Source organism: Microtus oregoni, unplaced genomic scaffold, assembly GCF_018167655.1.
Source record: "Microtus oregoni isolate MIOR12 unplaced genomic scaffold, Mior012 000017F_ref0000208, whole genome shotgun sequence".
Lineage (NCBI taxonomy): Eukaryota > Metazoa > Chordata > Mammalia > Rodentia > Cricetidae > Microtus > Microtus oregoni.
This window is the reverse complement of record NW_024543076.1, coordinates 6,989,425-7,133,067: the sequence shown is the minus strand read 5'-3', so window position 1 is coordinate 7,133,067 and position 143,643 is coordinate 6,989,425. Positions and strand designations below refer to the sequence as shown.

The following is a 143,643-nucleotide window of genomic DNA, read 5'->3' as shown; positions in this document are numbered from 1 at the left end:
CTATCCACCTTTCCTTTATCCCAATTCTCCCGTTTCCCAGGTCCCCCCTCCTTCCCTTCTACCTTTTCTCTCCCCATCTCCCCTTACCCCCATCCCACCCCCCCCAAGATCCCATTTTCTCCCCGGAAATTTGGTCTACTTCCCTTAGCCAAGAGGACAACTATATGTTTTTCCTTCGGTTCACCTTCTTACTTAGCTTCTTTAGGTTCACCTATTGTAGACTCCGTGGTCCTTATTTATGGCTAGAAACCAATTATGAGTGAGTACATCCCATATTCATCTTTTTGGGTCTGGGACACCTCACTCAGGATAGTGTTTTCTATTTCCATCCATTTGCATGCAAAATTCGAGAAGTCATTGTTTTTTACCGCAGCGTAGTACTCTAGCGTGTATATATTCCATACTTTCTTCATCCATTCTTCCATTGAAAGGCATCTAGGTTGTTTCCAGGTTCTGGCTATTACAAATAATACTGCTATGAACATAGTTGAACAAATGCTTTTGTCATTTGATAGAGCATCTCTTGGGTATATTCCCAAGAGTGGTATTGCTGGGTCCAGGGGTAAGTTGATCCCGAATTTCCTGAGAAACCGAAACACTGACTTCCACAGTGGTTGCACAAGATTGCATTCCCACCAGCAATGGATGAGGGTACCCGTTCCTCCACAGCCTCTCCAGCAAAGGTTATCCTTGGTGTTTTTGAGTTTAGCCATTCTGACAGGTGTAAGATGATATCTCAAAGTTGTTTTGATTTGCATTTCCCTGATTGCTAAGGAAGTTGAGCACGACCTTAAGTGTCTTTTGGCCATTTGAACTTCTTCTGTTGAGAATTCTCTGTTCAGTTCAGTGCCCCATTTTTTAATTGGGTTAATTAGCATTTTAAAGTCTAGTTTCTTGAGTTCTCTATATATTTTGGAGATCAGACCTTTGTCTGTTGCAGGGTTGGTGAAGATCTTCTCCCAGTCAGTAGGTTGCCTTTGTGTCTTAGTGACAGTGTCCTTTGCTTTACAGAAGCTTCTCAGTTTAAGTAGGTCCCATTTATTCAATGTTGCCCTTAATGTCTGTGCTTCTGGGGTTATACATAGGAAGCGATCTCCTGTGCCCATCTGTTGTAGGGTATTTCCCACTTTCTCTTCTATCAGGTGCAGTGTGTTCGGACTGATATTGAGGTCTTTAATCCATTTGGACTTGAGTTTTGTGCACGGTGAGAGATATGGGTCTATTTTCATTCTTCTACAGGTTGACATCCAGTTGTGCCAGCACCATTTGTTGAAGATGCTTTCTTTCTTCCATTGCATACTTTTAGCTCCTTTATCGAAAATGAGGTGTTCATAGGTTTGTGGGATAAAATCCAGGTCTTCTATACGATTCCATTGGTCGACTTCTCTGTTTTTATGCCAGTACCACACTGTTTTCATTACTGTAGCTCTGTAATAGAGTTTGAAGTCAGGGATGGTAATGCCTCCAGAAGATCCTTTATTGTATAGGATTGTTTTGGCTATCCTGGGTTTTTTGTTTTTCCATATAAAGTTGATTATTGTCTTCTCCAGATCTGTGAAGAATTTTGATGGGATCTTGATGGGGATTGCATTGAATCTATAAATTGCCTTTGGTAGAATTGGCATTTTTACTATGTTGATCCTCCCAATCCAAGAGCAAGGGAGGTCCATCCATTTTTTGGTATCCTCTTCAATTTCTTTCTTCAATGCCTTAAAGTTCTTGTCAAATAGATCTTTCACTTCCTTGGTTAGATTTACCCCCAGATATTTTATGCTGTTTGTGGCTATCGTGAATGGTGAAGCTTCTCTAATTTCCCTCTCTGCTTCCCTATCCTTTGTGTATAAGAGGGCAACTGATTTTTTGGAGTTGACCTTGTATCCTGCCACATTACTAAAGCTGCTTATCAGCTGTATAAGTTCTTTGGTGGAGTTTTGGGGGTCGCTTATGTACACTATCATATCATCTGCAAATAACGAAAGTTTAACTTCTTCCTTTCCAATTCGAATCCCTTTGATCCCATTATGTTGTCTTATTGCTATTGCTAGAACTTCAAGCACTATATTGAAGAGGTATGGTGAGAGTGGACAGCCTTGCCGTGTTCCTGAGTTAAGCGGGATGGCTTTGAGTTTCTCTCCGTTTAATTTGATGTTAGCTGTCGGCTTGCTGTATATAGCTTTTATTATATTTAGGTATGACCCATGTATCCCTAATCTCTCCAAGACTTTTAACATAAATGGATGTTGAATTTTGTCAAATGCTTTTTCAGCATCTAATGAAATGATCATATGGTTTTTTTCTTTCAGTTTATTTATATGCTGGATTACATTGATAGATTTTCGTATGTTGATAATTTTTCGGATGTGTTCTTGGATTCGATTTGCCAATATTTTGTTGAGGATTTTTGCGTCGATATTCATGAGTGAGATTGGCCTGTAGTTCTCTTTCCTGGTTGAGTCTTTGAGTGGTTTTGGTATCAGAGTAATTGTGGCTTCATAAAAGGAATTTGGTAATGACCCTTCTGATTCTATATTGTGGAATACATTAAGGAGTATAGGTATTAGGTCTTCTTGGAAGTTCTGGTAGAATTCTGCATTGAAACCATCTGGTCCTGGGCTTTTTTTGGTAGGGAGGTTTTTGATAACAGCTTCTAATTCTTCGCGACTTACAGGTCTGTTTAGATTGTTCACCTGGTCCTGGTTTAGTTTTGGTAAATGGTATTTATCTAAAAAAGCGTCCATTTCTTTTACATTTTCCAGTTTTGTGGCATATAGGCTTTTGTAGTAAGATCTAATGACTCTCTGAATTTCCTCTGTGTCTGTGGTTATGTCCCCCTTTTCATTTCTGATCTTATTAATTTGCGTGTTCTCTCTCTTTCGTTTGATTAGTTTGGATAGGGGTTTATCTATCTTGTTGATTTTCTCCAGGAACCAGCTTTTTGTTTCATTGATTCTTTGGATTGTTTTCTGTGTTTCTATTTTGTTGATTTCAGCCCTCAATTTGATTATTTCCAGTCTTCTACTCCTCCTAGGTGAGTCTGCTTCTTTTTTTTCTAGAGCTTTCAAGTGGGCTGTTAAGTCTCCAATATGTGCTTTCTCTGTTTTCTTTAGGTGGGCACTTAGTGCGATGAACTTTCCTCTCAGGACTGCTTTCATAGTGTCCCATAAGTTCGAGTATGTTGTTTCTTTATTTTCATTGAATTCAAGGAAGACTTTAATTTCTTTCTTTATTTCTTCCTTAATCCAGGTATGGTTCAGTAGATGACTGTTCAGTTTCCATGAGTTTGTAGGCTTTCTGGGGGTAGCATTGTTGTTGAATTCTAACTTTAATCCATGGTGATCTGATAAGACACAGGTGGTTACTAATATTTTTTTTGTAACTGTGTAAGTTCGCTTTGTTACCAAGTATGTGGTCAATTTTCGAGAAGGTTCCATGAGCTGCAGAGAAGAAGGTATATTCTTTCCTCTTTGGGTGGAATAATCTATAGATGTCTGTTAAGTCCATTTGCTTCATTACCTCCATTAATTCTCTAATTTCTCTGTTAGGTTTCTGTCTGATTGACCTGTCCATTGGTGAGAGAGGAGTGTTGAAGTCTCCTACTGTTAGTGTGTGCGGTTTGATGGCTGCCTTGAGTTTTAGTAATGTTTCTTTTACGTACGTGGGTGCTTTTATATTAGGGGCATAGATATTCAGTATTGAGACTTCTTCCTGATGAATTGTTCCTGTTATGAGTATAAAATGTCCCTCTCCATCTCTTCTGATTGATTTAAGTTTGAAGTCAACTTTGTTAGAAATTAGTATGGCCACACCTGCTTGTTTCTTAGGTCCATTTGCTTGATAAGCCTTTTCCCAGCCCTTTACTCTGAGTAGGTGCCTGTCTTTGTGGTTGAGGTGTGTTTCTTGTAGACAGCAGAATGTTGGATCCTGTTTTCTTATCCAATCTCTTAGCCTGTGCCTTTTTATAGGTGAGTTGAGCCCATTGATATTAAGTGATATTAATGACCAGTGGTTGTTAACTCCGGTCACTTTTTTAGTAGTAGGGTTTGTGTGTTTTCCTTCTTTGAGTTGCGCTGGTGAAGAGTCTCTAGATGTCTGAGTTATTGTGGTCATTGTTGGACTCCTTGGTTAGTGATTTTCCTTCTATTATTTTCTGTAAGGCTGGATTTGTGGCTACGTATTGTTTAAATTTGTTTTTATCCTGGAAAATTTTGTTTTCTCCATTTATAGTGAATGAAAGTTTGGCTGGATATAGTAGTCTGGGCTTGCATCCGTGGTCTCTTAGTTTTTGGAGAACATCTATCCAGGACCTTCTGGCTTTCATGGTTTCCATAGAGAAGTCAGGTGTAAGTCTGATAGGTTTACCTTTATAAGTAACTTGGCCTTTTTCCTTTGCGGCTCTTAATATTCTTTCTTTATTCTGTATATTTTGTGTTTTGATTATTATATGGCGAGGGGATGTTTTCTTTTGATCCAGCCTATTTGGTGTTCTGTATGCTTCTTGAACCTTCATAGGTACATCTGTCTTCAGGTTGGGAAAGTTTTCTTCTATAATTTTATTAAGTATATTTTCTGTACCGTTGAGCTGCACTTCTTCTCCTTCTTCTACTCCAATTATTCTTAGGTTTGGTCTTTTTATTGTGTCCCATATTTCCTGAATGTTTTGTGATGAGAGTTTGTTGGACTTGCTGTTTTCTTTGATCAGAGTGTTTATTTTCTCTATGTTATCCTCAGAATCTGAGATTCTTTCTTCTATCTCTTGTATTCTGCTGGTTATACTTGATTCTGTAGTCTCTATTCGTTTACCTAGATTTTCCATGTCCAGTCGGCCCTCTGTTTGTGTTTTCTTCTTTGCCTCCATTTCAGTTTTCAAGTCATGAACTGTTTCCTTTATCTGCTTGATTGTTTTTCCTTGGTTTCCTAGGGTATCATTCACTGATTTACTCAATTCCTCGAACTTTCTATTATACTTCTCATCCATTTCTATAAGGGCGTTTTTTATATGCTGTTTAAGGGTGTCAATCACTTTCATGAAGTCAGTTTTTTCTACTTCTTCTTGATTAAGGTGTTCATGTCCTCCTGTTGTGGGGTCACTGGCTTCTGGTGGTTTCGTGTTGTTTTTCAGATTGTTGGGAGAATTCCTGCATTGGCGTCTGCCCATCTCTTCCTCCCAATACTCCCCTTTGGATCTTCTTTTATAGGATCAGGTCTTCTTTCCCACTGATGTACCTTCCCAGTGATGTCACTCCCCAGAGATGTTTCTCCACAATGATGTTTCACTCGGTGCCCAGAACGAAACTCCACGCTGCTTGGTTAGCTCACGAACAAAGGGCCCACCCTGCTCGCTGCGGGCAGGCTATGGGAACAAAGGAGCTACCAGCCACCCCTATGTCCTCCCGGTTCAGATTCGGTCCCAGCGCCCTAGCAGGCTGGGCAGGGAGGCGCTATGCCCCAAAGGAGGGAGGGAGACAGGGGGTGTGGGGATCTGGATGTAAGCTGAGTGGGATAGGAAGAGAGAGGGGGTTTGGGCAGTATAGCCCCTGTAGGATGGCCAGGAAGTGTGGGCGGGCTGAGGTATGATCCCAGCTGCCACAGCACTCACTCACCACAATGATGTTTCACTCGGTGCCCAGAACGAAACTCTGCGCTGCTTGGTTAGCTCGCGAACAAAGGGCCCACCCCGCTCACTGCGGGCACGCTATGGGAACAAAGGAGCTACCGGCCACCCCTATGTCCTCCCGGTTCATATTCGGTCCCAGCGCCCTAGCAGGCTGGGCAGGGGGGCGCTATGCCCCAAAGGAGGGAGGGAGACAGGGGGTGTGGGGATCTGGATGTAAGCTGAGTGGGATCGAAAATCCCAACTTTTAAAAAGCATAATGACGAGTAGGATGTGGTGGCACAAACCTTTAATCCCAGTACTAAGCAGACAGAGCTCTAAATTTAAAGCCCGCCCTGTCTACAGAGTTTTAGGACAGCCAGTGCTACACAGAGAAAGCCCGTCTCAATAAATAAATAAATAAATAAATAAATAAATAAATAAATAAATAATAAAAGGAGATGACAACTGTAAAGGTTTGGTAGAAAAGACAAATCTTTCCCAGCCACAGCTCACGTAAGAGCAGAAGAGAGTTCTGACGAATGCTGACTTGCAATGTGTTCTTTTCACAGCTACACCGTTTTCGAGAAGCAGATGCTTCCTCTCTCTCATGGACAGAATATCCCTGTAACCTGGAAGATAAGGAATCTTCCCCTTACCTTTAACACACAGAACAAGGTCAGGGAGTTTGAATACCTATTTTCCTAGAAAATTGATAACTCACTCTCAGGAGTGCTTCCTGCTTTAAAAGAGGACCAGAATTGAGTTCCCAGCATCCATATATAGAAATAGGTTAATTCAAGATGTAAGAGTTAGCTAAAAAATATGCCTAAGCTATTGGCCAAACAGTGCTTTAATTAATATAGTTTCTGTGTGATTATATGGGGCCAGAGCATCAGGGAACAAACAAGCAGCCTCCTACTACAGGTAAGAGTATGTCCACTGGCAGGGACCCAGGGACCACGCAGTGCACTTTTTTCTCTTACCAAAAGAGACTATTTCATTAACAATGGAGAGATCAGTCATAATGACAAGAAAGTGGCAGGCAAAAAGGAAGTAAGAGGGAAATGATCACCCGGGGAATAGTTATGTCCCTTCTCCAGATCAGGGACCCTGTGCAGCAAATGTCCTGTAATCACTCTGAAGAGCTTGGTAAATGGGCTATTTAGCTCCCCAGTCTCACAGCCTAATGCTAGTAGATGTGGTTTATCTATTCTTTTTTAAGAATCTTTTTTGCTGTAACTTGTTCTCAAGGAATGGTACGGCAGTGAGCTGCATGCCCCAAAAACAGTTATTATTTTTAAACACGGAAATGACCCAACCTACCTTCACCCTTGTCCTAATTAGGGTTACTATTGCTATGATGAAACACCATGACCAAAAGCAATTTGGGAAGGAAAGATTTATTTGGCTTATACTTCCACACCATCGTCCATCACTGAAAGAAGTCAGGACAGGAACTCAAACAGGGCAGGAACCTGGAGGCAGGAGCTGAAGAAGAGGTGGTGGAGGGGTGCTGCTGCGTACTGACTTGCTGCTCATGGCTTACTCAACTTTCTTTATTATAGAATCTAGGACCATCAGCCCAGGGATGGCTCCACCCACAATGGGTTGGACCCTCCCCCATCAATCACTAATTTAAAACACTGCCCCACCAGTTTACCTACAGCCCAGTTTTATGGAGGCATTTCCTTCATAGAGGTTCTCTCCTCTGAGATGACTTTAGCTTGTGACAAGATGACATAAAACTATCCTGAGCAACCCTCAAAACTACTTGATTCCCTACTTTATAGGAATTAAGAATGTATGTGGCTGCAGGGTGGTGGTGGTACGTGCCTTTAACCCCAGCACTTGGGAGGTAGGTATCTTCAACATCTTGGGGTGGCCGAGGCAACTCAGGCTTCAACTTCACAGTTCCACACAATGGCCTCTCTAGGCCTCCATACAGGGACACCCCTGACACATGCCTGGTCTCAGCAGCTTTCCTTCATCATGGAAGACTATTCCAGAACTCCTTTCTTCCATCCTTAAAGCCAGAATCACATGGCTGAAGTTGTCAAATTCTGCTGCTTACTGGGGCTGGAACATGGCCCCCTCATTCAATTACATCTTCACCAGCTTTCTGTTTTCAGAGGTTACCTTCACTAAGCATAACTATTCTGAAATTCTCTGTAGACCAGACTGGCTTCAAATTCAAAGATCTGCCATTCTCTGCCTTCTAAGTGCCAGGATTAAAGGTGTGCACCGCCACACCCAGCTGTAAACTTTTCTTTAGTTTCTTTTCACAAACTGGAAATTTAGCTGAGTGGAATCTTGCCCTGAGGTCACCACTCCCTTTATTCCATTTTTTAATCCATTTATCTCCTTGAACACAGCACTCAGCTCCATTCCACTGGTGCTCCTTTTCTCCTCCCATTTTACATTTTGTGTTTTTCCTTGCTCAGCTTGCTCCTTTTCATTATAAATCTCCATTAGAGTTACCACTAATAACGGCATGACAGAGAATATACTAGGCTGTTTTGAGATTTCCTCTGCCAGTGGAATTAATCCTAAACTCTTCACTTTAGCCTCAGGCAGACTCTTTAGACAAGGGCAAAAAGCAGCCACAATCTTCACCAGAATATCACAAGAACAATCTCTGGGCCATATATTAATATTCTTCTCCTCTGAAACTTCTTGAGCCAGGTCCTCACAGTTCACCAAAGAACCCTCAGTACCACTGTCTTCCATGCTCCTACTGGTATGGTCCTATTAAGCAGCACTTACAGTGTGCAGCTGCCTTCCTAACCCACAGCCCCAAGGTCCATATTCCCCAAACAAAAGCATGGCCAGGCCTATCACAGCAACACCCCAGTAACTGGTACCAACTCTGTCTTAGTTAGGGTTTCTATTGCTGTGAAGAGACACCATGACCATGGCGACTCCTATAAAGGAAAAGCATTTAATTGGAGTGGCTTACACTTTCAGAGGATTAGTTTATCATCATAGTGGAACATGGTGGTGTACAGAGACCTGATGCTAGACCTGAGAATTCTACATCTGATTCAAAGGCAACAAGAAGTGGTCTGAGACACTGGGCGTGGTTTGAGCATATATGAGACCTTGAAGCCTGCCTTCACAGTGACACACTTCTTCCAAAAAGGCCATACCTACTCCAGTAGTGCCACTCCCTACGAGCTTATGAGGGATAAGTTACATTAAAGCTACCACACCTCTGTAGCATCTGTACCAGGTTGCACTTCCTCCAGCGGTGAATAATGTGCCTCTTCCCCCATGTCCTCACAAGCATTTGTTATCATTTGTTTCGCCAATGTTCACCATTTCACCTGAGGTAAGTTGAAATCTCATCCTACCTTTAACACTTGTGTTTAATTTCACCATTGGTGTTTCTTCTTTTGAGAATTATATACCCCATTTGTTATTAGCCCATTTGTTAATTGCAAGATTTGTTTTTTGGTACTTAATTTTTTATTTGATTTTTGTGCATGAATATTTTTCCTGTATCTATATCTAACTACCACTTGTGTGCCTGGAGCCCCAGGAGGTCAGAGGGACACAAGATCCCCTGGAACTGGAGTTACAGACAGTCATAAGCTGATGTGAGTGCTGGGAATCAAACCTTGGACCTCTGGAAGAGCAGCCAGTGCTCAATCTCTCCAGCCCAATGGTTTAACATTTTGAAGTTCTTTATATGTTTTAGATAGGACCCTCCCTGTGTAATATGTGGTTGACAATGAGTGTCTTTCTCTCTCTGTGCTCTCTCTTCAATCTGGTGATTGTTTCCTTTGCTGTGCAGAAGTTTCTTTAATTTCATGTGAGTTCCATGCAGATCATGTGATCCTATGCAGGTGAGATTTAAGTAGCTGTGGTCAGACACTTTGACCAACTCATCTGAGATTCAAAGATGCTTTATTTTTACCCTTGAATTTTATCAAGCCAAACCCAAGATTGTAGTAGGTGAAAAACAGAAGCTACAGATTAGATGATTCCCCAAAGACAGCAACAGTGCTCCGTGATGGCTTGGCATGGGTGGAGACTGGTTGATACAAGCTCCACAGGCTCTCATGTGAGACACTCTTGAACTCCGAGCGGTGCACAGAATGGCTTGAGCCTTGGAAGGTGATTCAACTAGTAAGGGCAAAATGTTAAACAGAAAGAAAACTATTCCCGTGTTGTCACAAAAATAAAGAACCAGGAATAATGTAAAGCAGCCTAACTATTTCAAAACTGAAGCTGGTCATAGTGGCTCACTCTTACAGTCTCAGCACTCAGAAGGCAGACGCAGGAGGATTTCCACCTTTGAGATCAGCCTGGTCTCCATAGTTAAGTTCCAGGCTAGATATGTAGCAAGATGCTCTGGATGGATGGGATAATCACACCCTGAGGTTCTGGGCATTCAAACTCCAACATGTGAATCTTGAGACAAAATACAGAAGAAGGTAGCTTGTTGAGGACTTGCTAGTGTGGCCCTGTGCATGTCCCCAGTGGAACCCACTAGGCTCCTCTTCGCCCTCCCAGGGCAGGTCTCAGGAGGAGCAGATGAACCCCTTTCCCTGACTTACTGTCTTGTCTTTCAAACTGCAAAGCCTTCGTTTAAAATGCAGATGTTTCTCCCTAATAGATGGCTACTGTGTTTAAAGCAAACGTTTAAAATGCAGATGTTTCTCCCTAATAGATGGCTACTGTGTTTAAAATGCAGACATAAACAAAAGCTGTTCTGCTGACAACCCTTTCATTATCTAGAGCATCTTCAACTGGATGTCTGAACTCGTCTACAACAGAACTCTGGAAGCAAGCTTCTCTCTTCTCCTCCTAGTCAGGTATCACGCCTCCCTCCCACCAATTTATCCCCCCCCCGCTAAAAAAACATTTTTCAGAAATAAATCAACTAGTACATCAGAGTGTGCCTGCAGCTTGTAATTTCACTCAGTAAAGTGACAGGCATTTGCTACGTGCCTCTCCTTTGCCTGGCCTGCTTTAAGTACAAAAGAACCACACAGACTCTCTCCGGGCCCATTTTAAACCTATTTTATTACACAAAAATGCATCAAAAGTCCCAAAGGAAAGAGAGAAACAGAACCTCTTCAGAGGCCTTTTTCCTTTGTGGTTTTTGAAGCTTATATTAAATATTACATAGGTTTTTTTTTTTTTAATTTAGAGTTTTAAAGCTAGGGAGGAAAAGCTTACAGGTCAGCCTGAAGTTTGAAAGACAGTTGTAACCCGTAAAGTCACCATAAGGCATTTTCCAAAGGGGGAAAAAAGCGTGTTCAGTGATGATGAGATCTACATCAGGAATTGGGGTCCAGCTGGAACTGAGAGGCAGTTCTAGACCACAAGACATGAGGAGAGAGAGGATGGAGGTAGTCAGCGATGGAGATGCTGTTCCTATTTTGTCCGTGCAAGGCAACAGCATTTGTCAGAGGAGGCAGCTGCTCTGGGCCTGTCAGCAGATAACAGAGGGAAGAAAGAGGCCTCATGCCGAAAAGACAATAACGGAACCTGGAGCCACTACCATAATTTCTGAACTTAAAATTTAGACGCAGGTAAAATATTCAGCTAGTTTGCAATCTGGGAATATAAGAGGTAATTATAGTGAGAGTTTATTTAGATGTTTGTAAATATGAACCAATCATGTCAGTGTATTTAAAGGCAGGCCTCCCTTTGTACAGATCCAACGTGTGCACACTCAGGCATCACAGTTCAGTTAAACAAAAGAGGAGTCACCCACGAAACAGCTCGCACCACCGTCTCCACCGTGTGTGAGCTCTAAGTGACAACACCAGAGAGACGTCAGGCTGGCCTTCAGGCCACAGATCTCTGTGACAGTCACAGGTGGGCACCATGATCAGCAGCCAATCACATGGCTTCACACCATGCCTTAGCTAGTTCTGGCAGACAATGTCACACTGTCATGAACCTTCCCGTCCCGGGGATAAACTCTGATACCATGGTCCACGTACATATGGGACTTCACTTTCTGCGGTTACAATTGCCCAAGGTCAACCAAAACCGGAAAGTATTTTATGGGAAATTACACGTGTAAAAAATCTCAAAGTTTTTAGGAACTTTGTTGGAGTATGTTGTGAAAACTATTTTGTTTTGCTGTTAGTTGTTATTATTGGCCTCCTCCTGTGCCTTACCCTAGAACTTTAAGTTTGCAGCATCAGGAAGACACAGAACAGTCCTGCACTGCAAGATGGTATTTCAGGCAACAGTAGATCACATAGCCTAGTGTCCCCACACGATTATAACAGAGAGGGCTGGAGAGATGGCTCCGTGGTTAAAGGGCTCTGGCTGCTCTTCCGGAGGACCTGGTTTGCTTCCCAGCCCTCACAGGATGGCTCACAACTGTCTGGAACGTCGGTTCCAGGAGATCAGACACCCTCTTCTGGCCTCTTCTTTTTAATTAAAGATTGTGGCAAAGCTGGAGAAGCCCTGTCACCCAGCAGGCACATCTGAAGAAGAGGAGCGCTGCTTGCTTTTCATGTCACTTTCAGGCAGAAGCAGGTTAAGGGAGGAAGGGTTTGCCTGGCAGGTTGTGTTTTGGTTTTTTTGTTTTGTTTTTTGGCCTGACATTTCAAGGGACACAACATGTCTTGATGGGAAAGCCGAAGGGGTTCTAGCTGTGGTGGCAGTAATGATGTCTGGTCATTTTGAGGCAAGCTTTATTTATTAAAATACAAATAAAATATCACTACATTTTCCCTTTTTGTCTAAAATAAGAAAGGCTATAACTAATATAAGAAAAAACTATATATGGTAAGTGCAATAACTGTATACAATATATACAGGCAATAAGTACATCAATAATGTCTACTCCATTTGCATTTGACAAATTCAGAGAAAATACTCCATATCTATCCTGTCTTGGTGAGTCCAAAGTCTTGTACCTAATTTACTTTCTATCATAACTTGCTTTCTGCATCAGATAATCAAGGAAATCTATGACTACCTAGTCCTCAACTCCCTCAGAGACCCAAGAAGTTGCTCCTGTAGTCAGACAGCAAGGAGAGATGAATGCTGGCATGGCGTGCTATCTCGGTTTTATTTAGACTAGGATTCCAGTCTGTGGGATGATCCACCCACATCAGGGTGGTCTTCCTCCCCAATTAAACCTTTCTAGAAACACCCTCGCAGACCCAGAATTGTGTTTCCATGGTGATCATAAACCCAGAAGTTGACAATGAAGAGTAGTCATCACAACTACAGTGTCACCCATGATTTCAGACAGCCACCAGGGCTCTTATAATTCATAGCCTCTGGGAGCAAGAGTAGACTATGAGCTATCCTCAATAAAGATTAACGTGCAGCAAAGAAACTAAATTATATGAGATTAGAAAATCTGAATATGACAATATCAAATCAAAAATAGGATGAGAACAGGCCCTTCGTGAAACTACCTAGAAAACACACTGGCCAAATTTAAAGACTATTAGAAAAAAATGTTGTTTCAACATGCTATAGACTAAATGGCAGTAGGAACAAAATATACTTCTCTCTTCTACTTTTGTATGGAAGGCTTCAGTAAAACTTGTAGTGGTGTATTATTTGGTTTTTGATAAATAAATTTTGCCTGAACACCAGAGGCAAATCTAAAGTCATTAGAGGTCAGGCAATGGTGACATACACCTTAAATTCTAGGATTTGAGAGACAGAGGCAGAAGGATCTCTGTGAATCCAAGGCTACACAAGATCAATGCAGAAACAAATCCAGGTGGTGGTGCCTCACATTTAATTCCAGCACCAGGGAGTCATGCCTTTAATCCTAGAGGGAATATAAAATGGAAGGAGACAGGCTTAGGCTGTTTAGGCTGTGGTAGGCCAGCCTTGGTAGAAGTAAGACTTCTCTAGTGGCTTGGTTGTTTTGCTTTTCTGGTTTGGGGGTTGAACCCCAGTTTCTGTCTCTGGGTTTTATTATTCATGTTACATTAGGACAATTTGCCAGGACACAAGGAATGAAGTACTCACGTATGCCACCGCAAGGGAAGGCAGTCAGTCACGGACCACTTCTATGAAACATCCAGAACAGACAAATCTATAACTTTGCAAAAAGAAATGTCTAAAGAAAGAAGGGGGCAGTTAAATGGTGTGGGTTTAAAGAGTCCATGAGACTTGAAGTGTTACAAAGGGGCACTAACTAGATCCCTCCAGTGCTGTGAACCTCTTTTCCCCTCCATGTGAGTCTTAAGGGGGAGGGGTTGGGGAAACTTCTGAGAAGCCCGATGAGGAGTAACTGCCTTGCAGCAGAGAATCTGGACAAGATACAGAGCCAGAGACTGCTGCACTAGGGCTGAAGGCCCCTCCAGAGATAGAGGCCTGGGGAGGGGGCCCTGGCGAGCCCCTTGAAAGACTCCACAAGAAAAGGGAGAAGCACTATTTACAAATAACCTCACTACAGAGCCCACAAACACCAGGAGATTACTATAAGGATAGCAGAACAACTTCACGCCAACACATTTGGAAAGTTACAGAAGATGCCCTAGAAGGTCTGTGTTCTGTCTGTCTGTGTCTGTGTTCTCTCTTTTCTGTGTCTGTGTTCTCTGTGTCTGTGTTCTGTCTGTGTCTGTTTGCAGCTTGGATGTGGACAACTTTCAAATAAATAACTTTGCTTCCACCACATGGATACCAGAGATTGAACCGCTGTCCTCAGATTTGGCAGCAGGAGCCTTTTCCTGCTCAGTCATCTCCATGGCCCCAAATTATTTCTTTGTTTGTTCTATTGTTTGGTGTTTTGTTTTTGTTTTTGTTTTTTTGCTCATTTTTGTTCTTTTGTTTTTATGGGGTTTTTTTTGTTTTTTGTTATCAGGGTAAGGATTGAATTCAGGGCCTTAGAATTGCTAGGCAAGAACTCTACCTCTGAGCTATTTCCCCAGTCCTTGTTTTCTTGAGATGGGTTTAGGCTAGCCTTGAACTCACTGCATAGCCCACCCTAGCCTCAAATTTACATCCACCTCCCAAGCGCTGGGCTTACACATATGCATCAAAGCCTAGCTCTCCAACTCCTTTTGTTGGTAGCAGCACTACTCCCAGGGAGGATAATCAATCTGATGCTATGTTTACCAGATCTAACAGTGAACAAGACAAAAATAGGACAAAAAAATGCCAAGATTAAAGTATTAGAAAATGAAATTGAGCAGGATGCATCCTGAGCCCTCACTGGCTTCCTCTCATCTCCTATTGGGCTCAGATCTCTTTTTTTATTTTCTGTTACCAACCTCTATTGAATTTGATGCTTCAGGGTCCCAAACAAAGATCTATACTTTATTGGTTTTTATCCAACAAATGCAACAGACCCCAGGAAAGCTCTTCTGGCATCCAGCTTCAAGGAAGCCCAATTCTGCAGATGCCACAATACTCCTTCAGTCTATCTGTTTGTGTTCTGGGGAGCAGAAAAGGGGTCATGTGACACAGCTGAAGCAATCGACAAGCTCCCCATCTGGTTTGCTTTCAAGGTTCTCTGCTTCTGTAATGAAATCTTCCTTGCACCTGGCCAGAGAATAGTCTAGAAAGGTAGAAAAAAAGGGTAAGATTCAAGGCCAAAACCCTCGCTGAAGAGACTTCGAGGGCCAGAATTAGATGGAGAGCTTTCAATGAGAACTGTGCCTGTCCTTGCATCGCTGAGTCACTGAGACAAGGACTTTAACAAGTGCTCAAGAGGACTAGTAACTCCCAAATACACACAGAGCGAGCACCAATGGAAAAGGCCTCTAACAATCCCCAAGGGACCAAGATCAGAAGTAGCATTTCCAAAGCCAGAAAAACAATTCAAATAGGATATGTAGATGAGGTATAAATGAAAATGGAAATGAATTAGTTATTTTTACTAAACCTGTAAGCAGAGCTGTTCTTAATAAACATTTTCTAAAACAATATAGAAGCAGATGAGAGGTGGGGTGGGGATCCCAGGAGGCCTGGTTCTAACCTAAACGCTATAGGCAGAGGCAGGTGGATCTCTGTGAGTTCGAGACCAGCCTGGTCTACAAGAGCTAGTTCCAGGACAGGCTCCAAAACCACAGAGAAACCCTGTCTCAAAAAACCAAAAAAAAAAAAAAAAGAAACAAACGCCAGGGGTGAAGAGCTGGGGCGGGGTCAGGGAGTGAGGGTGGGGGCTGGGATGAGGGTGGGGCAGGGAGTGAGGGTGGGGGCTGGGGTGAGGGTGGGGTCAGGTAGTGAGGGTGGGGGCTGGGGTGAGGGCGGGGTCAGGGAGTGAGGGTGGGGGCTGGGGTGAGGGTGGGGCAGGGAGTGAGGGTGGGGGCTGGGGTGAGGGTGGGGTCAGGTAGTGAGGGTGGGGGCTGGGGTGAGGGTGGGGCAGGGAGTGAGGGTGGGGGCTGAGGTGAGGGTGGGGCAGGAAGTGAGGGTGGGGGCTGGGGTGAGGGTGGGGTCAGGGAGTGAGGGTGGGGGCTGGGGTGAGGGTGGGGCAGGGAGTGAGGGTGGGGGCTGGGGTGAGGGTGGGGCAGGGAGTGAGGGTGGGGGCTGGGGTGAGGGTGGGGCAGGGAGTGAGGGTGGGGGCTGAGGTGAGGGTGGGGCAGGAAGTGAGGGTGGGGGCTGGGGTGAGGGTGGGGCAGGGAGTGAGGGTGGGGCAGGGAGTGAGGGAAGGGGTTGGGGGTGAAGATGGAGGCTGAGACTGAGGGAAAAGGCTGGGGTGACCATGGAGTCAAAGAGTGAGGGTTGGGGTTGAGGGTGGGAGATGAGGTGAGAGTAGGGACTTGGGGTGAGGGTAGGGGCTGGGGGCTAAGTATAGAGCCTGGGGGCTGAGTGTGGGGGCTGGGAATGAGGGTAAGGGCTATTGGTGAGGGTTGAGGGTGAGGGTAAGGGATGGGGTGAGGGTAGGGGATGGGGTGAGGGTAGGAAATGGGGGTGAGGGTAGGGGATGGGGTGAGGGTAGGGGATGGGGGTGAGGGTAGGGGATGGGGTGAGGGTAGGGGATGGGGGTGAGGGTAGGGGATGGGGGTGAGGGTAGGGGATGGGGTGAGGGTAGGGGATGGGGTGAGGGTAGGGGATGGGGTGAGGGTAGGGGATGGGGTGAGGGTAGGGGATGGGGGTGAGGGTAGGAAATGGGGGTGAGGGTAGGGGATGGGGTGAGGGTAGGGGATGGGGTGAGGGTAGGGGATGGGGTGAGGGTAGGAAATGGGGGTGAGGGTAGGGGATGGGGTGAGGGTAGGGGATGGGGTGAGGGTAGGGGATGGGGTGAGGGTAGGGGATGGGGTGAGGGTAGGAAATGGGGGTGAGGGTAGGGGATGGGGTGAGGGTAGGGGATGGGGTGAGGGTAGGAAATGGGGGTGAGGGTAGGGGATGGGGTGAGGGTAGGGGATGGGGTGAGGGTAGGGGATGGGGTGAGGGTAGTGGATGGGGTGAGGGTAGGAAATGGGGGTGAGGGTAGGGGATGGGGTGAGGGTAGGGGATGGGGTGAGGGTAGGAAATGGGGGTGAGGGTAGGGGATGGGGTGAGGGTAGGGGATGGGGTGAGGGTAGGAAATGGGGGTGAGGGTAGGGGATGGGGTGAGGGTAGGAAATGGGGGTGAGGGTAGGGGATGGGGTGAGGGTAGGGGATGGGGTGAGGGTAGGGGATGGGGTGAGGGTAGGGGACGGGGTGAGGGTAGGGGACGGGGTGAGGGTAGGGGATGGGGTGAGGGTAGGGGATGGGGTGAGGGGGGAAATGGAGTGTGTAGGGGCTGGGTGATGAGGTGGGGGCAGAGTCAGGAAGTCTTCAGAGCCCACATGGAGTCTAAATCAGCTGAAGCAGCTTTTACTTGAAATAAGTGCTGCTCTGGACAGAGCTACCGGAAGGCTAACCCTTCCTTTATGCCGCTGACCTGGTTTCTCTATCATGACTCAGAAACAACCTTAAGAGAGACTTAAATTGACTGGCAAACCGTATGAGAAAGAAGAGTTGAGGCAGAAAATATTTTGGCATTTAGATTGATAAGCTGTTCCCAATATATCCCTCTAAGATCCACAAGCACACACACACACACATACACACAATTACTTTATTAAATTATTTCTTCCTTTCATGTCTTAATATCCTGATCAGTTCTTCGAGAATTTCATACAATGTATTTTGATCATACTCAGCTCCATTCCTCCCCATAACTCCTCCCAGATCTACCCCATCTCCCTACTACACACACACACCTCATCTTCCCAAAAAAAAAAAAATGAAGTCCAACTTTTCTCGCCCATAGCCCTCTGGGTGTGGAACCGTTCATGGGAGCATGCTGGTCCAGCTTCAGGGCCACGCCCTTAAGGAAAACCCTCTTTTCTGCCAGCCCCGCCCCCTACCCTCCATAAAATCACTTGCCAGTTGCTCCTACGCTAGGGATAAAAGTCGTGACAACCTCTTTCTTCCATGCTAGATCCTTACCTCTCACCCAGCACAAACTCAACTCCAAATGGCTCATAGAAACATAGACCTGACTGATGCCCTGAGGCTGACAGGGGAGAAAGTGGGGAGCTCACTTGGACTTTCAGGCACTCTTCTGAGCAGGACACGGCTGGAGCAGGCTTTAAGACTAGCAGGTGCCGTATGGGACGCTGTGAGACTTCTTGCTTCTGCACACCACCATTTGAGGAATCAGTCCTACAGAATGGAGCCATCTTTCCCAGCTCTATATACGATAGGAGCTGATGTGCAGAAGACACAAATAACTCAGAAAACTAAATACCAAAGAAACAATCAGCTCAAATCAATATCAGAGCATGGAACGAAACAGAATTTTCAAGAGAATAACTTCAAATCACCAAGAAACGTTTCTTAAAGAATTCAACATCCTTAACCATCAAGGAAACAAAAATTAAAACTGCTTTGAGATTTCACCTTACCCCAGTCACAATAGCTCAGATCAATAAAAACAAATGGGAGTAGTGCTGGCATGGATACAGAAACGGGGGAAACCGAACTCACTGCTGGCGGGAACGCAAACTGGTGTAGCCACTATGGGAAAGAGTGTGGAGGTTCCTCAGACAGCTAAAGCTAGCTCTAACCCCTGACCCAGCTGTACCTAAAGTGTTTCCTGCCACAGAGACGCTTGCTTATCCGTGTTCTTTGCTGTTCTGTTCTTCCTTTTATTAAAAAATAATAATAATCAAAATACATCTCCTCTCGACCTTCCTACTTCTGTTTAGCCATTTTTCCTTCTGCTCTAACACATGTTCTCTGGCAAAGCTGCTGCTGTAAGTAAGATAGCGCACTTGCCTAGCACGTGCGAGGCCCTGGACTCCATCCCCAATACCACAAACAAAAAGGAAAAGGGGGTCCTTCAACAACTCAATGGACGTGCCTTCTCAGTTTTCTTCTCTTTCAGGCTACTGCTTTCCAGATGAGTGTGAGACTCTCAGATTCCATTTCTGCAAGAACTCTGTCCCTGCTGGCAACTCCCAAACCCGCACCTCCAGCCCTGTGTAAGTGCTCCCCACAAACAGCAAGTAGATATTATAGAAATGGCTTCAAATGCGCGCATCCAAAATTAAATTCCTATTTAATGCTGCCCAAAAAAGTGATGAACAGTGAGAACCACTTGAATCAACAAATAGTTCACAGTCCGTTCCCTCATGTTATCATCTAGTTCTAGATAATAGTATAATTAAAATTAACATTCGTAAGAACAAGCTAAAGAAGCATTCCTTGCTTCTGCCCATCCCGCTTGCTTACAGCTGACGCTTAACAAGCACCAAACATCATCGGCCTCCCGTCCTCCCTAGCCAGACACTTAAGAATAAGCCTTTATTCTCTTCAGTCTGCTACCTGCTGGACTCAGCTCTGCATCCCACCGCCTAGAACCCGGATACAGCCCTTTCCCCCACGCCTCTAGTGCTAGGGCTTCAGTCTTCAGTGCTTCTCGCCAGCACGTCGGAAGAAACCTCTTACACTCTCCCCTGCCTGTAAAACCAGTCCTCCTTCCACAGCTGCCTGACTCTCTTTCTATAAAATGAATTGGGTCATGCCATTCCTTCCCCTTAAAGCACTCATTACCCACCACGGTCCCGGGTTCTGGGAACCGACCCGTAAGAATTGACTGGGGAGCTCATTAAGCTGCCAAGTCCTACCGCATCCCATCTCCTCGGAGAGAAGTCCTAGGAATCCCCATTTTTAATGAGGTCCCCAGGTGACTTTTGCAGCCACTAACAGGAAAGGACCGCTGTCCAGCAGGAGACAACCCAAGACTCTTGGCAGATGTGGAAGGCCTTCAAGCCTCTGGGACACTAGTTTCCTCCCCTCTGTATCCTGTGCCCCCAAACCTGTCACGTTGAATTCCTCACTCTTTCTCAACACTTCAGCCCCTCCCGTGCCTTCAGGACTTTCTCTAGAGACTGTTCCTTGGTTGTCTTCTGTGCCTAGCAGACTCCACACGCTCCCTTCCTCTGCAGACCCTTCCTACGCGCAATCATGGTCCTAGATCCCTTGTTCATCCTGCATAGCCTTTCCTCACGTGTGTCGGCTTCACTGGATTATAATCTGTCTGTTTAGGTGGCGGCTGCCCAGTGTGTGTGTGTGTGTGTGTGTGTGTGTGTGTGTGTGTGTGTGACTGCCCAATGTGTGTGTGTACATACATACATACATACATACATACATACATACATACAAACAGATAGGTTGTACATACATATAAACAGATAGGTATATGTGTGTACATACATACAAACAGATAGGTATGTGTGTGTTCATATGTACATACAAACAGATAAGTGTGTGTACATATATTCATACAAAAGGTGTGTGTGTGAGTGTACATACATACATACAAACAGATAGGTGTGTGTACATATATTCATTGTAGTATTTGGAGCGGTGGGCCACGTTCCTGGCACCCGGCCGCCCGCACGGCTAGCTTTATCCGAAATAATTACACAGAAACTGTATTCTTTTAAACATTGTTTGGCCCATTAGTTCCAGCCTCTTATTGGCTAGCTCTTACATATTGATCTAACCCATTTCTAATAATCTGTGTAGCCCACAAGGTGGCTTACCAGGGAAGATCTTAACCTGTGGCTATGTCGGGTGGGAGAATCATCGCGACTCTAACTCAGCTTTTTTCTCCCAGCATTCTGTTCTGTTTACTCCGCCTATCTAAATTCTACCCTATCAGAGGGCCAAGCAGTTTCTTTATTAGTTAACCAGTGAAAGCAACAGATAAGATACAAGACCCACTTCCATCAATTCATACAAACAGATGGGTGTGTGTGAGTGTGCATACATACATACAGATATGTATGTGTGTATACATACATACAAACATAGGTATATGTGTATGTACATACATACATACATACATACAAACAGATGGGTGCGTGTGTATAAATGCATACATACAAACAGATAGGTATATGTGTGTACATACATACATACAAATAGGTGTGTGTATGTGTACATGCATACAGATAGGTATGTGTGTACATACATGCAAACAGATAGGTATGTGTGTATGTGTCCTAATGAATTACCTACAAAAATTAAATCATAGATATCTAATGAATTGATTAACTTTTTTATACAAGTTAACTAACTTACCTAGGAAGTAACTAATTTTGGCAGACTCACTGGATTCAGTACCATTCAAAAGTTCAGAATCTGGGCTTTTGTTTAAGAGAACTTGCTTTTCTTGCAGAGGACCTACGTTCAGTTCCCAGCACCCACATAGTGACCCATAACCATCTGTACCACCAGTTCCAGGGGATCTGGTGCCCTCTTCTGACCTCTGCAGGCATTGCATGCATTTGCCTATATGCAGGGAAAATAGTCATAGAATAAAATTAAATCTTTAAAATAATGCATTTTTTTAAACCCGTGTACTATGAAAACCAAACTTTCATAAGCAGAAAAAAAAAGGAAAGACTTAACTACCTCCCCAGCCCAAAGTTATGAAGTTCTAACTAGCCTCTCACCTGAAACCTCGCCTCTCCCCGGCCGCTCCAATTGCTACCACGCAGGAGACTATTGAATGGCATACAGAACCCAAATCTAATCAGGAGGATTTAAAGAACAGAGACTCAGTCCTCAGTGCCAAGTAAACAGGTGCCAAAGAAATCAAAACTATGCCAGACTGCAGATCTTCACCTGAGCCCCCAGACTCCAACGGTGCTCACACTGCATGGACACCATGGCCTAAGGCCTGATGGTGAGCTTGGCCTGCCCCACTCTTTCCTAGGCATTTGCCAAAAGGGTGCCTGACTGATCCACAGGCACGGCCATGTGGTGGTTATGGGAAAACTTGTTACCTGCTTGGATGCTAATCAAAATCAGCAGAGAACTCAGGAACGTCGATGGAGACCAGGCCTGGATGTCCAACCAACCAAAGAACTGGAAAACTGAGGAGCGCCAAAGGAAGGTACCACCCACACACCAGAGCCTTCTAGAGACAGCGAGATGAAGAAGATAAGACCCACTCACTACCCTGAGACAGTTGACTTTGGTTGAACGAGAACAGAGGAAGGCATGATCTCTAAAACACCCTTCTTCCTTCAGTCAATGGGGAAGGTGGGCAGTAGGCTGGGAGGTGGGAGGCACATAGAGCTGGGGCTCTAACAGCATGGGAAGGGCATCACGTCTTACCAGGGTAGCCTGACAGGCTTGGGAGCCATGGACAGCATTGCCCAGAAGCTGGGCAAGAATCAGGGGCTCTTCCAGGGTGCAGGAAACAAGCCAGTCACACCAAGCCCCACATCCGACACAGTCCTTTCTCAGGAACAAGTATGCCACGTGCCCTGCATGAGTGCCCAAGGCTCAAAAACATACGTGCATACTCCATTGCTAAGCCAGGAAGACACCCCCTAGCTCAGCTCGGTTAGAAAGGGGGGGAGGATGCTAAAGCCATTCAAGTGCAAAGTGAAAATGCCACAACATACACTTTCCTAGACTGCATCAGCACGGCAGGATAGGATCTCAGATTGAGTTTGTGTAAATATAGTAAAAAAAAAAAAAAAATGAGGTAATGGAGTGTGTGTGTGTGTGAAAATGAATGGCAGAGACAGGGACAGACAGAGAGAAAGGAGGGAAAAGGTCATGCATACGTGTGCACATGCTTATGGAGGTCAGAGGTCAGCATCCGTGTTTTCCTTGATGAATTACTTTCCACCTTTTTTGTTGAGAAAGGGTCCCTTACTGTACAGGTCACCAATGTAGCTAAACCACCTGGCCAGCACACCCTGAGGCACCCCCCTGCCTCCACTCCCCAGCCCTAGAATTACAGGTACTCAGACACCTGTGTGGGTCACAGAGCGTGGGTCCTCGTGTTTGCACAGCAAGCGCTTCCCGGACTGAACCACACGCCTGAAGCCTTCCTTTGGTTTGTATTCGTGTGTGCTGAGGATGGACTCACACATGCTGCGGTGTGTGTGTGGCAGTCAGAGGCTCTCTCCTCCCGCCTTGCTGAGGCAGGGTCTCTCTTGTTTCTACTCCACAGTATATTCCAGGTTAGCTAACCCTGAACCTTCTAGGCAGTTCCTTTGTCTCCCATTTTATAGTGGGAGACTGATTGATTGATTGATTGATTGATTGACTGAAATCTAATACATGGAAAAGTCAACAGAATTCCAAAGAAATACGGTAACACAACAGTATGCAATAGAGATCTTCTCTGTGAGGCCTCGGGCAGAGCAGGCTCTGCACTTCCTGTGGGGTTTGTGACAGATGCAAGGCTGGGGACTGCTACACGGCTGCCTGCCCTGACCAGCTCTAGAGCTGAAGACACTTGGGAGGTTTGCCAAATGTCCTGAGGGAGAAAAGAATCTCTGAGAGGACTGGGAGGAAGTGTCAGTGTATTCCCTCAGACTCAGAAAAGACTCCCAGGAACCTGCCAGGGGCTCCTGAGCCCAGTGAATGGACACAGGGAGCCCGGAGCCCTCTCCCTGGCCGTGCTTAACATCAGCTAAGAAATGCTGATCCTGACTGCATAGTCAAGGGCTCCATGCCCAGCACAGCAACTGTGGAACTCAGATCTGAAGGTCCTACCCAGGCTGACCCACAGGCAATCAGTGCAGAGGGAGACCAGGCCTGCAGCTCCTCAATGATTAAAGGCTTAAAGCTCTGGAAGACCCCTCTTTCACCAGCACGAAACAGAAAAGGTCACTAAAAGAATTGAGTCAATTTCCCACCAATCTAATGAGATGAGGCTCAGAGTCAAAACTAAGGCAACTGTATCTACTGGGAATTTTAAGCGTTCTGGGTCTTGTGTACCTGAGTCCGATCCACTGAGTGTCTGTTCTGTGCTCTCATTAACGGCACTCAGGAGGCAGAGGCGGATGGAGCTCTGTGAGTTCGAGGTCAGCTTGGTCTACAGGGTGAGACTACAAAGTGAGACCCTGTCTCATAGAGAAAAAAAGTTAATTAATTATAAGCTAGGCACAATGGACACTTAGGAGTCGTAACACAAGAGGAAGGATAGTATGGAGAACCCACTGAGCTCCAGTCCAGCCTGGGCACTCTCTCTCTCTCTCTTTACATAGACATACCTTACCCTAACCCTAACCCCAGACATACCTACACCACAGAGAGACAGACAGACAGACAGACCAAGAGACAGAAAATGTGCACATATGCACAGTAGTGTACTGTTTGTCCATAAAAACAAGAAGAAAATCCTATTGTTTGTGGCAATGTGGATAGAACTCGAGGTTGTTAAGAGAAATAACCCAGGCACAGAAAGACAAGCACTGTATGGCCTCACTGGCGCGGCACCTGAAAAGGCTGGCCTCATGGAAGGTGAGCATAGAGAGGCAGTAACTACAAGGTGGAGAAAGTGGAGCGGTGAGGAAAGACGCAGGGAGGGTGGTGGTACTGAGTTACATTTAGACCAGACAGGGGCCAGCGACTACAGGTGATGCTAATCCACTGTAAAAGCTGCAAGAAATGACTTCAAATGATTCCGGTAAGTGAAAATGCTTGAGATAGAAATGTTTCACCTGACTTAAGCGTTACACAATATTACATTATGTGAGTTGCCAAAATGTGTATGATTCTGCTTCCAGTGTATCCATTTTCAGAAGGAAATTGTGTGAAACCATACCTAACCCATCCACCTGGCTTACTTTGTTTCTTTCTTTGCATTCTGGAAAGATGAGGCCTCGTCCTTCCTTTCAAACTTCCATCTCTGATCTGGTCAACCCAGCCAGCAAAGGAAGGGGGTGCTTCTTGTACCCCGCACCTGCCTCACAGGGTCAAGGGGCCAAGGCAGTTGTCTGTACTGGAAACAAGTCTGACTGATCCCCAGAAAGCCTAGAGAAAAAAACGATGAGGCCAGAAAGGAATGCTGTGACAGAGTTACATGAGCAAGGGCTGAAAAGAAGGAGCAAGAGAGATTCTCTGCGGTTAGAAGTACTTGTTCTCTTGCAGAGGACCTGGGAGCAGTTACCGGCATTGACATAGTGGCCCACAATCATTCATAATTCCAGATTCAGGGAATCTGATGCCCTCTTCTGCCTTCTACAGACACCAGGTAGGCATGGGGCACACATACACACACTACATCAGTGCTCAGTGTTTGGACCAGGCTGAGATGTTTCGGGAGGGGGGGGTTATGGAGAGAGAAAGAGAGAATGGAAACAAAACGATGAGAAAGGAATAGGAATCACTAATGAACACCCTGGCACCCGTGTGCAATCCTAGCCGTCGGGAAGCAGAAGCAGAGGAGCACAGCTCAAGGCCAGCCTGGCACTAGGGCTGAACTCTGTCTAAAGAAGGGGGCGGGGACTATAAGCTACTGAGAACACAGGCCAGCACCTCAATATTTAACTTGTGTACCCAAAGAAAGGACAAAGGAGGAAAGAAGCAGCGATCCTTATGAGAAAGGAAAAAGTTGTCTCAATTAGGGAAAAAAGAAAGAATTCTATCCTCTGCAGCGGAGAGGGGAAGGACTCTTCAAGAGCCACGTAGAATCAGTGACCAAAGACTGACTCTCAGGTTTTTGAGGATACAAATAAGGAATTTCAAGATAAGAAATCAATCAATGAATCATCAGGAAAGCAAAATCAAAATTTTCTGCAAAAAAAAAGAGAAGTGAGGTAAAGCTTTACCACAACACAAAAACCAGGACTCCGGAGGGGGAACGCTGTGATCCTAACCCTCCCCACCACCCAGCTGGGCTTCACAGGAGAAGCAGCGTGACTTGCTGAGATGTGCAAGGCCCAGCAAGGACCTCACCACCCACACAGCCTTCCCTGGTAACTCCTCAGCCAGCTGCCTGAGCTGACAGACAGAAACCGGAGCCAGAATGTCTCAGGAGGATCAGACTGTGGTGACCACGGCAATGCTATCAGCATAAAAGTTCAAATAATTAAAGATGTGCTATTTGTTCAAAATGTCACAGTGTCATAAAAGATGCCCAGTATGAAGAGTAGACACGGGGATGTAGCTCAGTGGGCAGAGTGCTTACCTCGCATGAACGAAGCCCTGGGTTCAGCCCCTGGTTCTGCATAAATCTGGCGGTGTGCACATATAGTCCCAGTATTGATGGAGCCCCGGGGATCCTCAGTTCAAGGTCATCCCTGCTACAGGGTAAGTTCAAAGCCAATATGGGTGACAGAAGACCTGTATAGGAAAAAAGAAGATGTCAGACACATAAACAAGATTGTGACTTGTCCAGGACTGAGTGAATATGTTTTAGATTCATTTCTTTAAGATTTAATAATATGGGGAAGAGAGAGAATGCCAAAGTAGGTCATGCTACAAGAGATCAATTTAAAGTCATCTGAGACTACAGGAAAGATTTTTTTATAACCCTGAGGCTCTTTTCAAATCAAGTAATGTGTATTTCTGCCATAGCTTTACTTTGAATGAAGAAATTTGATGCATTAAGCAAATATTAACATATAAACATATACATGTTATTGAATTTGTGAGCAAAATTAAAATTCTGGGCATATGGAGCAGGAATCTATACAGAAAGGCAGATTCCCCCACCATGCTCCATGATATGGAATGACCCAGTCTTTGCTGTAGCAAAATGCCAGAGACTATGCAACTCCGAAAGCTGCTGGGAAATCATAAAGAAGGTGATAGGAGATTCAGCTCTCACTAAATGCGTTGTCCTCACTTAAAGACAGCTAGCTACCTTCTCACTGTGGGCACGAGTGGACTTTCCTTGTCATGTACACTCAGAGAGAGAAGTCTCTGCCTCTGTGTACGTGTGCATGTGTGTCTGTGTGTGTGCGTGTGCGTGCGTGCGTGTGTGTGCATGTGAGTGTGTGTTAATGGAATTGAACTCAGGACCTTGTGCAAGTTAGACAAGCACTCTACCACCCATTCGCCTTGCTCTTCCATCAAAGGCATGACCCGATGAGGAGTCCATATCACTTCACCTCACCTAATTGCTTCCCGAAGTCCCCAGCTCCAACACCATCACAGTGGGAAGCATGTTCAAAACAAGATTTGTGGGAGGGGGCATACACATTCAGCCCACAATAGTCCTCCTCTTGTCAGGTAGGCAGCCAGCATGGTAGCACCCAGTGAAGCCTGCAGGCTGCACCAGGGCCCTCTGCTGCATCCACATCTCCCAGTCAGGAGGCATGGACTAGCCTAGGGGCAAGGATCTCCAGGAGGGCCATTTCCTGGGAGCTCTGGTCCTGCTGTTAAACAGTCTAGCCCCCAGTGTCCCCTCCCTCTGGGCTCCAAACATCTCTGAAGGTGTCCAGTCCCCCATGAGTCATCCACCTCTGAAATATTTCCAGCACAGGGGAGTGAGTGACTCAGAGAGAATGGAGGACAGTTCCCTAGATCCCGAGTAAAGAGGAGAAGGAACCAGACTGCAGTAAGGCAGCGGTACTGGCCGGCCAGCCTAAGCAAAGACAACAAAAGTAATCACTGGGTATTTAGCCCACTCCTTGCCCCTCATCACTAAGAGAAATATTAAAACTGGTGGCTGTTTTTGGAAACATGACACTCTAGAGTTCTCAACTGAGAAAATAGGACTGGCCTGTGGGCAAGCCTATGAGGGTTTTTGTTTGCTTGGTTTATGATAAATGTTGTGAAGGACCCAGGTCATTGTAGGTGGTGCTAGCCCGGAGTAGATAGTCCTAGGATATATATGGAAACAAACTGAGCAAGCCTGGCGAAGCAAGCCGATAAGCAGCCCTCCTCTGTGGTCTCTGCATCAGCTCCCACCTCCGGCTCTTACCTTGAGTTCCTGCTTTGCATTTCCTCAGTGATGGACTGTGACCTGACGGCTGTCACTTTCCTCCCCAAGTTACTATTGGTCACGGTGTTTGAGCACAGCGACAGAAAACAGAAGAAGACACTGACACGGATCAAGTGCGGTAGTCCTGCAAACGCAGCACTTTGGAGGCGTGAGTTCAAGGCCGGCCTGGGCTGCACGTGACCCTGTCTCAAAAAATCCTAATGATGATGATGATGATGATGATGATGATGAAACTGAGTGAAATATATAACAACGGAATATATGATAATAAGGAAATAATAACTGAAAAATAGCTCCCAAGTGCTAGCCACAGTAAATGCATCAAAGAATCTACTGCATGCAACAAGACAGGAACGGCCGGGAGTGTTCAGTACTGGGAATCTCTAATCTTTTTAGGAGTCAGGAGCTGGAGAGCAGTGAACTAAGTCAACGCAAATGCTCTTAGCTCACGGACTTCTTGAACTTTCAAGATGTAGCCAACCAGCACTTTGCTCATAAATTGGTTTCTATTTTTAAAGAAAGAAAATGTTTTTCTCTTCTTATAATTTTCTTTCCGAAAAATAACATAGTTCTCAGGTCCAGACAACCTCCCTACCCCGTAACCCATGCCATGGCATTTTCCTGTAATCAACAGGATTCACATAGCCATGAGGAGACAAACAGAAAATGAGAAGTCAAGCCTTGCCTTGGTGTGTGTGCGTGTGTGTGTGTGTGTGTGTGTGTGTGTGAATGTGTGTGTGCGTGTGTGTGTGCATGTGTGTGTGTACGTGTGTGTGTGCGTGTGTGTGCATGCCTGTGTGTGTGCGTGTGTGTGCATGCGTGTGTGTGTGCGTGCGTGTGTGTGCGTGCGTGTGTGTATGCGTGTGTGTGTATGCGTGTGTGTGAGAATGTGTGTGTGTGTGCGTGTGTGCGTGAGAATGTGTGTGTGTGTGCGTGTGTGTGTGAGAATGTGTGTGTATGTGTGTGCGTGTGTGTGTATGCGTGTGTGTGTGTATGTGCGTGCGTGTGTGTGTATGCGTGTGTGTGTATGCGTGTGTGTATGCGTGTGTGTGTATGTGCGTGTGTGTATGCGTGTGTGTGTATGCGTGTGTGTGTGTATGTGTGTGTATGTGCGTGTGTGTATGCGTGTGTGTGTGCAGGTGTGTGTGTATATGCGTGTGTGTGTATGCGTGTGTGTGTGCGTGTGTGTGTGCGTGTATATGCGTGTGTGTGTATGTGTGTGTGCGTGTGTGTGTATGCGTGTGTGTGTGTGCGCGTGTGTGTGTATGCGTGTGTGCGTGTGTGTATGTGTGCGTGTGTGTGTATGCGTGTGTCTGTGTGCGTGTGTCTGTGTGCGTGTGCGTGCGTGTGTGTGCGTGTGCGTGCGTGTGTGTATGTATGCGTGTGTGTGTGCATGTGCGTGTGTGTGTGTGTGTGTGTGTATGCGTGCACGTGCCGCGCGGTGAAAGTGAAAAAAAAAGTGCACCATAAGAAGGAAAGAGTAAATCTTAAGGAAAGAGGGAGGAGGAAAACAGGAATTAGCAGGATTCATGTGACTTAGGAGGAGGAAGGGGAGCAATGATGGGGGAGGGCGGAGAAGGGAGGGCATTGTAGAAGGGGAGATGAATAAGAGCAAGCGTAATTGTATGTGTGTGAATATATATAGATATATGTGTATATATATATATATGTAGATAGATATGAATTTACCGAAATGGCTTACCAGTTGCAGTCCAACATCAGCTAGCAGTAAATGGGAAGCCCAAGAATCCAGTAGTTGCTCAGTCCCACGAGGCTGGGTGTCTCAGCTGGTCTTCTGTTTATGCCGGAATCACAAGAACGTAGGTTCCAACGCCAGTGAAGGAATGGATGCGCTGACAAGGGGAGGGCAAGCAGATGAAGAACAAACCCTTCCTTCTTCCCTCGTCCTTATACAGGTTCCCAGCAGAAGGGGTGGTCAGATTCAAGATCTGGATTAAAGGCGTTCTGTCTTCCTGCCTCCAGATCTGGATCACAAGTGTGCCCTCCATTCCTGGATTGTAGTTAATTCCAGATGTAGTCAAACAGACAACCAAGAACAGTCATCACAGGTAGGCACACATGAGCCTTTCCTCTGCTCAGGACTCTCAGCAGGGCCGTCAGACCTTTCCTGGTGCTGTCTTTAGGGAGACTTGGAGAGCTGCTGGCCTCCACCTCCAAAATCAAAGACTCTAAGTTACTCTAACCTCATAAACACTTAGGACATTGTTTATTGTGCATCCCTTCTCGAAGTCAGAATGACACTTGCCAGTCCTTATTACTGTCACCATTACAGGTTCTAGATATGCTTCCTCCCCCACCCCGTGTCCTGTTTCTGTTAAAGTTCTGAACTAATTTCCATTATGGCTGACATAAAAGGAAAACTTTGGCTTAGACTAAGGCCCCCTCCAAAGTAAAAAATAAAAAACTTCATCACTTGAACTTTTTTCTTTGCACAATCTGATTTTGACTATCTGATTTTCTTTTTAATTTTTTCCATTTTTAACAGTTGCCAATAAACAATATGCTGTTTTATGATATGATACTAGGAAAAGAACATAAATCATGCCTCAAAAAAGAACCACTTTACAAATAGCTCTATCTGGAAAAAAAATGTTGAAATAAGACCAAACAAAGCTGGATTGCTGAGCAACAAGGAAGCAGGCCTGCTGCGTACTCACACATACAAATGAAAGCAAGCTGCATGGTGGCTAACGCAGTGACAATTCTATTTTTAGAAAAGAAATGTGCATGTTTATATATACATAAAAACCCTGAAGGAACTGAGAGTGGTTATTTATGGGATATCGCTGAGATCTTTTACTTTCAATGTATTTATCTATACGTTTGGCTAGTTTATAGAAGCATGGTATCTTGGTTACGGTTCTATTGCTGTGAAGAGACACCATGACCAAGACAACCTAAAAAAAGAAACATTTAATTAGGGGCTTGCTTACAGCTTCAGAGGAAGAGTTTATAATCATCATGGCAAGAAGCATGGCTGCAGGCAAGGATGTCACTAGAGCAGTAACTAAGAGGTCACAGCCTGATCCACAGTCAGGAGGCAGAGAGAGAGAGTGTGACACTGGGCCTGGAGAGGGCTTCTAAAATCTCAAAGCATATCCCCAGTGACACACATCCTCCAACAAGGCCACACCTCCTAATCCTTCCCAAACAATTCTACCAAGTGGGAACCAAACACTCAAATATGTAAGCCTATGGGAGCATTCTCATTCAGGCCACCACATATGGTTTTATAAACATAATATGGGGATTTCCATGGATTTCCTTCCATAGACTTCCCAGGTGGTGGCAGTGTTTGGTGACGTTTAGCGGATGTGCCTTGGAAGTGTGTCACTGTGGCTGGACTTTGAGAGCTTATGTCCTTCTCAATTTCAATTCAATTTCTCTGGTATGTGCTTCCAGTAATAGATGTGATCTCTCGGCTTCCTTCCTCTGTCACCGTGCCAACCACTTGTTTCTAGGCCATGATGGAATCTTATCCCTCTGGAACCACACACCAAAACAAATTCTTCATTCTGTAAGTTGCCTTGGTCATGCCTTGGTGTTTTATCATGGAAAAAACAATAATACACATCAAAATAATAAGGATGACAAGCATAGCACATGTTATCTTCTCAGAAGCTTCTGGAAGGTTCAATGACAGCTACGTGCTCTTCTATAGACTGCCTGTTGCCAGGATCTTGTAATAAACACTAGCCTGCTTAAGCCAGAAAAAGTATATTAAACTCAAAGTCAATGTCGCAGCCAGGAAAGTTCCAGCAACTGTCACTCTCCTCCCCCCTGGAAGATTTTGGTCTGTAAATCTGCTGAAACTGTGTTAGGCAGGGTTTCAAGAGCAGCTAAAGCCCTGTAAGCTATGTTAACTGAAGCCATCACTAACCTATGCCAGAATGACAGTGAGACGGTATAGAGCTGCCAGTGATCCTATCAACTCTAGAGGCAGGCCACAATCTGCTTCATCTCCTAATGGAAACACTGATCATTCCATACACAAAGTCAATGTGTAGTTAGTGGGGGGTTCATTTCTGGTGCATCCTGAGGAGATCCCACGAGATAGCTCTCAAGAAATTGGTCATCAAAAGAACAAATAATCAATTAAAAAAGTGGAGTCCAGACCTAAACAGAGAACTCTCAACAGAGGAATCTAAAATGGCTGAAAGACACTTAAGGAAATGTTCAACATCCTTAGTCATCAGAGAAATGCAAATCAAAACAACTCTGAGAGTCCATCTCACACCTGAAAGAATGGCCAAGATCAAAAACACCAATGACAGCTTATGCTGGAGAGGTTGTGGGGTAAAGGGAACACTCCTCCATTGCTGGTGGGAATGCAAGCTCGTACAACACCTATGGATGTCAGTGTGGTGATTTCTCAGAAAATTAGGAAACAACCTACCTCAAGACCCAGCAATACCACTTTTGGGTATATATCCAAAGGATGCTCAATCATACCACAAGGATGTGTGTTCAACTATGTGCATAGCAGCATTATTTTTCAAACCAGAACCTGAAAACAACCTGAATTACTTTCTACCAAAAAATGGATAAAGAAGATATGGTACATTTACACAATGAAGTACTACACAGTAGGAAAAAATGACATCTTGAAATTTGTGGGCAAGTGGATGGAACTAGAAAACATCATATTGAGTGAGGTAACAGACCCAGAAAAACAAATATAATATGTAGTCACTCATAAGTGGCTTTTAGACATAAAGCAAAGAAAAACCAGCCTATAAATCACAATCCCAGAGAACCTAGACAACAAAGAGGACCCTAAGAGAGACATACATGGATCTAATCTACATGGGAAGTAGAAAAAGATAAGATCTTCTGAGAAAATTGGGAGCATGGGGATCATGGAAGAGGGTAAAAAGGGAAGGGGGAGGAAGGAAGGGGAGTGAGAAAAAATATATAGCTCAATAAAAACAATTTTTAAAAAACAGGTTATGGGGAAAAAAGAGAATTTGAACCTTGAATAGAGGGAGATCAAATCTAGTTTGTGGTTTTTTTTAATATTTATTTATTTATTATGTATACAATATTCTTTCTGTGTGTATGCCTGAAGGCCAGAAGAGGGCACCAGACCTCATTACAGATGGTTGTGAGCCACCATGTGGTTGCTGGGAATTGAACTCAGAACCTTTGGAAGAGCAGGCAATGCTCTTAACCGCTGAGCCATCTCTCCAGCCCCCTCAAATCTAGTTTGAAAGCTCACTCACAGCCTGTAATGATGACTCTGCTGTTAGAGCACTGTCTGCTCTGCAGAGGGTCTAAGCTTGGTCCATAGCCCCGACACAGCAGCTCACAAACATTCCTAACTCCAGTCCCAAGGCACGCAAAGCCTTCTTCTGGCCTCTGTGAGCACCAGGCATGCATGCAAGCAAAGCATTCATGCACATAACAAACAGAAAACTAACTTTTTTAAAAGTTCACTCCTTCTCCGGCTGCCCAGAAGAGAATGTCACATGACTGTTACCCTGACTCTTTCAGTTGCCCATACTCCTGACCTCTCTGAAGCCCCTCTCACCCACACGTTCTGCAATCCATGAACTGGCTTCTCACCTTACCAGTATATGTTTTTGCATAAATTAATCAAGGTTGATTGGCTTCTTTTATTATTCTTAATACTTTAATCTGTTCTTTGTCAATTTTATACATGTATATAATGTGTTTTGACCATATTCACCTCCCTCATACTCCCTAATCCCCCTTCTACTTCCTATGAACCTCCTCTTCCCAATCAATTCACTTCTTTTAATGAAAGAATTCCATCAGGTACAGGTAAGTCCCTTTCTTATTTTCTTTTTCCAAAGGCAGATGTGGGAATATATGAGAGCAAGCATTAAATGCCTCAAAGAGAATAATAAGGTATGCCATCACTCAAGAACCTAATATATGAAATCATTTTGTGAAAATTACTGTTACTATAGCAACCTTTCAATGGGTATTCAGTTTATATTAACATTTTAATGTAAACCTAGCTATATCAGTTTATTTGACTCTGATTCATTTTTTAATATAGGCTCCACTTATGTGTTCAGCAATCAGGAAGCTCCCCTAAACCCTCTCCTTTGGGGTTTCTATAGGAGCTTCACTACTCAGGAATGATTGGTTATGACATCATGGACCATTAGTAATCAACTCAACACTCAGCTCCTCTTTAGTCCCTAAGATTTTGGAGGCAGCCATGTGCTGGTTTTTCTAGTGACCAGTCTTATCCTGAAGCTCCTTAAGACTATAGCAAGCAATAAGCATTTCTTTGGACTAAAAATCATTTTTCTTTATTAGTGCATGCAGAAGATTGAACTCTGGGCAGTGCACATGTTCGTGTATGCCCTATCTCTGAAGAACACTCTTAGCTACAGTGTCCTAATTAGGGTTTCTACTGCTGCAATGAAACCCACAACCAAGAGAAAGTGGATTTATTTGACTTATACTTCCATCACAGTTCATCATCATCATCAAAGGAAGTCAGGACAGGAACTCAAACAGCAGGAACCTGGAGGCAGGAGCTGATGCAGAGGCCATGGAGGGGTACTGTTACTGTCTTGCTCCCCGCGGCTTGCTCGGCCTGCTTTCTTGTAGAACCCTGGACCACCATTCCAGGCACAGTACCACCCACGATGGACTGGACCCTCCACCCATCCATCACTAATTTAAAAACTGCCCTACGGTCTTGCTTACAGCCAATCTTACAGAGGCATTCTTCTTCACTGAGCTTCCCTCCTCTCAGATGACTCCAGCTATGTGGAACTGACATGAAACTACCCAGCACATGCAGTTTCAACCTTTCAAATGTTCCAGAAACACGTGCACGAGACAAGGTATCTCCTCTACTCTGCTGCTATAAGGGTGTATTTCCTCCCTGTATGAGTACATGAGTGCCTAGACAGGCATATGCGTGTAGGAGTTTAACATTTGTTTAATTGTTGTTTTCCATTTGTTTATTTATTTATTTATTATTGCATGTGCACACACATACATACCACAGCCCATGTGTAAAGGTCAGAGGACAACTACTTACGAAGCTGGTTCTCTGCTCTGCCTGTGTGCTCCGGGCTCTGACTCTGGGGTTGCCAGACTGCTGCAGCAAGTGCCTTTGCCCACTGAGACATGCTATCGGCCCTTGTTTAATTCTTTTATGTCCTCATTTGTTTGTTGTTTCCTGAGGATGTCCCATTTTGATGTGTATTCATGAAGATCTCTTATATCGTTTATCTCACTAGTCGGTAGGAGTTATAATTAAGGAATTGTACAACAATAAATTGTGTCGTGAGAGCTGAAGTGATCCCTTTGTTCAGCACCTCATGAATCCAAAAAAATTAAAAGCAAACAAGACAACCGAAGGTAGCTTAATGCGCTGCAGATTAAATTTCAAGATTTTTTCTTCACACACAGGCACAGAAGTGCCCCTCATTCTGCTGTCAAATCGAGTCCTGCAAGCCCAGACCTGACTGTCACGCCATTTGTTTCATTACAGCCAGGAAAATCATAATTATTTCCTTTGCTTCATTTTTAATTCTCGCTTTTGTGTAGCTGGAAATGATTATAATTAGGTAATTCTGTTTTTTTTTTAAAAAAAAATAGGGCTTTCTCTCAAGAAAACAAAGCCATAATTAATATGGAGATGAGAAACTAAAAGGCAACTTGAAAATACATTTTATTAAAGCGCAAAGTCCTGTTACGCATGGCCAACAAAGGTAACCATGGAGCGTCTGCCCGCATTGTTCCTCTCTAATGAGCTTCCCTCTTCTATTCGATAATTTAGATAATATGCATACCGCACTTACAAGTGCCTGTGGGGTTAGTCACACAAAAACCAGTGAGGCAGAGAGTTGCCCTCACCACCCTGGCTGTTAGTCGCGTAGCTTTAAGCTTCATAGAATGTTTGTGGGGACAGAACAGGTGGAAACCCATAGAAAAACCCCCAGACATGAGTATTATAGTGATAGCAGGTTTTGTACTTTATAAAACGTTCCCTTTTCCAAAGGTCCAACATGCGTTAGTGGTATAGCAGGAGCATAGCTGCCTTCCAGGGGTCAGCAAACCAGACGGGAGGTGAATCCGCACCCGAGCAAAGGACTCGCTGCGGCGCTTACATCTAAGGGTTACCCCACACGCCTCCCAGCTTGTTTCTCCACTTCAAAGTACATTCTACTGCTGCGTGTGTTCATAGCTTTGGAAAGAAAGGTAAAAGATATTTTCCTTGTGAAAATTATTTTTTTGTGGTTGCTTTTATAGTTTTTTGCTTGTTTTTGGGTTTTCAAGACAAAATTTCTCGTATAACAGTCCTGGCTGTCCTGGAATTTGCTTTGTAGACCAAGCTGGCCTTGAACTCACTGAGATCCACCTGCCTCTGGGATTAAAGGTGTATGCTGCCTGGTGGAATTTTTTTAATGTTACCTTTTTTCTTAATTTTCTTTTATTAAAAATAGATTTTTTTCATACAGTATATTCTGATTATGACTTTTCCTACCCCAACTGCTCCAAGATCTTCCCAATAAACCTAAATCCACCCCCTCTCCCTGTCTGTTTCTAGAAAATAAGCAGTCAGCCGGGCGGTGGTGGCGCACAGCTTTAATCCCAGCACTTGGGAGGCAGAGGCAGGCGGATCTCTGTGAGTTCAAGGCCAGCCTGGTCTACAGAGTGAGTTCTAAGACAGATTCCAAAGCTACAGAGAAACCCTGTCTCAAACAACCTAACAAGAAAAAAGAAAATAGTCATCTATCTAAAGAATAGTAGTAAAATGAGATAAAGCAAAAACAAACATCCTCATCTTATTATTTTATGTCCACAGTAATCCTGCCAGGAATTTTCAAGACTTTTGTAGGTGAGAAATCCAAGGATCACAGAGTTATACATCTTTCCCAGAGTTGTGCTGTTCCTAAGTGGTAGATCTGGGATTCAAATCCAGTGATTCTTCAGTTTCTAGTCTAGTCTACTGGTCAGCACGTCTCTCAGTGGACAGCAACGGGAGGAAGACAGAGCGCGAACTCCAGAGGACAGAATTCTGGTCTAGGGCCTTCGTATTCCTTCTGGGCACATCTCTGGCTATGAGCACACCTCTGCTCCTTGCCCTGAAAACTCCCAGGACCAGACCTCTCATGCCAGGCACTTTAGGTACTCTATTACAAAACTTCTGGAGGTTTTAACCCCGAGGTTCAGAAAAGCCCACCGGAGCAGGAAGGCCATCCCAAGAACCATGGCTAGTATCCTCTTCTACGCCTCCTGTTCAGCAGAGATCTTTGTGGAGTGAGTCAGGCTTTATCTACCCTTTGTCCTTTGCTAATACTGCTAAAACAGAACCACTGCCTTCTGTGAAGATGTGGCTGGGTGTCACCAGGGCTGTTTTGTAGGGGACTATGGGAAGAAGCCATGCCTGGCCATCATGAGTCACCCCCTGCAGCACAGCACTCAGTTACCCTCTAACAACGTGCCCAGGGCCACTCAAGGCTGCCACCACACGTAAGGAAGTACTCTGCGGGGCTACAGGAGGCTCCTTGGCAGGAGAGGCTTCACTACTAGACAAGTATTCTACCAGCGAGTAGCTGTCCCAAACCAAGCAGTCTAGGCTCTGATTGCCACACCTCCCACCTCCTGATGTAACTGCTGACTTGTGAATTCAAGCAGAGAGAGACCATTTGGCCTTACTGCCAGGATTGATGACTGGCACAAAGGAGCCCCAGTACTGTGGACTTGGAACCTCCAACGTTCAGACTCCTGGCAGACCCAGTAGGTCTCATCTTCTGAAGAGACCGATTTCTATGTCTCTAATGTGGCGTCTTAGAGATCTGTCTGCAATGGCACCACAATTGAGCACCCAGCACAAGGAGCGGAAATCCAGCTACAGGGTGACCAGCATAGGGTATGTATGTGCTAGTCCCTGGCATACACTGGCCTGGCTGAGGGTGATCTGCCGAAGGTTCTTACTTGTGGTAAGGATGTCCTTGTAATGACAAGAATTTCCCTGTGTCCCTTGTACAAGTTTTAAAAACCCTCACAGGGGCTGGAGAGATGGCTCAGAGGTTAAGAGCATTGCCTGCTCTTCCAAAGGTCCTGAGTTCAATTCCCAGCAACCACATGGTGGCTCACAACCATCTGTAATGGTGTCTGGTGCCCTCTTCTGGCCTGCAGGCATACACACAGACAGAATATTGTATACATAACAAATAAATAAATATTTAAAAATAAATAAATAAATAAATAAATAAAATAAATAAAAACCCTCACAGCTTGCATAATGCAACCATTTGGGGTCTGCCTTAACTTGGACTCAACACCTTCACACAATAAACTGAAAAGAGCCTAAACAAGAAATAAATGACTATCGCACATGGGGATTAATTTTTGGCCCCATTTCCCCATCTTCCCCCCATTCCCCGGGCTCACCAGAAGGCATGGATAGTCTCCTGCTGCGGAGGCCATCTCCCTTTCGGGATCGGGTTCCCATCTCTTCTGTAAATGCAGACACTCTGTGGCGTTCCTCCCACCGACTTCAGCTGGAAATCCAACTGCCTACAGAACACTGTGTTTAGCAGGTCACCCTGGCTCCTGCAAACTGGAGGCTGAAAACAACGAAGCCTTTGCTGGAGAATTTTTTGGATGCTCTGGAGAGTGCCTCTGGGCAGATCACACGTGGTGACAAGATCTTTCCAAACCGTGATAATTCAATCTTCTACAAAGGCCTGATTCTTCATGCTCAGCATACACGGTAGCTGTTCTTGCTCATCCTCACCCACATCTTGAAGTGGACTTGGGGGGCTACTATCGAGGTAAATGCACAGTTCTTTGGCTGGCAGGCAGGAAGGGTGAGGGGCTGTGTTGGGAGTTACTGTGTCGCTCGGCTTGGGGCTACCATAGGCAACACTGAGAGATCAAGTTTGCTTCAGCTCACTATCTCAGAGATGCAGGGCATGCATGTTTGGCCCTGTTGTCTGGGAGGCAGTAGCATTTAGTACTGCAAAAAGAAACAGGAAGGCACCAAAATCCCAGTGTTCCCTTCAAGAGCAGGCCCCCAAGAGCCAGACTTTCATTCACAAGACTTCACTGGTCAATAATGTCATTGTGTAGGGGCCAAGTCTTAGACCTATGGGTTGGGTGGGTATCCAAATTAAAGCAATTATCTTGGAGCTAAAGATTGTTTGACAAAGCCAGCCCAGAGACAACAGGATCCCCCGTAATCACAAACTACTGACAGCTGTTAGAGGGAGGAAAACAGCGTGGAAGGGTGGAATTACTACAGTCTGAAGACCCAGCTTCAAAAAAAACAAGACAACAGAAAATTCCTTAAAGGAGGTAAATATGACCAAAGTACATCGTCTCCATTATCAAGGTGTCATAATGAAACCGTTACTTTGTGTGATTTACATATGCCGACAAAAGAATTAAAATACATATATGTTTTACGTTTCCGTGTTGACGCTGAAGCAGGAGACTTACACAGCACCTTCCCCAAACCCTTAGGCCAACAGATTAAGAATTCTTTGTTCACGTGCTGCCACCTGGTGGCCAAAGTGAGAAAAGTGCTATCGCCGAAAAACAAAACACCTGTGTCTTCTTTACAACCCACCCCCTCACGTGCCTAGCCATGAGCCACTTTGCCTGTAAAGGTGGCAACAAGAGGCTTCTTGGGCAAACAAACGGGCTGACCACACAGGAAACTTGCTGGTTGCTTTCCAGTGTAAAAGACAGTTTCCTTGCTGTTTGCTTGCTAACCCACATGACAGCTTCGTTCACTTAAAATCTTACTGGTGTCCTGTTATTTCCAGGTGGTCTGAATTCCATTGTGAAGGTGATAGAGGACCCTGTGGGAGGTCATGTGACTGTGCCTCATTTGGGTCTCAGACTTAGGGGACCCTGGGTTAAATGCTTCTACATGCAGCGGGCACCTTACTCTCGGTCATGAAAAGATGTGTGGATTGTCAGCTTGTCGAGGGCAAGTTCAGACAGGTTTACATACTGGGGCCTCTTTCTAAACCCTGAGTGTCTCCTCACTCCTGGTCAGCCAGAATCAGCTGCATTTGAAAATATGACCTTCTACACACCTGGGTCCTTGAATGCAAAAGTGAGCTCCCAGCTGCTATAAGCTAGTGTCTGCAGTGTGGAAACGCTCTCGGTAATAGGGAGGAATCCAGCTGATCCGCTGGCTCTTCAGACAGTCCCTCCTCTGTCCCGGATTCCACCTCTTACCTGCAGGGTTCAGTTACAGAAAGGTGCATTGACTGGTGGCCCATATATGACTCATGGCCTACAAGCAGGCCTAGCCAGGCACAGTAGCACACGCCTGTAATCCAGAACCCGGGAGGCTAAGACAGTCTGGTCTTAAATTCAAGACCAGCCTGAGCTCCATGAGTTTGAGGCCAGCCTTAGCTACACAGCAAGACCTATCTCAGAATACGTAAGTGCTGTCTCCGCCTTTCTGTCCCATGTGGCAAGCAGGCTTTGCACAAGCTCCTGCCTGCACACTGCTCTGCCTCACTGTGGAACCCAGAACCCATAGGAGACAACTGTCATTCTGAGTCTGGCCGCTTTTGTTTTCCGGGATGATCCCCAGTGTATCTGTCTTCCTGCAGAGGACAAAGCTTTTCTTATTTATGGCTTAAATGAAGCTCCATTGTACACCTTCAGAATGTGAATGCCCTGGTGTACAATGGAGCCTAAGTGACAGACATGCAACCCTGCAGCACCGTGTGGATGGGAGGTACAAGAGCTGGAAACTGAGGCCTGGGAATCAAACACGCTGTTACTCAGCGACAGAGTCCTAATTGTTGCATACTCAAAGACTTTCCTAAAGAGCATTCAGCACAGTGACACCAGGATATGTGAGCTGGGCAAGAGCAGAACTTCGAGCTGACATGAATGTGAGGATAACTAATCCATTACTAACATTCAAAAGGAAAGCAGGTGACAGATATGAGTATTTCTGCAAAGGAAACAGTGTGTGACAATATCTCACTATCAGAATTAATTAACTGCTGGCATGGCTATCTAATCCTTGTATATTTGGGGATTTTTTGGTTTGGCTTTTTGGTTTTGTTTTGGTGCTGGTGGTATACTTTAATCTCAGTATCCTGAAGGTACAGATTGGCAGCTCTCTGAGTTCAAGGCCAGCCTAGTCTATGTAGTGAGTTTTAGGATAGCTAGGGCTACATCCAGAGTCCAGAAAGTCTTTTCCCCCCAGTGATAACAGACCATTTGGGAGATAAAGGCTAAGAGATAAATACACCTCAATACTTTGTGTCCTTTTTCTGGTTCCTCCAAGTCATTATTTACATTTTTTTCCTCCAAAGATCTAATGTTTAAAGTATTAATTATGTATGAATGTGCATGTGTATAAATGGGTTTCTGCACTGGGGTGCAGTGCCCATGGGGGTCAGAAGAGGGCGTAGGATCCCCTGGACCTCTAGATGGTTGTGCGCGGCCTGATGTGGGTGATGGGAACAAAACTCGGATTCTCTAGAAGAGCAGCACATGCTCTTAACCACTAAGTCACCTCTCCAGCCCTAAAAAAATCTATTTAGGGCAGAATGAAGAATGTGGGCATGGTCACCTCATTCTTCCATTGTTCTTCATTACAACTGAATTCTTACACTGTCTGATACAAGCACGCCTTGCAGTTTCTAATCAAATATTTATTTTAATATTGATATGCTAAATTAGAAATAAATGAACTGTCCTTTGCAACATCTGTTTTTCCAAGGCACATTGGGGAAACTGTATCTGGTTTGCTTTATGTTCTGTAATTCTCAAGAGCCATGACTGAGGTCACGGTAAGACCTTTGCCTGAAGCTGACAGTACACACTGCCCAGATGCCCTCAGCACAGACTGGACTGTTAACACCAAATATGACCACTCCCTCTGCCCTGGCATCTCTGTGCAGAGGACTATCACACACTTTCACCGAGACACTCAGCCTGCTGAAAGCCTCCTCGTGGAGGGAAGAAGACTATCGTAGAGCAGATTAAAGTCCGAGAGCTAGAAGTCCTCAGAACCTCAGCTACCCTGATGAAGATACTGCACAGTCCGGAGCAGGAACAAAGTATATGACCAGACTGTGCTTCTCTAGCCTGCATTTGAGTCTTGGGCTGGCTTTGTCACCACCCCATTAGTCAGGCCTGGCATGGTGGAGGAAAGGATGATCAGGCATGTGCCAGCTTCCATCACCAGAGAGTACACCATACAAACCCAAATTTCCAATTCCTGAACTAACCAGCCCCCCGACGTGGGGCTGCTCAAGAATAAATAAGCTTTGTTTTAGAAAGCTGCGTGCTTTAGTTCAGGGCTGCACGGGGCACAGGTACGGACGGCACTCAGGTGCCAGGGAGAGCGTCACCCGCCCCAGTGTTTCCTGAGGTGTTCCTTCAGCTGAGGGATGGAAGGCAGCAGCTGCTGGCACTTGTGGCAGCGAAGAGGCAGCTTCAAGAGCTCAGAAGTCCCATCTTGAACAGTCACTCTGCCAACTTCTTGAACCATCTTGATCACAGCTACAAGCAAAAAATAAGGTTCAGATCCCAGCTACTCTGGACAGCCAGTAAGAAAAAACGCCAAAAACATATCAGTCAACAGATCTGCTATCCTAAAGCTCACACGCTTCAAGTTAGACTTCACACTGGGAAAATGCACTTGACCAGATTCTAGGTCTGAGCAACCTACCTTTGAGATGACACACTCCCTCAGGACACAGTCCACGCACCACCCATTACCACCATGGCTTTCTCCAGGTGGCTCTTTGCTAAATGGTAGTCGCCCCATTAACAATGCAGCAGTACTGGTTACACAGAAAATATTCTAGGAAATGCTTACATCTCAAATATACATAGTACCCATGAAACACTGCTAACAGGAGAGAGCCCCAACTCTTGCTCAACTCCTGACAGAAGAGAGAAGAGAAAGAGAGTTCTTGAACCAAGAACTCTGTGAGCATTTAGACATGAAGTACAAAGTGTCCCCCCACCAAAGCCTCATGCATTGTTAAGTGTGGACCCCAGCTGTTGATGCTATTTGGTGAGATGGTAGAAACTTTAGGAGGCAGGACCTAGCTGGAGAAAACAGGTCACTGGGGACACCCCTTGAGGCTGTGTTGTGTCCCAAGTCCCTTTCCTAAGCCCCTCTCTCCTCTTTCTCTCAGTCCCTGGCTACCAATAAGTGAGCAGTGTTGCTCATCATTGCCCTCCCTGCCAGTGTTCTGCCTCACCATAGCCCAGCAGCAGAGTCAGGCACGAGTCCTCTGAGACTACGACTCTAAACACAGCTCTAACTTCTTAGGTGTTGTCGGGTATGCTGTCCTGCGGCAAACAGCAAGGCCTGGCTGCACACAGCTTCCCAGCCAAGAGGCTAAGCCAGCTCACTAGCTCCAGATGCTGTCCTGCGGCAAACAGCAAGGCCTGGCTGCACACAGCTTCCCAGCCAAGAGGCTAAGCCAGCTCACTAGTTCCAGATGCTGTCACTGTGGCAAACAGCAAGGCCTGGCTGCACACAGCTTCCCAGCCAAGAGGCTAAGCCAGCTCACTAGCTCCAGATGCTGTCACTGTGGCAAACAGCAAGGCCAGGCTGGCACACATCTTCCCAGCCAAGAGGCTAGCCCAGCTCGCTAGCTCCGGACACCTGGCACACCAGGCAGCCATTAACCCCTCTACTGTCAAAAGGAAACACTTTGGACCCCAACACACAGCTAACTGCATCCCTCCAGGATGCTCACAGCCAAGCAGCAATTCTGTTACAATGAAGCATCCGTGTTCATTTTAGGAGTGCCTATTTTATAGAGATCACTAAATGTATGTGGGTCACCTGAGGTCAGGTTGTGACTTAGAGAAACACTGAGTCAGGTAGTAAAACATCTAAGAAAATGAAATGAATTTTTTTTTTTTAAAAAAAAAAAGAATACTATTTACCTTGTGATTCCAGAAAATATTCTGTATTGAAGGAATTCCAATGTTTTTTGTTTTTAAGGCAAGGAGAATCGAAATCCTGGCTGATCACATGAAGGTGTACATGGCTAGTTAGAAGTTGAAAAACAAAAGAACTGGGTATTAAAAACTGCGGTTTAATCAAAATGACACCACAGTAAGTGCAGGTACATAAAGTTCTGATGCTGTGTCATTACATGCGACACAGCCTTTCATTTACTTGGGAACAGTTAATGTGCTTGGGAGATAACACACGGCCCAAAGTGCTTGTCTGTCTGCTGACGTACTCTTTTCCTGCTTCAGGGTCATGGAACACTCCTTGTCTGTCTTAGCTCCAGTCTGAGCTTGGTCTCGATACCTTTGATGGGTTCTGGCTGTTTGTAGGCCATGTGTCTTTCCTTTTTGTCTTTTTGAGGCTGGGTTTCTCGGAGGTTTGGGCTGGCCCTGAACTCACCACATGGCCAGGCTAGTCTTCAATTCCTGACCCTTTTGCTTCTGCCTCCTGGGTGCTGGCCCATGCCTGGCAAGGAGCTCTCTTTCAGTTTGGCTGTGTCGTGATTCCTGTGGCGTCCTCGTCATGTCAGAGGTGCATGGTGTTGAGGAGACCTGTGACGTGTGGCGTTAATCTTGGTCATTTTGTTGAGGTGTTGCCTGCCAAGTTTCTTCACTCAGACTTAGTTTTTCCTTTTTAACTGATGACTATCTTGGGGGTAATATTTTTAAGAGTATTACTATCCTGCTGCTCAAATTTAGACTCACCATTTTATTATGTATTGGTAGATTTTATTTTTATTTTTCATTGATTTGTTTGAGACAGGCCTCACTGTGTATCCAGGTCGACCTGGAACTTGCTATTTTGCTCAGGCTGACCCTGAACTCAGAGTTGTCATCCTGCCTCAGTTTCCCTAGTGCTGGGATCACTAATTTGATGAACCGCACTGAGCTCTATTGGGGGCACTTGCCTGCAATGCGATTACTCAGCTCCTTTCCCAGGGCTGGTTTGATGCTCCTCCCACCTACTGTATGAAGTGGACTGCTCTGTGTGGGAACTGTGTCTTCTTCCCCCTTGTTTCAGGTGTAGGCTCATAGATATCTGTAAATTCTAATCCACTGCTTCAGTTTTTTTTGTTTTGTTTTTGTTTTTTGAGACAGAGTTTCTCTGTAGCTTTGGTTACTGTCCTGGAACTAGCTCTTGTAGACCAGGCTGGCCTCAAACTCCCAGAGATCCGCCTGCCTCTGCCTCCCGAGTACTGGGATTAAAGGCGTGTGCCACCACCGCCTGGCTCCACTGCTTCAGTTTTTAAACCTATGTTTATTTACTTGTTTTTTTTAAATATTTTTTATGGTTTTATTAACTTTATTTTATGTGCATTGGTGTGAAGGTGTCAGATCCCCTGCAACTGGATCTTCAGACAGTTGTGAGCTGCCATGTGGGTGCTGGGAATTGAACCTGGATCCTCTGGAAGAGCAGTCAGTACTCTCAACCACAGAGCCATCTTTCCAGCCCTACTTATTTTTTTTTTTTTTTGAGGCATAAATTATTCCATCTTGGGTCATTGAAAGCTCCTTTAGGTTGGCTTCTTTGTCATTCCATACCCCTCACAGTTTTTAAGGTTGACTTTGCTTTCTGTTCCTGCAAGGCACCATAGGCTCATCATCTCCAGAGAGGTCTAGATGCCAGGTGTGTTTTGTTTTGTTTTGTTTTGTTTTCCCCGAGACAGATTTCTCTGTGTAACAGTCCTGTCCTGAAACTCACTCTCTAGACCAGGCTGGCCTCAAACTCACAGAGATCCTCCTGCCTCTGCCTTCCCAGTTTATTTTAGTGTAGTTTTTTAAAAGCTGGGACTGAAGGTATACCCCAGAGGTGCAGCCCATGCATTATCTTGTTGCTTGAACCAAATAAGCTAACGGAATAGTCCTACATGCACTCTGTGTGGAAAAACAATAATTCTACCCCATATCCTTCTGCAACAAAGAGCAGACTCCACTTTCCCTCACTTTATTTGAAACTGTGCACACCCTAAGCTTGTATTTACAGATGTCTGTGATGTTCTGTTTCCTTTAGAGCCATGGTCCTTAGTCATTTAGGAGTTAGAGATAACTCCAAGAATTCTAGCAAGCCACTGACAATAAGTGCCCATCTACAAGTAGTGAAGCTACTTCATCCAGTCTGCATGTTAAGAGGCTTACATTTTGAGAGAAATAAAAACTTCAAAGGACTAAATTACAAGCAGAAGCAGGAACTTGGGCTGCTCACAGGCAAGTCAGGCAGGTGCAAGATTCGCCCATCTACTTGAAAACATTCCAATTTGGGTCTTGAAATTACCGGACTCTCAAGTCCATACTAATCACCAGAACCAAACCAGAGAGCACCACATCACCCAAGGCTTACCTCATGCTGGGAATGGCGTGGTAACCCAATCGGAAGCTCAGTTTGCTGGATCCAGCAAAATCTGCAATCACCTTTTCCCCCACGGTGTGCATGTGTTTGAGAAGTTCAAGGTGTTCACTGGTCACAGCCTTCAGACTGGAAATGGAGGCCCACGGTAAGACCAGCCAATGGTGACGGGCCTTGGGATATTTGTCCTTAATCACCACCACCAGATCATCTTTGTAGACCTAGCAGAAGGCACACAGGAAGGGAAGAGATGTCAGCTGAGGACCTCTGTGCATGCACAGTCCACCTACTGACAAAACCTTGTGTAAAGAGTTTTAGGAAGCGAGAGCAGACACTGATAGCGTCACATAACTACACTGTGCAGAATCTAGGGTTCCAACCCAAATCACACAGACTCCAGAGCCTGTTTTCAAACACCACACTAGGTAGGATACAGAGAAGATACACAGTACAATAGAGTTCTCAAGGCCTCCATGTTAAATCACAAGGAGAGTTCAACCGCAGCCTCTCTAACACAGACCTGAATACATGTGTATAGATTTCAAGGAGCCTTAACAGAAGCGAGCCTCGAAGGCTCCTCCAAGGATGACAGCTGGCTTCTGACACGAAGACGGCTGTTACTACAGTCACCACACCTTATCTGATGGTCCCTTAAAAGGGACCATGCTTGGGTCAGTACCATTTTTTTGAACATTTATTACTTAGTTGGAAAAATCATAGAGGACAATTTAAGGAATTGGTTCTCTCCTTCTACCATGTCAGTTCCAAGAACAGAACTCACTTTAGGAATCCGCCTTGGCAGCAAGCGCCCTCCCCAACTAAGCCAGGCTGCTGAATAGCAGACATATCTGAAGAAGTGAGCTTCTCTCCAAGGACCTCCAGGTACCACTTTTAAAACTTTTATAAAACCACTTTATTTTTACAAACTCACATAAAAACCATCTCGCAGCTAGATTAAGACAGCCACTCAAACACTTGCCTATCACCAAATACATCTTGGTGAGCTTTTCTACAGTTAGAACGGCCACTCTAAAGCTGCGGAGCTTCACTTAGGGCTTAACAACTTCATTATCACTTACAATTTTATGCACTCATCTACCACAAAAAAAGGGGGGGGGGAGAAAAAACTATGGCAGAGTTCAAACTAGAAAAACAGTTCATGTGCTCTTTCATGGTTCCTATGTCCATCAAGAGATGAGTGGATAATGAGCATATGCTATATATACAGAATGGAGACTTATTAGGAAATCAGAGGCTGGGTATGGAGGCATACCAGCACTCAAGAGGCAGAGGCAGACAAGTCTCTGAGTTTCAGGACACCCAGGGCTATATAAGAGACCCTATGTCAATAAAAGGAGGGAGAAGGAAGGAGGGAGGGGAGGGGAGGGAGGGGAGGGGGAGGGAGGGAGGAAGGAAGGGAGGGAGAAAGGGAGGAAGGAAGGAAGGAAGGAAGGAAGAAAGGAATGCAGGCAGGCAGGCGGGCAGGCTAGAGAGATGACTCAGTGGTTAAGAGCACTGGCGGCTTTGTTTTTCATAGCCAGAACCTGGAAACAACCTAAATGCCCCTAGACCAAAGAATAGATAAGGAAAATGTGGTACATTTATACAATGGAGTACTACACAGCAGAAAAAAATAATAACAGCTTGAATTTTGCAAATGGATGGAGCTAGAAAACATTATTTTGAGTGAGTTAATCCAGACCCAGAAAGACAATTATCACATGTACTCACTCATAGGTGGTTTTTAAACATAAAGCAAAGAAAGCCAGCCCACAAACCACAATCCCAGAGAACTTAGACAACAATGTGGACACTAAGAGAGACTTACATAGATCTAATCTACATGGGAAGTAGAAAGTAGAAAAAGGCAAGATCTCCTGAGTAAATTGGGAGCATGGGGACCTTGGGAGAGGATTGAAGGGGGAGGGGATAGGCAGGAAGGGGAGCAGAGAAAAACGTAGAGCTCAATAAATATCAATAAAAAAAATTTAAAATAAAAAAAGAGCACTGGCTGCTCTTCCAGAGGATTCAGGTTTGATTCCCAGCATCTATATGATGGTTCACAATCATCTGTAACTCCAATACCAGGGGATCCACCTTCTTCTGGCCTCCTCATGCACCAGGCACATACAAGGTACATAGATATACATGCAGGCAAAACGCCCTACATATTAAAACAATAAAATTTTTTCAAAAAGAAAACGAAAAATGAAATCACAAAATATACAGGAAAATGGATGGACTTAGAAAGTATATTAAGCAAGGTAACCCAAAATCAGGAAGAAAAAAACCCACGTTCTCGTGTGTGGCTCCTAGCCTATAGTGTATGCATGAGTATGCAGAAACAGCTGTAAGTGTGAGTATGGAGAGGAGCTCAAGAAAGGGTAGTATGAAGTTATATGAAGGACATACTGCAAACAAAAGGACACGGGTCTAGTGACTACTCTAGGACCGATGTGGAAGCCTTGTTCTCATAGAAAAGTTCAGTGATCAGAATCCAGAATCCTTTGGCTTCATTTATTTACAAAAAATTCTGTAGAATGGTCATGTACAACATCCACAGACACTTAAATTATACAATTTTATTCTGACCTGCATTTTAGGATCCTTCATAGAAATCTTCAAGCCTTGACTCCAGTGGCCCACTGATTCCTAAATAAGACAGACAATGCAAATATAAATGCCAGTGATTAAATGTAGATACTGCTGCATGAGAGCAGAGTGAGTCCAAAGAAAACACAGAAGGAATGTTAGTTTTTGAGAATTAAACTTCCTTTACCTCAGTCTATTGCCCTTTAGGACCACAAGCCTCCCTGTTGTCTTCCTATTTTAAGAACGGGAAGTAGACGGAGGCCTATGAGGAACTCTGTCCTCTGTGCAAAGATTGCTGTCCTGAATAAGAGCAGCTGCGATTACCTAAACAAGACTTTCACAAGACTGGGCCAAATAACATTCCCTTGTTGGGGGGTAGGGAGGACTCCTGAGAGGGCTCCTAAGGCTCCTCCCCTCCCAGAGGATACACAGGCAGCTCACACTGCTGGAGAGAGAGACTGCTCCTTGATGGGGTGGCCACCATAAGCTGCCCATGCTCTTATAAGTACCACAATTAAAACTCACTAGTTCAGCAAGTTAGACGTGCGTGGTCTGTCATTAGTGCCCTATCGGGGTGAACAGGCGTTTGTTCACACCTCCCCAGGAAAAGCTCCACACAGCCAAAACTGCCCTCACACACTGCAGCTGCAGCCCAGCCAAGCTTCCGTTCTGACATCAACACGCGAACTGCCTGTCTATGAAGTGCTGCAGTGTTAGCCAACAGGTCCACAAGCAAATGACCCATTTTAGTGTTCAGCATTAACCACACTATTATGGGAAGTGAAGGAAACCCTGAATGAATGTGTAACAAGTGCACCAAGTCCTGATGAATGTGTGTTGTTGACATGACCAGCGATGACAAGGACCTCAGCGCCTAGACCCAAGGAAATGGCAAAGCCTTCCCAAGGTGTAAGCACCAGTGTTCACGAACGGCTGACAGGGCATGCAGACACTATCAAGCACAGCTTCCTCCTCCCAGATGGTTACAGCTCGAGACTACGCCCTTCTGAGGCCTCCTAACCCTGCCTCCTTGTTCAGCTATGTACGATAACCCCAGCTCCTCAATGCAGATGTACAGAGTAATCACGCTGAGTTTCTGGGCTGCTGCTGATGGTATGTCTCCACTAGAAAGAACAGCCCACCCAATCCCAGCTTTTCTGTACGTGTGTCTGTCCTTTCTTCATTCTTGTTGCACCAAGTTAGGTCAATCCCAAGGCCACGCAGAATGCGACACAATGCCATTGCTGACTGCACCGTCTTCCTTCAAGTGGTTTGCCCCAGGAATTTAATAGGAAAGCATATAAAGGGACATTCACCAAGTGATTTTCAGGCCACAAACAAGTGACTCTTTCATCACGGTTAACAACCCTCATTATGACTAATACCACCTCACCCGTGTCCGAGCTTTATAGTGTACAAAACAATTAAGCAGTCATTATATTCATTCATCTCCACATCACCTATCAATCACACCATTCTCACCTCTCTGGTGGCTCCATCCTTGCTCTTCTTAGAAGGCACAGCGCACTGGCTGGGGCTGCTCTCGGGTGCTTGCCCTGTCCAGGACTCACTTTCCTGAGCAGCATCCATCTCTTCACCATCACAGTCTGACCTTTTTCTCTTCTTTTGTGTTTCTAGGTCAGGACTCTTTGCTACTTCCTCAAACTCTACAATATATGGATAAAGCTCATTCACCATGTGGAGAACCTGGCCAGGCTGCAGCTTCATCTCTTGGTCCTTCCCAATGATGACGGAGTCAATGCTGCTGGGATTGACCCCCACCTGTGGACACAACCATCATGTAAGAATAAGAGCGACAATGCCATCCGTGCTAAAGAGGCTGCTGGATTAACACTTCCTGTCCTGTCAGCTGCCTGCAGTTCCCTCCATCACTAGCTGACACAGTCTAAAGCAACAGCATAAGAAGACCATCAAGTAATAAATGGGCATCCAAGCCACAGACACACATACCTGCTTTACTCTGACATATCCCTTGTTACATTCTGCTTTCAACTGGACTGAAAGACATAAGAAAACATTAAGCACAGATGCAACCAAAACCAGGTACTCTGTTTTCCCTGAAAGAACTAAAAGCCCAAAGATGCAGGCAGTCCAAAGATGAGCCTGATCTGCATGTGCCTGGGCCTACAATTTCTAACAGCTTCAAACGCTTCCATAAAATGTCCTTCAGTGAGCTGGGCATGGTGGCACATGCCTGTAACCCCAGACTTGAGAAGTAGAGTCAAGATCAGGAGTTCAAGACCAGCCTTGGCTGCATAGCCAGTGTGTGTGGTTAGTCTGGAATATGTAAAAAATATCTTAAACCCCACTTCTCACCCACAAAAATAATTTCTATCAGTGCATGTACTCCCTTAGCTACTGCTAAAAACCTTGGGGGGGGGGGGTGGAGAAATGGCTCACTGGCTAAGAGTATTTTTGCTGTTGTATTTCCAGAGACCTGAGTTTGGTTCCCACCACCCACACTAGACACTTCATTACTACCTTTGACCCCAGTTCTAGGGGAATCTGATGCCTCTGGCCTCCACAAGGAACTGTACTTAAAAACACCCACACAGCGACACACATATAATTTTAAAAAATAATAATAATAAATCTTAAAAGCAAACAAATGCTTAATATCTTTCCCTTTTTAGGTTGGTTGGGGTGGGACACACCTTTAAATCCCAGCACTTATGGATCTCTGAGTTCAAGGCCAATCTGGTCCACACAGTGAGTTCCAGGACAACCAGGACTACATAGTGAGACCCTGTCTCACAAAAATATAAAAAACTTGGAATCAGCTTTCATGAATCCCTGCAGCTCTGACAGAACCCTATGCAGCTCAGGACCACAGACTCTGCCAACAGAGGAAAACTCCTAGTTCATGGTTAGGTGAGACTTCTACTGCTAGGAGGAAAAATCTATCAAGAGTCGGGGCGGGCCTCAGGGGTAGGGAACATTACTGCCAAGTGACTTCAACAGAGAAAGAGGTAAAAGATATGTCTGTTCTTGGAAAACAGAAGCTCAAGCTGGCCTGAAGGAATGGAAAGAATGTTCTAGAAAGAGCACTGCAGGGCTGGACAGTATGTGAGAGAAGAGAACTTCAAGCACTCATGTTCAGATAAGTCGAAAGAGCATGTGGGGTGGAGACAGGGAACAGAAGAGGCCCCACAGCTGCTCAGTAGTGGGGACGGGCAGAGAGCTGGTGAGCCCCACCCCCCTACACTTGCTGCTGGGAGGGGGAACAGACAGAAGTAGCAGCAGTTGGTATCCTGGACCTACTCAGCTCCACACTCCAGCACACTTGGACGAACTCATACAGCAAAGTCCACTCACTGCTGCAGACTCCAAGTCCAGAACCTTAGGGTTATGGGGACACACTTCAGGCAAGGGTGAGCATGCCCACGGTTTGCAGGCAAGTGTGTGCGTGCGTGCGTGCGTGCGTGCGTGCGTACACAGCTTTCCCCTTAAAACATATGACAGACAAGCTGTATGGCACAGTTATACAGATCCAGCCCCTGGGGAAGGGACTATGTAAAGGCTGGCACCAGCCCCATCCAGCTTGGAGAGCCCAGAATCTGTCTTGCTGCTCAATGCATAACCCCTGGGCAAAGCAGCGTCCAAGACTCAACCTGCCACTTCAAGGTAGAGGGATGGCAGCCACCTGTTCCCATCCCTTACCTGAACCTGCCTTAAGTGTTACTGCATCGTGAAGGCAAAATCCGGGTTGAACCAGCCCTAGTGTTAGCTAAAAGAACACAATTTATGAGCCTTGTGTTGGGAATATAATAGGTTTTCCAGCAAGGGCCAGGCGGTGGTAGTACCCGCCTTTAATCCTAGCACTTGGGAGGCAGAGGCAAGCAGATCTCTGTGAGTTCAAGACCAGCCTGGTCTACACAGCAAATTCCAGGACAAGCTCCAAAGCTACAGAGAAACCCTGTCTCAAAAAAAAAAAAAAAAGGAAAAAAGAAATAGGTTTTCCAGCAAGAACAGCAGGAAATGTGTATCGCTGGTTATCATTATCCCCCATAACTAAACAGTCATCTCCACATTCCAAGACCAGTTAGTTACCTTGCTGTCGGGAACATTTCTTATCTGTGATCTTGGTCTCTGGGCTTCGACCAATCACAACTGCTTCCAAATGGGGAAGTCTGATTCGCTGATGCCGGCTGTCCTGTCTCACCAACCAGCACACCCGCATCATGGCTCTGAAAACAAAAGAGGATCATGGGAGAACAAGTCACCCAGGCCATGCCCTCCTCACCACATACATGACTGTGAGGATGCTCCCAGAAGCAGGTGACTTCCCCTTCCTGGTCCCCACTTCCTCACCTATAAAGCTATGATAATGACAGGACTCGGAGGCTGCTGAACATTAATGAGATAATACAGGTAAATATTTACCTGTACTAATCACGCTACGCATTCAAATGTGTGCTACACATTTGTTGATGCCCTGTGCTAGGCATTAGGTTACATGCAGAGGGTCCCTGAGAACTGAGTAACCCGCGGAGCTTTGAGCAGGGCTTATAAGCAGACAATTCATACGCTGGTTACTGTGAAACAATACAAGCACTGTGAGAATGGAACCAAACATGACATAGCCTGGTGACAGGACTGACCCATGAGAGCACTAAGAAGAAGGGGTGTGTATGCAGGGTGTGGGGTTGGGGAGGAGTATGCCTATTAGAGAACCAACTAAACATGGAAGATGTGGACCAGGAGGGATGGCTGAGCAGTAAGAGCACTTGCAGCTCTTCCAGGGGACTCATGTCTGGTCTGATTCCCAGCACCCACATTGTGGTCATGACCATCTATAACTCCAAATCTAGGGAATCTAATGCCCTCTTCCGACCTCCATGGGAACTACACATATGGCTCACTTAGAGTTATACAAGTAAAACACTCACACACATAAATCTTAAAGAAAAGTTCTTCAGATCTCTGGTGTCTTTATATGGTGTCTTATATATTAAGTTTCTCTCTCTCTCTCTCTCTCTCTCTCTCTCTCTCGTTTGGAGGGGAGGGATGCTGAAGCCAGGGTTTTGCACATGTAGGAAGTATTGTCCCACTGAACTACATTCCTAGCCCTCACTAGAGAGAATGTGGTCATGTATGTGTGTGCCTGTCAGTATGTGAACCACATGTATGCAATGCCTGCAGAAGCCAGACACGACATGGAAAAGCCCTGGAACTAGAGCTACAAGCCACTGCGAGCCACTATACAGGAGCAAATGCACTAACTGCTAAGCCATCTCCCTAGTGCCGCTCCTTTTCTTTCTTCTTTTTCTTTCTCCTTCAGCACTGGCTAGCAAGGAACTCAGTGCAGATAGTGCTGGCCTCTGTCCCCCCTATACCACATCTCAAGCCAGCCAAAACTGTATAGTGAGATAGAAGACAAATCCAGGAGATGCACTTATCTTCGGGTGCCATTTGGACACTGGCAAAGGAGTGAGGAGACATATCAAACCAAAGCCTTCTGAACCAGCCAGACATGTCACATGACTTCAGCCCAGCACTAAGGAGGCAAAGGCAGGCAGACCTCCATGAGGTCTAGGGCAACCTTGTGTACTTAACAAGGTCCAGAATACCTAAGGCTACATGAGACTATTTCAAATAAAAGGGGGGGGGGGGGGGTGTCCTAATTTGGAAGACGCATTAGACAAACAAAGAATTTAGAAGAAGATACTATTTAGAAATGGAGGTGATGAAACCTGAGAGATGGTTCAAAAGTCTACAGCACAGACTGCCCTTGGACAGTCACCAATCTGTTTCTTGGTGCCTAAATTGAGCAGCTTCAACTGCCTGTAATCCCAGCTCCAGGGGATCTGACCCCTGCGGCCTCTGTGGGCACCTGGGTCACATGTACCACCCCCCAGCCCCACAAATACTCACATAATTAAAAACAATAAATCTTGTTTCTCTTGAAAAAGAGATAGAGAAGGAGCAACTTCATATTGGTTCCCTTGGCTATTGTTTGGTTGGGGGGTAGTGAGTTTTGGGTTTTGGTTTTTGTTTGTTTGTTTGTTTGTTTGTTTCGGATTTTTTTTGTATGTTTGCTTGTTTGGAGTGGGGCTGTCTTTTGTGAGAGGTGAAGGGTATGTATTGGAGACCAAACCCAGGACCCTGCCCTTGCTAAACAGGCAGTCTACCACTCAGCTAAGTCCCCAGTCCTGAATTTTACATTGGAAGGCAATCTCTGAGACAGCTTGTGGAAGATCCAAGAGTTAAGCTGAGATACACAAGTAGGAAGCTCAGGAGAATGGACGAACCAAATGGATTTGACAGGCATCAGCATGTCACAGAAGTCAAAGCAAAAAAAAAAAAAAAAAAAAAAAAAAAAAAAGGATGAGGTGACCCAGGAAGGCAGAAGAGAGAATCAGGGCAAAGCTAGGAGTGGGTTTCAAGATGTCTCCCCAGCCTGAAGAGCAGTGGTTCCCAACCTGATGCTGTGACCCTTTAATATAGTTCCTCATGCTATGGTGACCCCAACCATACAATTATTTTTGCTGCTACTTCATAACTATAACTTTGCTACTGTTTTGAATTGTAATGTAAATATCTGACATGTGACCCCTGTGGAAGGGCCCTTCGACCCCCAAAGGGTCATGACCCACAGGTTGAGAACCACTGCTCCAGGACCTTCTCAATGCTCAAGTTTCTAACACTTCAGGGAAATCTTGCCTCCTCCCCAAGCGGCTCACAGTCCTTTTACTCAAGTGCTGTATTCAGAAACAACAAATAAATCATATTCTCAAAAATAAGAATATTGTTACCATCTGCAAAGACAAGACAGTACAAGGCAGAATGAGCTAGAGGTACAAGCTCCCAGGAATTGATTAGGTGAGCATAGGCAGGCCAGGAGGCTTAAAGTCCTCTGTCAGTGAGGAACGGTTCTGAAACCACCCAGTCAGAGAAGGCCAGGAGCCAAGGGGACTGAGTCGTCAGGAAGAACCAGGAGAGGTGTCTCACGTTAAAGAGTACAAGTGACAGCACAGATTCCCACAAGGGGGGCCATTCTGGGCTGTACCAGAGATGCCGCCTCAACAGTGGGCAAAATTAATGCAAGAACAGCAGGATGAGAATCTGAGCTCCAACAGACTCAGCTGGAGACAACTGCCAATGTTCACACTCCAGAGGCAGAGGAAACAGCAGAAGTCCAAGAACACCTGGCAGCAGCTATGTGTAGGCAGGAGGGTACAGAAAGCTAGGCTAAGAGACTGGTCCAGAAACCACTATTACAACAGAGGCCAGAAAGTCCAAAAGACAGTTCAACAGGTCTCTGAGAGGAGTCAATATGCATATAAAGGGGGGCTGGAGAGATGGCTCAGAGGTTAAGAGCACTGACTGCTCTTCCAGAGGTCCTGAGTTCAATTCCCAGCAACCACATGGTGGCTTACAGCCATCTATAATGAGACCTGGCACCCCCTTCTGGCTTGCAGGCACACGTGGAAGGAATGCTATACACATAATATAATAAATAAATAAATATTTAAAAAAATAAAAAAAAATATGTATATAAAGTCAGCTGTTCATCTAAGATCCTAAACCTGGGCCGAGCTCTGACGGTACTACAGGCAGGTCCCGTTTACAATGCTATGTTCCATGGGGCATCTGTTTGTACCTGCTACGAACTGATAGGTGGACAGGTAATGGACATAGAAGTGAAGCATGTCCTCACTAGGCATTGAGAAACAGGTCACGTGATTGGCTACTCCCTCTGCCAAAGAAGCCAACAGACAGCACAGCTTCTGAGAGGCTCCAACAGACAGCTAGGAACATGACGAGACAATGGAAACAGCCCTCCTTTCCGCCACAAATATGTACACATTTTATCCCTGAAGTTCTTACATGGTCATGTCCCGACACACTACGTCTTGGGGAGCTGAGGCAGTGACTGCTGGATGCAGCACAGCAAACCTTAAACAGCAGGCTGGCCCAGCTTACAGGAGTGAATGACTTTAGAATACAGGGAACATGGCCAGGTGGTGAGGGCACACACCTTTAATTCCAGCATTCAGGGAGGCAGAGGCAGGTGGATCTCTGTGAGTTTGAGGCCAGTCTAATCTACAGAGAAAATTCCAGGACAGCCAGAGAAACACAAAGAAACACTGTGTCAAAAAAAAAAAAAAAACCCACAATAATGACAACAAAAAAAAGGCCTTCAGAAATAACCTACTGCAGCACAGCTTCTGAGTAAGTTATTCTAAAACAGGTTTTCTGGGGTTGACTTCTCCTCTCCTTCCTAAAATCCCCAATATTTGTCAGATGTCAGGTCCCATCTCCTCCCTGAGGCCGATGGAGCCATCGTCCTTCTTGTACATCTTACTCCACACAGTACAACTACTGTCACAGTTCTGATAGCCTTGGGGACAGACTCCCCACTGCCTCCCCTTTAAGAAACATGGAAGAAAGGTCGCTGGAGACCACTACTGGGAGCGGCTGGTCTTATGTCCTAGGATCCCAGGTGCTCAGCATAACTTAGGAGCTACGATGTGGCAGGCCCTGTGCTAACTGTCCCATCTACACTGTCTCGCTTTCACTCTACGGAAGATGAAGGTTTAGACAAACAAGTGCCATGTCCAGTAACAAAGACACTGTGTGCCAGAGATAGAATTTGAACTCCTTCCAAAGAATAGCTTCTTAACCACCAATGATATTGTTTGGGGCTCACTCAATCAATCAAGATTATTTTATGCCAGCCAGGAGGTGGTGGCCTATGCTTTTAATCCCAGCACTCGGGAGGCAGAGGCAGGCAGATCTCTGTGAGTTCGAGGCCAGTCTCGGCTACAAGAGCTAGTTCTAGGACAAGCTCCAAAGCTACAGAGAAACCCTGTCTCGAAAAACCAAAAAAAAAAAAAAAGATTATTTGATGCCTATGTGTTTCATGATATTCTAGCAGGGGCAATCAAAAGCTAATACATATGCCCTTCCTTCAAAAGCCTCCGAGCTCAGAGAAGACCCAGAAATAATTATAACCCGGGTGGTATGATCTGTTTGTAGAAAAGTATTATGAAAACACAAACCTTTAGAGTACCATGTGAAGTGCGGTTTCCTGGAGATGGAAGCAGTCTTGTGCACTTGGTTAATTTGGTAGAAGCAGGCAGCTTAATTGAGCAATAAGAAGAAGAAAATGGAATTAGGAAGACATTTATAGGCAAAGGAAACAGCAAGGGCAAACCCACAAAGGCAAAGCACCCTGTGCATGGAGAAGCTCAAACTGAAGGCAGAGAAGGGACTGGGGACCCCAACAAGATCCAGATAATGCAAAGCCACGGGTGACTGGCTGACAAGCTGAAAATCTGCAAGTTTCAATAGATCTTTTTAATTCAGTAGACAATGAATGTTGGTTCAAAGAGTGGGGGAAAGAACAAATATATGAGCAGACAAATCAATAATGACCAAGGAGGAACTGAACAAAATTTCCTTACAAAGATCATTGTAAAGATTTCTATGATGGAGCTGGAGAGATGGCTCAGCAGTTAAGAGCACTGACTGCTTTTCCAGAGGTCCCTGAGTTCAATTCCCAGCAACCACGGGACAGCTCACAACCATCTGTATGGGGTCTCTGGACCTCTTCTGGCATACAAACATGCATGCTGACAGAACACTCATGCATAAAATATACACACACAAAAAGATTTCTGTGACAAAGGGCTGTAATCTCAGTACTCAGGAGGCCCAAGCAGGATAGACGAAGTTTGAGGCCAGACTAATCTACATACTGTGGCCCATTTTGAAAAAGAAAATTTGCCCAGACTCAGTGGCAAATACCTGTATCCCATCACTAGGAAGAGGAGACACGAGGACTACATGATACCTGGTCTCAAATTAAGAGGGGGTTGAGAGAGGGGCTCTAAGAGGTCCCCAATATATGTCAAATTCTCCAGAGCAATTCCCCATCAATTCCAAACGAATGGAATTTGAAATACCCCTGCTTTGTTGACCCACAGACTCCTCACTGTTTGAAAGGCCTCGCTGCTTCCGGCATTCCTAAGGCCTGCTGAGGACACGGCTAGAGCAAACACCTCAAGTTACTCTAAGAGGGCGTTTTTGGCAAAAAAAAAAAAAAACACTTTCCCGACAAGCTCAACGGCCCCGTTGGCATGACAGCGTCCGCTGTTATCTATAAATCTTTTCACGCTGATTTTGCAGCCAACTAGGTTCAGGAGTCAGGCAGGGAGGGGGGAAGGGCCAGTGGACCAATGGGGCGGAGACTAACACGCTTTCTCCTGAAACACGCCCACCGGACCGGGACGAAAGGGAGGAGCCCGGTCTGCCCAGAAGGACGCCTCCACCTCGATGCTCGAGGTCACCGCTCCGGGTTAGCAGCTCAAGCCGAACGCCCGCAGCCACTTCTAACCCAACCAGCAGGGGAGGCAGGCCGACCACCAGCTTACCTCGACTGCAGACACCCACAAACCCGCTCCCGACTCCTCTGCGCCTCGCCTCTTCCGGTGCTGAAAGATGACGTCATAAAAGGCTGCCTAGCAACCGCTGATGGTCCATTATCTCTTCAAGAACTGGATGAAACGACCACTCCTAGTGGTTCCTACCAACTAGTTGTCCCCCGGAAGGACATCTGACTGTCTCTCTCTGAGGCATCCGACTGTCACTGCCTTCTGGAGAGATTTCGGGCAGCAATCTTCTGTGGCTTATGTACGCAGCCATGTCGTCTCTTGGCACTTCCTCCTCAGGAAGCTTGCTGCATTTTAAGGCCATCTTTGAAAGGGAAGGGAAAAAAAGAGGTTGGAGGTAGTGAGGCAAAACTCATTTGGTGGCCCAGATTGGCCTTGAACTCGCGAAAATCCTCATGCCTTGGCCTCCACAGTGCTGGGATTGCAGGTGTGAGCACCAAACCCGGTTTTGAGGCATCTTTTAAGCTGCAGGCTGGACTACCTTACCCACATTCAAATTACACTTTTCTTTCTCCCTTTAAGGAAAAAACTGAAGACAGAGACACAGAGGGAACCCTGCTAAGATTTTTTTTTTTAATGATGTCTTCGTAAATGAACTGAGGGCAATCAGAAAAGCAGGAGGTTGGGATGACATATTTGTACAGATTTTTTTATAGTAATTCCAGGACGTTCCCTGAAAGTCTTGTATTGTAAATCACCAAAGACTTCTTGGCAAATGAAAAAATTCCTATCTCGTGAGAAAAGCCAAAGTGTAGACTCTTAAACGCAATAGAAACTGAACCTTAAGGAGTTTCTCTCTCTCTCTCTCTCTCTCTCTCTCTCTCTCTCTCTTCCCCCCCCCCCCCTCGGTTGTTTAAACAGTGTCTCACTGTACCCTAGGCTGGCCTCAAACTCAAGATCCTTTTGCCTCTGCCTCTGAAATGCTGGGGCCATGGGCCTTCACCATCACGCTCAGCTCAGAGCGCTCTTGTTTCTTCATCAAAATGGGTTACTATTGTTTTCTTCTGTGGAAAGTCAGACTCCACTATCTGATGGAGCTGACAAGACAGGATGGGAGGATGTTCCAGGGAACAAGAGAGAGATGCTTTTGTCAGTGGAGAAGATACAGGTGTGTATTAGGGTCAGAGCAGGAAGGAAGGAAGCACCTAAAGCTGTACATGTCTCAAGGCTCAGAATGTGGCCCCCAACTGCTTAAGATACCGAGGCACCTCTGGTGGCCTGACAGTTTCCCTCAGGATTAAGCTTCTTAGCCAAAGCTGCTACCCACCCTGTCTTTGTGCCTCTTACAGCTAAAGGATGAACTGGGTCATTTGTACAAAACTGGGCAGGGTTTTCATAGCCAGCATATTAGATCTAAGCCATTGTCTACTGTGCACTGACCAGGAAAACAAGGTTGTTTGGAACAATACATGGTGAAGGGCACTGCAAGGACTTAAGACACTTGCTAGTTTCACATTGTTAGAGGACTGAGCACCATAAATTCAACCTCTCTATGAATCAAAAAGCAACTAGTTTTCGTCTCCCTGAAGCTCTTAGCTTCCATGGGTTTGACAGTTCTAGAAATACCATGCGACTGAAATCATATAGCGTTGTCTTTTGTAACTGACTTCATTTACCTTGGTGTCAAGTTTCACCTACAATGTGGCACATGTCAAAACTTTCTGTTTAAAACTAAAGTTTTTCTTTGAATATTTATTTATTTTGAGTATTTTATAATTTATTTTTATGTGTGCGGGCATTTTGCATGCATGTTTGTCTGTGTACCGTGTGTGCCTGGTGCCTGAGGATGCCAGCAGACGGCAGATCCCTGGCACTGGAGTTACAGGAGGTTGTGAGCTACCGTGTGATGTTGGGACTAGAACCAGGATCTCTGGAGGAATAACCAATGTTCCTAACTGCTGAGCCATCTCTCTAGTCCCATATATTCTTTCTTTTTTTTTTAAATATTTGTTGGTTTGTTTATTTATTTATTATGTATACAATATTCTGTCTGCATGTATGCCTACAGGCCAGAAGATGGCACCAGATCTCATTACAGATGGTTGTGAGCCACCATGTGGTTGCTGGGAATTGAACTCAGGACCTTTGGAAGACGAGGCAATGCTCTTAACCACTGAGCCATCTCTCCAGCCCCCCATATATTCTTTCTTGCTTGTACTTTTGGCTCCCATCTTTTTAAAGACAGGGTCAGGCAGGCCTTAAAAGATGATCTTGAATCCCTGATCCTCCTGCTTCAGTTTCTTTTTGTTTTTGACTTGTTTTGTTTTTGAGACAGGGTCTCACTATATAGCTCTCGCTGTCCTGAAACACTTTATCTAGACCAGGCTGGCCTCAAACTCACAAAGTAAATTCTTTCTCTTGAGTGCTGGGATTAAAGGTATGCAGACCACATCCAGTTTTGCTCTCAATTTTCCAAGTGCTGGGATTACAGACATATCAGACTATTGGTGACATTTGGGTTGCTCCTGCCTTTTGGCTATTGTGAATAATGATGTGTTTATGAACATGGATGTTCATAAACTGCCTTCAGTTGCTTTGGAAAGTGGGATTGTTGGGTCACTTAGCATGTGTGTGTGTTAGTGTGAGCATGGGGGGAGTGTAGGCCAGCAGTCAGCATCAGATGTCTTCTTCAGTCACTCTCCACCTTCCTTTTTGGTTTGGTTTGGGTTTTCAAGACAGGGTTTCTCTGTGTAGAAACTCTCTTGTAGACCAAGCTGGCTTCGAACTCATAGAGATTTGCCTGCCTCTGCCTTTCGAGTGCTGGGATTAAAGTGCATGACAACACCCAGAATCTACCTTAATTTTTAAGATCGTGTCTCTCGCTGAACCTGGAGCTCACCGGTTAGGATAAACTACCCCATAAGCTATAGGATCCTCTTGTGGACCTCCCCAGCCCTGTGATAACAGGCACAAGCTACCGCACTGGCCTCTTTTACTTGGGTACTAGAGATCTGAACTTAGGTCCTGGTGCCTCTGGGACATTGTACGACTGAGTCATTCCCCCCAGCCCTGGTCATTTTATTTTTAATAATTTCAAAATTTCCATAATGCTTTCCATAGCAGCTGCATGGTTTTACATTCCCAAAGGAGTGCCCAGACACAATTTCTCTGCATGCTTGCCAAGGCTTACTATTTGTAGCTGGTTGTGTTGTTGTTGTTGTTGTTGAAAGTAGCCACCGTCACCCACAGTTGTAATCTGTAGTAATAAGAGCAGCGGGGCTGCGTCCCCAGAACCCCGGCTGCCTGCTAGTTTATGCCCCGAAATAATTACACGGACACTGTATTCTTTTAAACACTGCTTGGCCCATTAGCTCTAGCCCTTACTGGCTAATTCTGATATCCCGATCAACCCATCTCTAATAAACTGTGTAGCACCGGTCTTACCAGGAAAGATTCAGCATGTCTGACCTGGCAGCTAGCTTCATTGCGGGGAGCATGACCTCTGAGCTCACTTCCTCTTCCTCCCAGCATTCTGTTCTGCCTACTCCACCCACCTAAGGGATGGCCTATCAAAATGGGCCAAGGCAGTTTGTTAATTACCAATGACCTTCCTCCATCAGTAATGTCTCAGTGCCGTTTTGATTTACAGTTCCCTGATGGTTAGCGATGTGGATCTTTTTATATAATTATTTTCCACTTGTGAATCTTCTTTGAAGAAATGTCTAGATCTTTTGGCCATTTTAAAATCAAGTTATTAGCAATTGTGTCATACTGTAGGAGTTTGGGAGCTCGAGGATAGAGCTCAGGGGTAGCGCATCTGCCAAGAATAGAAGAGGCCCTAGGTTCAAGCCGCAGCACTACACGAAGTAAATTGTAGGACTTTTTACATACTCTAGATATTACCCTCTGATTTCTTTCCATTTTTTAGGTCACCTTTTCAGTATGTGAACTGCAGCCATGGATGCATCGGAGCTTTCGATTTTGTGTCCAGCTTCCTGGCCTGTAATCTTGCTGCCTCTTCTCTTGGTGTCAAGTCTGAGAAACCATTGCCAGATGTGCCATGAAGCTCTGTGTGACCTTAAGGACTTCAGAGTTTTAGGTCTTTGGTTCATTTGTGTTTGTCTTTTAGACTGTCTAAAGCAGAAGCCCAGCTTCATCTTTTCCCCTCATTATCTGTTTTCCCGACATTGTTTGCTCAAAAGTCTGTTTTTTCCTCGTTGGTGTGTCATCCCTGTTGAAAATGCACTTGATCACGTATGTAAGAATGTATTTCTGGGGTTACTGGCCTGTCTCCTTTATGTGGTGTGCCCATGCGCGTGCTCCAGAACCACCCGTTTTCATTACTAGAGCTTTGTGATGACGGTGGAAACCAGGAAGTGTGAGGACCGCCAGCTTGGTTCTTGTTCCAATGGTTTAGTCTGTTCCACTCTGGATTTGTTTGAGTGTTTTAGTCAAACACTCTGAAATAAAAATCAGTTTTTTGGTCTCTTGAAAACAAATCAATAAATCCAGCAAATTTTGGTGATAACAGCTAGAACAATTAACATGATCTCTGGGCTAGCATTGTCTGCATTCAGCCAGTTGACACACTGGCTGTTTCTGTGAGAGGTTAAAGTCATCTTTGAGACTCTGGAAGACTTCCAAGACTCCTGGTCTAAGAGAAAGGTCATTGCAGCCAGAGGCTGTGGTTCACTGATATACAGACATGTTTCAAAGGAACTCAGAGAGAGTTCTGAGAGTGTGTGGCTGGAAAACTGCACCTCGTTTTTGTATTTGAGTATACTAAGAGACTTTGTCTATTTGGGAGGAAATCTCAGTTCAAAGAAAGGGACTATTTCAGACAAAGGCAGATAGGGTTAGTGAGGGCTGTATTCCAGGCACTAGGAAAGGTTTGGTCAGCAAGAGACACAACAACAACAACAAAATTACAAGTATATAATGCACTTGTCTTGAGCTAATTTCTTTACAACTCTGAAACTCAGACAGTGAAACGCTCCTCAGAACAGTGGCTGAATGTGTTCGAGATGGCGTGTCTCAGGAGGATTCTAGGCGTCACATGAAGGCATAGGCTGTGCAATGACACTAAGAAACATCTCCATCTACAGAAGGAGGTAAACTACAGGATATGGCAATGGCGCTTAAGATACTTCAGCCATGTTATGATAATGAATGATGGCAGATACCTGAGGATAGCACTGCTTGTAGGAGTGCATGAGAGAAGGCGAAGAGGAAGACCCAAAAGAAACACTAGAAGACTGTGGAACCTTGGGTATGACAATAGCACGAGCATCTAGGACTGCCCAGAGTTGCAGGGAAGCTGCTCGTTTGTTCCTGGCCACCCAGAACCAAAATAATCATACAAAATATTTAAATCACTGCTTGGCCCATTAGCTCTAGCTTCTTATTGATGAACTCATATATTAATTTAACCCATCTCCATTAATCTGTGCATCACCACAAGGTCATGGCCTACCAGCAAAGTTTCAACACATCTGTCTCCGGCGGCGGCTCCATGGCTTCTCCCTACTCTGCCCTTCTTTCTCCAGCATTCAGTTTAGTTTTCTCCACCTAGCTCCATTCCCCTATAGCTCTGCTATAGGCTCAAAGCATTTCCTTTATTAACCAATGATATTCACAGCATACAGAGGGGAATCCCACATCAGCCCAGGATAGGAATAACTGGAAAACTGCCATAAATGGCTGCCCATGCATGTTTAAGCATTGCCAAGGCATAAAATGATGATAATGGTGATGGTGGTGGTAGTGGTGATGATGATGATGTTACGAAGAGTCCCCAGAGAAACAGCAAAGAGGAAAAGGATTAGGAGGATGGTCAAGAAAGACCTGTCTCTTGGTAAATGTAACAATATATGCCTGTTACACCAGGACTCAGAGACAGAAACTGGAGCATCATGAGTTCAAGGCCAGATATGAGCTACATAGGTAAAGCCCAGCGTGAGCTACAGAGGGAAACAATGGCTCAAACAAGAAAGGGTCAGGGCTTGGTGTGTAGCTCAGTGATAGAGTGCTGTCAAGTCTATGCTCTAAGCCTGGGGCAGGGGATAAGGAGCAGAGAAGGAGAGCACAAGGCCTATAAAGATCCCATAGCAGGGCTCTCAGCTACGAGAGTCCAAGAGAGCTGCAAGTGCAGGGGAGTTGTTAGTGGAGAGCAGATGGTCAGATCTGAGCAAGGATCAGACGTCAGAGAGTAGATGGCTTTGGAACAACTTAGACATGGGCTCATCATTCAGCAAGCACAGCACAACTAGAAAGGGGCTGAGGAGATGGCTAAGCAAGTAAAATACCTGCCCTGCAAGCTCGCAGACCAGAGCCTGGGACCCAAGAGCACATACAAAGAAAGCCTGGTGATTATGGCAGCCAACCTGCAATTCCAGCAGGCAGGAGCAGAAATGGATCCCCAAAGCAAACTGACCAGCTGGACAAGCTTTATCAGCAAGCTCTGGGCTCAGTGGAAGACCTTCCTCACTGTGAGGTCAGTGTACACATGTGAACATGACTACATACATGCACACCACATACACACACACACACAAAATACACCTCCGGAGAGTCAGCTGGGAGTACCCCAGCTTGCTTTCCATTGCTGTAATAAACAACATAGCCAAAAGCAACTTTGGGAAGAAATGCTTTATTTCAACTTAGAGCTTTTGGTCCATCATGAAGGGAAGGCAGGGCAGAAACACAAGGTAGGAATCCGGAGGCAGGAATTGAAGCAAGGCCTTGGAGGAATGCCACTTACTGGCTCACTCAACTACCTTTCTCATACCACCAGTGAGATTACCTGGCATCAGTGAGATTACCTGGCATCAGTGAGATTACCTGGCATCAGTGAGATTACCTGGGCGGGAGAGAGAAGGAAGCACGAAGCACACAACAAAGCTGCTTAGGAGTTTATTAGAGGAGACGTGTACAGGCCTGGGGAAATCAGTGTGCAGAGAGAGAGAGGGCTGAAGATGGCGCATCCAGCTTTTAAAGGCTGCCTAGCGCATACACAGATGATGGAGCTCATGCATGTACGCAAGGGCTTACATGGCTGCATCATACGTAGGTGATGAAACCATACTGCACATGGGTCACCCAGAGCCTTTTAAGGTCCCCAGGGTGGCTAGGTGTTTTTTGCCTTGTGCACACATGCATAGCTTTGGAACCCAGAAGTGCCAGCCATGCTGGTTGGCTAAAATCATAACAACCAGGATATCAAATCATCAAAATTACCGAGTAGTGATGGTCCAAACCCTACTGAAACAAATTTAGGTGCATGGTACATGCACCCTAAAACAGCTATGTAAGAGACGTGATGTCACCTGCAAGCTTCCTGGGGCTCCAGTGATGAAAATGACACGAAGAAACAGAAGAACTTTTCCTTGCCTCGGATGGAACAGTGCTGAAGCCTATAGCATACTGTCTTCCAGAGGCTACCCAGCTATCCAGAGATGTCACCTGCACGTTTATCCACCCTGTACACCCTCCTTCCCATTTTGGTCTCACGTTTCTCCCTTTTTAGCATGTCTTGGCATCATCTCTGAACTACAGATGCTCAGATTCTCCCATGAGTATCTGCTTGTGGAAAATCCCACCCGAGGCACTCCCCTTGGCCAGCCTCTAATGGTGTTGCTCTGGCTTTCTAGATGATGACTCCTACTATTTCCCAGCTATTTTATGCCACAACACAAAGATAAATGTATAACATTTGCAGAACACATTGTGTGGGGTGTGGTGGTACACACTTGTAACCCCAATACTTGGAAACTGGAGGCAGGAGGATTGGGAGCTCAAGGACAGCCTAGACTACATGAGACCCTGCCTTGAAAATTTTTTTAAAAAAAAGTCATGGTGGCACAAACCTTTAGCACTTGAGAGGCGGCAGGGACAAGAGCATCTCTGTCAGGTCAAGGCCAGCCTGGTCTACAGAGTGAGTTCTAGGACCACCAGGGTTGTTATACAGAGAAACCTATCTTGAAAAACAAAACAAACAACAACAACAAAAAAAACCTAGGGTATGTTTAAGGGGATTTGGGAAATCCTTTTAGGATCTTTACTGAAGTGTTTTCATTCTAATGACAGTAAAGATTTTTAAAGCAGAGCTGTTTAGGGGCTGGACATGTTTCAGGGTCACAGAACTTCCCTAGCATACACGAGGCCCCATGTTTTATCCCTGGTCCCAATAAATAGATGCTTAGCAAACTATTATTAATTTAGCCAAATAGTAATAGCAAAATACTTAAGTTTTACGAGAAACTTGTTTTGGAGACTGTGCTCTTTATGGCTTTGGTTTCCCTGCTGAGGTACTGACAGGATTTATGACTGTGTTTTAGCAATAATATTTTCAGATCCTGGCTTTCACATCTGGGCTTGGCACACCCGTTGAGAGTTTCTGTCCTATAAACATGATGGTGTACAAATAAACTGTACCCTACAATTTCCCTTAAAATACTCCGCCTACCATCTACACTTCATTGATTCCAACTCCTGCTTTAGACCTGGTGAACTTCTGATGTGTGCTCATACCACAGCTTAGCTCTCTGAGGGCCTAATTTCTAAGAGGGGAGCCTGGCCACTGCACCCCAAGTCCTCACGTTCATTCCGCTGACAGACATTGTTCGAACACTTCTTTCACTTTGTATATTTGTCTTTGTGTATGTTTGTGGGTGTGCTCATGCCCCATTGAGAGTGTGGAGGTCAGAGGGTGACTTTTGGGTGTCAGTTCTCACTCTTCATCACATGGGTCCTGGGAATCTAGTTCAGGTAGTCAGGCACACCGATAAAAGTATAAATATATACAACAGACTGTAGGGCCCTCACCTGTGGAGCCATCTTGCTGGTCCTTTTAGGACCTCCTTCAATTCGGCAATGTTTATTCATGTAAATTATAGATACTGTGGTCTATATTAGAATTTTTTATACACATGAAGAAAGACCCAGACAAAAAGGAAAGCAGAAGGCATTGGAATTGTCTCGGACTCAACCCGTTTGCCTTCCACTGAGTTCTATTGCCCTCAAACCCCTGAATTAATGCAGAAGAAAACAGAAGAAAAAACTGGCAGGTTTTCTGTGAGGTTTTTTGTTTTGTTTTCTTTGGGGTTTGTTTTGTTTGTTTTTGCTAAGAATCAAATCCAGGGCCATGCGCATAAAAATCAACCACTTTATCGCTGAATTAAAATATCCTCTTGGATAAGGGAACTAGAATATGTGTTTGAGGAAAGAGACATAAATTTCTTTTTTTTTTTTCGGGGGCGGGGGGGTGAGACAGGGTTTCTCTGTAGCTTTGAAGCAGTCCTGGAACTAGCTCTTGTAGACCAGGCTGGTCTTGAACTCACAGATATCTGCCTGCCTCTGCCTCCTGAGTGCTGGGATTAAAGGCATGCACCACCACCGCCCAGCCGAGACATAAATTTCTTATAAAATGTTTAGCCTTTCTCCCCTGGCAGTGTCTTCTTTATTAGATCTATTGATCCTCACCCTTGTGTATTTCCCCTCCCATGTTGACTCAGGACTTCAGAACGTGACTGGCTTTGGCCAGTGGCATATTAACCAGCATGATAGAGCAATGATAAGAGCTTACATGCTGTGGCCAATATGGCTAATCTCTGGGGACACTTCTGTTCATGACACTTTCGCCATGCTTTGGGGAGCCCAAATAAGCCACGTGGAGAGCCAAGGCTTAGCTGAACTCACAGCTAACAGCCTACATCCAAGCCTGTCCCCAGCAGAGCCCTCCCAGCAGACACAAGAAACTACAGTAGGCTGTTCCTGCTGAGTCCTGCTCCTACTGCAGAATTTCAAGCAGCTAAACGTGTTTTTATATCTCCACTTCTGGAGGCACTAATGTGTTAAACAGCATTAAATAATCAGAGTGTAACTCTAAATTTTGTTGTTGTTGTTTTGTTTTGTTTTTTGTTTTTCGAGACAGGGTTTCTCTGAAGTTTTTTGAAGCCTGTTCTGGAACTAGCTCTTGTAGATCAGGCTGGCCTCAAACTCAGAGATCTGCCTACCCCTGCCTCCCAAGTGCTGGGATTAAAGGCTTGCGCCACCAACGCCCGGCTTATAGTCAGAGTGTAAAACAGCACTAAACAAAACGGGGGGCAGTGTATTACCACTGTTTTCTGGGTTTAAGGCTGAAGTTTGAATCAAGACTCCCCTTCCTTACAATGAAAACTACCTTGTGCCTTAGATACATGCATAAATATCAGTTTAGCCAGCCACAGTGGCTCACACCTGTACTCCCAACACTCAGGGGGCAGAGGTAAGAGGATTTGGGCAAACTCAAGGCCAACGTGCCTTACATAACTATACCAGGCCAAACAAGGCTTCAGAGTGAGAGCCTTTCTGTAATTAAATAAATAAACGTCAATTTGTGTCTGTGCCTGCACTCATCTGTAAACCTCTGAGGGGAAGGATTATGTCTGTCGTGGTCATCATTGCTTGCTGACCTAGAAAAGACCCTGGCATGTAGCAGACAACATTTTAATAGATTGGCCGAGTTGGTGGGTGGGGGTTAAATAGAAAGAGCACGTGCGTGTGGAGGGCCCTGGGATTAATCCTTCATGGGAAAAACTGTTATTAAATCAATACTGATTGACTTCTTCTATCATTTCCTCTGCCTAAATGAGACTCATTTTATTTTAGGTATATGGATGTTTCGCCTGCATGTGTATCTCTGCACCCCGTGAATAGAGTGCCTGTAAGGGCCAATAGAGGGAGTGTGAGCCACTGTGGCCCTGTGAGAACCCAACCCAGGTCCTCAGGAAGTGCTCTTAACTGCTGAGCTATCTCTCCATCCTCCAAGATTATAATTTTGCAAGTGTTATCGTTATAAGCAAATGTAGTGTTTACAAGATGGAGACACTCTTCATTGTATACATTACAGTCATGTGTCTCTTAACAACAGGTATATGCCCTAACAGGTACATCACTAGGTGATTCTATCATTGTGAAAAATTATAATGTGTACTTAGATAAACTAAAATGACCACAACAATGTAATCTTACGGAAGCACTGCCCTTAACCAAAACATCATTATATAATAAGTGACTGTCTTAATTCACTTAGTCCCCATAATAATCCAATTATCTTGGAGCTGTTATTATTCCCTGCTGCAGATAGGGAAACTCGGGCACAGAAAGTATAAATAACTTGCTTATAGCAGACCCAAGATTCAAACACAGGGAATCAGTTTCCAGAATCTATATAAACCAGGCCGGCTTCAATCTTGCAATTCTTCTTCTTCAGCCTCCCAGATGCTGGGATTAGAGGTGTGACCACTGTACCAGGTCTCTAGAAAACATATATACTTTTCTTAAGAATCTGTATATCCGCCAGGTGGTGGTGGCACATGCCTTTGATCCCAGCACCACTCGGGAGGCAGAGGCAGGCAGATCTCTGTGAGTTCGAGACCAGCCTGGTCTACAGAGCTAGTTCCAGGACAGGCTCCAAAGCCACAGAAAACCCCTGTCTCAAAAAACCAAAAAAAAAAAAAACAAAAAAAAACTCTGTATATCCTTAACCACTAATTAATAATTAATAATCCTGCCTTTCCCATTCTCCTGTGCTGGATCTGGAAGAGCCCTTGGTGCGGAAGAAGGAAAGGTAATAGGAAACAAGAAGAGACAACAGTGTCTTTTTCATCATGACAATGGCATCACCATGTCAAGAGAGGTTGAAACTGCTCAAAGGGATCAAGGTCATGTTCCAGATTGTCTTTCTGGTGTCAGTGACTAGAGGAGGAGGAGACACAGGACAAGAATCGGTGGCAGGCGCCAAGAAGAAAGAGTTACACAGCCCTATCCCTCAGCCTCTAACTCTGACACCTGAATTAATGGTGAGGCTCCACCCAGTGGGCTTAGAGAAAGTACCATAAAGTATTCCAAACCTGTAGCAGCTGGCCCGTATCTGAGTTCTTTTTATGCTATGGCCGATGGCAAGAACCTGAAGACAGAACTGAACCGGAGACCACAGAGGGATGTTGTGTACTTGTCCCCCCCCCCCGCCCCCCCGCTTACTCAGCTATCTTTCCTGTATAGCCCAGGCCTACCTGCCTAAGGATGGCACCACACACAATGGGATGGACCTTCCTACATCAATCATCAATGAGAAAAATGCCTCAAAGACCTAGACACAGGCCAATTTGATCTAAGGAACTCATCAATGGAGTTTCCCTCTTCCCAGGTGACTGTAGATTTGCATCAGGCTGACAGCTGAAGCTAGTATACACGGCAAAATCCATTCCAACACTGCCTCAAAAAGAGGAGGGCTTGGGGCAAAACCATTCACATCCACACAGAGTCTGTGTGCACAAAAAGAATCTAGATGGAAAAAATAATCTAAAAGACATCTGGTAGCAAAGCGAGGTAGAGAATTAAAAGAACAACACAGATGTGCATGTAAATAATGAATAATGCACACACATGAATAACTTAAAGAGACAGTGCTGGCAGGTATAGTGGCCTATGCCTGGAATCGCAGATCTCTGGGGAAAAATATGATTCTGAGCTTGAGGCCAATGTGCACTACAGAAAGACTTTCCTCAAAAAACTATAGTGAGCACACACATACACACACCCTGCAAAATAAAGAACAAAACCGAACAAATAACAACAACAAACCCCATAGTGTGGCTGGAGCAGACGGCTCTTCTGACCTCCTCCAGAAGCAGGCGAGCATGCAGACACGTATGCAGGCAAAACATCTGTACACATTAAATAATATAAATCTGCCGGGTGGTGGTGGTACATCTTTAATCTCAGTGCTCAGGAGGCAGAGGCAGGTGAATCTCTGTGAGTTTGAGGCCAGCCTGGTCTACAAGAGCTAGTTCCAGGATAGGCTCCAAAGCTACAGAGAAACCCTGTCTCAAAATAAAATAAAATAAATCTTAAAAATCAAAACATAAAAGTGAAAACAAGACTATGATGTGATAGGAATGTAGCCCAGTGGTCAAGTGATTGTCTGGTGCGTGCAGAGCCCTGGGTTCAACCTTTACTCAGCACTGGCAAAAAAAAAAAATGGCAAATGGAATTTATGAGCTTAAATTATCCAGCTCAGAGGATATTAAAAGACATTTTGTTCCTTTTCTTCTTTGGGGAGGTGGGGCACAGGAGACTGGGCTCAGAACTTTGTGCTTGCTAGACAAATGCTCTACCAGCTGAACTAAATCCCCCATTCCACGGGGCTGCTGAGATGGCCCAGTGGTTAGGAATGCTGGCCGCCTTTCCAGTTACCAGCAGGCTCCGTTCCTGTCACCCTCGTGGTGGTTCACAGCTATCTGCAACTCTAGTTCCAGGGGCTCCACCACCCTCTTCTGGTGAATAAGTGTCCTCGTTCGCTTCTCTGTTGCTCCAATACAACACTGAACAAAGAGACTTGGGGGAAGGAAAGGGTTTCTTTAGCCAGCAGGTTAATCAATCATGAGAGGAAGCCGGGGCAGGAACTGAAACAGAAACTGTGCTCCTTACTGATTTGTCTTCATAGCTTACTCAGTCTGATACACACACACACACACACACACACACACACACACACACACACACGCACACACATCGTCGTCATCATCATCATCATCCAGGACCACTAGGATATACCCAGGAGTGGGACTAGCCACTGTGAGGGGACCCTCTGACATCAACCATTAATCAAGACACTCTCCCAGACTTACATACAGGCCAATATATGGAATCCTAAGATTCCCTCTTCGTTCCTAGATACATCTGGGTTTGTGTCAAGTTGACAAAAGCCAACCAGTACACCTAGCTTTTTATACAGCCCAGACCCACATCACCAGGCACACACTGCCAACAGTTAGCTGTGCCCTCCTGAATCAATTAGCAATTTAAAAAAATGTCCCTCAGACCAATCTGATTGAGGCAACTGTTCACGTGAGGGTCCCTTTGCTCGGGTGTGTCAAAGTTGACAATAAACTAACCAGGACACAAGTGGCAGGGTGTGCTCATGTGTGGGTGCTCTGAGGAAACTGAGGCAGAGGTGGTGGGTGTCATCCTCTGTGGCTTTGCACGTCAGTCTTTACATAGGACCTCTCACGGAGCAGCCTGATCTGCCTGGACCGGCTGGCCAGTGAGCTCCGGGATCCCCGTCTCTGCCCCCACCTATGCAATGCTGCCATTTCAGACACAAACCACCACACCCAATTTCTCCTTTTTTGTTTTAGGGATAGGGTCTCACTTTGTAGCCCCAGATAACCTGGAACTCAGAGAGGTTTGCCTGCCTCTGGTCAACAACCCCGTGTCTCATCTCCACCCAGTTCTGGAACTAAAGGCATGTGCTACAAAGACTGCCTCACACATAGATTTATGTGGGTTCTGGAGATTTGAACTCAGGTCTCCATGTATACAGAACAAGTTCTCTCCTCCAGGGAACCACCTCCCTACCCTGTTGTGTTCTCTTTGAGATAGACTATTGTAAGGTAACCCATTATGTAACCCAAGTTAGCCATGAACTCATGACTTTTCCGCCTTGGCCTAATGCTACCACTACATTCAGAACTTGAGTTTTTCTCTCTCTTTTTACATTTATGTGCATGCGTCTGTGGTATATGTGGATCACGGCTTTCATATAGAGGTTAGAGGACAACTTGTGGGTGTTTGTTCTCTCCTTCCTCCATACGAGTTCTGGAAATCAAACTCAAGTGGCCAGGGCTTGGCAGCACGTACCTTTACCCATTGAGCCATCTTGCCAGCCATTGAGTTTCCTTGATGGTGTGATTTATCACATCATAAATGTTTCCTGACTCTTCTGTCAGTTGTCCATTTGTATCATTTGACCTTTTCCTAATAAATGGTAGCCATTTTATATTATGAATAGTAGATGCTTATGCTGTATTGCAATTCTTGTATTCTCAGATGTTTACATAGTGTTTATATCGACTTATACTTTTTGGTTGTATAAAGATTTTGGTTAAAAATAAGGGCCATATTCAATGGAGTACACTGGAACTCTTGTAACCAGATCACAAGAAGCTGCAGGTGGCTGTGGGAAGCCAAGGAGTAATGTTCATGCTCTATGCTAGGAATAAGAGTTTTATTTTAGAAGAGCTGGATGATTTTAAGATTCTAACAGTTGACTCTTTTTATTTGACGGTGCTACTGTTGGGGTTCAAACTTGGGATTTCAGGTATGCTAGGCGAGCACTCTGCTCCTGAACTACACCCTGAACTGCGGCGTAGCCCACATATAAACTGTTAAATAAAAAATAAAGGGGTGGTGTGGAAGGTGCAGCTCAGTGGTAGCAGAACAGCATTGCTAAGCAAGCCTAGCGCATGAGTTAAATAGTTTGCAGAATAAGGACAAGAAAGGGGACGGAGCAGGGAGAGCAGGAGGATGAGAAGGGAGAAGGATAAAGATCGTCGAAGCAAAGACTGAGGATTCTCTACGGCTCAGGACTAAAGGAGGTCATGGGTACACAGGAGTAATCTGGCTTACTTTTTCTTTCCTTTAAAGAAATACTGTATTTTTGATGCCATGTTGCCCAGGCTGTGTTCAAACTCCTGGGCTCCAGTGATAATCCTGCCATGGCTTCAGAGTAGTTAGAACTACAGGCACACTCTATGCTCTGCACCACACCTGTTTACAAAAACAATAGAGACACCACCTGAAGATGTACGAGCGAAAGGATGGAGAGTGAGGATGCTTATGGGGCCTCAACCTTGCTCTTGAAGTCCTCTGTATACGACTGACCAGAAATGATTACATTTCTTAAAGAGGAAGACCAAGACAAACCGCCTTTCTAAAGGATGCCTGTGCCAAGAGCCGGGACTGGGCATGCCCAGGGTCTTACTACAGTTCTACCCAAATCATGCCCTACAACTACCCAGTGCTCATCTGAGAGGATGGGGACATGGCCAACATGTTTATCTGCCCTCAGGAATCCCGAACCCAAGCTTGGAGAGGCTGAGAATCTGTGAACACTGCCTGGAGAAGGCTCTTTCTTGTTCTCCACCTGTGCCCTCCCCAGGAGGAAAAAAAAAAAGCCAGACACAGTTCCAAACTAGGGGGAGGAAGGAAAACTGGGAGTTCTAGGTCATCCTGAGTTACAAACAAAATTCAAGATTGAAGCTAACCTGGGCTACACAAGGCCCTGTCCCCTCCCACCCCCCAAAAAAAGAGTAAAAGAGAAAAGAAGACAAGAAGACAGGGTAGGGGTAACTTAAACTCAAAGTCCATACTGCTTGAGAACACTACAGACAAATGTATCAGCAAATATCCTCACCCCATCCTCACACAGGCAGTTACACTACCAAGCCAGACTTGAAAGCTGAGGATATTTCCATAAGGCAGATGAATTAAGAACACAGCTGCCTTTGCATGTATACCTTGCTCAACCTAGACATAGTAGGGAGGGCCTTGGACTTGCCACAGGGCAGGGTGCCTTGTCCTCTCTTAGGATTGGAGGGGGGAAGGGGGAGAGGGTATGGGGAGGGAATGGGAGGAGGGGCGGGAGTGGGAATTCGGATTGGTATTTTTTTAAGCAATAAAATAATAATAATAATAAAAAGAATACAGCTGCCACGGGAGGAAACTGAACACAAAGGCAAGGTGTAGTGGTTCACACCTGTAATCCTAGCATTTGGGAGGCTGAGGCGGGAGGACTGCTCTAAGTTCAAGGTTAGCCTGTGCCACAGAGTAAGGCAGAAGTGTGGAATATTTATTATTATTATTATTATGTTTTATCAAGACAGGGTTTCTCTGAAGCTTTGGAGCCTGTCCTGGAACTAGCTCTTGTAGACCAGACTGGCCTCCAACTCATAGAGATGCGTCTGCCTCTGCCTCCCGAGTGCTGAGATTAAAGGTGTGCACCACCACTGCCCAGATCTTATTTTATTATTCTATATGTATGTATGCTTTTATGTATGTGCAAAAAAATTTCAAATTAAAGCAATAAGATACTAATTTCTTACACACACTCCCATACACAGACACAGTCTCAAATATCCCAAGTAGCCTCAAACCTTCTATATAGGCTTCTGTTGGCCTTGAACTCCTGATCTTCCTCCCTCAGCCTCCAAAATGCTGGGATTACAGATAGAAGCCAAGGCATTTGATTGTAAATTTTTATTTGCAAAGCTGGCAAAGATTTAACAGAACAACAAGAGAGCAAAACAGAACCACCTATATTTGCAAGGCCCATGCACACATTGGTGGAAGCAGTACAAAGCACCATGAAAAGTTATTACAATTAATCAGAAATTGCAAGAAAAAAAAGTTATCACAAGTCTCAATTTGTGCTCACATTGACTCAGCAATGTCAGTTATCCAGGTATCTGTCCTAAACAGATATTTGTAGGCAAGCAAGGTGGCACAGGCCTATAATCCCAGCTCTTTCCAGGTTGACAGGAGGATTACTGGATTATAGACAGAACCTATCACTTGATGTGATATTTGAGAGGGTAACACATGAGAAAATCAGGTGTTTTTCAGCCAAAACAAAAGCACATTAGGAAGCCTGTAAGGCAAGTGGTGTGGCTTCAGGGACTGAAGCGGTTTAATGAAAGCACTGAGGCTGAAGAGGCAAACAGCACAAGGTCGACCAAACCTTAGCTTAGTAAGACACACCAAGAGCTAAAGGTGTCTCCAGAGGTTTGAAAACAGTCTTTACAGCGCCGTTAGATCTGGCTTCATCCAGTTACCCAAGATTTCCTTAAGACACCGAGATGACAGCTCAGCTGGTAAAGCCCTGAAGACCTGAGTTACCTGCGCAAAGGCAGAAGAGACCTGCAATGGTCCACATGCCCAAACACACACCGTAAAACAAACATTTAAAGCAGACATTCCACGCCAGGCTTCCAGGGCTTTGTCCATTAGGAACTGTGCTCAGGTGCTTCTTGTACAAGTGTTGATCTGATTTTGTGACTTCTCTTGTAATTTGTTTTGTTCAACTTCCAAAAAAAGTCTAAGCAGGAGGCTCAGTGGTTAGGAGCATGCGTGACTCTTCACATCGGCCTGAAGGCTGGGGAGTTCAGTCTGTGGCCAGCCTGGGCTATAACATGGCAAGACCCTGTCTCAAAACAAAGCCAAGGGGGGGAGGGTGTAGAGAGATGGCTGATCAGCTAAAAGCACCTGTTGCTCTTGCAGAGGCCCCAGGTTCAATTTCTAGCACCCTCGCGGTGGCTCACAACTGCATGTAACCCCAGCTACAGAGGATCCAACTCCCTATTCTGATCTCCAAGGGCACTAGGCATGCATGTGGTGCACATTAACACATATAAACCAAACATTCATACACATACAGTAAGTGCAAAAATGTATTTTTTATTTCTTTGGTTTTTTTTGAGAAAGGGTTTCTCTGTAGCTTTCGGAGCCTTTCTGGAACTAGCTCTTGTAGACCAAGCTGGTCTCGAACTCACAGAGATCCGCCTGCCTCTGCTTTCCGAGTGCTGGGATTAAAGACATGCACCACCACTGCCTGGCCCAAGAAAAAAATAATAATAATTTTAAAAAGCCAAACAAAAAAATAAAATATATGGTGTTGTGTATAAAAGTTATCTGGTCAGAGACTCCATGCCTCCGACTTCCTTGGGCACCTACACAGACACATACACACTATTAAAAAATAAATCTTTGTAAAATCTGTGAAATCTACTTTCTCAAGCTTGCACCTTCAGCTTCTTTTATGTGTCTCCTGGGTTACTGAATAAGAAAAACATACTCCATTTCTCATTCTGTCCTTTTAAATGCCGAGACTCACTTTGCCAACTACAGATTTTGATTTGCTGACTAGATCTAAAGATGGTCAGGAAACTAAAACGACTAGCTAAAGAAATTAATTTCTTTTGGGCTGCTATTCTGAAGCCAAACTGGGTGGAAGATTGACTAGAAGAGTCCATGGCCCTTAGTTTGCAGGAGGCATTCCAAAGGCTTCTCTGTCTGGTGCAGTCCCAGGTTCCCAGCACGCGAGGCTTCGGAGCTAGAAGGATCTGAAGCCTGGGCTTTTCCAAAACGCTCTGACACGTGTGTACTCGGGCGAAACCACCAGATCCCAAGCCCGCAAGGTTGGTCTGGCGACTAGGCCGGCCTTGCTCAGCATTTCTTGCCTGCAGGGCTCAGAGCTAATGGGACTGCAGAAAATCAGGCTCCAGGTGGGGTTCGGGTTGGGTTCCCACAGATTCCCTGTGGCACTGGTCCCACTGTCGGGAACAGGCGCAGCCTCGGAAGCCCAGGGCTCCGGGATCGGAACTCTCCACCTCAAGACTTCCGCACTCTGCGCTCCGGCAGTAAAGAAAAACCTCTAGAAGATTCCGCCAGCGGGGCTGGAGTCCACCCCCACAAGGCCCTTGGGCGTAGCCACTCCCTGCCCCAGTGCCCCCGCGCCGTTGCCCAGGTAACCGAGGGGCGGTGGCAGCGGCGTGGGGCGGGACTTCCGGCGAGTGACGCGGCCGGGCTCGGCTACAAAAGAGGTCGGCTGCGGCGGGCCGGGCGGAACTTTCCAGAACGCTCAGTGGGAGGTGGAGGGCCGGCGTCCGCCCGAACCGCGCTGTGCTACGCTCCTCTTTCCGCTCTCCGGCACCGGCCCGCTCACCGGTGAGTCTCGGGCCTCCCTCGGCCGCGACGCGCGGCCTGGACGCCAGACAAGCGGGGAAGCCGCGCAGCTGGAGGCGGTTGGCCCCGCGTGGGCGGGGGCTGCGGGTTCTCCGAGCCGGACTCGGTCTTCGGAAGGCGGCCGCTATGCCCTGCGCACTGCCCGCCCGCACGCACGCACGCCACGAGGAGGCCTGAGGCCGAGCCAGCCCCGCGCCCGCCTCATACGCCTCTCGCTGCGCACCCCTTTCGCCCGGCCGCCCGCACCGGGTGGGCAGCGCTGCGCACGCGCGGACCGAGGCAGGGGTGAGGGGCTGCGGGAGGAGCCGGGCGGAGGCTGCGGCTGGCGCTTCTCCTGGCTCTCCTCCCTCTCTTTGTTGAGGTCCGCCCTTCTCCCTCCGCCTTTTCGATCTGGGTGGGAGGGAGGAAGGAAGGAAACCTTAACGGTCGGCGCCAGGTGCCAGGGAAACCCAGAGGGCGAAGTCGACTTCGCGGGCCCGAGGGGCGAGAGCGGGTAAGCGGCGAGCAGGGGCCGGATGGCGCCGAGGCACCTGCTCCTTGGAGCTGGGCTCGTAAGCCACTCCTCCACCCCCGGGAGCCCGCTGTCTCTTCCGGCGAGTGCAGAGCCTTTATCAGATGTACAAAGGCAATGGTAATGTGCTAACCAATGGACAGAACCTATCGGTGCTGCTCTGGGTTCCTAGCACAACCTCTGGGGAAAGGAAACCGGAAGAAACCCGATCTCACACACATCTGGTGGTGCGGGAGAGAAGGGACCAGCTGCTAGAAAGGCTTTCGGGTTCCCTCAAGTTTGTATTTAATCTGTTAGAATTTGCAGCAGAATCGTATCGGAATTGTTAGCGTTTAGGGAAGCTGTGTATTTTATATGGCAAGGATCAGGTTGCTTTAGTGATGGTAGTTTGTTGAAAAACTACCAGTTAAAAGCCAGTTATGGTGGCGCGCACCTTTAACCCAGCGCTCAGGAGGCAGAGGCAGGTGGATTTTCTGCACAAAATTAAAAGCTGGTTTAAAACGCCCCCATTTTTCTGATTTCAGGCTGTAAAAAATGGTGAAAGAAACCACTTACTATGATGTTTTGGGGGTCAAACCCAATGCCACCCAGGAAGAATTGAAAAAGGCTTATAGAAAATTGGCCTTGAAGTACCACCCTGATAAGAATCCAAATGAAGGCGAAAAGGCAAGTACATTCTCAAAGCAGCTCAGCAGTGTTGCCTTGTGTGTAGCTGCTGGGGCCTGAAAGTCAAGGTCGTCCTAATACAGTGGCTGTGCTTTGTGACTGTCTCTAATGGGATTTCTTTTTCTGAAACAGTTTAAACAGATTTCTCAAGCTTATGAAGTTCTTGCTGATTCCAAAAAAAGGGAGTTATATGATAAAGGAGGAGAGCAGGCGATTAAAGAGGGTGGAGCAGGTGGTGGTTTTGGCTCACCCATGGATATCTTTGATATGTTCTTTGGAGGAGGAGGAAGGATGCAGAGAGAAAGGAGAGGTAAGGAAAATCAAGCTTACCTGAGCAGAGTGTGGAGTAGCTGCCGATGAAAGACTGAAAATTCCCCTACATTGCATGTTGGTTCATGAGCTGCCTCTGATTTCTGGTGTTCTTTATAATTGAGATTTTTATGTGATCAAAATAGCTAAGCCAATCTAGTGGGTGTATCCAACTCCACAGATTCCCAACAGTCAGGTAACAAAGCACAGCAACGTGGGCTTCTGAGCCACACATTTTGGGCAATAACCTTTGCCCCTAAACATAGTGGTAAGTGCAGTGGCCTCTGTCGGCTAAAGATGAAGTTGAGTTGAAAAAACTAAAGCTTAGCAAGCTTGTGCAGCAAACCAAGACTGAAAACACAGCTCGTTGCCTCCAGATGACCTGCCTGCTGCCTGTTTAATCTTGCTTCAGCTTTGCTAACTCAACTTAGGCATGGAGTGTTATAACCAAAAAGTTGTCTGTGGGCCAGACAGACATCTTGGGAAGATAGTATTGGAGATCAAAATAGTACTTCATTCTCCATATAATTTATACAAGCTGATGGAGAGACAGTTATAGAACAGGTGGGCAGGCCATTTAATTTAACTTTGCCCTTCTAAAGGTTTAGGAAGACTTGAGAAATTGTTTACTATGTTTTTATAAGAATTTACTGAAAATGAAAGCTGTGGTCCTGAGAAATGGTTCAGTGGTTAAGAACACTTGTATTTTTTGCAAAAGGTCCAGGTTTCATTTCCCAACAACCACATCCAGTGGCTCACTACTGCCTGTGACTCCAGCTCCAGGGGATCTGATAACCTCTTCCGACCTCTGGGCTTATAAACATGCATGCACACAAATTAAAATTTAAAAAAAATTGTTGCCATAAAACATTTGTAAGGATGGTAGGGGCTTCTGAGAAATTACCACTAGCCTTTTTGGCTTAGTTAATATAATTTGAGTGGGTTTTGTTCCTGCTGCTTTGAAAGTGTACTTGGTCAGTTTCCAGAAGCTTTGTGTTTTTTCCTTTCCTGTACCCCGTATAAAGTTAGGAAAGGGGTAACTTTCAACTTGGTAGAGCCTACTTACTTAACATGTTCTCTTTATGATAATAGAAACCCAAAGTGAAGCTAAAAGAAGGATTTGATGACACCACCTCACTTAAAAGGAGTGAAACTTCATTCAGTTAGCCATCAGGCAGTGCTGTTTTGTGGTGGATAAAGTCCTGGTGGAAAGATCACTAGCTGGGAACTTATTAACCATAGATAAATGTTTTTATTTCCATAGCCTAGTTGTCCTTAAGTGATCTCAACAACCTATTTTCCATTGCAGGAGGTAAATTATACATGGCATTCCTTTGTAGTCCCCAGCCAAATGTGGGTCTTTAAATTCAGATTAACTTAAGATGGGGAAAAGAGTCTCTCCAGCTATGGTAGCCACCACACTTAATAAAGTTGTGTTCAGTAATTATGACTAGTAGTTGCTGTATTGAATGCATAAAATGTGCCCATTGTTACAGAAAGTTCTGTTCTATTACAAAAGGCATAAGAAATTTATCATTTGAAACAACCAGTTCTAGCCTAGTAGTAGGACCTATTGAAAACAGAAGTAAGAATTGCTATTTCAGTAGTGTCTCAATATTGGCTTCTCCAGCCAATCTTGATTAGAAAGAATTTACTGTTTGGATGAAGTAACTGGCCATGTTGCTTAATGCCTAATAAGTGAAACCTTCAAAGGGATGCATGCTTTGAATTATTGTGAAATGTGCCTGAGCACTGAGTGTCGTTTAAGGGGAGTATTAATTGTTGCATATCTAAGGCGGCCTCTTCTGTGTCATTAGGTAGATGAGTCTCTGACATTTTCCTTATCTATGATTCGGTCAGTTTGAGAATCAAGTGATTGGGTGAATGTTGTATATGACTATAGCTCAACAAATTTATAGTTTGAGGCTGGTATTAGATTTCCTTTTCCCTTTTTATAGTGCCTTCAACAAACATTACACATAAGCATTTAATGAGTAGTGTTTTGTTCCAGGTAAAAATGTTGTGCATCAGCTCTCAGTGACCTTAGAAGACTTATATAATGGTGCAACAAGAAAACTGGCTCTGCAGAAGAATGTGATCTGTGACAAATGTGAAGGTGAGGGCTCTTCCTGTTGGGTTCCTGAGATAGGTCACTATAGATTGGGCTGGACTTGTGTTCCAAGTCCTGGGGTTACACCTGGTCCCATGCCTTACTTTTTGGATAGACAAAACTGATGCTACACTAAAAGAGCTGAACCTCCCACCATCTTTATCATGACATTTTCATGCATGTATATAATGTATTTTTCATCATTGCTCTTTTGTTCAGCTTCCTCTATTCCTTATTCCTTAGTACTCTGTATGCCCATGTTTTGATGGCTCAGTGAGTCCCATTAGAGTTGGCTTCAGTGATTATATTATAGAAGAAAATGTTTCTCCAGGGATGAGGCTTTGACATCAGCTTCTTTATTACAAGAAGTTGGTGGGTCCAATCCTGTAGAGATCCTAAGTAGCACTTTTTTTTTTTAAACACAACTTTGTACATATGCATGCTGTGTTGTCTGTGTGGGAGGTCAAAAGACAACTCGTAGTAATCAGTTTTCTACTTCAACCATGCAGGCTAAAATCATCAAACTGGGGTTGGTCAGGCTTGGTGTCTGGGGTGGGGGTGCTATTGGAACATGTTAATACTGTGGTGAGGGCAGTCTTCTAATTAACTTCCAGACTCACTGCTTCCTTAAAGTGTTCTCTCAAGAGAGTGCAAATTCTGAGGTTTTCTTGCAGAGATCTTCACTTTTAGTCCTGCCTACTTGAGCTCTAACTGGAAAGTCATGACACTCCACCCCCACTTGTCCCCTACCCCACTGTTTTGCCTGTCTTTGTGTATCTCTCTGTACTGCTTCATGTAGTACCTATGGAGGCCAGAAGAAGGCTTCATAACCCCTGGAACTAGAATTAAAGGGGGTTGTGGGTTGTGAGCCACTGTTTGGGTGCTGGGCATCAAACCCAGGTTCTCTGGACGCGCAGCCAGTGTTCATAAGTGAGTCATCTCACTAGGCCCTGCTTTTCCTTCCCATACCTCCCGTTCCCACCCCTTTATTTCAACCAAAATCCTATGAATACATGCTCTGGCACTCTTGGGTATTATCATATCTAAAACGTGTCATCCCTTGCCAACACAAATACTTGCTGACCTCCATTTCTAAACACAAGCTCAAAAGGCAAGACTTCTTACCCTCCTTGGCACCTGATGAGATTTACAGTTTTACAGCTTGCTTACCTTGTTCTTCCAAAGAAGAGTATTTTTAAACCTTGTGATTTTGAAATGGCCCTTTTAGAGTCTGAATTGTACATTTTAGGATAACAGTCCATAAGCCCTTGAAAATATTAAGGAGTTAGACTCAGTCTCTGCTAAGTTCATAACACAAGTTTATTTTGAAATTCTCCAGGCCGAGGTGGTAAGAAAGGAGCAGTAGAGTGCTGTCCCAACTGTCGTGGGACTGGCATGCAAATAAGGATTCATCAGATCGGACCAGGAATGGTCCAGCAAATTCAGTCAGTGTGTATGGAATGCCAGGGTCATGGAGAACGCATCAGTCCTAAAGACAGATGTAAAAGCTGCAATGGAAGAAAGATAGTTCGAGAGAAGAAGATTTTAGAAGTTCATATTGATAAAGGTAAGTTCTGATCTACTCTCTAGTCTGAATCATATTTTTTTGTTCTTACAGTTTATTCATATTATGATGTTTTGTTACTGTTCACCCCATTCCTCATTATCTTCTGTAGCACTTGCCTGTCATGTTCTCATCTTTGTAGACTGTGATACACTGGGTGTAATTAGGTTAGGAGTGCTTTGTGAGCATGAGTGGGGATTATTTACTGGTAATTTTTCAGTGGCTACACCATCAAAGAAATGAACCCCCCCCCTCCAGTAAACAACTGTAGAGAGTGTGTGGCCTTATGAGCCCCTCCCTCATTTACAATTATTTTTAAAACTATTTTTAGGTTATGTGAGTAATCCTAATTAAGTGGCAACAATTAAAGGTCACTTTATCCAAAATCGGTTCTCTGAAGTCTAATTATCCTGTCTCAGAGAAGTTATACTGGCACATTCTTAGGGGATGTGTGTGAGGGAAAGAATAAGCTCATTAAAACTTAGATTGCTGACTTGTTACACGTGCAGTTACTACAGTCCTAGTGTAACACATCTTTAAAGAGTATGTGTGAGTATCAGTCCTGTTTATTTTTTCAAGACAAGTTTTCTCTGTGTAGCCCTGGCTCTCCTGGAACTTTTGTAGACCAGTCTGGCCTTGAACTCACAGAGATTGCCCACCTCTGCCTCCCGACTATTAGGAGTAAAGGTGTGCGCCACTGCACCCAGTGCAGTCAATTGGTTCCTCAGGACTACACAGAAATCCTGTCTCTTTTTTTTTTTTTTTTTTTTTTAAGCTTTTTGTGTTTTGAGACAGGGTTCCTCTGTGTAACGGCTTTGGCTGCCCAGGAACTCTATACCAGGCCGACCTCAGACTTAAAGAGATCTGCCTTGGCCTCCCAAGTGCCAGGATTAAAGGCATACACTACCATGGCCTGACTGTTGTTTTTAGGTTTTTATTTTTATATATTTTTTTCTCAGTATATTTCTTATTGATTCTTTGGGAACTTCACATCATATACACTCTATCACATTTGTTTCCTAGTCCTTCCCTGTTCTATGACGAGCGGGCCCACCGCCCGGTTAGCTAACCCTCGAAATAACCACACAGAAACTGTATTCATTTAAACACTGCCTGGGCCATTATATCTAACCCCTTCTTGGCCAACTCTCACATCCTGATCTAACCCATTTCCACTAGTCTGTATCACCACGAGGTCGTGGCTTACCGGGAAAGATTCTAACCAACGTCAGTCTCAGGCAGGAGAAGCATGGCGTCTGCCACACTGCCCTTCTTCCCAGCATTCTGTTCTGTCTACTCCGCCCACCTCTAAGTACTTCCCTATCAAAAGGCCAAGGCAGTTTCTTTATTCAACCAATGAAAGCAACACAAATACAGAAGGACCTCCTACACCACTTCCCTGTTGGAAGCCATCTGTTGTGGAGAGCATCCTATCAGAATTTTTAAGATTTCTTTTTAATGGCTTCTTGTTTGAGGCTGTTACTATTTGGGGGGGTGGGGTAAGAGGTTGTTAAAGAAGTCTTCCATATCCTTCTTTCTTACCTGTGTGTGTGTGTACAATCATGGATATCACTGCCAACATAGCTTATTTGGTCTTTGTGACCTTTGGGAATGTGAGCACAGACTGAACAGGGGCTACTGGTTGCAGTGGGGCTATCCAGACAGGGCGCTGCCATGTAGCTGGGATCATGTACATCAACATAGCTTCAGGCCACAGCATAGACCATGACATCTGCCAAGCCTTCTGCCCATGTTGCCACTGTTTTTAAGTTTTTGACATTTTTCAACAGAATTTCAGTATGTAGCACAAGCTGCTTCTGCCTCCCTGGTGTTGGGATCATAAACCTGCCCTCCAGACTTAGGCCCTGGGCTGGTAGATAACACTAATTGTATAAGCAAGAGAACCTGAATTCAAATTCCCAGCACCAAAGGGGAAAAAATACTAGGTGTGGCCATATACTACTAGTCTGTATTATACTCCTGGCCTGGAGGTCTAGGAGTTGAAGAGAGCACTCCTAGGGCTTGTGACCTGATTAACTCTAGATTCAGTGAGACAGAAGGATGCGTGATCTCCTCTCCTGGCCTCCATGAACAAGTATACATTATTCATTGAACTAAATGTGTGAGTCAGAATTAGAAACAGGTAGGAATCTCAGTAAATACACACATTAAAAAAAAACGCACTGGAATATACTCAGTATTTTATATATAGACCATATGGGCTAAGATAGTATCTAATAAAATAGTAAATAACTTTTTTTTGTATTTTTGAGACTGTCTTTGAACTCATTTTGTAGACTGGCTTTGAACTCAGAGATCCTGGCTCTGCCTCCCTTGTATTGGGATTAAAGGTGTGCACCACCACTGCCTGGCTAACAGCTTTTTTGTTTTTAATGAGTTGAGGCTAGTAGAAACCAAACCCAGGGCCTTTGCATGTACTAGGTAATTATCTATCACATAGCTACCTATCGTAAAAGATAAGTTTTTGAGCAAAATGAACAGACACGGGAAAAATGAGAATTGAAAGTGTGAGAGACTTCAAGGGACAAATACTCATTTATGGGTTTTTAAATAAACTGGTAGTTTTCTTACTAGAAATACAGCTGCTACAACAAAAGCAGTTGTCACAGCTGCTTAGTTTAATGGTAGTAATTACAGAGTGTTATACAATAGAAATAAGTTAGTGGTAATAGTGTTTATCAGTTGCCAGTTGTGTTCCGGCGTGGGCATTTTTTATCCTCAGTTACTGGAATGAAATGTCTCTTTGGGAAAGTTGAGACTTAGGATGGATATGTAGGTAAGTAGGTAGTATTTCTGAAATTAGAAGCCTGATTCTTTGTTGAGTTGTATCATCTACTGTTTGTGGTGATAGCCTGCTTAAGTGCAGCCAAACTGGACTGGATGTCATCCACAAGGATTTGATACTAAAAAAATCTGCATGTAGAAGTCAGAAGGACACGTTGCAGGAATTGTACTGAAGGTTGAACCCAAGTCCTCAGCATATGCTGTACCACAACATCTGTGTTTCAGTAGATTTTATGGTTTAGACCTTTGTGTCTGATACCAATAAAACTTCACAATCGATCTGTGTTTAGGTATGAAAGATGGTCAGAAGATAACATTCCATGGTGAAGGAGACCAAGAACCAGGACTGGAGCCAGGAGACATTATCATTGTGTTAGACCAGAAGGACCATGCTGTTTTTACACGGTAAAGACTTAATCACTCTTTCAAACGAACTTGCTATTTGGTTGAGTTCTAGTTTGAGAACACAGAATAAATAACTTAGGTATGTATATAGAACAAGCTATAATGTGTTCTATAAAAGTTCATTTTCAGGGGCTGGAGAGATGGCTCAAAGGTCCTGCCTGAGTTTTATTTTAATTCTCAGCAACCACATTGGTGGCTCAGAACCATCTGTGAGATTTGGCGCCCTCTTCTGGCCTGCAGGCATATATTCAGACGGAACACTATACGTAATCTTTTTTTAAAAAAAACTCATTACCTCTGATGTGGTTGTAAATGGTTAGAAGTAGAATCAAGATTTTAACTTTTGACTTCAAAACAAAATTGTTGACTAGATGTTTTCTTTGACTGTAAATGGATAGCAAGCAAACTTTGCCACCACCCTACCCCTTCAGTCTCTGGACAGTAGTTTCCCATCCTTGGTTTATGGTTTGAGACTTTGTTATGCATATATGTATATTCAAGGCTGTAGTACTGAATTTGTATGGGGGGGGGGGCGTTGGGTTTTTTTTCGAAAGGGTTTCTCTGTAGCTTTAGAGCGTATCCTGGAACTAGCTCCTGTAGACCAGGCTGGTTTTGAACTCACTGAGATCTGCCCACCTCTGCCTCCCAAATGCTGGGAATAAAGGCGTGCGCCACCACTGCCCAGCTCTAAATTTGTACCTTGAAGCATAAGATTTTCAAACTCAATTTGGAATTGAGTTGGGGGAAATGTGTGGAAGGAGCCTATTTAAGAAAGGGTATTTATCAGGTGTTTATTCTATGTTGGAAAAATATAAATTTGAGGGACTATTAACTATTAGAAGATGCTATCATGATGTTACTAGGCACAATACTTAATACACGTACTAGCAAAGCAGTTCTTATTGTCCCTTAAAAATTCATAATTGACCTAAATAATCTAAGATCAGCCCCACGGTTGTTTGCATTTACCCTGATTCCTATATTACAAACGTGTATTGGCTCCTTTAGCTTCAATGTTTTTTGTTTTTCTCTCCCCTCCTAAGAAACCAGATTTACCTAGAGGTGGTAATACACACCTTTAATCCCAGATCTCTGTGAGGCCATCCTGGTCTACAAAGGGAGTTCCAGGGTAGCAAGAGCTTTTACACGAGAGAGAGAAACAACAAAAAAGATTTAAAATTGTTTTAAGATCAAAGCATGCCTGCCTTGACCCTCCTGTCATTCTACCTCTAAAGTGCTGGCCTGTACCACAGTGCCCAGCTCTGAGGCAGGATTTTGTAGCTTATTCAGCAAACAGCTGGCCACAAATCTCAACTTTCAGGTGTTTGTCAAAGTTTGCCCAGTGTGGTGTGTATAGTCATCTGGTGATTTGAAAGACATAAGACATAACTGTTCCTTCTATTTACTGCTGTAGACGAGGAGAAGACCTTTTCATGTGTATGGACATACAGCTGGTTGAAGCATTGTGCGGCTTCCAAAAGCCAATATCCACTCTTGACAACCGAACCATAGTCATCACCTCTCATCCAGGTATAACTAGATGAACCTGTTTTCCTATTTGAACTTCTGAGGGGAAAGTATCATCTTTTCCTTCCTAGGGCTGAAATGAAGTTATGGGGCCTTGGATAAAATGTTAATTTCTTCTTGGGAAAGCTGTAAATGAAGGCAACAGGGTTGCTGGACCACAGTTAGCTCAGAGGTGTTTCCTCCCTGTGCTTTTTCCTTATGCAAATGTGACCATACTTAAGAATTTGGCTTCAATGTCTTTAGGTCAGATTGTCAAGCATGGAGATATAAAATGTGTGCTGAACGAAGGTATGCCAATATATCGTCGGCCATATGAAAAAGGACGTCTAATCATTGAGTTTAAGGTAAGACCTCAAGGATATTTGATAATGGCTAATAAAGAGTGAACAAATGCATTTATTCCCTTTGTCCAGAAAGAATTGACAAACCAGGTGACCAAGGTGGGGGGGGGCGTGGCTCAGAAAGGCTTACTTAGTATTATGACAGTCTGTTAGCACCTATCCTGGGTGGTATGCCCATGTAATCTAGCACTGGAGAGGATTGGGTAAAGAATAAATCATCTAAGCCGGGCAGTGGTGGCGCATGCCTTGAATCCTGGCACCTGGGAGGCAGAGGCAGGCGGATCTCTGCGAGTTCGAGGCCAGCTTAGTCTACAAGAGCTAGTTCCAGGAGAGCTAGGACTTTTACATAGAGAAACCCTATCTCGAAAAACCAAAAAAAAATCATCTAGCTGGGCTGGATGGTGAAGGTGAACACCTTTAATTCCAGCACTCAAGGCCAGTGTGGTCTACAGAACGAATTCCGGGACAGTTAGGGCTACACAGAACATGTCTGAAAAAGCAAAATAGTAATGATTGGTTCTAAGCCAAAGTTGCGAGGTATACCTAAAGAAATAGGTAGTTACGTGTTTTTTTTTGTTTTTTGTTTTTTTTTTTCTGGAGGAATAGTTCCAGTGTACTTAAAGGATCTAATGATAGACTCAGACTTAGCTGCAATTTCTTTTTTGCAGGTAAACTTTCCTGAGAATGGCTTTCTTTCTCCTGATAAACTTTCTTTGCTGGAAAAACTCCTTCCTGAAAGGAAGGAAGTAGAAGAGACTGATGAAATGGATCAGGTAGAACTGGTGGACTTTGATCCAAATCAGGAAAGACGGCGTCATTATAATGGAGAAGCATATGAGGATGATGAACATCACCCTAGAGGTGGTGTTCAGTGTCAGACCTCTTAATGGGCCAGTTACTGTTTGTCACTCTATATGCAGTAGTGATAATGTGGGAAGGACTGTAATCATAATATGCTCACTACTTGGCTGTTGTTCTTGTTTTAATATTCAACTATAGTAGTGTTTTAAAAGTTAAATGAAGAATAAACACAAATATAAAAGCTGACTTTGCCCTGTATGTATGATGACTTCAATGTTCAAGATGAAGTTTAGTACTTGTAAAAAAACTACTTTAAAAGTTCCCTAGCATCTGTTAGGTCATATCTTGTGTAACTGATATTAGCTGTGTACATTAGACTGATACGCTAGGTATGTGTTATATGACCCTTAATTGTTAAGCTATGGAATTAAAATTCTGTACTTAAGGTAATCAGAAAAAGAAAACAATTAGTAGTGACATGTTGGTCTGTCTAGTTGTATGAAGTGGACTAATTGTGATGCCTCTGCATTGTATTGCCTTGGCCATTACTAGAAGGTGGCATAATACATAATTTCACCTGTTATTAGTGATAGAAATGATACATTCCTAAAGAAATTTATCATAAACTACTGCTTAAGGGCTTGCTCTTCTAGATTGCATTCCCTTCTGCTGTGCCATTTGTTAAAAATATATATATATACACATACACAGTTAGAAAACATGGTCACCTCTCTTCCCTTCCTGAACCATGATAAGCCCTTGGGTAGTGACTTCCAAAACCCAAGTAATTTTACAAATTAAAGTGAAGAGACCTTGTATGTGGGGAAGTGATTTGCATGTATAATCCAGGAAAGGCTTGCTATTTGACTTAGGCTCCAACGTAATTGCAATTTAATGTTGGTAGTATAGCAAATTATTAATAGCTTTGTTGTATATTTTAAAGTCACATGTTCACATGCTTAAATCTGGGTATCGGAATTTAAGCAGTTATTGAAATGTATGACTGTCTCCTAATACACTGATTATAAAGTGTTTCTAATGTGTCACTGCAGGCCTTTTTTTCTCAGTTCAAAGTTTTGGCTTTTAGAATGTAACTTTATTACTTTGTTCCTGAAATATGCAAATGATTAATATATATATGGGTAAGTAGCAAAAGTATAGGTCTGAGCCCAGGTCAGAAAAGGCAACTGCACCCACCTGGGTGAGAGTATGTGAACTTCATGCCAGTGCAGTACTCAGTACGTGGGTCTATCACATCTTCTGTAATCAGGAATTTAAAAACATTTCCAATCTGGAAGTACAATGAAGTTCTCTTCATGGAGAGAACGTCTGAATCAAAAAGCAGGGTGAGAGAAATGGCTCAGTGGTTAGATTGACTAAGGACCCAGGTTCAGTTATCAGACACCCATTTCAGGCATGAAACATAGACATTGATATACATACATACATGCAAACAAAACAGTTAAAACTCAATTTGGGCAAATGGTGGCTCAAGCATTTAATAAAGCACCGGGAGGAAGAGGCAGGTGATCTCATGGTTTCAAGGCCTGTCTGGTTTACAGAGCAAGTTTAGGGCATCCTGGGCTACACAGAAAACCCCGCCCTTCAAAAACAAACTTTGCAAGTTAAATGTCAAGCTAAATTTAGCATTTTTTTTTTTCATTTTGGGGGGAGAGGTTCAAGACAGGGTTTCTTTGGTTCACTTTGGAGTCTGTCCTGGAACTCACTCTGTAGACTAGGCTGGCCTTACTCATGGAGATCCACCTGTCTCTGTCTCCTGATTGACTGCAATTAAAGGCATGCACCACTACATCCAGTTTTAAACTCAAAGCAGGAAAACGTCACCTTGAACATACATACTGTACTTGAAGCTTTCCAGATGTGAGATGCTAACAAAAGCTGTGAAGTACAGAAGAGCTGTTGCATTTAATTAAGACCTTTGGAAACAGTCAAAATGAACACCTAGTGAAAAGATGATGTAAAGTGCTGTATACAGTTATGCTTGCTGGATGAATCTCAGTACTAGTTTGGGTGGGACCTGAGAGTGTCTTTCAAACAAGCTACTGGGTGAGTAAAACATAAAAGCAGACTGGAGTCCAGCTGCTTGTCCTTTCTATTCTTGTCCATGATAACATGGACAGTCACAGGAGGTAAATACTTAAGACAATTCAGATTGTGAGTCAGCTCGAACCTAAAACAAAACTGACTTGCAAGAATCAGAAACCAATGAGAAAACTACACCCTAGAATTACACTGTTGGCATTTCTAAAAAACATTACCCATCATGATTGTCAACTAAGTAGGGAACAGAACACCAGGATTGTCTGGTGGGCCACACCAAAACTACTACCTTCTTCAAACATGACTTTATAATCAAGTCCCAGGTATTGAGCTTTCATTAGGCCCCTGTAACCTCTGGCTTGGGGGAATTGCCGAGTTAGCCACCAGATGTCAGCCTTTGAGCAGGTCGCATTCTGTATACCACATGGGAGTTTCTCCCAACTTGGCTACTTCGTTGGGAAGTGGGTACCAGAAGTGAGCATCGACTTTAATGCTGCCTTAGCACAGGACTGCTCCAGGAGGGTGGTTCCTACCTCTAGCCCTAGAGAAAGCTGGGCAGGAAGGGCTTAAGGCAGGCCAGTCTTGCAAGTTCCTTCCAAAAGTAGCTGAAGGATAAACAAAAGGTGGTCTGCTAGAAATTTTCCAAATGTAATCTCAGAAACTAGAAACTACCAGTTTATCCCTTAGCTTACTGGTATACCATGCAACAGTCCCTGTAGCAGCGCACACCTTTAATCCCAGCACTCTAGAGGCAGAAGCAGGAAGATCTCCATGAGTTTGAGGCCAACCTGGTCCACAAGAGCTAGTTCCAGGACAGCTACAACTCACACAGAGAAACCCTGTCTTGAAAGACCAAGAATAAATAAAGATAAAAAAGACATGGTTCCCCTATAGCCTCCCATGTTGACCTTAAACTTGTGCTTTTGGGGGGCCAAGGGGTTCAAGACAAGAGTTTCTTTGTGTAAACAGCCCTGACTTTCCTGGAACTCAATTTGTAGACCAGGCTAGCCTTGAACATACTATAGAGCTAACTTGAATTTCTAGTCCTCTTGCTTCTACCTCCCAACTGCTGGAATACAGGCATGCAAGTTTATGTGGCACTGGGAAATCAGACATGTGTGCTAGGCTAGCATTCTACCAACTGAGCCCAAAATGTGGAAACTTGGTAATGACTTAAAAGCCTAGGAGAGGCCGGGCGGTGGTGGCGCACGCCTTTAATCCCAGCACTCGGGAGGCAGAGGCAGGCGGATCTCTTTGAGTTCGAGACCAGCCTGGTCTACAGAGCTAGTTCCAGGACAGGCTCCAAAACCACAGAGAAACCCTGTCTCGAAAAACCAAAAAAAAAAAAAAAAAAGCCTAGGAGAAGGCCTCACTCTCTTGAACAGCTTAGCATACATTACGAATGCTCTCTACATTGTTGGTTGAAATCAGGACATTAATGTGGAACTCATTTTCAAGAATTGTTGAAATGTTTTTCTTCAGCTAACTGATACACATTACAAGAGAATTTAAATCTCCAGTCCTTTTCTACTTTTTCTTCACAACAGTACATTTTCAGTGCCAAATCATCCTCCAAAAAAGGATGTCTAAACTTCAAAAATCCCATACATCACCCTGTAACTAGTTCCAACCCGAACATAAGCGCTACATTGAAGCAAGCCTGAACATAAAGGGCAGACAGAGCTCAGACGCTGACAGCGGAATGTGATTGTGTGTCACCAGGCCTTTTTCATGTTAGTCCTAAACTACCCCAGGAACTGAATATCAGACCTAAGGTTCAAGAATGATTCTCTTTCTCCCTATTAACACTTATGGTAAAGTCTTCAGAAAGGTATTAAGTTTATTAAAATCTTTTTAAAAAATCCCACAACTGTTGAATATGGCACAGTGACTTATTTACACATTTTATGCTAGGACACGTTTTAATTAACAGTATTTAAAGTCTTTTGGTAGAGATTAATGAAAACATTAAATGAATTCCCCAGTTAATGATTCCCCTTTAAAATGCTCTCTAAAAGCAAGCCGGCAAAGGGGGTGGGAGTTCATACCTTTAATTCAAACACTTGAGAGGTAGGCAGATCTCTTGGGTTCAAGGCCACCCTGGTCTACAGAGTGTGTTTCAGAACAGCCAGGATTACAGAGAAACCCACATCTCAGAAAAAGAAAAAACTTTAAATGATAATTTCTATTTAAACATGAATTTTTGCACAATTATTCTTGTGACTTATTCAGACAGTATCTTTGCTTAGGCAGATATGAAAAGTAAAAGTAACACATGAACACGTCTCCATTGTAAAAGAAACTTAGGGTTTCCAGAGCTTCAGGAGTCCATCCTCACTGTAGGTAGCAATCAGGTTCTGATGCGGGTGGTGTGCAATCCCAATCACATCCTTCTCATGAACCTAGAACACGGAAAGCAGTCAGGGTACACAGGTCTTACTTAAAGCACTCTCAAGAGGCCTTTAGAGATGGCTGGGGAGAAAAAGAGACCCTGAGAGGTCATATATTCTAAACAGCACTACTTAAAGAGGGTTCTCCAATCCACACCACGTTGTGATGTAATAATTGTGACATAATCAGAAATAAAGCTTTTATTTTGTTAAATCACTAAAATTGGGGGACCATGTATTATAGCAACTGGTATTAACTGTTCCCCATAAACTGAGCTGTGGCACATGCCTTTAATCCCTCCCTATACACTCAGGAGGCAGAAGCAGGAGGATCTCTGTGAGTTCAGGACCGCCAGGACTACACAGAAAAACTGTCTTGGAAAGATACAGGAAAAAAAAATTATTCCTCATAATATCTTCAATTTAGTTGAAATTTTTAGTAGCATAAAGCTGAAAGTGTCAAAAGCAATCAAACTGGAAGGATAATATCCAAGTAGTTACCTCCAAAAGGAATGAAGAAAGCTTGTCTCTCCAATCCTTCAGCCCCGGAAAGTCAGGCCTAGCTAGCAAGCTGTTCCTTCTCTGCTTTCTGTACTGTTTACTCTTTCTCTGAAGCCAAACTGTGCTACAATACACCTGATTTCTAATATATGATACAATCATATTCATTGGTAAACTCCCCGACTGCATGTTTTCTAAGGAGGTTCACACTGATGGCAGCCTGCCTGGAGAGTCAGAGGACATGGACGCCCATGGATATCCCATATGTGGTCTTTGACTCACCGTCAGAGTTCTCTCCAGCTTGCCGGTGACTGTGCTGAAGCAGTAGAGCACGAAGTCCTCCCCAACACAGTAGATCCACTCACCGCGGGGAGAGAGGGCACAGCAAACGAAGTCACCACCTTCTCTCTTACCAGAACTGAAGCTTCTGACAATCTAGACACCGCACCCAAAACAAAAGCAAACACCAGACTTGTAGCAGGGCAACTGCGGGCAGGGGCAGCAGTCTAAACTACCACCGACCTAACGTTTAATGAGGACTTTATGTCTGCAGATAGGGTCATGTAGCCAGGCTGGTCTCAAGCTTGCTCTGCAGCCAAGGTTGACTGAATTCCTGATCCTTCTGCCTCCAACTTCCCAAGTGCTGGGATTAAAGACATGTGTCACACACCCAGAAAACAAAATTTTAAAACCTGACATTTTTTTACACTGTTATTTTGCACTTTGGTTACTATTGCCAGTTTCATTCATCGTATGTTACATCTTCCTGCCTGAAAATATTCAAAAGGTAAATTTAACTTAGTTAAGTAGCAGTCAGAAATTTTGAATTTTGCACCCAAGTCACCAGCCCTGTCCTTCAGTTACTTTATTGCCCATGTTCTCATGAGGCAAATTCATCTCACAAACAACCATCTTCTAAATCAATACACCTCAGTTTTCAAGGCTACCTGGACTTAACATTCACCAGTCCACTCTTACCAGACACAACACCCATCCTCCACCCAGGAAGGAACACTACGATTTTCCTTTATGATATACAACTTTAAATTCACCCTGAGTGATCACCTGCAGTTTCAGCACTTAGAAGACTGAGGAAGGAGGATTCAGAATTCAAGACCAGCCTAGGCTACACAGTGAGACACTGCTGTTTTCTTTCTATTAGTATCCCATTAATATCTATTAGTTCGCCTGTGGTAGTTAGATATCCCAAGAAAGCGACCCACACCATACTGGACCTCCCTAAAACTAAAAGGGATAATCTTCAGGTCAGTCCTAAAAGCTAAAGGACAGACCAGAGCTGGCTGGGCATAGTAGTGTATTATAATCCCAACACTCAGAAGTCTGAGACAGGAGGATCATTGAGTTTGAGGGCAGCCCAGGCTACACAGTAGGATACTGTCTCAGAAATCAAAAGACAGATTAGATGAAGGATGAAAAAGCATCATACACACACTGCAGAAAGGATGTGCTTCTGCATGAGTATCTATAAATAAATACAGCTTATATAGCTTAGAAACAGTGACCCTTGATTGACCACAATACGGACCAGAACCAAGTCCAGTGCAGAAGCACCTTCTGAGTACTCACCTGCCCCTGCATGTTCATGATGACCACTGTGTTTGATCGGTTGCACACAACAAAGTGCTCTGGGTTTTTAGGAAGCAGAATCACGCTATTGACGGTAATGTCTGTCCCTGCAGTACTGCCCAATGATTTAAAGGTATTTGAACATTCCGTGGTCTTCATGTTCCAGATCTATTACAAAAATATAAAACATAACACTTAGATTAACAATTAGGTTTAAGAAAATCAAATAACCAATACTGCCACATGTATAGTAAGCATTCCTCAGCATTTAAGCGGCATAATAAAATGAAAACCACAAACTAAATAATAAAAATCATTTATTTTTCAGGATCATGCTATCTTCATAAACAGCTAGAAGCTAGCACACTGGCACACACCTTTAATCCCAGCACTCATTAAGGGGAGGGTTCAAGGTTAGCCTGGGCTACTGTATAGCAAGATCCTGTCTCAAACTAAACAAAATATCAGGTATGAGACCTGTAATTTCAAGCATCAGGAGGACGAGGCAAAAGGATCCCTAGTTTGAGAAAGATGAGAAAGAATATAAAAGGGAAATAAGGAAGGGGAGAATAACCCAGGGACTGAGGACATGGCTCAGAAAAGTGCCTGCTAGTCACTTTCTATTTTGAGGACTTAAGTTTGAGTTCCAGCTACCACATAAAAGGTGGGTGCCAGCAATCCCAGCACTGGAAAGACTCACTACAAGCCTTAGGGCTCTGGGGCCTAGATCTTTGAATCCTAGCGCAAGGTGGTGCATTCCAGAACCCCTCCACCCACAAAAAAAGGGCAGGTCTCCATGGAGGGAAGCCTCAGGTTAAGAGCACTGATGCTCTTTTAGAGGTCCTGAGTTCAATTCCCAGCAACTACATGGTAGTTCACAACCACCTACAATGGGATCTGATGCCCTCTACTGGTGTGCAAGCATACATGCAGATAGAGCACTTTTGTACATATAAATACAAAAATATGTAAATAAATCATTAAAAAAGAGAAAAAAGGAAGAAAAACACATAAACGGAGAAGCAACTAAGGAACACCACCCAGTGCTGACCTGCTCTGGCCTCAAAGTACACAAGGAAACATGTACATATCTACATGTACAAACGCAAACAAAAACGCTCAAAAGGCATTAACACCAAAAGAGACGTCAATTTAGCGCCCTGTTTTAAAAACTCTGATTTGGTGAGGCTGAGGTGAATATGGTCAAAAAGATCACAGCATTGGCACATATATGAGAACCTAAAAGGCAGAGCCACTCAGCCACCTGGAATACTCAGTTCTTACCTTGTCCTTCTAGGCTTATGAACTCAAAGAGTGTAGTCAGAGAACTTAGAGAAGATACAAAAAAGGGCTGCATGGCACTGTTCAGATACCCCTCACTAGGGGGTGAAGAGCCTCTACAGCACGCTCCCAGTGCTTTTCCTCTGTGACTAACAGCTCCAGACAACACAAATGTCTTCTAAACATCTGTAGGGAGAAATGGTTGCCCCACTAGATGTTCAAGGTAAATATGGTTACCTGCCACAATCTTCTGGTGTTCAGCAATCAATTTTCTACTGGAGTTTCTCAACTTTTCCAAGAAATAAGGTCCTTTAAATTTTTTATTTAGGATGGGTGTGGTGGTTCACACCTCTAATCCCAGCACTTGGAAGGCAGGGGCAGGTGGATCTCTGTGAGTTTGAGGCCAGCCTGGTCTACAGTGCGAGTTCCAGAACAGCTAAGGCTACATACACAGAGAAACCGTGTCTCAAAAATCAATCAATCAATCAATCACTAATACCCTTGGAACTGGAGATACAGGAAACTGTGAGCTGTCTAACACAAAGGATCAAACCTGGTTTTCTGGAAGAGCAACTACTAACTACTGAGCCATTTCCCCAGCCCCTGAAATAACTAAATCTTTAAAGATACTGAATAAAGAGTCATTACTTTCAGTTGAGATATGTTGGGAAAGGACTATTTGAAAGTTGAGTTTATTTACTTTTATTTATGGATACACATGTTTGCCTGCATGGACGGACGTGCACCATAAGCATACAGTGCACACAGAGACCGAAAGTGGAGTTACAGATGGCTATGAGCTACCATTTAAGTGCTGGGAACTGAATGGAGTTCTCTGCAGGAGCAGCAAGCACTTCTACCTACTGAGCTGTCTCTCCAGCCCCTCTGTTTTTAGGACAAGGTCCTTTTTATACAGCCTAGGCTGGATTGAACTTGTAGAAGTCTTCCTGCCTTTGTCTCCCAACTGCTGGGAGGCTTGTATTTCTATGCTTTCTCTCCCTCACTCCCCTTCAGATATAAGGAAAGACTTAATTTGGGAAGAAACACAAAAAGGGCATTTGGTCATTGAAACATTTCTGAATCTGATTACAAGTAGTGGCTAATATTCACAGGAAGAGAGGCTGAACTACTGTGTGTACCTATGGATGAAGGATCACTTATGTTTCTACACATGAGATAAAGATTGGGTTGTCTGAGTGTGAGGTTATGAGTGTGTATGATATAGACCAACAAACAGGGAACACCCACAGCATGCCTGCCTCCGACTCACAGCTGTATCATCACCATCCTGATCAATGGTACCGTCTTAAAGAGCAACAGTGAGGAGGACATCCCAGGAGTCAGTGATGATACTCTACCTTCACAGTGCCATCAGAAGATGCGCTGATAATGTAATGTCCATCCTGGGTAAATGTTGCCTCGTTAACAAAGGAGGAATGGCCTCGAAATTCCTTCAGTGTTTTTCCAGATTTTAAACCATGAATTCTATCAAATAAAATTAAAAGAATATTTATTATGTTATGTGGAAACAAATCACTGAATGCATTTTAGATGAATTACAAAAGTATTACAATATTAAATGATGAAATGTACACAGTAAAAACCACATTTTTTTTTTTTTTTTGGTTTTTCGAAGCAGGGTTTCTCTGTAGCTTTGGAACCTGTCCTGGAACTAGCTCTGTAGACCAGGCTGGTCTCAAACTCACAGAGATCCGCCTGCCTCTGCCTCCCGAGTGCTGGGATTAAAGGCATGCGCCACCACCACCTGGCCACATTTTTGCTTTTTAAAACAAATGCTTCACTAGGGAGTTCAAGCTGCCCTAGAATTCGCAGTCCATCTGTCTCTGCCTTCCAAGGGTTGGGAGTCCAAGCTTCTACCTCCCAACCCAGCATCACAGACCACACACTGAGAAAAATGAAACACTGTTATTTCACCCTCTCAAATCCTTCTGGATATCTGGATACCAAAGCGCTGGGCCACCTGAACCTGAGGAGATGAGACCTACCAGGGCCTTGTTCTCCATACCACCCCATCTTGGGAACGCATGAAGACTCACGAGTAACTTCCCTCTGGGGCCTTATTTTATCAAACTGTCATAAGGACTGCTCTGGGACTCCTCTTACCTTATTGTTTGGTCAAAAGATGCACTGAGGATCTGACTGCTGTCCTTTGAAAAGCTTAGACAGGTGACACCTTTACTGTGTGCCCTTTCAAATCTCCTTAAACACTGTCCACTCTGAATCTTCCACACCTTTAAGAAGATAAAAATGTGAATGAAGTGTTGGCAGGGACAGCTGACAATACAGCACTAACACACCAAGGTAGCAGCAAAGATGCATGCCTACAGTCCAATCTGGCATGTCTATTGCAGTAGTACAATAATATGGATTCAAGACACAGTGGTGAACTGCAGAGACGGCTCAGTAGTTAAGAGCACTTTTTACTTTTGTAGAGGACCCAGATTCAATTCCCAATACCTACAGGGTGACTCAGAACTACCTGTACGTCCAGTCCCAGGGGAATCTGATGCTGCCTTCTGACTTTAAAGCACCAGGCACACAAGTGGTGCACACATATACACATGAAGACAAAACACTCATACATATAAAATAAAACACAACCCAGTGGTAAGAGTGTTTGCCTAACATTCACAAGGCCCCAAGTTCAACACCACAAAAGAAGAGAAGACAAAAAAAATAGTAGCCAAGTCTATTAAGCAGGAACTATTTCCTTATTTTACCTCCCAGTTGCATTATCAGCAACTAAAAACAAGCCACAGCTAATACCATCCCCTACAGATAGATAGACAGACAGACAGACAGATAGATAGATACAGAGAAAAAGAAGGAAGAAAGGAAATATTAACCTGCAGTACATTACATATATTGCCCTACAACCAAGACAGACATGAACATATTTGGACTGAAGTGCCAGATCTGTAATTTACCAGCTGTGTGACTGCAAATATGTTAATGGACCATCCCAGACAGGATTATTAGTAAAACTGAAAATGAAAAGGGGATTAGCATCAAATGGATGCTTAATATATAGGAGTTATTTTGGTAGTAAATGTCATGTGTATCACACCATTAAAAATTTTTTAAATGTCTAAATCTAAGCATTCCATACCTTAATCTTTCCATCTTGGGCCCCAGTTGCTAACATTTCAGTATCTCGGCTGAAACACATGCAGAGGACAGCATCATCCATCATCATGAAGTTATCTTGGGCCTGGTACTTAAGATCCTAAAGTGATGATTAACAGTTATTAAAATAACACAAAATCAAACCACTGCCCCAGTGGCCCCACCCAGACCCCAGAAATTCACGGAAAGCAGGAGTTCTGGGGCCCTGAACTCTGTCCTTATGTTTGCACGGCAAGTGCTTTCACCACTGAGCCATTGCCCCAGCACCTGCAATGCATATTTTGATTTCCTTAAGATAGAAAGTCCTCATTTCAAAAAAGAAATAAATAAGAAAATGGACAAAGGGGCTGGGAAGTTACTATCTTAGGAGCACTCCTGAACACATATGGGGGGAAAAATTATGGTACCCATTTGTTACCCCAGAGCTAGGAGAGCAGAGCTAAGTCTGGACCTCGCAGAGCATCCAAGCTAGCCTATTTGAGGAGTTCCCCGCCACTAAGAGATCCTATGTCAAAACAAGGAGGACAACACTTGACTAAACACCCAAGGTTTCCTCTGGTCTCACAAACACATACATATGTCCATCTGTACCTGAACACACTCACATGGTGAACGTGGTCATAGACTTCACAGAACAGAAAAATTTGGTGGCTATTTACATATAAACTTCACTCATATGAAAAATACAATTAGTACTAAAATTAGGTGAGACTGGCAACAATCTCTAAGAGACTATACATAGACCATGCTTCCCTTCCTTGCACTGCAAAGTAGTTCAAACACTACAAAGAGGAAATCGAGGGCATAATACAGTACGTGGCATGTATGTTGCCCTCTGTGTAACATTACTAAAAGGACACGTAAGTAACTGCTAACACACACAGAACATCCCTTTAAAGCTAAGGAATGGGTAGCCCTGAATCAACCAAAGAAGAGCTCTGATGCCTCAAGGATGAGAGTAAGAGCTGTACACTTCTCTTGAAGATCTCATGACCCTTTCTGAATATTACAGACACGTAACTCATTCCAACCAAAATGTTTTCAATAAAAACTCATGAACAGATAACAAAGGTTTCTCCCATTTAATAGAAACTCAACTTAAAATGAGCTTAAATGAGTTTAAACTATAAAAATACATCTTTCATAAAGACCCTTCCTCAATCATATAACTCACAAATAAGACAAAATTAACTGAAAATTAGCAATTCTTCCTTTAAAAGTTAATGCATTTTTAATACTTTACCTTCCTGATTTTTCCTGTAGTGAAGTTCCACACTTCAATAAATCCATCAACAGATCCAGTGACCAGATACTGACCATCTGGAGAGAACCGAGCACACTCCACGTGCGATTTCTGACCAAACTGTTTCAAGTGAAACAAAGAACACATAAATTGTTACCTAAGGGCCTTTAAACGATTTCCATTTTAGCCTTTTAAGAAACCCAGCCCTTGGGCTGGAGAGATGGCTCAGTGGTTAAGAGCATTGCCTGCTCTTCCAAAGGTCCTGAGTTCAATTCCCAGCAACCACATGGTGGCTCACAACCATCTATAATGAGGTCTGGTGTCCTCTTCTGGCCATACACACAGACAGAATATTGAATACATAATAAATAAATAAATATTAAAAAAAAAAAAAGAAACCCAGCCCTTGCATATAATCCCAGATGGCCCATATTGTGGAGTATTGGAAGGCATTTCTACACATGGACCCTGGTAGATGCTTTCTCTGACCAGTTTTATATCTAAATGTTGTTCCTGTTTTAATAATAAAATTAGTTAATGAAAAAAAATGGGAAAAAACACAAGGTTTTGTCCTTTCGAAGATGATTTCACTATGTGGCCTAAGATGGCCAAGAACTCAATGTAGCCCACTGGAACCCTGTCCTCTAATGAGATCTTCCTTCTGCAGGAACCCTAAATACTGGGATACATCATCACACAGAGTGTGTGGTGGTATATGGGGGAAAATTTTTTTAACATGAGATATAAAACAAATAATTCAGTTAGCACAAGCCGTAACTTTCTGCCAGAATCAGCAATCAGAAGGCCTTTCCATTCCAAGTTAACATGGTTTAAGGTTTCTGTTGTGTATCTGGATGGAAGAGGGGACTCATTTTCAAAATAAGAGTGTTGTAAATAAAATTTTCATCATTATTTCATAACCTTTTATTGAATCAGTGATAATATGTGGCTCACAAAACTAGGACTAAGAGCTGGAGAGATGGCTCAGCGGTTAAGAGCACTGGATGATCTTGCACAGGACCTGAATTCCACTCCCAGAGCCCACATGGCACCTCAGGACCATCTGTAACTATAGTTCTAAGAGACCTGATGCCCCCTTCTGGCCTCTACAGGCACTAGGCACATATGTAGTACACAGACATGCACACAAAACACTCATACATTAAATAAATTAATCTATCTACCCACCTTTAGGGAAGAAAACTAGGACTAATCATTGGACGAATTATTCGCTTGCTAAGTGCCTTCCTAGCGTTTGCACTGACTATGTTCCAGTGTCAGGGAAACCACAGGACAGCAGACAGATAATAACGCTGATTTTCCTTTTTTGGTGCTGGGATACAGACCCAGGGTCCACACATACTAGGCTCTACCAAACTATCCCCAGGCCACTGTGTCTAGGGATAAGACAGGCTTTCAACTTGAGTCTTCCTGCTTTGGCCTGCAGGCATTACTGGGGCACATCACCACTTTATTTACTTACTTATTTTTCAAGACAGGGTTTCTCTGTGTAGCCCCGGCTGTCCTGGAACTCCCTCGATAGATCAAGCTGGCCTGAAACTCTGAGAACCTGCCTCCGTATCCTGAGTGTTGGGATTAAAAGCCTGTGCCACAACCACCCCACTGTCTAGCTCTAATGCAAAATATTCATTCCAGAAAACTTCTAGCCCAGTAGCACCAACAGAATGATCTCTAACTGAATAAAGTCTTCGACCAAGGCAAATAAAGGTACTACTCAAAAATACTATCGCATGCAAATTAGAACACACAGTGCAGAAAAGACAAATACAAACTACTGAACCAAAGTCAGAGTTAAGGAATATGCACATCTGTGTGTGCACATTTGCAGTACAGTATATGCACATGTGCACATGTTCATGCAGATGCACTCACCCATGCATGCTCATCTGGAGGTTAGAGGTCAAGGAATCATATTCTACCTCTCTCCACCTTATTTTTCAGGACAGAATCTCTCACTAGACCTGAAGCAACCCCATATTCTGCTAGAATACCTGCCTCCCTCTGCCCCAGCACTAGGCTTATATATGCATGCTAACATGCTCAATTTTACGTGGGCACTGGGAATTTTTGCACAGCAAGCATTTTATCCACTGAGCCATTTCCTTAACACCATGAACACTCAGCATTTTAAAATTCATTAATGCAATCAGAGCACAAAACTACAGAGAAGCTAAGGCACTAAGCACACACCATTAGTTCTGGAAGCCGAACTATTTGATCTCCTTTTCCTAAAACAGTTTCCCAATACAATCAAGGTCTCGAGGCTTAGCTCAGAGGTATGTTAAGGTTCTAGATCTAATCCTTGGCATGCACTCACACAGTATCTAAGTCATAAGGCAAAATTATTCTCCTTAACAACACGAGTCAGCTTTAAGATCCATGGCTAACCCTTAGCCTGACATGCAGCAGACTAAGCACAATTTTTTTTGTTTTTTTTGATTTTCGAGACAGGGTTTCTCCGTAGCTTTTGGTTCCTGTCCTTGAACTAGCTCTTGTAGACCAGGCTGGCCTCGAACTCACAGAGATCTGCCTGCCTCTGCCTCCCAAGTGCTGGGGTTAAAGGCGTGTGCCACCACCGCCCGGCAAGTACAAATATTTAATAGGACATAAATATGGAAAATTCTATAGTCCCAATTAAACCATTTTCCCAAATATAGGATTATGGGCTGAATGTCAAATATGTATCTACAACTGACATGTGCCACTGCCAGGTTCCAGCAGTACCCCAAAGGACACCGAGAGAACCGTGAGTACTGTCAAGCCCTTCTCCCTGGTATCCCAGCTCCTGACAACAGGACCTGGCTCTGCACATGATGAGTACTCAACTAATTACCAGCTGTCTTTATCAGAGATTACCTTAATATGCCTGCTCAGCTGTGTGGGAAACTTTTCTTCTTCCACGTCTTTGACAGCTGCTTTGCCTCGAAACAAATCTATGGTCATACCAGGAGGAAGCAAGCCCTGGTGCTGCTGCCACTTCAACGCCTGTGGAAACAGAAAGCACAGCGATCTGCTGCTCAGGCAAACTGTGCCTGAAAGAACGAGGTCCAGAAAACGCTCTCCAGTTTCCAGTTTCCTACTATCCAAACATAATCTCCCATTCAGTGTGTCACAGAACATGGACTTTTCATGAAAGACTCTGACAGGCAAAAACTGTATCTCACACCTGTTTTCCTTTATTATAAACGAAAATTGTAAAGCAGAAATTTCCCAGAGTTCCAAACTCAAAACCAGCCACTAATGACACTGCACAATAATTCCTTCTGTCATTTTCCTCTCACGATGTGTTTAATTACTGTATTAGTAATTATACTATATACTAAGTTTATATTCTGTTTCATCTAGTATCACATCATACTATTTATTACATGCCATACATATGCATGCTCATATGTATTAGGATTACAAAGCTATCAGGTTTAATGGTTGTCAATACACTATCTATTGGTGTTTCAGTTTACCTATTCAATATATTAGTGAACGTTTGCACTGCTTTCAACACCTTATCTAATGAATGCTATCTGAACATCTCTGCACTCCCGATGGAGTTTTTGCCAACTTGACACACAAACCAATCTGGGAAGACAGAATTTCAAGTTGGAAATTGCCTCCATCAGACTGGCCTGTGGGCAAGGCATTTTCTTGGTTAATGATGTAGAGGCCCAGTCCACTGTGCAGGAGCACCCTTGGTTGTCTAAGAAAGTAAAACGAGCAAGACAGTAAGCAGCATAATTAACTGATTTCTGCTTCAGTCCCCACCTCTAGGTCTCCGCTTTGAGCTTACCTGGCTTCCCCAGATGCTGATGGAGTGTATAATGAAATAAACCCTTTCCTCCCTAAGTTGCCTGCATCGCCCAGGTGCTGGGATTTGTGCACACACACACAAATCCTCACAGCAATATCATAAATACATATGTATTTTTATGTGTCAGAAAATAAAGTCTCACTGTTGGTTTTGGTTGGGAGCAAATCTAAAATCTCCAGCACAGAAGCAAACAGTCTGTCCTACCAACTCAACTACAGCCCCAGCTTGACAAGACCAGGGAGCTCAAAGAGTATGGATTCTACGGAGCATTAACAGTATTCCAAGTTCCCTAGCACATCTCAACATAATTCTAAATGATGCAGAGATTACGTTCTGAATGGTTTGTCTACACTGCCGATCCAGGAAAAGAGGAAAAAGGTGGCTCAGTACAGCTTCTGAGCAATCAGCCCAACTTGTAGGTAGGCTCTACTCCCAGGGTGTATAATTTCCTTAGTTCAGAAATATGCCTTATACACAGAAAACAGTACCAGTAGTTCAGGATAATTTCAGTTCTACAGGTATTCACTTACCTGTCCCAGCAATGCCATGAGACGAGATGGAGGCACCACACTGACTTCTCCAGCTAATGCCTGGGCAATCGCTGCTCTCCTTTTCTCTTTGCTGCTTCCATCTGGATAGGCCTAAAAGAAAAAAAAAAAAAAGAGTTGGTATCATTTCCAAGGAGAAGAAAGGCATGAATATATATAATTAAAGCTTAGTAGTTAAGAGCATGTACTACTCTTGCAAAAAAACAATTCCCAGAACCCACATTGGGCAGCTCACTACTCCCTATAACTCCAGTTTCAGGGGGGAATTCAATACATCCGGCCTTCTGAGGATTGTGCACACAAGCACACATGTACACCTATGTACACACATATGTACACAAACACACACACATTTTAAATATAATAAAAATTAAATTGTTTTCAAAAGCAAAGGAAATAAGACATTCTCAGAATAAAATAAAATACCCAGTTAAACAGGTGCTAAACTAAATAGATTTAGTATTTTAAAGTAACTTTGCAATTCTGCACTCTTGCATTTCTGAAATATGGAAGAGAGTTGGAATCAGTCAGTCCATACTGTTATTCCTGAAGAGGCCATGTAAGTCATAATAGAGGTAGGATTATAGTTTCTGAAATATTTGCAGGGTCGAAGACTCATATTCTTCAGAAATCTAACTTTCTATTACCTAGTTCCTATTGCATTCTTCTTCATTTTGGAAGCCCTCTAGTGAAAGTCCATTGGGAAAGAAACTGCATTTGTGTGTACATATGTGTATAAAATGATGCATTTATACATCTCATCTGTGTGTACATATGTGTATAAAATGATGCATTTATACATCTCATCTGTGTGTATGTATGTGTATAAAATGATGCATTTATACATCTCATCTGTGTGTACATATGTGTATAAAATGATGCATTTATACATCTCATTGGTGGATGAGAGCGCACTGTGGGAAAAAGGTGTTTGCCACCACCCATGATGAAATGAGTTTGGATCCCATGGTAGAAGATCCTACTCCTGTAGGTGGTTCTCTGACCTCTACACATATCTATCCACCCAAACATATACACAAACAAAAATTAAAAAGTAATTTTGCAATTTAAAAAATTTTATTTAATTTTCACAGTTAACAAGGATGTCTTTTCACTACCATGTCCTTACCTCACGAGGATCAAAGTAAGACCTGGCTAAGAGGTTTTCCAGATGAATATAGCGCTCTGGCTGTGTTTGCTTCAACATAATCATGGGGTCTGTCTGTCTCAGAAGGGACCTGGCTGCACCCAACTCACGAAGTTCTATCAGTTCCAGAACAACCTGGACAATGGAAAGAAAATTCATTTTTCAGAACTTCCTCTTCATCAGTCTTTTTCTTCTTCCTCCCAACCCTCTCCTTAAGACAGGGTTTCTCTGTGTAGCCCTGACTATCCTGGAACTCACTCTGTAGACCAGGCTGGCCTGGAACTCACAGACACCCACCTGCCTCTGCCTCCTAAGTGCTGGGACTAAATGTTGAATCTTCCAAGAAAGAAAAAAAAAATACACTACTGAGTCTTGACGATGTGAATTTCCAGCCAGTTATATCCCTTAGGCTCTGGAAGGAAGGCTCACTGATACTCTCCATTAAGGACCAACCCACAAAGCTCAGAAACATCACTTCACTCTTACCTGTTCATAGAGATCAATAAGGGTTTTGTCTGGCAATTTCAGAGACTGTATAGCCTGTAAAACAGTATCCCAATGGCCACTGTTAATGTCAGCCACGAAACTTTCAATGCTGTCCACAGTATTGAGAGAGACAGTGGTCTCCTCCTGTAAGGTGGCCAATGCCCGGTACAAACTGTTCTCCTTCAAGTACTGCATGATGAGACGAATCACACTGAGAGAAAACAAGACAGCCATCAGCCCGGAGAGCTCCAGCCACCGATTAGTCCTTTTACTACCCACTTTCCATTTAGTTATTGAGAGTAAAACTCGGCAAACAATCACAGAATCAAGGTTCCAAACTTCCAGCTAAAGATAGAAGAACTGGGGTTCAGAAAGGGGAACTTGTCTGCCCAATGTTTCCCACTCAGAAAGAAAGCTGGTTGCCTTTCTCATTTTGATCACTGGATTTACTGGACACCTGTTGAGACACTTTACACCTACAATAGTCAATGATGTCTTTTTTAAAACATCTGGAGCGGTGGGGGCGCACATCTTCGACCCAAATTAAAATTTTTAAAGCCAGATAAATTAAATAAATAAATAGATTGGTGAATCAATCAATCAATAGACTGAATCATCTACATTGCTATTAAAAACCTTGGTCATGGGGCTGGAGAGATGGCTCAGTAGTTAAGAGCACTGACTGCTCTTCCAAAGGACCTGGGTTCAATTCCCAGCACCCACATGGCAGCTCACAACTGTCTGAAGATCCAGTTCCAGGGGATCTGACACCTTTACACCAATGCACATTAAATAAACCATAAAAAATGTTTTTTTAAAAAAAAAAACACCTTGGTCATTAAAAAAATGGCAAGCCAAACAAATTAATTAATTGAATAATGGATTAAATCATCTATATTGCTGTAGAAAATCTTAGTCTATTTTTTTTTAAAAAAAGACAAGACAAATAAGTAGATATGATAGTCATCTACATTGCTATAGAAAATCTTGGTCCATTTTTTAAAAAATAACAAGCCAAGTAAATAAATAAATTGAATTATTAAATAAATAAATAAGATCATCTACATCGCTGTAGGAAATCTTGGTTCATTTAAAAAATTATAAGCCAAATAAGTGAATGAATTTAGATTCAATCATTAGATAGATATAGATTGAATCTATACTGCTGTAGGAAATCTTGGTACATTTATTAAAAATGAGGCACCAAATAAATAAGTAAATAGATTAAATTATTGAATAAATAGATAAATGGATTAAATCATCTACACTGATGTACGAAATCTTGGTCCATTTAAAATATGATAAGCCAAATAAATGGATAGATAAGAAAAATACATAGAATAAATCATTAGACAAACAGCGATAGATAGATAGATAGATAGATAGACAGACAGACAGATAGAATCATCTATATTGCTTTAGGAAATCTGGTCCATTTGTTAAAAATGAGACGCCATTATTCCTACACTGCTGTAGGAAATCTCAGTCCATTTAAAAAATGACAAGCCAAATAAATAAGTAAATGAATAAAGAAATGAATAGATAAATAGGTAGGTAGATAGTCATCTAAATTACTGTAGGAAATATTGGCTGGTTCGTTTAAAAAAAATGACAAGGCCTTCCCTACCCTCCTCTTCAGTGTTAAGATTACAGATGTGCGCACTCCACGCCCGGTTTCCAGTTTAAAAAAAATACACAGCAGGTCTCCACCTCAGTCGATTTAATAAGCCTCCCCCTTCAGCAGACCTTCAGGACACATCTACCTCCCTTGCCCTCCGAACACAAACGTCTGCTAATTTACATTTTACCTGTTGGCCAGCAAAGGCAGAGGGAGGAGTCATGGAGAAGTCCACCAAAGACTCTTCCGTCACTAACTCCACGCCTGCCTGGCCCCTCGCCGCCCCCGGCTTCGCTAAGCATCATCCTTCTGACCCAAATTCTGTCTCTCGGTCCACACAGCGGCTCTCACTCTGCAAACTGCAAATCAAAACTCGGCGCCACCTGGGGTTTGCGCAAACAGAAGCAACCGAGCCTTTCTGGTAACTAGCGCTGGGACCAGGAGGAAAAGCTGCCTCGCGGGCAGCCTGGGGGAGCGGTGGCACAGGGACAGCCCTGAGTGAGGGCTGGGCGAGCAGAGCAAGCACAGCGATCACGTCTGCTCGGCGAGCCTCTCCAGCCCCACAGCGGGCCGCCGGGCTCCGGGCTGCCCGCCATAGAGCTGCTCTCCCCGCGGGCACACCGAGGCCGCAAGGCCCCGGCGCGCAGCCCCCTTAGACGTCCTCTCGAGTCCCTCCACCCCACGCCCTCAACGCCGGGACGAGCCACAGCCGTACTCACTCGGAAGACTCTATTTCGATCGACATAGCGGTATCGCTCCGGGTCCAGGCCCGTCTCAGTACAGACTCGGTCGCACAACACTTCGTGACACTTCCGGCGGCCGCCTAGCGTCACTTCCGCCCGGCTACGGGCTCAGAATGACGGGGAAATGCGGGGTGGCGCAGTGCGTGAGGGGCGGGGCCTAGCGTGCTTGTCCAAACCAAAGTCTCTCTGGAGCTGGGGAGACGGCTCAGAAAAGAAGGTGGTCCTGACCTCCTGACTTCGAGCCCGGGGAGCCACAAACTCCTCTGCTCGTCCTCTTCTGGCTCAGTGGCGACTGCACATTAACATAAACGCGGGAGTAGCCGGGCGATGATGGCGCACACCTTTAATTCCAGCACTCGGGAGGCAGAGGCAGGCGGATCTCTGTGAGTTCGAGGTCAACCTGGTCTACAAGAGCTAGTTCCAGGACAGGCTCCAAAGCTACAGAGAAACCCTGTCTCGAAGAAACCAAAAACAAAGTCTCTTTAGATAGCTTAGCTGTTCCAAAACTCAGAACCACGCCTTCCTGTCCCAGCCTATTACTGCTCAGGATTAGTGTGCCTTCACAGGGACCCTCCTGCCTCTGCCTCCCTAATCCTGGAATTAAAGGCGTGTGCCATCACCAAGCCATTAATTAGGTGGGTTTACAGAACAGTCAAAATTACATAGAGAGACCCTGCCTCAAACAAAAAACTTAAAAGTATTTTCTTTACATTTTATTTATTGTGTGGGTATGTGCACTGTGCGTGTGTATACATGTGACGCACAGAGGATAACTTTAGAGGAGCTAATTCTCTCGTTGCCTATGTGGGTCTAGGTGATAAACTTGGTTAGACTGTGGCAACCCCCTTTACCTGCTGAGCCATTTCACTGGACCTGTCCTGTAGGAGGAGGACCCGTTTGTTTGTCCGGGATGCCCAGAACCAAAATAATCCCACAGAAACTGTATTAATTAAATCACTGCTTGGCCCATTAGCTCTAGCTTCTTACTGTCTAACTCTTACATATTAATTTAACCCATTTCTATTATTCTGTATATCACCACGAGGTCGTGGCCTACCAGCTAAGCTTCAGCACATCTATCTCTGGCGATGGATCTATGGCGTCCCCTGACTCTGCCTCCTTTCTCCCAGCATGCCATTTTGTCCTCCCCACACACACACACCTAAGTTCTGCCCTATCAACAGGCCAAGGCAGTTTCTTTATTCATTAACCACTGAAAGCAACACAGAGGGCCCTCCCACACCACCGTGCTATCATTTTACTTCAGTTAGACTCACTTCTTTATTTTGCCTATAAAAGTAAGTCTTTGTAATTCCTTAACACAAGGTTTTATTTAGTATCTTCCATAATTTATATTTCATTTTTTAATAGAGTTGCTTTTTATAATTCTTATAAGTTCAGGCTTTTTATTATTTATATAGATATAAGCCACTCGAGTTCATTATGTCTTTAATAATAGTGAATGAGTGCTTTATAATTACCCTGCAAAGTGGCAAGCTTCCTTGAGGCATATTCATACTTTCCTTATGACTTTCTCTTTTCTCCCCTATCTCCCTGGCCCTCATCACCTCCTAAATCCTTTCTGCCCCTGGCATTCCCTTTTTGCCGCCATACCATGTGTTTTATAACCCTTCCTACCCCTCCTTAAAGCCTCTATTTTTGCTCCTTAAGGCCCCTTTCTAGTTTTCTGATATCTATCAAGTATTATTTGATTGATTGATTGATTGATTGGTTTTATTTTAGGGTTTCTCTGTGTAGCCCTAGCTGTCCTGGAACTCTGATGTGGGATTCCCCTCTGTGTGCTGTGAATATGTTTTATTACCATCGTTAATAAAGAATTTGCTTTGAGCCGGGCGGTGGTGGCGCACGCCTTTAATCCCAGCACTTGGGAGGCAGAGGCAGGCGGATCTCTGTGAGTTCGAGGCCAGCCTGGTCTACTACAAGAGCTAGTTCCAGGACAGGCTCCAAAACCACAGAGAAACCCTGTCTCAAAAAAACCAAAAAAAAAAAAAAGAATTTGCTTTGGGCCTATGGCAGTGCAGGATAGGGCAAGACAGGAATTCTAAACAGAGATAGAGGAGAAAAGAAGGCAGAGTCAGGAAGATGCTGAAGGAGACAGATGCCCCGGAATCTTGCTGGTAAATCATGAGCCTTGTGGTAATATACAGAATAATAGAAATGAGTTAATTTAAGATGTAAGAGCTAGCTAGTAATAATCTTAAACTATTGGCCAAACAGTATTGCAGTTAATACAGTTTCTATGTGATTATTTGGGTCTGGGCAGTCTGGAAACAAAAAAGCAGCTTCTGCCTACAAATTGGCACCACAATGTGGGCAACTACATTCACATAAATCCTGAGAGAGCTTGGAAAGAAATTCTAGACACAAAAGAACAGATTAGCACAGCTTCTTGGTAGCCACATTTTTTTTTTTCAGATTGACTCTGCCTGTGGCAAGTAGGGGTGCTGTGACTCCATTAAGAAAGGTCTTTCTGACTCGGCACTGTCAGTGAAGGCTCCATGGCTCCTTTAGGGGAGGGCCCTTAAATGGGGTCTGTGAGCAGCATGCTACAAATTGCTTAATGGTGATGTAGACCGGCTGCAACCCTGGAGCTGGGGCAATGTGCATTGCTCTCAAAGGTAGTGAACATCCCTCTGGCATGTTGGACTAGGCAGAGCCAGGCAGGGCCACAGAGTTGGTCCTTGCCACGCCACGCCCTCTTAGCATTAAAAAAAAAAGCCCTCCTGGTCAGAAAATAATTACAGATACATAGGCAATAAAGACAAATTCGGATAAAAATAAGACCTCTAAATGGGTCACAATGTTGAATAAATGTATGTAGACTTGAGAGAGAGCAAAAAAAGTATAGACAGTTATAATATAAAAGAGTACAGATAGTCATAGATTAAAGAAATAAAAAAAATTAAGCCACATAAAGATGAAAATACAGAGAGAGTCTGGATTGTGCTTTCTTTGAATTTTTTGATCAAGGGAATTTTTTGATCAAGGTATTAAAGGCATATATCACCACTGTCTGGATTATCAAGGATTTTAATATGGAAATAAGTATCATTATATCTTGACTGGGGTTGGCACAGGCCTTTGATCCCAGCCTGTAGAGGCAGGTGGATCTCTATGAGCTCAAGGTCAGCCCTTCAGGTTAGACTTGGTTACACATAGTGAGTGAGACACTCTCTTTAAAAAAAATCACAGTATTTCATAAAAATATTTCTAAATGATTCCTATACTTTAGGCATTATACTAATTTTCCACTATCTATGTAGATTATATTATCTATGAATTTTAGAATATTGAAGGGAATGCTATAAAATATTTGGAGGTTATTAAACGAAATAGTACAGAACCTACTACAGAAATCCCTGGGAGAAATAGTTCCAATAGTCAGGTCTGATGGGGCAGGCCTGCGATCCCAGCTATTCAGGAAATGCGACAATCACAAACCTAAATCCTTCTCAGACTGCAGGAATTCTAGGGTAATTTAGTGAGAAGCCATCTAAAGAATGAAAGGTGGAAAGAGGACTGGGGATGTAGCTATCTGAGAGACAGGGCCTGCCTAGCATGTGAAACTGCTTCACGTGGGAAGATCAAAGAGAGACACTCCATGACGTAATCAAGTTTTGTAGCAGCAGCAATAGCAACCGCCTCCGAGGACTGAACCCCAAGCGGCCCTGCAGAAGAGGTTTTTCATTTGTTTTGTTGTTGTTGTTCTTGTTTTTGTTTGTTTGTTTGATTTGTTTTGTTCTTTAACTTTCTTTTGGGGGGCACTGCAGGGGTGAGGAGGATATGGGAGGACTGGGAGGTGAGCAGAATCAGGGTGCATGATATGAAATTATGTTAAAAAGAAACAAATCTCTGTGATAATGTTGCAGGAGTTTCTCTGGAATAAGTTCTCTGACACCAGCGAGAGCGGGAATAGGAAATTAATTCATTCACCAGTGTACCAAAGCCAGGATAGCTCCTGAAAAAGACTGGCGTCCAGCTTGGATTTTTATAGTATGCTCTAAAACCACAAGGTGGGGCGCGTGAGCAGGCAAGCAAACAAGCATACACAGCAGTTAGCTTGGGGGCTTTTGGTTTTTAAGGACCTGTGACTGTGGACTGGTGTAAGCCTTTGTGATCAGGTTGTGATGATACGCGCTGAATGATACACAGGCGCGAGGTGGGGCCGCGGATTCCATGGCGGGGAACAAACACGCCATCAGGCAGAACTAACATAAGAAGGAAGTTTATTGGGAAGGGAGAAGGGAGAAGGGGGGGGGGGGTTATCACATGTACTCACTCATAAGTGGTTTTTAAACTTAAAGCAAAGAAAGCCAGCCTACAAATCACAATCCCAGAGAACTTAGACAACGATGAGGACTCTAAGAGACATTTACATAGAGCTAGTCTACATGGGAAGTAGAAAATAGAAAAAGACAGAGGCAGAGGCAGGTGGATCTCTGTGAATTTGAGGCCAATCTGGTCTATGAAGTGAATTCCAGGACAGCCAGAACTGTTACACAAAGAAACCTGCCTCGAAAACTCAATAAATAGATAATAATAATAATAATAATAATAATAATACATTTTTTATTCAAAAGGCTTTTCAGTGTTTGGTTTTCTGTTTGCTTGTTTTTTTTTTTTTTTTTTTTGATTTTCCATTTCACTAGCCTGAGGGGCCTAGGGCAACCTGGCCACGTGTAAAAGGGCCCAGGTCTCACAGCTGCCACGGCAGTCAGCACCAGCACTGCGTTCCCTAAGCTGACACCACCCATTAGGTAAGATTAGATAAGAGCACCAGATGTTCCTGAGCCCAGAACATACCTATTCCCCTTCATCAAGACCACTAGAAAAATGTTAGCCAATCAGGGTCCTGCACCCCGAAAATCCCCTCGTCCCAATATATATAATATGCCCATTTCTTCACTTGGAAGTGTCTTTTTCTTAACAGGCTGCTTCTTTTCTATCACTAAAACTGAAAAAATAATCAGGAGAACATTGAGGTTGTACTTCCATACGAGATGAGAGCTCGGCGTGTTTAGACCTGAGTTCAGTCCTTGGCACTCTGCAAAACGAAAAAGGGTTTCGAGAAGAAAAATCATAGCGCCGAAAATTGCAACTGCCAGTTATCAGAAAATTTATGATGGATGTCCATCCCCTATTGATTCTAATTTTGGAGGGAAAAAATCCCTATAAACAAAAGAAAAGGAAGGCAGGAAGGAAGGGGGGAAGAGAGAGCAGGAACTATATTCTGCCTGCGGTTTGCTTGGGAAAATCCCTGGAGAAACCAAACTCTTCCAAGTCAGAGCTTGGTATCTGCAGCTGTGCCTAACGGTTATACGGTTATACGTTCCCATCCATCAGGTCAGATACCACCCTGGAGAAATGAGATTACATCAGTTGGGCGTGGTGGTGGCGCACACCTTTGATCCCAGCACTGGGGAGGCAGAGAATCAGGCAGCTCTCTAAATTCAAGGTCAACCTAGTCTACCAACTTGAAAAAACTAGAGAGGGAGCAAGAGATAGAGAAAAATGAGATCATATCATTGTCAGTAATTTTTTTTCAAGACAGTGTTTCTCTATGTAGCCCTGTCTGTCCTGGAACTCACTCTGTAGACCAGACTGGCCTTGAACTCACAAAGATCCACCTGCCTCTGCCAAGATCATATCATTATCAACAATCACAGATTAAACCTCATTTACTTTTTAAATTTTTTTAAAATTTTATTTAACTTTTTATTTTATGTACATTCATGTGAAAGTATCAGATCTCGTGGAACTGCATTTTCAGACAGTTGTGAGCTGCCATGTGGGTGCTGGGAACTGAACCCGGGTCCTCTGGAAGAGCAGTCAGTGCTCTTAACCGCTGAGCCATCTCTCCAGCCCCGAGACTCCATTTACTTCATAGAAAAATTGGATTTTAAATCTCTGATTGACAGCCAATACCCCTACCTTCCTCATCATGTTTCCCCTCTAATAACAGTGAACTGTGATGTTAGCTAGCATATGTACAGAGATAGACTGTACTCTTCACCCACCCACTCCACCCTGCGGTGCTGGAATCTGAACGCATGGCCTCATGCATACTAAACACATACACCACAGACTGAATTCTTCAGTCCTGAAACTGCAATCTTTGCCTAGGTAAGAGGGGATTTTTTTTTCTTCTTCTAAATTAATTATTTATATAAGTATCCCAGCTACCTAGAATTCATCAGCTTTATGTCCTCTCCATGCCCCAAGGAGTAAGTTCTTTTCTGCTTGCCAAGTCTGTGCTGGTGACATGATAAACTTTATCAATTGTTAAGCGTCAGGTTGTCTGGAAATTTTGGTTAAAAGCTACGCAATTTTGCTTAAAAGCGATGTATCTCTGTCAGATGTCTCCATCTGTCCTGGTTAGGGTTTCTATTGCTGAGAAGAGACACCAAGACCTCGGCGACTTTTTTGTTTGTTTTTTCAAGACAGGGTTTCTTGTAGACCATCCTGGTCTACAAGAGCTAGTTCCAGGACAGGCTCTAAAACTACAGAGAAACCCTGTAGACCAGGCTATCCTGGAACTCAGAGATCCATCTGCCTCTGCCTCCTGAGTGCTGGGATTAAAGTCCTGCACCACCACTGCCCATCAACGGCAACTATTAGAAAGGAAAACATTTCACTGAGTGGCTCACAGTTCAGAGGTCCAGTCCATTATCAGCATGGTAGGACTGGGAGCATGCAGACAGATGTGCCGCTGGAGAAGGAGCTGAGAATTCTACATCTGACACAGGCAACAGGAAGTGATCTGAGACACTGGGCTTGGCTTGAGCATTTATGAGACCTCAAAGCCCACCTCCACAGTGGCATACTTTTTCCATTGAGGACACACCTACTCCAACAAAGCTACAACTCCTAATAGTGCCACTCCCTATGAGTTTACCAGAGACCAGTTACATTAAACTACCACACAATCTATACGTGGGGTGGCAGCAAACACCTTTAATCCTAGCATTCAGGAAACAGAGACAAGAGGATCTCTGTGAGTTCAAGACCAGGCTGGTCTACAGAGTGAGTTCCATGACAGGCTCCTAAACTTCAGAGAAACCCTGTCTTGGAAAAAAACAAAACAAAACAAAAACCCTCAAATAATCCAGGCAGTGGTGGTTTACACCCTTAATCCCAGCACTTGGGAGGCAGAGACAGGCGGATATCTGTGAGTTTGAGGCAAGACTAGTCTACAGAGTGAGTTCTAAGACAGCCTGGGCTGTTATACAGAGAAACCCTGCCTCAAAAAAATGAAAAGGAAGGGGAGGGGGAGAGAGAGAGAGAAGCAGGATGGAAATGGCACAGATTGTAAACACAGCACTTGAAAAGTTGAGGCAGGATGACTCCAAATTTGGGGCTAACCTGGGCTATTGTATTAATTCAGAGCCTCCTCAACAGGCTTGGTATAGCACAAATGAGAGGGCATCCCCTCCAGAACTCCACTTAACTAATATTCTTCTTAAGCCAGCAGAGGGCAGCGCAGCCTCACTAAAGTCACTGTTGCGAGCCTCCAGCTGGCTCCGCAGTTAGAAAGGAAAAAGGAAGTGAAGTTGGCTTCTCTACTGTGATCTAGAACAGCTTCTCCTAACAGGAGGCCAAGTCTACAAGAAAGCCCTCACACAATTCTGCTGGCTCGTGGCAGAACATGACTTCCTCCTCCTTCTAACGTTCCTTTCCCAGGCCAAGGCTGAACTGCCTGAAAACGGGCCCTCATCTTTTTTGAAATGTCCGTGGGATAAAAGTCATCTGTTCTAACATGGAACAAAATACACCTTCCTGTGACTCTCAAAAGACAGACCTCTTTCCTTCAGAGGTGTCACTGTGTCCCTCACAGATCCATCTCTGTCAAGGCCAAGACTTTTCCCAGAAGTCACACACACACACACACACACACACACACACACACACACACCCTGATTTCTGCTGATCCACAGCACAGGCCAATGCAACCTCACATGCTCTTTGTTGAGCTAAGGCCTTCACTGGCAACAGGAACAGAATGACTGTGGTTGACTAGGCCCACATGGCTATGCCCCCGGGGCAGTGGAGGACTGTGTTAAGCATCCATGCACAGCTGCATCTCATCTGGCAAAGAGGCGCAAGAGCCTGTGGAATGTCTTCCTGGTCGGCCCACTCCCCGCTCCTGTACATCGGTGGGGAGTACTGTGAGCTCCACCTTCTGGACTAGGAAGAAGAAGAAGAGAGGAATTGAAAAGCCCTGTTCAAATCTCCCCGTGAGGGACACCGAGCTTATAGAAAATCAGTTCAGCTGGAAGACCCAGTTGGGACTTTTTGTTGTTTCTTCCAGAAGTATCCAAAGCAGTAGCTGGAGATTCTGTTTCACTGTCTTAGTAGTTAGACCTTCCTTAGGGAGGAAAACAGGATGGCAAGAAGCCTCTCAGAAGACAAGGAAATGGGATTGGCAGGGAAGCTGAGGATACAATGCTCGGATAGGACATGCATAGTTCATCTGCATGTCTACCAGGTGGTGCTGTAGCTGAGCGAGTGTCTGAGAAGGTGTAGTCTTCTCATCACTGACGACCGTGCTTTATACCTTGTGATTTCAAACATCAAGTAGGGCCCAACCTGTTGGACAAGTGGTTACAGACACCACATCCCAGAGCAGATGAACCACAAGCTGGCCAGCATCTCACTGCCTGTGTGGGTTCACAATCACAAATCGAGCTCATCTCTTTGTCAGGCTTTGACAGTTGAGCAGTTGGAGGTGGCGGGAACACCAGGACACTTGGGAACAGGTCCTGAGGCCCGAGGCAGCTTTAGCTGAGAGAAAGAGTGCAGTTGAGGGGAATAAAGCCTGTGTGTGCACTGGAAGGGGAGGAGAAGACACGTGATATTGTATGTTGACAGAGACATATGGGAGGGAAGCCTTGGTTCCTTCTCGCTGCCAAGAAAACTGGAACACACTGAGCTCTTAGAGAATCTCACTCCCCAGGCCTGTAGAACCCCTCTGTTAGTACTGCGCCCCTTTAATCCCAGCAGTCGAGTGAGTTCCAGGTCAGCCTGGTCTACACAGAGAACTCCAGGGCAGCCAGATCCTGTCTCAAAAAACCGAGCCAAACAAACGAAAGGCCGTTTGATTCACGATGTCTATTCTTAGACTTCAGTAGCTTCTACCTCTTCTAGCCCTATTTCCACCCTTGAGAATACTTTCTACCATGATCTAGCTTAAAGAAGACTATGTCTTCCAAAAGTGCCTAACTAGTCAACACACCACTTACCCAAAGCAACATCACTGAGAGTGGCGTGGCTGGAGATCCCAGGCTGTGACTTTAGGAGTTTCTCTGTCCTTATCTGTAATATAAGGATCTCAAAATTCCTGAGAGTCAGGCGGGTAGTGGTGGTGCACACCTTTAATCCCAGCACTTAAGAGGCAGAGGTAGGCAGATCTCTGTGAGTTCAAGACCATCTTGAACTACAGAGCTGGTTCAAGCACAGTCAAGGTTATAAAGAGAAGCCCTCTTTTGAAAAACCAAACCAAAACAACAAAAAAATCTGAGGATCAAATGAATCATTACGTATAAAATATGTCAAAACTATCCGGCATATAGGAAACACCAAAGAGGAATATATTATCATCATTTAGTAATTTTAATTAGTTACACCTCCGGAGTTGTAAAGATCACTCAGCACTTAAGAGCACCTGCATGCTCCTCCAGAGGACCCAGGTTCAATACCCAGCACCCATAAAGCTGCTCACAACCATCTGTAACCATTAGGTTCCAGGGATCTGATGCCTCTGACCTCCTGAGGGCACCTACATTCATATGGATACGCACACACACACACACACACACACACACACACACACGCAAACACACACACACTCGCACAGAGGCACGCACACACAAAGGCACACGGACAGTCTTAGTTAGGGTGTTGTTGCTGTGAGGAGACACCATGACCACGGCAACACTTGATTTAATTGGGGCTGGCTCACAGTTTCAGGTGTTCAGTCCATGGTGGCACGCACTCACGCAGACGTGGTGTAGGAGAAGCAGCTGAGAGTTCTACGTCTAGATCAGCAGGCAGCTGGAAGAGACAGGGAGCCACCAAGTTCATCCGAAGGACGCATTTCCTCCAACAAGGCCACACATCCTGATCATTCAAACAGTGTCACTCCCTCTCCGCCTATGCTGTCCATTTTCATTCAAACTACCACACACACCTATTCATAATTTAAAAACATAATCTTTAAAAAAAATTTAAAAAAACAATCTTTTTCTCTAATTTTTGAAAAGAAGTCAAAGCCTTTCTGTTGTCTTTCTCCTTCTTTCCTTCCTTCCTTCCTTCCTTCCTTCCTTCCTTCCTGTGTTTCCTTTCATTTTTTTGTTTTTTGAGACAGAGTTTCTCTGTGTAGCCTGGCTCTCCTGGAACTTGCTTTGTTGCAGGCTGGCCTCAAATTCAGAGATCCACCTGCCTCTGCCTCCTGAGTGCTAGGATTAAAGGCAGGCGCCACCACTGCCCGGCTTTTTTTTTTTTTTTTTTTCATAAAGAGAAAATAAGTGGCCTAAGTAAGAAAAGGTCTAGGACTGGCTGGTTCCGGAGTGAGGGAGCGCTATCCCTGTTACTAAGCCGCTGCTCTTGAATACAGCTTGCATCCTGTTCATGTCAGCAGGCGGTGGCTGGGTGGTCCTCCTGTGGTCCTCTACTTTGTCTTGGCTTTCAGAATCACTGTGTGTGTCCCATTGGCCGCTTCTGCCCCGTGACACAAAAGCCACATGAAGGATGTGACTGACGCCTCCTCTAAGGGCAGGCTGGGGATGGAGTGTGAGGCTGGTTACTCCACCAGGACTTGCTGGCTCTTGTGCTTTCCTGAGCTTTCCCTCCGCATGCCTTTGATCCCCAGGGCCAGGTCACAAGGAGCCCCACAGCTTCCTGGACTTTCACTATGGGATTTCCCAGGATTGTCTTTTAGATGGCACCTTTGGCCTTCTTCCCCAAATTATTTTCCTACAGCTTCGAGGGACTCTGGGGCACCAAATTAGTTCTAAACCTACACATCCAAAATTCCTCCCTGTCCTTTGGCTCGGTGAGGGAGAGAGGTTCCACCCTTGCTCATTCCTCACACTGCCCTGCCCACAGAACAGTCCCACTTCTCTGTCTCTCTGGCAAGCTCATCAGCAGCAGCAGAGGGGGACACACAGCCCAAGGCTGTCACCTGTAACCTATTGAATTCTCTTGCAGCCTCCAATCAGATGAAACTGGGTTGCTTTTGTTGGTTTGTTTTATTTTGTTGGATTGTTTTTGTTTGTATGTTTGGTTGGTTTGGTTTGGCTTGGTTTTCTACTAGAGATGATCAGAATGAGTTGGTTTGAAGAAGAGTTGGATTTATTAAAAAGATTAAAAAACTCAAGTGTATGTTTAAGTCTGAAGTGCAGGCAGAAAAAGAGATGGGGGGCTTAAGCATCTCAATAATAGTATATATGCGTTTTGTGGCTTTTTCCTTTATTTGAGACAGTGTCCTATGTATCTCAGACTGGCCGCAAAATTACTATGTAGCCACAGATGATCTTAAACTTTTCATCTCCCAACTTCACCTCCTAAGTGCTAAGATCACAGATATGCACCACCATACCTGGTTTATGCCATGCGTGGGGCTGAACCCAGAGTTCATGCTAGCACGCCCTCTACCAGCTGAGCTATATCCCAAGTTCCATTTGGTGGCTTTTGAAATTACGTTTTTCAAAGGGTGTAATTTACAACCAGGTTCAAAGATTAGAAAAAGCTTGAAAATTACATTTAAACACCAAAGAGTTGGTTCAGCGAGTAAAGGTGCTTGCTAACAAGCCCAACAGCCTGAGTTCCATCCTTGGGACTCACGTGACAGAATAGGGGCTCCAGGGGGTTGTCCTCTGACCTCTGCAAGGGTATGCACATATACACATAAAAAATACAACTTTAAGAAAATGTTTAATAAGTTTGGGGGATTTCGTTGTTTTTATTTTTGGTCTTGTTTAGTTTTTTTTTGTGTTTTTTGTTGTTATTTTTGGTTTTTCAGACAGGGTTTCTCTGTGTAACCCTAGCTGTTTTGTAGAACTCGCTCTGCAGACCAGGTTGGCCTCGAACTCACAGATCCGCCTATCTCTGTCTTGAGAGTGCTTGGCTAATTAAGTTTTAAAATGTGCTGAAAGGAGGGAGGAGGTGAAGAGGTGACACTGACGATAACAACCCAGTCACGAGTTCAGACGTGACGTCGGCAACCACGCACACCTGTCATCTAGCAGACAAACGAGAAACTTCCCAGAGGTTGTTGCCCACTGTGCACGGAGAGCCACCACCCCAGTGCAGAGTTTGGCTGGGCGAGCTCCTGCTGGGTCTCATGGCCACTGGTAGGCAAAGACAAAGAGAAACCCGCATATTCTTTGGATGACTGCTGGAGTGTGGCTCCTGGAGGGCACCCAGGCTTACCACGGTCACAAAAGCTTAATGGATACATAGAAATGAAAATGGGTGGGCTAGATGGAGCGTGGTCGTTCATAATTATCATGCCAGAACTTGGGAAGTTGAGACAGAAGGATTACAGCAAGTTCAGGGCTAGCCTGTGCTACACACCAAGACCCTCTCTCTAAAAACAACAGAACAGAGCAAAACAAACCCAACGGAGCAGGAGAGATAACTCAGTTGTTAAAAGCATTAGCTACTATTTCAGGAGTTAGATTCCCAGCATCTATACCGTGACTCACAATCAACTGTAACTATAGTTCCAGGGAACCCAAAATCCTCTTCCAGCCTATGTGGACATCAGGCACACACATGGTACACAGACATACATGCAGTCAAAACACTCATACATAGAAAATAAAAAACAAAACAAAATAAAACAAATAAATTGCGGGGTGGTGGTGACTCACACCTTTGATCCCAGAGACAGGCGGATATGCAGGCCCCAAAGCTACAGAGAAACACTGTCTTGCAAAACCAATAAATAAATAAATCTATCTTTTTATTTGAGTTTTGTTTTGGTTTTGAGACAGGGTCTCAATATGTAGCTGTGGCTGTCCTGAAATCACTCTGTAGATCAGGCTGGCCTGGAACTCACAGAGCTCCACCTACCTCTGCCTCCCAGTTGCTGGGATTAAAGGTGTGTGCCCGCTATTACACCCACCATAGATAAATAATTTTTTTAAAAAATAAAATAAAATAAGAAAAGGAAGAGCTCATTCGATTGTTTTTCTTATCTTGGAAAATTTCCTTTTATGGATGAAATCGTCAGGTGACTTTTGCATAGTTCAGGTTTCAGGGCTAAGAGTGGAATGCCCTACGCCTGACTGAAGGCAAACAGTTCATTTGTTGTTCTTAAACGTTTGGACACGTCCAGGAAAGGAGCATTGTATCCTTGAAGGCATCCTTGAAGCTTTCCTGACCGTATCTTGTACTGAAGAAGGAGTCCTTTTCCTTGCTAGTGTCCTCCTTAAATGTCCTGAAAGTTTCTGTACCCCGATAAACCTCTCCACTGATGCAATAATCCAAATCAGACCAAATCAAACCAAATTAGAAAAGCCCAGGTTTAATGGATACCACGCTCAAGGATGGCCTCCCAGCCCCCCAGAAAAGAGATGGAAAAGGAAGACTGGAAAACACATGTCTGCTTTTGGGGGATGCAGCAGTTTAAATACCCTGTGGGAGTGGTTTTGAGCATTTGGGGGGGTGGTTATCATTTGGTGGGCTTTCTGAGATGCAGCAGGCTATGGAGAGAGATGGGAGAGGGGCTTTTCTCTTTGGATACATGGATACCAGGGACTGGAGTGAAGCTTCCACCCAAACATCCCAGACTCTGGGTATGTGGATGCTGGTTCATGTCTGGCTGCTTCCTGCAGGCATGGAATGGGCATGGGGCGTGGGACGAGGTGGGGAGGAGGAGAGTTGGGAGTTGGAGGGCTCATGCTCAGCGGGAGGTGTGGGTGAAGAAGATCCATCAGGTTAACTGCCTTCCTGGAGACCTCAGGCTTCTGTTCCTTGAGAGAGCTGGAAAGGCAGGTTGCTAGGAGAAAAAAAGTCCCTACTTTTTTTTATCCTGTCTCATCATAATTACCCTTTATCCCTGTGCCCACCCAACCACATCTAGGAGTGGGTCTTGGAAGCCACACTTTATCAGGTATTCCTTTTCCCGTGGTATTTAAATGGCCCAGGGCAGACACTGACTCAAGGGAAGCTGACTGGATTTTCTTTAGTGGTTATTATGGAGTGACCGCAAAGGCTGGAGAGATGGCTCAGCGGTTTAGAGCACTGTCTACTCTTGATCAAGACTGGGCTTCAGTTCCCAGCACCCACACAGTGGCTAACTCTCATTCCAGAGGATTTGACACCTCTTTTGACCTCTGAAGACAGCAGGCATACAGGTAGATAGTACAAAGTCATAAATATAAAATAGAATAACAATAATAATAAAAAACGTAACAGCACAATATCATGGTTCTAACTGGCCTGCCAAGCCGAGCTGTGGGCTTTCCCTTTCTGTGCCGTGATTAGGAAGCTGCAGTGAGAAGAATAAGACGTGCTCTAGCGCTCTAAAGAGCAAAAGGGACGCCAGAGCCACCAAGGATGCTTCCTAGGTTTCCGACTGCCTTTTCTCCTCGTGAAGACGTTGTGGTAGGGAATATTAATATCCCATTTTACAGATGTGGAAAGTGAGACAGAAGTGACAGGTTATCTAAGTGGCATCCCACGATCTAGCTAGTCTTAGGAATGGCCTAGCTTTGGGCACCCTAGTTGTACGACTTGTTTGGGGAAGGATGGCTCACAGTAAGAAGATGGAGCACTACGTTACCATTGCACAAATCCCGGGTTCATTTTCCGTCATTCCTCTCCACCTATGGTTATAATAACTGGTTTGGGTTGAGATTCTCTTTTATTAAGAAAGGGCTGACTGAGGTGGATTGTGCGTGTGTTTTGAAGTATATGCTGGGTACTGAACTCTAGGCCTCTTGAGTGTAGGGAAGTGATCTACCATTGATCCATGCCCCCCACCCCAATCCCCTGGTCCACCTCCTCTGGAATAGGGCTGTTTCTGTAGAATCTAGCTTTGGATGGGAAGAAAGACAACATTAAGAAGGGTACAGCAGCAGGTTTACAGATAGAGTTGGAGGTGGGAGGGACAGGAAATGGGGGAAGTTCACACCCTTTAACCTCAAGGCTTTATCTGTGAGGTAGTTCAAGGCAAGATTTGGGGGGTGAGGAAAGACGCTGTGGCTGGAAAAAGGAATTGCTGTAAATAAGGGAAGAAGAAAAGCAGTTTGGATCAGCCCGAGGAATCCCCCAGCGGGGCCAAAGCTGCTCCATTTTAGGCTTATCTGCCTTTTGGGTACAGTCAGAGGAGCAGGTGGGGACATTAAAAGGGAGCCAGGAGGAACCTATTGGGCTGTAAGAGGGTGAGGGTCCCCGAGGTGGAAGATAGGCTTACTCAGAGTATGAAAGAACCCAAGTGTATTGCAGCCTAAAACACTAGCTTCCGAGACCAAGGTGGAACTGTTCTTATTCATGACAGAAGCTGAGGCATGAAGAGAGGGTCTAAAGTGAGGGGAAGGCCTTAGACTGGAGGAAATCCTGGAAATGAGGGACAGAGACCCACACATCGGGTATTCCCAGACAGAATCCAGAGACCAACAGGTGCGTTCAGGCACGCAGCACGGGACGGAACTCACAAATTCACAGATCCAGGACTGTCCCCTCTTTTCTCTGCCAGCATACAACAGAGAGAGGCACACAACAGGGACAGACACGAAGCACATTATGTAGAGACATGCAGTCGTATGACACACAAACTGAGTCACTCACCACAGTCCTGTGGTGACTTAAGTGAGTTAGATCTCCCCTCCCCCTGCCCGGGTATTGTTTTCCGTGTCTTTGGCTACTGTGGTGCCCACATGGCACATTCACAGTTCTTAGGGGAAAAGGCAGAAACCTGAAGCCTCGCCCAACTCAGAAATAAAAGCCTTGGCACAGCACAGCTCTGGCTTACCAGGGCAAGACGCCTGCTAACACTTTTATCTTCTTAGAACTGGTGTTCCAGTTCAAAAGATGCCCCAGGGCCTCTCAGTCACAAGAAACAGCCTTCCCTTAGCCCAGGGAACATCAAGAGAGCTGGACTGGACTGAACGATCTTGGACAACCAAAGCCTCTATCTTCTCCAACTAAATCCTTTTTTGTTTGTTTTTTGAGACAAAGTTTCTCTGTGTAGTTTTGGAGCCTGTCCTGGAACTCATTCTGTAGACCAGGCTGGGCTTGAACTCACAGAGATCCACCTGCCTCTGCCTCCCACATGCTTGCTCCACCACTGCCCAGCCCAAATCATTTTTAACCCAACAAGCCAGCCTTATGTCACAAAGCAATATGCCAGGAAGGAGGATCAAGGCTGTGAAGAGTGATGTGGGAGTGAAGGTTAACTTGTCCTTTAGGTCTGAAGGGATGACTCTGGGGTAAAGAGCATTATTGGTCTTGCAGAAGACCAGGGATTCCATTCCCAGCACCCACATAGCGGCTCGTAACTGTCTGTAACTCCAGTTCCAGAGGCTCGTAAGTCCTCCTTTGGACTCTGTGAATATCAGGCATGCATGTGGTGCACAAATATATATGCAGACAAAACACTCATACATGGATGATAAAAATAATAAAATTTTAAAGAAGAAATTAAGCTTTTGACCAAAGGAAAAGGGTGATGGGGCAGTGAGCACTGCTAAGAGGGAGGTGATGGGCAGTGGGTACTGCTAAGAGGGGGGTGATGGGCAGTGGGTACTGCTAAGGAGGTGATGGGCAGTGGGTACTGCTAAGGAGGTGATGGGCAGTGGGTACTGCTAAGGAGGTGATGGGCAGTGGGTACTGCTAAGGAGGTGATGGGCAGTGGGTACTGCTAAGAGGGAGGTGATGGGCAGTGGGTACTGCTAAGAGGGAGGTGATGGGCAGTGGGTGCTGCTAAGGAGGTGATGGGCAGTGGGTACTGCTAAGAGGGAGGTGATGGGCAGTGGGTGCTGCTAAGGAGGTGATGGGCAGTGGGTGCTGCTAAGAGGGAGGTGATGGGCAGTGGGTACTGCTAAGGAGGTGATGGGGTGTGGCTACTGCTAAGAGGGAGGGTGCCATGTTTAAATTGCAGTTTTAGAGCTCCCAGCTCGTAGAATAGTATCTAGCACACAATAAATATGGCAGCTTACTGTGGAAGGGCTGGACACCAGTAGCCCTGGGGATAGGAAATAGGAATAGGAACATCTGATCAGGTTAGAGGAAGGGGCTGGTTCTAGGGCAGACATCCTATCGGAGTGAGAAGAAGAAAGCGAAGTGACTAGGGATTTGATAAGAAAAGCTGACCAGTGTATGAATTCATGGGTTCCTTCTTATGCTAAGTACAGAACCTACTGTGAGACAGGCATAGAAAGCTGAGAAAAAATGCTGCTATTATGGAGATTTAGTGTTCAACAAAGCCTGGCAGTGGTGGCACATACCTCTAATCCCAGCACTCGGGAGGCAGAGGCAGGCGGATCTCTGTGAGTACGAGGCCAGCTTGGTCTACAAGAGCTAGTTCTAGGACAGACTCCAAAGCTACAGAGAAACCCCATCTCAAAAAACAAAACAAACAAACAAAACAAAACAAAAGAAAAATGTGTAACAACTTACCAAGGCCAGCTAGCCTGGGTCTGAAAAAGCATGGGATTGAAAGACCCTACAGACCCCCCTCCTCAAAACCCGCAGCTAGCATGCTCCCGGGGGAACGTCCTGTTTGCTTTAAAAAAAATTCTCCGGATCAGCAGCCAGCCTGCTCTCGTAGAACATCCCACGTGCTTGAGAGAGCAGGATGTCTATGAGATAGGAAGACTGCAGGGCAGGATGTCAATAAGATAGGACATCAACAAAGCAGGTTGACTGCAAAACAGGATATCTATGAGATAGGAACAGTCATGCCCCCCCCCCCCCCCCCCCCGCCTCATTCCGATCGACCGATAACCACGCTTTTGCTTCTGTAAACTTGCTTTTTGCTCTTCCCTATAAAAAGCCCGCTCTCCAGTTGGCAGGTGCGCAAGTCCTCCGAAAGACTTTGCTGCCCGCAGGTACCTGTGTTTACTCAATAAACCTCTTGCTAATTGCATCCTGTGGTCTGGACTTGGAGTGTCCTGGTTCTGGGGACTTCATTGGAGGAAAAGGTCCTCTCTGAGGGTCTTTCAGGATAAAACTGGACTTGCTGAACATAGCAGACAATGAGGACTACTAAGAACTCAAGAACAATGTCAATGGGTTTTTGATCCTACTGCACGTACTGGCTTTGTGGGAGCCTAGGAAGTTGGGATGCTCACCTTACTAGACCTGGATGGAGGTGGGTGGTCCTTGGACTTCCCACAGGTCAGGGAACCCTGATTGCTCTTCGGGCTGATGAGGGAGGGGGACTTGATTGGAGTAGGGGGAGGGAAATGGGAGGCGGTGGCGGGGAGGAGGCAGAAATCTTTAATAAATAAATAAATTTAAAAAAAAAAAGAAAGAAAAATGTGTAACAAGCTGGTCGTGGTGGATTTCACCAGTAGGATTTTGCTGAAGGAGGCAGAGGCAGGTGGATCATGAGTTCGAGGCCAGCCAGGTCTATAGAGTGAGTTCCAGGACAGCCAGAGCAACACGGAGAAAACCTGTCTCGTAAAGGAAAGAAAAAAAGTTCAACAATGTGTGGACATGCGCTGGACTCTTTCCCTCCTGGGATTCTTTGGTCCCCACCATCCTACTTCATATTTCCAACCCCATTTTTTTGATTTCTTTCGCAGCCAAACTTTTAGCATTTCTGTCACTGCTGTTTCTTCTACTTCGCCCCTCAAATCACTCTACTCTGTCCCAGCAGCATTCCAGAGCCTCGTCATGTCAAGGTCACTGATGACTTCCACGCCACCAAAGCCAATCAACAGACGTGAGTCCTCCACTACAGAAAAGCGAGGCTCAGAGGATCAAGGAGAATTTAACCTCCTACAGTTTGGCTCCAGAACGACAACTGGAGAATAAGAAAATGTCAACCTGAAGGTGCAGAAATCAGTGACTGGATGTTAGGACTCCTTTCCCCCTGACGGATCTGGACAACTAACGCCAGCTACAACAGCCAGCCAAGAAAATGACGTGTTTCCCTCCATTTTGTTTTGTTTTAACAGAACAGGGATTGAAGTTTTGAATTGCCAGAATGGGTGCTAATGAACCTCCCTTTGGCTGAGATACTGAAAGGCTGACCTTCAGAAGGTAAATGAAGACAGGTGCGGGGGTTGTGAGGTCCGAAAGAGCTCCCCAAACAGGCAGTGCTGCCGGGGACTTGGTCCGAAACAGAAGGCCGAGGGTTGAGTAAACAGACACCTAAAGGTAAGTTTCTGTTTAACAGAAAAGCAGATCTCTTTGTAAGGAGGGTTTCAGTTTACCAGGAACCTCCCTTAATCCTCCCCTGAGGTCGACTCCTGCTGGCCAGAGCGGCTGGCTCCCAGTTGAACCAAACAGCCTGTTTGAGCACAAAGCCCCCACACCGCGACTGGCGTATAAACTCCACTTGCTCTTCTGCCATTTTGCTTCGCTCTGCTCCCCGTGAGAAAAAGCCTTGGCAGTTTGATCCCCAGTAAACCTTTCCTTTTACCTCTGCAGTGGTCCAGTTCAGTAATTTCACTCTGTTCCTGCTCATACTTGATGTCAAAACCCAGAATAGACATGACCTCCCTCCACCCCGGAAAAAAAAGCCTTATCACTCATGGCATGGTTCATTTGCTTCTGCTGGCTCCTGTCACCCATAATATTTGTCCGTTTCTCTCCTCCACGTACTCTACCCGCAAAGCTCTCCTCACCTACCTTGCTAGGGGTCCTCTCCGAACTGTCCGCGGTCTCTGCCCCTGGTTGACTTGATGGAGCCTCTCTTTATCTGTCTCTCCCTGGAACCTGCCCCAGAAGTCACTCAGCAGCCTTCCCAGTGCCCCATCGTGTAGAGGACGGATCTGTGATTGGGGCTGCAATTCCTGATTCTTGGTGCTGACAGGCTTCAATCAGACTCTCAGAGTGGGGTACTCTTCATTTTTCCATGTTTCTTTAATTTTCCCTGGCTTTTAATCTACCTCAAACTCCTGTCTTAAAAAGAAGAAAGAAAATTTAGAAGTGTGTGTGTCTATGAATGAAAGGTAAACAGCCCTGTCAAGGATCAGCTCCAAATCATCTCGGTCTCTGAGCTGGATTTGTTTTGGCTTTGATTTGGTTTGTGGCAGCCCCTCAGTAGGTAGCCTAGATTCATCTGCTTGCCTCACCCTCCTGAAGTCTTGGGATCCCGGCTGTGTGCCACGTCACCCAACTCAATCCCTGAAGTCAAGTAAAGTTTCTGGTTACGCCAGTTATTCCGAAGGGTCTAGAAGAAACCAACCTAGACGCTTTTTGGAAGAAAACATCAGAGGTCTCAAATTATTGCTACAATTTTTTTGCTTTTTTTTCCCCTCACGGAAATCATGGTGTTTTGTAAATGCAATGTTTCCCCCCTGAACAGATGAACAACGTGAGCAAAATCCCAGCAAAAAACTGTCTACAATAGAACTAACCCCACTACAGCTCTAAATGGTGGAATTATAACAAGCAGACTTTAACGGTTTACTGTGTTCAAAAGCGAGACCAAGCTTTTTGGTAAAGGTTTGGGAACAATAAGAAGTAGTTGGTAGGGGCTGGAGAGATGGCTCAATGGTTAAGAGCACTGGCTGCTCTTCCAGAGGACCCGAGTTCAACTTCCAGAAACCACACATGGTTGCTCACAGCTGTGTGTAACTCCAGTTCCAGGGCATCTGACACCCTCACACCAATGCACATAAAATTAAATAGATTATTTTTAGAAAGCAGTTGAAGTGGAAAATTCTAGAATTAAAAAAGTCACTGTTAGATTTACAGTTCACTCGGCCTAAGAGTTTCTGAATTAGAAAATAACTTTAAAAATAACCAGTTGAGTGCAGAAAGGCAATACAAAAGGAAGACAGTTCCTCGAAGGTGTGGAATTACAGACGTGTGGTTCATGTGCCACTCGGGGAGAGAAGCAAGAACAGCACAATCCAAAGGGCGAATAGCTGAGAATTCCCCCAAACAGAAGACATCTAGCTACAAATTCAGGGAGGAAACCCAAACAGGATTTTGAGGGGCTCAGCTGGGTGCCTCATACCCTGACTGGGGTGTCCAGGGAATGAAGAAATGACAGAGATAGAAACACAGATGGAAAGCTGGGATTGGGTGGTCTCGGCTCTCAGGTGGAGAAACCACAGTATCCCAAAAGCTCAGCATGTTTATTATATAGCGTTGAACAGAGTCAGGGTTGTGTGCAGCCGAACAGGGAGGCAGGGTAGCTAACCTTGGCAGGTGCAGTCTCTGGAGGGGAGCAGGCTTCGGCTGTGCACATCCAGAAAGGCTAGTGTTATGGCAGGCCTGTACTACACACACTGGTGACATTGGCACATGGACCAGAAAGAAAGGGTTTGCCATTTCCCTCTGAGCCTCGTCTCTGGAAAGGCTGTGCTGTTCCTCCGTGGGTCTGAAGAGACTCTGGGGTCCTTGACATGGCAGGCTCATGTCAACACGTATGTGTATTCACTCATGCTTTTTCTGCTCCCAGCCACTGGGGTCACAGGCTTTGTCAGACAAGGTGCTGGCAGCACAGTGCTAGCTCCTCCAGTACTTAGGTCTGCAAGTGTAAATAGCTCCGCCCTTTACACTAAAAGCAAGCAAACAAAACCCACCTGGCACTGTGGAGTGAAAACATGGCGCAGTTGGAGAAGAGGTGGAATTGGCGGTGGATAGTCATCCTTGAGTCATAAATGGAAGGGTGGAGGTTCCTTCTAAAATAAGGACAACACATGGGAGCCAGAGAAGAACTGAGATTGCCTGGCGTCACAGCTGAACTTCCAAGTCAAAGTCAGCAAGCAGTACATGAAGCAGAGACAGCTGGATCAAAGGGCGGCAAGAGTCAAGCCCATCCTGGCTCAGAAAACAAGGAAGGGAAGAGCAAAGCAAAGAAGAAAGTACCCAGAAACCAGGAGCCTTTGCCGTGGGCTTGCAGATAGAGCCAGTTATGGGAGGAATAGGTTCCAGAGAACCAGTTCTCCCGTCAAAGTAGGCAAGTTCCCGGAAGACCCACCTGGTTGCTGCTAAGGCATCAGGTGCCCACAGGGGACCATCCTTCTACGTGGAAAAGTTGACGTGGCAGTCCCACCCCTGTGGAGTACCAGCCCTGTCCTCTGACTGTGCCTCCCAAGTGGGAAAGGGGCTCTGTTTGTCTTGGCGCCATAAAGGGAGCTTGAGCATATGTTCACTGCAAGACCACATAGCCAGATATGGAGGGGGCACCAGCCACTTGGGAGGCTGAGGCAAGGGGATCAAGGACCACCTGAGTTACAGAGTGAGTTCAAGGCCAACCTGGGAACTGAGAAAGACCCTGTCTCAAAATAAAGTGGAAAAGGGGGAGTATGGCCTAGTGGTAGAAGGTAGGCTTGGGGTGAGCAAGGCGCTAGGTTCAATCTCCAGTACTGAAGAGAAAGTAGTGCACAGAGGCGAGGGGGGGAGGAGAGGAGAGACCCCAGATAGCTTCTGTCCAGCTGCCCAAATGCCTTCAAGATGTCCAAAGCTGTGTAGCTTACACCTACAAGGGAAACAAGGTTTCAAAACAGCCCATGGTGCACTTACAGCTAAGAAAAAGGCCTGCTGTGAAGGACTAAACTTGCAGATGGGGCGTGTGGGAAACCATACTCTTCAAAGAACATGTCCAGTGACCCCCAGTTCTCTTCCCAATGCCATTACCTATTTATTTGTTTGTTTGTTTGTTTGTTTGTTTGTTTGTTTTTTGACAAGGTTTTACTGTGTAAGCCCTGGCTGGCTCAAAACTCGCTAGGTAGAACAGGCTGGCACTAGCTCACACAGATCTGACTGCCTCTGCTCCGGAGTGCTGGCATTAAAGGTGTGAGCCACCCTGCCTGCCTTTATTGCCCCCGTTAACATATGTGTAGCGTATGTGTGATCTGGGGCTACTGGTATATTATTTAGGGGTGGGAAGGATAGAGGGGAAAGGAAGGGAGATGGAATAGGAACATTTTGGTTAAAATTTGGCGTCTGACTTGGAGGAATGGTGAGATAATAGAAACAATGAATGATTTGGTTCTAAGTCCAGAATATTTTATCTTTTCAAAATAATTTAATGGCACCATAAACGAGGACAGGGACCTATTGCTTGAAAACTGTCACTGCCTGAAACCTATCAGCAAAGGTGTCCCCTGCCTGACTATAATGTTGTTCCCCACAAGAGACTAGGTCAGGCGTGGTGGCACACCACTTTAACCCCAGCAGTGGGGTGGCAGAGGCAGGCAGAGTTACAGTCCAACCTGGTTTACATAGAGAGCCTGGCTCAGAAAGAAAAAAGGCTACGTTAGTTTCTTTTTATTTATTTATTTATTATTATGTATACAATATTCTTTCTGTGTGTATGCCTGAAGGCCAGAAGAGGACACCAGACCTCATTACAGACGGTTGTGAGCCACCATGTGGTTGCTGGGAATTGAACTCAGGACCTTTGGAAGAGCAGGCAATGCTCTTAACCTCTGAGCCATCTCTCCAGCCCCTAAGTTAGTTTCTGAGTCACCATGCTGTTGCTTGGTGTTTAGTTTTATTTTGTTTCTCAAGGCAGGGTCTCACTATTGATGTAGCCCTGGCTGGCCTGGGACTGGCTCTACGGCTGAGAATGGCCTTGAACTCCTGATCCCCCTGCCTCCACATCCCAAGAGCTGGGATGACGGGTGTACTGGCACTATTTAGAGATGGAAACTGAATGAGAAGCCTTTTTTAGAGCGTGGACACAGGGAGGTCATTCTGTCCTAAAGGTGTTAACTCTTGAAATTAGAGGGGGACAAGACCCTGCTTTTTCTACATACGAAGTCATAAATGTCAGTTTGTCCATCCAAGCCATGGGTTGAAGTATTTGTGGGAATGGCTGATGGGGAGGGGATGGAAAGGGAAAGCCAGTGCTCTTAGGGTGGAATCTCTTGGAGTCTCTGTTTTATGAACTTTGAAACCCCAAACCATCAGGGACAAGGTTTGGTCAGGAGGAAATCATTGCTAGCTGGACATCTGAGAGAGGATTCATACCTAGAACATGTAAAGAACTCCAAAACTAAACAAAAAAATCAAACACTCTAATCAAATGGGTCAATGAATGGATGGCCATCAAAAGATGCCGTTCAAATGGTCTATAAGCCTGAACAAATTAGGGGCAAAGTTTAGCCACTAAGTTTCACTGAGTCAGTCCAGGAACTGATTGAGTTCAAAAGCTCATATCTCAGATTAACTAAAATTGCAGCAATAGTTCACTTGAAAATACAAAACAACCTTAAAGTAGAACCCGAAACTCTGAGGGGGGAGGGGATAACAGAGAGGGGGAGCAGGGAAAAGAAGTTACAGACACAGTCACAAACTTTCTGAATAAGAATCAAGTCCTTCAACCTGACAGAGAAATGCAAATTAAAACCGTTGAGATTTTCTCTCATCCTAGTCAGAACAGCAGTCACTGAAAAAACAGCAAGCAGTGTTGCTGAGGATGTGGGAACCCCTTACACACAGCTGGGGGGGGGGGGACTTGTGGGCATTCACAGAGAAGACTGCTCAGACATGGGTTTAAGTCAATAGAAAGTCTCTATTAGCCAGCTAGCAACTTCATGGGGTGTTTGGGATCCCAGTGTAGCCCAAGCCTTTCTCAGGGTGAACTTTTAAGCACAAAAACCATGACCCGGATTGACATACTTCAGTTAACAGGAACAGTTAGCCAGAAGCAGAACTACAGAAGCCAAAAAAGCAGGTTAGTACATTTAGAGACTTTCCCAGAACTATGGACTTTGATGGATTGGGCCTTTTGGAAGGCGGTGCTGTCTATGTACTGAGTTATACAACCTGAATGGCATTTCCATCATGGAGTCAATTGTGCTAAGGTTTGGAGCCCTGTTACACACACCAGTTCAGCCCCTGGAAATCTGTATGGAAGTTTCTCAAAAAAACTAAAAGGAGAAAACTAGGCATGGTGTCATATACCTATAATTCCAGCACTCTGAGAGTTAGAAATAGGAAGATGAGTCGTTTAAGGTTATCCTTGGCTACATAGGAAGTTCAAGACCAACCTTGGCTACAAGAGACCCTGTCTCAATCAAACAACAACAGAAAGCGCAAATAAGAAAGACTGAAAACAGAGCTAGAGAGGTGGCTAAGCAGAGGACCCAGGTTCAGTTCCCGAAACCTATATGGCAGCTCCCAGCCATCTGTAATTCCAGTTTCAGGGGCTCTGATGCCTTCTTTGGGCCTCTACAGTCATTGCACATACACTTGAAGTCAAAGCACTCATATCCATTCAAGAAAGGAAAGAAAAAAAAAAGAATAAATCTTGAGGAAATAAAAAGTTAAAAACCAAAGCCTAAAAATAGCCCCACTATTGCATGCCTAGCTATACCACTCCTGGATACCTAAAGAACACACCCAATGAACACATCACAGAGAACTTGCACCCAGTGTTTATGTGGTACTGCTCATGGAAACTAAGGTATGGACCAACTAAGTATCCCATCAGAAAAAAAATGGATAATCTCTCTCTCTCTCTCTCTCTCTCTCTCTCTCTCTCTCTCTCTCCCCCTCCCTCTCTCTCTCTCTCTCTCTCTCTCTCTCTCTCTCTCACACACACACACACACACACACGAATAGTTTTCAGCCATGATGAAGAATGCAGTCATGTCCTTTAAAGGAGAGAGGCTACAACAGGAGAGTTAGCAAATTAAACCAGTTTCGCCAGGCGGTAGTGGTGCACGCCTTCAATCCCAGTACTCGAGAATCAGAGGCAGGCAGATCTCTGTGAGTTCTAGGCCAGCCTGGTCTACAAGAGCTAGTTCCAGGACAGGCTCCAAAGCTACAGAGGAACCCTGTCTCAAAAAATTGAAGAAAAAAAAAAAAACCAAGAAAAAAAATTAAACCAGTTTCAGAAAGACAAATGCCATATAATTTTTCTCATTTGTGGTCCCTAAATATTATATAGACAAATACAATCATTTATATATGACATGGAAGTAGAAGCAAAACTGTCTAGGAGAACAAAGAAACAATTTAGAAAATAAAAAACAGAAAATAACAACAGAAAAATAAAACAAACCAAAAAAAAAACCTTCACGCCTTTCATCCCAGCACTCTGGAGGCAGAGGCAGGCGGATCTCTGTGAGTTTGCGGCCAACCTGGTCTACAGAACTAGTTCCAGGGCAGCCAGGGCTATCACACAGAGAACCTCTATCTCGAAAAACAAGAAACAAAACAAAACAAAAACCTCAAAGAATTAACATAGGCTGGCATGGTAGCCTACATCTGTACATACACAGACACACAAGTCGATGCAGAAGGTTCTGGAAAGAGGAGAAGAAACACTTCATTAGTTTATGTGACACTGGCATACGGACCACAGAGGACAAACTGGAAGCAGCTCCGTGACATATGGGCGATCGTTTCACGATGAAGGTGGCACAACAGAATGGCGGAGAAAAGATGACAGCTTTTTTAATACATCAACTGGGACAGTTGAATAGAGCGGCAAAAAGTCATTTCCCAAAGTCCCATGGTAGCTTTGTGGTAAGCCAGGTCTTTGCATGTATATGTGGTGGTCTCTGAAGCCCATGGTCTTTATACTCTGACAATGCACAATTGTAACATAAAATAAAATGAATTGTAATATAAAATAAAACTGCAAATGGTTGTGAATGACCATGTGGGGCTGAGAATCAAATCTAGGCCATCCACAAGAGAAACACATGTTCTCAGCTGCTGGGCCACCTCTCCAGCCCCTTGCTTGTTTGAGTTAGGGTTTCCTGCACTACAAGCTCCATTTGGGAGAAAGCAGGAGCTAGATCACCAGACGCCCTCAGGACATGTTTGGTGTCTCATTTGTAAGCCAAACTTTTTGAGTCAGCAGCTTCAGTCCTTGGGGTGAGGCAGAGTAAAAACAGGAGAGCCAGCTTTCCAGCGAGAGTTACATAAAGGTCTTCTTCCAGGAGGTCTCTGCGCCATGCCCTTAGGGGTCCCTTGGAACTGTCACAAGCTGTCCCATCTTCCTCACTCTCTTCTCTGGCTTACAGAATTGACACAGTAGGTCTTTGTTTCTGACCCTGAGGTCTTACAGGAGGATGGAGTCCTGTTTTAGGCCTCACAACCTTAGGCCTGTTAGAGAGCTCAGTGGAGTGAAGCCAGAGTCCTCCCATGAGTTTTCTCAGAATCACAAGCCCTTGCCCCTAGGAGATCCCTCACCACCTCGCTGCCCAGTCCAGACTTCCTCTGCTCCCTTTATGGCCTACACCTTACAAAACGAGGCATCCCATCAGTGGGCTAGCATATGCCATGACCTCAGCGATAGAACGGGGCCAAAAAGTCTTGGCAATCCTTGTTCCCATGAGGAAGAGCCCTGGAACTCAGGGAGGTTGTGAATGTGTGCTATAGAGTAGGCACAAAATAGGGAGAGCGCCCAGACACATGAAGCAAGCGGGGTTGAACTCCGCCAGCCACAATCCCAACTGCCAAGCCAGGGACTAAGAAGGACACAATCTCAGCACCAGATACAGAGCGAAGAATGGCCCAGGCTGGTGTCTGGGACGGCTGACCCAGCAGACATATTGGTTATGGGGGAGGTTTCTCTTCTCCGCGGCCCCTCCGGCATCCATTCCATTGTCTCATTGTGGCTGGGTAAATATCTACCCAGAGCAAGGCACGTGGAATCTGAATCAACGCGGTCTGGAGTTGATGCACTTAACCCCCATCAGCCCGCTCGTGACTCATGAAAATAAACCACGGTTCCTTGACTTGCTGAAAACAAAACAGAAACCCTCAAAATTGCCTTCAGCTGGGAACAGGCAGGAGTTTAGGGAGGAGAGTGGTGGCTATCCTCCTTTTGGGGAGAAGGTGTGTGGTGGAGGCAGGGAGAGGCTTAAAGAGAAGGGAGAGATGGAGAGATACCACCTGACTCTTTGGGTCCCTGCAGCCTTGTGGGGGATGCTACACTGAGTCCTCCTGGGCCACCAGTGCTGCCCCAAGGCAAGGGCAGTCCAGGAAGATGGCAGAGCCAGAGACTGGTGTTGCTGCTCACAGTGAACCAGGGACTGCTGTTGCTGCTCACAGTGAGCTTCAAGAGGCAGAGGGCCCAGGCATGCCCCTGCCAACCTCCCTCTAGGATTGGCTTATGTGGAGTTGGGAACTAAGAAGGTGTTGCCGCTGGCTTATCTCCTGTGCTGCTCTCATCAAAGGAGACCAAAGTTAAGCCTAACTCTGATTGACTGGAAATTTCTAACACTTCCCTGTCTGAGGCTCTTGATGCAGGAAGCTCCAGCTGACTGGAACTGAGCAGAGTTCAGCAGGGCCGGGTCTACAACCCTTGCACCGTGCGGCACAGAATTCAAAGATAAAGGCATGCCCTTTAGTTAGTCATGTCTTGGCATATGCCTCTGAAGCAGGGACTGAATCCAGGAGCACAGGCCAAATGGTCTGTATTTACATCTGGCCCAGAAATGAACCTCCCATAGTTCCGGGGCTCAAGTCCATATCAAAATCCAGATGTGGGGTCTGCCTGGGCAGAGTCCAGGGTTCCTGGATTCCAGGGCCAAAGCTCTGCTGGCAAGGGGATCTGCTCACTTTCTCCCGGGCTGCCATCCGCCCTGACCCAGGGCTTAATGTTCCCTTCCCAGTGTTTCTGTCTTTAACCTTTTTATCACACAAGTGCAGCAGGCCTGAGGGTTCTGATGCCCTCAGAAGAGTAGCAAGAAACTTCCAGAAGTCTTTCTAACCTAGTCCTCAGGGATTCCACATGAGGCCACATCTTACCACATGTGAACTCAGGCTTCTACCACACACACCCGTGGAAGGACGGTTTTTCTCTCCTTCCAGGTGTTGTAAGACTTGTTGCTTTCCAGGGAGCGGCCCTCCTACCCCCAGTCTGTCCACGTCCCCCAACTCTGTCTGTCTGTCCCCCACTCTCACTCTTTCTTTTTCTTGTGTTTGCCACTAAGAACCTGGGACTTCACACCCTCAGCTTTCAACTTGTTCTCTCAATGGGGCAGGACCTAGAACACAAGAGCAAGGTATCCCTGGGGTACCAGAACAAGAGCCTGGCCCTCGTCCATAAAGAGAAGGGAAACATATCCTCAAAACACTGCTTATGTTCCTATTCCCACCAGCAATGACACCATAATATCTGCACTACAGGGACAGAATTTGACACAACTCCCTGTCATATATGGAAATACTCTGCTTTCCCTTCGACCTCTTTCTAACAAATGACTGTAGGTCCCCCTTATTCTCTATACTGCAGTATAATGTACTTCATTTTCCTTAGCACAGCTCCCTTTTGGTGGCGTCTTCTCATTTTCCAGGGCTAACAGCATGGAGAGATACTTCTTGTGGGATGGAGTAGTTAAGTTTCTTCAACTAAATTCCCAGATCCAGAACTGTGGGGTCAGAGCATAGAGCTGATTTGAGATTTGTCTCCATGAGCCACCCCCAGAAAAACTGTCCCCATGTGGTACTGATGTCGTCTTGGAGGCTTGATTGGGCTCATATCCACTGCCAATTAAACAATTAAAAGGCAGGAGAATTCTTGGCGCAACAGCGGAGAAATCACGAACACTGTAACAGTATCAACAGTTGAAGCAAGGCATTCCCTGCGGGCGAGGAAACACACACACACACACACACACACACACACACACGCACGCACGCGCATGCACGCACGCACGCACGCACGGAACTGGCACTAGGAGAAAAAGGCCCTCTGCAAAGCAAGGGGTACTTAGGAAGCCGGAAAAGGCCAGTCTCTTCTCTAGGGCTAGGGCCTCTGACCCTTGAAGTCTCTGGAGTTTTCCTCTACTACTTTAGGGCTGGTCGTTTGAAGAAAGTCAGGATGGTAGATTGGCCCACAACTTGTGTATCATGTCCTGATCCAGCCTGGGACTGGTTGAGCGAGTCCATCAGCAGGAGGCTGCTGGTGGAGACAGAAGCCCACGAGGCCTTCATTTTCAGGAGCCAGGCTTCTGTCTCAGATCAGGGGGTTGAAGAAAAAGCTGACGATCTTGGAAGCCACAACCCCTGTTCCTGTGGGAAGTCTGTCTGTCTCACTCCTAGTCTGCCAGCACCACTGTCCCCAACACCAAGTCGTGACCCCACCTCTCAAGAGGGCATCTCATCCGCCCTCCAGACTCTAGTAACCCAGAACGCCACGTCCCAACACCAGGGAACCTTGTTTCTATCTAGACAGAACCTGTCTAGGTGATGTTCCCTGTTTTCACCCCTGGGCACAGCCCAGCCCTCAACTGCCACTTCTTCCTTTTAAAACCATTTCCACCCTAGTTTCTGCCAACACTAAATGAAAACCGGTGGGCACCCCTTCCATTATCCATGTTTTCTGGTCCTGTGCTCTGCCTGAGTCCTGGTTTCACTTTTCGCACCCAATTCCCTCCTGACTAAGGGATGCTTGTACAGACGTCACGACCTCGCACGATCTAGCCTCCCTAGGGAGGAAGGCTGTTTGTCTCAGAAAAAGTAGCAACAGGGAAGCCAGTCCTCTGGAGCAGAGTGTCAAACTGGATTTAGAAACCAAGCTAAGCCCTTAGCATTTGTCAGTCCTCAGGTGGCAGACCCTGTGTGGCCAGCCCGCCTCTCTTTCTAACCTCCTGGTGGATGCTGCGGATACTCTGTAACCCCCTTGACCTGGGTTCAGATCCCCAGCATGCACGTGAGAGCCAGGTGTGCTCTTACAAACATGGTACCAAGAAGGTGAAGCCCGTGCATCCTCGGGGCTCGCTGACCAGCCGGACTAGCTGGAAGGGCAGAGAGAAGTTCAGTGGGAAGATCACATCTCAAAAATGAGACGGAAAACAATAGAGAAGGATTCCCGGTGACCGCCCCTGGCCTCTGTAGGTAAACACAGGGGCTAGCACACCTGGGACATGCGCACACACACAATTTGTGAAATACCTTTAACAAACATGCCACTAAAAAAAAGATTTATTAAGCTGGGCGGTGGTGGCACACGCCTTTAATCCCAGCACTCGGGAGGCAGAGGTAGGCAGATCTCTGTGAGTTCGAGGCCAGCCTGGTCTACAAAGGGAGTTCCAGGACAGGCTCCAAAGCTACAGAGAAACCCTGTCTTGAAAAACCAAAAAAAAAAAAGATTTATTATTATTATTTGTGTGTGTGTGTGTGTGTGTGTGTGTGTGTGTGTGAGAGAGAGAGAGAGAGAGAGAGAGAGAGAGAGAGAGAGAGAGATTGCCATATGTGCAGGTCCCCTAGGAGGCTAGAAGATGTTATGTAGTTGGTTATTTTTACCCTTTACTCTTTTGGGGCCCTGCTACCCAGCTCCCTTATAAATCACACAGAGGTTCAGTCTTTTTTTTCTTTTTTAATGACTGACGGCTTGTTTCTAGCCAGATTTTTTTATTTTAAATTATCTTGTCTACCTTTGTTAGGACACCTTTTGCCTTTTATCTTTCTCTATTCTATATACCTTTCTTTCCTTCTAACTCCGTGACTGTAGCTGGGAGGCTGGCCCCTGATGTCCTCCTTCCTCTCCCCCTTTCTCGCTCCTTGATCTCTCTGTAGCCAACACTGGCCTCAAATTCTGAACTCTCCTGCCTGAGTCTTTCAACTGTTGGAATTACAATCCTGGGTCAGCAAACCTGGCTACAGCCTAAGTAATTTGTTTTTGCTTTTTGACCTGCATTTCTGCTGAGTCTTCTCAGCAAGGTGGATGACCCAGTTGAAATGGCCCTGAGGTGGAGGTGGTTCCTATAGCACCTTCTCCAGGGAGCTGAAGAGAGAAAAGCCCTCCCCCACTCCTTCCGCCCCCCCCCTCGGGTCCCTTTACAGCCTGCTGAGTTTAGGAGGGGAGGGTCAATGGGCCTGACTTGACAACAGAAAAGGTGACTGGATGAAAGGAAGAACAGAGAGGAGCGTTTGGGGGTGGGGGTGCGGCCGTCAGCACAGAGCAAAGGGAAGGGGACCCCCAAGCCTGTCCTGACCTTTCCTCAGTGGTGGAGCTGGGTGGAGGGCAGGGTTGGTCCTGCTGTTTTCACAAATGATGACCAGAGCTACAGTGAATTTCTCCAGATCACAGAAAGGGTTAGACCAGTGAACTGGGAGGTTCTCTGTCTATCGGGAGGACAGAACTAGGCAGAAGACCAAGGGTGGGCTCTGAGGGCAGATCATAAAAAACCAAGAGCAAAGTGGTGTGTGGTGTGTGTGTGTGTGTGTGTGCGCGCGCGCCTTTAACCCCAGAAGAGACAGAGGCAGAGAGACAAACTGATCACCGAGACCGAGACCAGCCTGGTCTACAGAATGAGTTCAGGTCAGACAGAGCTACACAGAGAAACCCTGTTTTAAAAAACCAAAATAATAATAATAAAAAGTAAAAAATCAAGAGCTAATAGGGGGCTAGAAAGGGACACTGATTTGCCCAGAGCCACACAGTGAGGGTGAGGGCAGAGGAAGCCAGTACAGTAGTAAGGACCATCATTTTTGTGGTCTCTGTCTTCCCATCTACCTCTGTGGACTGTGACAGACAGACAGCCTCTGCCCTTCTGTAAGGATTGTGACGGACAGACAGCCTCTGCCCTTCTGTGAGGACGGTGACAGCCTCTGCCCTTCTGTGAGGACGGTGACAGCCTCTGCCCTTCTGTGAGGACGGTGACGGCCTCTGCCCTTCTGTGAGGACGGTGACGGCCTCTGCCCTTCTGTGAGGACGGTGACGGCCTCTGCTCTTCTGTGAGGACGGTGACAGCCTCTGCCCTTCTGTGAGGACGATGACAGCCTCTGCCCTTCTGTGATGACGGTGACAGACAGACAGCCTCTGCCCTTCTGTGAGGAAGGTGACAGCCTCTGCCCTTCTGTGAGGACGGTGACAGCGTCTGCTCTTCACCTCCAGTCCCCATGCTGTGTGTCGTGGTGATGTGCACATGTCCTCAAGTGTGATGCTTCTGCCCAAGCACCTCTGAATTTCGATCTAGTGACGTTCACCCTGTAATACCATACCCACAAAGATGACCCTGCCTCTGAATGGCTCATGTGCAGAGGAATGCAGCAGCTACATTCCCTGCCGGGGGACATGGTCAAAGGAGGAAATGAAGCTTGCCTGGCAGGACTGGCTCAGCCAGATCTCATTTCCTTTCTCTCTCCACACAGGACCTCACTGTGTAGTCCACGTTGGTCTCAAACTCATAGCGATTCTATCTCAGCCTTCTGAGTGCTGAGATTGCATATATGAGCCACCACACCTACCCATTCTGTTTGTGTGGCTGTGGCTGATGGGACACACACTTGGTCTCTGCTCTGGTTTCCAGAGGGTCCTTCAGACTCTCCTACCTTTCTTAGCCACAGCGGTGCTACAATCTTTGGATCTCACACTTAGCTCTGCCCCGGCACACATTCCTTG

At 45.0% G+C, this 143,643-nt stretch overlaps 3 protein-coding genes across 7 annotated transcripts; 1 reads left to right on the top strand and 2 right to left on the bottom strand.

The window, feature by feature from the left end:
- Positions 1–41,206: 41,206 nt before the first annotated feature.
- On the bottom strand, positions 41,207–59,110 carry Aptx (aprataxin). Of its 4 annotated transcripts, none has more exons than XM_041667541.1 (9): positions 59,037–59,110; positions 57,663–57,743; positions 52,708–52,844; positions 50,608–50,654; positions 50,119–50,418; positions 48,637–48,696; positions 46,039–46,265; positions 43,632–43,735; positions 41,207–42,224 (listed from the first exon to the last, which is right to left on the bottom strand). In XM_041667541.1, the coding sequence occupies exons 3-9, from the start codon at positions 52,838–52,840 to the stop codon at positions 42,070–42,072; spliced, it is 1,026 nt and encodes a 341-aa protein (XP_041523475.1). In that variant the 5' UTR covers positions 52,841–52,844; positions 57,663–57,743; positions 59,037–59,110; the 3' UTR covers positions 41,207–42,069. The 4 variants fall into 4 exon arrangements, with proteins under 4 accessions (XP_041523475.1, XP_041523477.1, XP_041523476.1 ...); XM_041667543.1 differs by lacking the exon at positions 59,037–59,110 and adding an exon at positions 58,569–58,694; XM_041667542.1 differs by lacking the exon at positions 59,037–59,110 and adding an exon at positions 58,411–58,552.
- A 19,274-nt stretch (positions 59,111–78,384) lies between these two features.
- Positions 78,385–90,630, top strand: Dnaja1 (DnaJ heat shock protein family (Hsp40) member A1). 2 transcript variants are annotated; one of them, XM_041667380.1, is made up of 9 exons: positions 78,385–78,539; positions 79,593–79,734; positions 79,867–80,044; positions 82,055–82,159; positions 83,493–83,720; positions 86,813–86,927; positions 88,342–88,457; positions 88,698–88,798; positions 89,464–90,630. In XM_041667380.1, the coding sequence occupies exons 2-9, from the start codon at positions 79,603–79,605 to the stop codon at positions 89,680–89,682; spliced, it is 1,194 nt and encodes a 397-aa protein (XP_041523314.1). In that variant the 5' UTR covers positions 78,385–78,539; positions 79,593–79,602; the 3' UTR covers positions 89,683–90,630. The 2 variants fall into 2 exon arrangements, with proteins under 2 accessions (XP_041523314.1, XP_041523315.1); XM_041667381.1 differs by lacking the exon at positions 78,385–78,539 and adding an exon at positions 78,852–79,050.
- A 2,849-nt stretch (positions 90,631–93,479) lies between these two features.
- Positions 93,480–110,263, bottom strand: Smu1 (SMU1 DNA replication regulator and spliceosomal factor). The gene is made up of 12 exons (XM_041667379.1): positions 110,151–110,263; positions 107,814–108,024; positions 107,310–107,462; positions 106,163–106,273; positions 104,684–104,812; positions 101,807–101,926; positions 100,547–100,663; positions 99,541–99,668; positions 98,775–98,901; positions 96,136–96,303; positions 94,831–94,983; positions 93,480–94,059 (listed from the first exon to the last, which is right to left on the bottom strand). Exons 1-12 carry the CDS (start codon positions 110,174–110,176, stop codon positions 93,961–93,963), a joined length of 1,542 nt encoding a protein of 513 aa, XP_041523313.1. The 5' UTR covers positions 110,177–110,263; the 3' UTR covers positions 93,480–93,960.
- Between the last annotated feature and the right edge of the window lie 33,380 nt (positions 110,264–143,643).

Excerpts from the sequence above, each read along its gene's own strand:
- Aptx (XM_041667541.1), bottom strand. The coding sequence starts at position 52,840 with ATGATGCGGGTGTGCTGGTTGGTGAGACAGGACAGCCGGCATCAGCGA. Across the intron at positions 50,655-52,707 it reads GAAATGTTCCCGACAGCAAG|TCCAGTTGAAAGCAGAATGT; the intron begins GTAACTAACTGG and ends TATGTCTTTCAG. Across the intron at positions 48,697-50,118 it reads AGGATGGAGCCACCAGAGAG|GAATCAGTGGGCCACTGGAG; the intron begins GTGAGAATGGTG and ends TGTCTTATTTAG.
- Smu1 (XM_041667379.1), bottom strand. The coding sequence starts at position 110,176 with ATGTCGATCGAAATAGAGTCTTCCGA. Across the intron at positions 108,025-110,150 it reads ATCGAAATAGAGTCTTCCGA|TGTGATTCGTCTCATCATGC; the intron begins GTGAGTACGGCT and ends GTTTTCTCTCAG. Across the intron at positions 104,813-106,162 it reads TCATGGCATTGCTGGGACAG|GCGTTGAAGTGGCAGCAGCA; the intron begins GTAAGTGAATAC and ends CTGTTTCCACAG.
- Dnaja1 (XM_041667380.1), top strand. The coding sequence starts at position 79,603 with ATGGTGAAAGAAACCACTTACTATGATGTTTTGGGGGTCAAACCCAAT. Across the intron at positions 79,735-79,866 it reads ATCCAAATGAAGGCGAAAAG|TTTAAACAGATTTCTCAAGC; the intron begins GCAAGTACATTC and ends TTTCTGAAACAG. Across the intron at positions 80,045-82,054 it reads GATGCAGAGAGAAAGGAGAG|GTAAAAATGTTGTGCATCAG; the intron begins GTAAGGAAAATC and ends GTTTTGTTCCAG.